This window comes from Chaetodon trifascialis, chromosome 23 (assembly GCF_039877785.1).
Source record: "Chaetodon trifascialis isolate fChaTrf1 chromosome 23, fChaTrf1.hap1, whole genome shotgun sequence".
Taxonomy (NCBI): domain Eukaryota; kingdom Metazoa; phylum Chordata; class Actinopteri; order Chaetodontiformes; family Chaetodontidae; genus Chaetodon; species Chaetodon trifascialis.
In genome coordinates, this window is record NC_092078.1 from 12,063,405 (window position 1) to 12,182,822 (window position 119,418).

The 119,418-nt window shown below is 43.7% G+C and overlaps 4 protein-coding genes and 1 non-coding gene across 6 annotated transcripts; all 5 read right to left on the reverse strand.

Annotated features, from left to right (window-relative positions):
- Window positions 1-2,297: 2,297 nt before the first annotated feature.
- On the reverse strand, window positions 2,298-15,433 carry LOC139351327 (transmembrane protein 151A). Its single transcript, XM_070993167.1, has 6 exons — window positions 14,958-15,433; window positions 6,204-6,542; window positions 5,234-5,368; window positions 4,697-4,836; window positions 4,578-4,617; window positions 2,298-4,351 (listed from the first exon to the last, which is right to left on the reverse strand). Exons 1-6 carry the CDS (start codon window positions 15,024-15,026, stop codon window positions 3,125-3,127), a joined length of 1,950 nt encoding a protein of 649 aa, XP_070849268.1. The 5' UTR covers window positions 15,027-15,433; the 3' UTR covers window positions 2,298-3,124.
- Window positions 15,434-15,852: 419 nt separating this feature from the next.
- Window positions 15,853-32,418, reverse strand: spag17 (sperm associated antigen 17). The gene is given in 48 exon segments (XM_070993469.1): window positions 15,853-15,941; window positions 16,021-16,191; window positions 16,427-16,574; window positions 16,671-16,731; window positions 16,965-17,143; window positions 17,448-17,584; window positions 17,971-18,035; window positions 18,181-18,220; window positions 18,437-18,548; window positions 18,723-18,816; window positions 18,957-19,007; window positions 19,131-19,212; window positions 19,383-19,434; window positions 19,637-19,750; window positions 19,945-20,133; window positions 20,208-20,347; window positions 20,433-20,563; window positions 20,800-20,939; window positions 21,570-21,755; window positions 21,892-22,245; window positions 22,469-22,623; window positions 22,732-22,846; window positions 22,969-23,132; window positions 23,346-23,457; window positions 23,521-23,678; window positions 23,888-23,999; window positions 24,211-24,350; window positions 24,560-24,674; window positions 24,853-25,113; window positions 25,430-25,500; window positions 25,588-25,697; window positions 25,861-26,015; window positions 26,317-26,433; window positions 26,515-26,552; window positions 26,673-26,891; window positions 27,099-27,245; window positions 27,450-27,558; window positions 28,413-28,613; window positions 28,891-29,009; window positions 29,126-29,201; window positions 29,694-29,831; window positions 30,058-30,233; window positions 30,397-30,609; window positions 30,802-30,970; window positions 31,098-31,226; window positions 31,398-31,457; window positions 31,568-31,708; window positions 32,308-32,418. Coding segments are annotated over 48 exon segments (6,306 nt in total). The 3' UTR covers window positions 15,853-15,912.
- Window positions 28,203-28,273, reverse strand: trnag-gcc (transfer RNA glycine (anticodon GCC)). The gene has a single exon. It is a non-coding gene; the product is annotated as a tRNA-Gly (tRNA).
- A 5,591-nt stretch (window positions 32,419-38,009) lies between the features above and the next one.
- LOC139351096 (DNA damage-inducible transcript 4-like protein) lies at window positions 38,010-40,043 on the reverse strand. The gene is made up of 3 exons (XM_070992776.1): window positions 39,928-40,043; window positions 39,517-39,650; window positions 38,010-38,962 (listed from the first exon to the last, which is right to left on the reverse strand). Exons 2-3 carry the CDS (start codon window positions 39,605-39,607, stop codon window positions 38,472-38,474), a joined length of 582 nt encoding a protein of 193 aa, XP_070848877.1. The 5' UTR covers window positions 39,608-39,650; window positions 39,928-40,043; the 3' UTR covers window positions 38,010-38,471.
- A 14,669-nt stretch (window positions 40,044-54,712) lies between these two features.
- On the reverse strand, window positions 54,713-117,613 carry LOC139351095 (protein phosphatase 3 catalytic subunit alpha). Of its 2 annotated transcripts, XM_070992773.1 has the most exons (14): window positions 117,279-117,613; window positions 88,013-88,213; window positions 79,903-80,027; window positions 79,224-79,335; window positions 78,640-78,785; window positions 77,672-77,811; window positions 74,084-74,161; window positions 72,946-73,040; window positions 66,374-66,499; window positions 65,622-65,693; window positions 63,227-63,311; window positions 62,358-62,455; window positions 59,542-59,571; window positions 54,713-56,465 (listed from the first exon to the last, which is right to left on the reverse strand). In XM_070992773.1, the coding sequence occupies exons 1-14, from the start codon at window positions 117,337-117,339 to the stop codon at window positions 56,263-56,265; spliced, it is 1,572 nt and encodes a 523-aa protein (XP_070848874.1). In that variant the 5' UTR covers window positions 117,340-117,613; the 3' UTR covers window positions 54,713-56,262. The 2 variants fall into 2 exon arrangements, with proteins under 2 accessions (XP_070848874.1, XP_070848875.1); XM_070992774.1 differs by lacking the exon at window positions 59,542-59,571.
- Between the last annotated feature and the right edge of the window lie 1,805 nt (window positions 117,614-119,418).

Sequence of the window (119,418 nt, forward strand, 5' to 3'; positions counted from 1 at the left end):
GTTTATTTCCTCCGTCGGTTTTCTTCCATTAATTGCTTCGTCCATTAGTTTCCTTGTGCCCAGTTCAGCTTGATGTCCCCCAGAGCGACCGAGGATCTGTGAGCCAGAATCAGTGTGTGTGAATGTGTGTCCAAACCAGGTCAGCACTCATGCTCTACTTTATCTTTCCAGAAAGTGTCATTGACAGAACGTTCCCTGCTGTCTCCGCTGACTCCAGGCTGGATGTACAGTATCTATGTGCCTGCGTGTCACTGACATGCCCATCGTCTCCATCATCCATGAGCTGCGTCGAGGATCGTTTTTTTTGTTTTCAGGAAGCTCCTCAGGTTGAGAGATCTCTCGTTCTTTCAGTGTGCTTTTCAGTGTCGTGTTTGAAGTGAGCAGATAGAGAGCGAGGGAGACCCTTCCAATCACAAAGTGGCTGACAGTGTGCAGGGAAGGTGAGGAAGTGTTCATTAACTGCTCTAACTGCTTCTTGCTACGGTAGCAGGTTTGGTGTGCTTTGTAAAATATATGCATCAAAGCACTGATGGCTGTGTTGTCTGTGCCAAATGCTTCTCCCTGGACTGATTTTCCACGAAAACATACTAACTCGGAAAGTAGGACGACTCAATCCCAACGGATTCTTGTCCGTGCCCTTGTCTACATGTGTCGAAAATATCTAAATTTGTGTTGACTGACCATGGATCGCTGCATTTTTGGCAACGGCGGACATATTTGCTACATCGCTTTCAGTAGCTCCTGCACAATAGCTGTTATTAAGTCACATGCATCTCTATGCCGGCGAACTTTTGTTGTGAGGCGATGTTTCAGAGAGCATTGTTACTTATTTGCAGGTGACTCTTCAGGAGGAGGAGGAGGAGGTAGCAGCATAGCACAATCTGGCCAAACATATTGTACCACAGGGCAGGGCGTCCCTGATCGTTGTGATCAAACTGTCGCTTTAATTAATTTTAATATTGTAAAGTCTCATCAGCAATTTTTGTTGGCTGCAGTAAAAATACGAAGCAATCAAAAGTCAGATTTCTTCTTCTGTGTTTTTTTTTTCATTATGAGAATACCAGCTGAGTTTGAGAGCTCAAGTTTTACTTCCCATGCAGTCCAATATTGTGGACATAAATGAGATAAAGAGGTGGTTTTTCATGCCTAAACACATACAGTAGTGTGATATATAATATACTGATACTGGAGGAAGGTTTACTGGTTATTGTAATTTTTTTCCCTCATATTTTGCGAGCCTGTCTTTGAGCACAAATGTTTAAAACTGGAGCACAACGACGTAGGCAGAACTGGTGGAAATTAGCCAGGTTTTACTCTCGCTGTGTGCTAAAACCACATCCTGTGTTAGCAACCTTTCAATATATTTAAAGGCCAATTTGGTCTTTTGCTCAGGTAAACTCAATAATCAAAGCACCCACATGATTTGTTCAAGCCTTTGTATAAGTGGGAAATATCTGGTTTATAAAATCTGATCCTGGAGGAGAATCTATCGCCTAGAGGAGATGTGATATGTCGAGTGAGCGGCGCTGAAATCCAATCTAAGCGTTTCCAGGAGCAGAGAGAGGTTTATCGCATAACCACCGCTTTCAAAAGAGGAAAGGGAGGAGCAGAGGAGAACAGGAGGTGAAGTTCACGACAGATGCCGTGACTCTACTTTCGCATAACGCCCTCTCACTGATCACACAACATGTGCTGACTGCAAACACACGACGCGGCTAACGCGACGTGTTCGTGAAAAGCGATAGATGTGAGAAGGAGAACAGAGGAGGTGACAAAATGGACAGAGGAGTGCAGACAGGAGCATGAGAAAAGAGGAGCAGGGTAGAGCTGAGCTGAGAGCAATGGCTCCTCTGTTTATGGAGGTTTTTTCTATCGAGCTCCATCTCAGTAATGGATAGAGTGCTGGGGAGGCTAATGGCGAAACGCGGAGTAAGACGGCATGAAGAGGCAGGGAGGAAATCAATGGTTCTCCTCTTTTGTTATATTGTTTTGGCTGCTAGCTGGACGCTGCGTGAAGTTGAATAGGAAATCTTAAAAGACCTAAGACTGGATCTGTATGAGGGACATGTTTGAAAAAGTCAAAACTGTTTGAATGTTTCTTGGATTTCCAGATTAGATTCAAGCTCAGGACTGCTGCTCAGAGGACGTTACGTCCTTTATTCTCCTCCTCCAGTTTCTGAAAATTCTGTTTAGTCTCTTCTGAGGATCTGTATGAATTGTCAGTGTTGTGGCCATTTTGAACTCTATTTCTTCTCCTCTACTGTTGCTGTGCTGCTCTCCAATACTTGGCCCTTTTTCCACATGTTTTGACGCTGTTTATCTTTGCTTCTCTCCCTCTACGTCTCAGCGTTGTATTTTGTGTATTTTGTCATCCTTTGTGATCCCCTCTGCTTCCTCCCTCATCTGAAATATTGAGAAAAACGCCCGTCTTTCTGCATTTCATTCTCGAAATGAGCCACGTTTTTAGTCCACCTCTATGTATTTTGATTTTGAGCAAACCCGAAGCTTCGAGCATTCCTGTGAAAACACACCCTCTACCACTCAGCTGGTCTCTCCACTGCTCTCCACCCTGCTATTTTTAGACCCTTCCCACTCCTGTACTTGCATAGATGTATCTGGAAGTAGACAATCCAAACTTTTCAATCTCTCTTTTTTCCCCCAAGTATCCCATCTGTGCCCCCCCCCGTCTCTGTGTAGAGAAATCTATGATTGCCTTCTTGCCTTCACTCTTCCCCTCAGACTCCATGTTACCTTCCTGCTGCACTCTCTCTCTGAACCAGTGTGTTTCCTGCCTTTTTGCAGTGTACATGATCTTTTCCCTTTTTGTTGCTATTCTCTCCATCACTACCGCTCCTGTTTCCCTCCTTCCTTGGTATTTCTGTCTGTCACACAGCTGCTCTCACCTCTGAGGCTTTGTTCTGGCTGAATCCTTTCTCCTTTCTGTGGCTGGTATGCCGTCAACCAGCTCGGTCCTGTCAACCTCATTCTGTTCTCATTTCATATCTCATCTTCCCTCGTCCACGTCTTCTCTGATCCGCTCTTTTCTTTCTGTTCAGTGCTCTCTTTCATCTCCCTCGGCCTCTGCCCATACTTTCTCGCTCTCACCGTGTTGTTTTTCTGGTCGTCACATGTCGTCTCCGGCGTGGCAGCTCTCCTCTCCGTGTATAATGAGGACGGGAAAGAAGAATGCGTCCTGGTAGGATGGAGGACGATCCCTCCCTCCCCCGTCACCCTCCCTCCCCTCGCCTCCCCCTCCACTGTCTTGCTCAGCCTCTTCGTCCCTCTCTCTGCCTCCTCTTCCCCTGTCTTCCCTTCTCCTCACCTCTTCCTCCTGCTCCTCTTCCTCTTCGTCATCTCCTTCTCCTTCTAGCACTCCTCTGGTCTCCTCATTGTCTTGTCTCGAGCCTAACCCAAGGAATCCTCCACCTCCACCTCCTCCACCTCCACCTCCTCCACCTCCACCTCCCCCTCCTCCATCTTCCCTGCTTCCTCCCAGCCCTCCTCCCATGCTTCTTGAATGAAACAGGCTGTTCTGGCGCACTCCTCCAAGTCTCCCTAGAGAGAATCCGCTCCGACTGAGCACCAGCCTTCCTCCTATACCCCCGCTTCCCGGCCCTGCTGCCCTGATCCCTGCCACGGTAGCGTTCAGGAGGGCTGTGGTTCCCATCGGGGCCCTTAGCCTGGATGGAAGACTGGAACTCGACGTGGTCCTCCTGCATCGGGGGCAGCTCTGGAGGAGGTAAGCCGAGTTGAACACCACAGGCAGAGCCAGGGGAGGCGGGTTGGTCCCCTGATTGGGGGTGGTGCATGGAGGCCCAGAGATGGGCGTAGAGACGGTAGGGTTTGTCCCCCCACTTGTGTCCACGTCCATTAGGAGGGCTTCAGAATAACTTGGCACCATCTGTTGGTTACAGCGGATGTGCCACTCCAATTCTGTCATATCCACCGTGTTGACCCGAGAGATTGCTCTGTAACTTGTCCCATTTAGACCAATTCCAATCCCAGTTCCTCCCGGGTGGATTCCATTCTCAGTCCCTCCTTCGACCCCATCCCCTCTTCCACCCGGCCCTCCTCCACCGCCTCCTCCGCCGCTATCCTCGTCCTCCCCGAACAGCTTCTCCACATGGTAGTGGACATATGCCGTGCGATATTCTGACACAACCCTCAGCGGCCAGGACAGGAGGAAAGCAGATGCCAGCCAGAACACCCTGTGCCTAGAAAACCACGGCTGATGTGCAGGATCTGGAAATGCCAGGATGTGTTCACGGAAATCCACGTTCTTCAGGTGCATTCCCTCCCTGGCCTCCATGTAGTCGTCAAGCCCCTCATTCTCCCCAAAGAAGCGCGCTCGCTTGGAATAACACAAAGAGAATAGAGCACATTAGCATGGAGCGAATGTTGGCTAAGCTAGCTACACCTCTTCCAGTCTTCCAGTGTCAGTTGTCATTTCAGACAGCAAAATCAATGAGTGTCAAATCTGCCATCATTATCACTTACATTATAACTTACTTGGATAGAATACAAACAACCAAAACCGAATTAATTGCATAAAATGTTGATTTTTAAGCAAATCTTACCTGGGTGAGGTAGGCAGCTTCAGCTCGTGCACTCGAGAAACTAAAGAGCAGAAAAATGAGTTAACACTCGTGTTCTCGTCCCCACCGTGTCTTTCGAACAGCTGTGGCGGGCGTCTCACCTGAAACACTTGGTGAAACGGAGGCGAACAGCTGGGTGCAGCTGCAGGTCCAGCAGCTCTTTTGATACGTCTTTGACACCATAGCGGGCGTAGTCAAACTCTGAACTGGAAGCATGAGTGTTCACCCGCTCGTGGTAGACCTGAGGAAGGAAGGAACAGGGCACAGATGGAGGGAAAGAGTTTAATGGAGGGGAAATGGGAGGAGGAGGAGGAGGAGGAAGGAGAACAGGTGGAAAGTTTGTGAAAGGAAGAATGATGAAGACATATATGACCTCCATGTATTTCAGATTCAATAGAGCATATTTACTAAATAGAATGATATTTTTCTTACTGCACACAGCTGTTTGCACACAGCCCCGCAATATTTCACTACAGGAGAAATTAAGATTTGCATAGCAGTTATTTTAAAAGTTTCCAAAATTACATCTTTAGTTTGTAGTGCAGCTATTAACGTGTGTGTGTGTGTGTGTGTGTGTGTGTGTGTGTGTGTGTGTGTGTGTGTGTGTGTGTGTGTGTGTTTGGAGGCATTTCCCTCACCTGTGTGGTCGTATATGCATCTCCGTTGCGGTATCTGGTCACCTGCCTGGTCCTCCTCACGTAATGATAGCTGATGGCCTTCCACCAAATGCAGGGCGTGGCCTGCTGAAGTCTCTGCACACGCTCGTACACTTCCTGCTCAAAGGATGGAGGAATAATCAAATGAATTATCTTTCCTTCTTAACAAGGCTGTTGAAAATGAGGAGGATAGATGATCTAATATGAGAGGTTCTTGCAGAGGGGGTGCAAGCAGAAACAATTAAGTTCCCGTTGTTTGCATAAAGCAAAGTTAAGGCTGTTCAATCTAATGAAAGTCAGGCCCTGCCACTGTTTGTTTATGGTGTTATGATTTGTGTTTTAATACTCTATATACAGCTGTCTTAATCGTAGGATATGTGTCCCTGACAGTCCAGACTAGCGTGAAATCTATTTTGTTTTTGGCAGGGGCAGACAGCTAAGATGAACGGGGAGAACTGTTTCTTAGGAGCAATGTGCTCCTGGAACTCCTGATAATAAGATGCCTGAGGCGCCCAAGTCAGTGCATTTCCTTGTGAGTGGGAAAAACATTTTTCTCCCGCACTCAAATAGGGAATTGAGAGTAAAACATTGCTTTCTCCCTCTGAAGTGTAAACTTTCTGATTAAAATGCATGAATCTTAGGACAGTTTAGGGAGCTGTAATTATCCTGCATTTCTCCAGATGAGCAACTGTCTGCAGATATTTAATACGGCATCAATCTATTTATTTAACCGCTTTATTTTTGACATTTTGCTGACAATATCATGCTGGACAAGTTCCAGTGAGCAAACAGATTCTGCTGTGCAGCTCAAGGTCACAGACCTATTTCTAGACTCCTACTGCAGCAGAAGACTCCACAGTCTGTCGGGTGTTGTGTTCGGGTGATTTTTCAAGCTATTAGATTCCCCTTCCTCAATACTATAGTCGATGCTACCACTGGTTTTCACACATACCTGGAATTCAGCATGAGCCAGCATTGCCGTCTTGGAGAAGCAGTGCCAGCACTCCACCAAGTAAACCACATACAACATAGCCAGGAAGGCCAGGGGGATGTAGACGTAGCCGCTAGAGCACGGACTCTCCAAGTGCAGGATGTCATTATAGTAGGCCGCCGAGGTGGCGTCGTCGTCAGCACCAATCGGTATGGAGGAGGAGCCGAGAACGGGTACGCGACAGAGAGCGCACCAGGCGAGTGTGGCAAAGCAGCCGTACATGAGGAGGGTCAGGAGGAGGCACTTCCAGTGGGACTCCCGACACAGAGAGGAGGCCAGAGACTGCTGGACTGGCCGTTGCTGTGGGGGTACAGAGAAAGGAGATTAGATGTTACGATGCTGCTGAGCACATGCTGAGGACGGCATTGGTGTGCACTACTTCTCTGCACTGACACTGTACTTTGTATTTAATTCATTACCTACCAAATGTTAGCATGTAAGCATGCTAAACTAAGATGTAAACATTAGTATGTTAGCACTGTTAACATGCTGATGTTAGCATTTAGCTCAAAGCATCACTGTGCATAAGAGCCAAGGTGTTCCCAGCATTATGGATGTGCAATACTAAATCATTGGAGTGGTTGAGCATATCCTGTCTTGAGGCTTTAAGATATGTAACATGTATGACAAGCTGTTTTAACACTAAACATAAGACACAAATGTGGTGACAGCAGTCTGAGCTGAGCCAGTACTTTGATAAGATTATAATGAACAATACAGTTTGCTGCACAATGTTATGTCTGACAGGTGTAAAAGTCTGCAGCTGTGGTGGTGTTAGATAATGTTTTGTCTACCTGGTGACCCCCCAGCACGTTCTTAAAAATCATCATCTGCCCGTTTGGTAAACAGCATTGTATTTCAGAGCAAGTGTGTAAGCTGAGGTCTTGACCAAAGGAACGCATTACACCACCCCTTGCCCATCATAGTATAAGTGCTGTATATTACACACACACACACACACACACACACACACACACACACACACACACACACACACACACACACACACACACACTGTTTATGCCTCTCTCTAAGTGCACGCAGCCTCATTTGCACTGTTAGGACATCATATTACAGTGCACGCGCACACACACGCACACACACATATGCATTAGATCCACAGACATAGTTGTTCTAATGTGCCCTTCTTCTTCTTCTCTCGTCATCTCCGTCGATCGCGCCAGCACGCACATTCTCAGAATTGTAATGCAGCCAGCAAAGAGTATGTGAATAATTTAGATGAGAACGATGCTTCGAGACTGTTCTCCAGCTAACTGACTCCACTCAAACATCAGCAGCATATCACTGCTCCTTCAATATGTGTGTGTGTGAACGAGGGATGGAGACGGAGAGAGACGGGTAGTGCCGGATGAAAGAAGCTTGTGTACGTTGTATGTGGTGGAAACACACAGAGACAGGAAGGAAACACGGCCCGTATATTTCATGCGCGTTTACGCGAGTCTGCACATGTGCGTGTTGTTATCCTCTGCTGCGCGCTGAATGCGACAAGGCAGCAACAAAGCACGTGACAAAAAAAAAAAAAAGATTGGATGACACCAGTGTCCTCTCCTTCCCTACACCAAGTCTGCCTGTCCTGTCAGCACACCTCCCCCTCCCTCTCTCATTATCTCTCACTCCTTCAATGCAGCCACAATTTGCTATCTGCTAGCATATTTGGCTGGCTGCAACACACACACACACACACACACACACACACACACACACACACACACACACACACACACACACACACACACACACACACACACTACCTTTTTTATTTTTTTTTTAACTACTGTACGTCAAGGACATGTAGTGAAAGGCAGAGTGAAGGGCACCCACGTTCCACTCGCAACCATTACTCTGCCAAAGCCCTAAAAAACATCAAACTGCACACTTAGGGATCCAAAAATAGGAGAGATACTTTAAAAAGAAGTGAAAATTATCATTGGTGCCAATTCAATATCATCCTGTTTGCTTTCTGTCTGCCTATTCTCTCCACATCCTCTCTCCCTTCCTTATGTAATCTCTTTTTTCTCCTTCCCCGAATCTTCCCTCCCACCTCCTAAGCATTTACTCTCACATCCCAACCTAAGTCTCTCCTCCCCTTCGTCCTCACCCGCACGTCTCCTCTCTGTTACATCCTCTCTGAAAGTCTGTCTCTAAGTGGATTGATTGGGCTGAAAGTGTAGTGGAGAGAAAGAGAGAGGGGGGGGGAGGGAGGGGATGAGGAGCGTGAGAGAAACGGTCATGAACTTTTCATGAATGCAAGTATGAAAGGAAGCAAAATGGGTGGGGGGGGGGTAAAGAGAAGGCAGCAGTGACAGACTGCACCTCTCTCCTGGGAAGTCTACTGCCAAAATCCATCCTTCTCCTTCTCCTCCTGCCCTCCCTCTCTGTCTGTCTCATTTTGTCTTCCTGGCTCCAATTCTCTCCTGTCCTTTTCCTCTTACCTTGTGCAGATCAATGTGGGCCAAAAGAGAGAGAGAATATTCTAGCAATACAAAAAAAACACATGCAATAAAAAAAAAAACTGCACAGGTCTCAGCTGACATTTTCATCAAGTCTGTGCAGCCGCTGCGTGCCCAGTTAGAGGCAAATCAGGCCCAAGACAGGAGTCAAATTATTCCTGCATGCACTCATGCCAATCATTGTTTGTCAGTATGAGCCGCCCCCCTCCCACAGGTAAAGACCAGAGCTGCTAAACTGTTGTGTCACTGTAAGCCTGGAGATGAGTTTGGTTTCAAAGCAGTGCTCATTAACTAGTGGGTTTACAGAGGCAGCACACAAAGTAAAGCCCAGTGTGAATGTTTCTGATGCAGCTTACTTTCAAATATCAGTGCTCTGTCCATCCTCAGCTCTAAACAGTTTACCGTAATGAGACTTTGCCAGATATAATGTGACTGAGGGGCAATTTTGATTATCACGTAGTAGCTAATAGAGGGTGAAGTTCCACATCCAGTAATAATGCACACATACGGAGCGATGAAATGGTGTATTATACAGCAGTTTGAGCTGCTGTTGGTTCAGGAGACTAAATATGTTGGAGCAGAAGCAACTGAGAAAAGCTCACACAGACAGCTCCTTTGCTCATGTAATTATTATTGTAGGGATGCACTGGTTCACATTGTTTCATCCTGATATGAATTCTGATCCCTCAACACAGGGTACCTGCCACACTGACTGATCTGAGAGCAGTGGTCTGCATTGCCGTTGCACTAAAAATGTCTTTCGTAATAACGGCATTGACTAAGACACTGCATCAAGACGGGCATCATCCCTACAACCGATAACTGTTGACATATTTGTGAAGGTGTGTGTTCAGTGTGCGCAGTAGTCATCATTACACTGTTTGAACAATCATCCACTCTGGTTTAGATGTTCAAACTCTTAATTCACCAAGTTAGAGGTGAAATGCTGAGGCTCTAAACAGTTTTTCCTGCCGTCTCTCTCCGCTCTTGCTGGCCTCTCTGTGCTGCTGGGTTAACTCGCTGAACGGAAGTCTGTCACCGAGCAGCGGCTCTCACTTGTTCTCTGGAGGCAGACCATTAAATTAGCTAAATATTATGACAAAAATTGGGCCCTTGAGCCTAAAATAACTAGCTTCTGGTCAACATAACACCTTCTGGTGCTAAACTGCTGCAGATTGTTGGTTGTATCACGATCCTCTTTCACTGTCAGCTGCCTCTGTTGGGCCTTGGCTCTTGCGTCAGGCTGTAAGGGATCAAAGGCGAAGCTCACTCTCCCTGCAATCATTATGAAAAGACATCTATACAGCCTCGTCTGAAAGGGTGTCAGCTTTCACTCTTTTCATGCTGAAAGTTTGGACTGCCCTCCTTTCATGCTCCTTTGAAGAGAGATGATACACGATGGTCCTCACATGACAAGGTCCTCATTAAAGGTCCAGCGTGTAGGATTGAGTGACATCTAGCAGTGAGGGAGCAGACTGCAACCGAATGAATACACCTCAAACTCCCCTATGGTGGCCAGTAAAAACGTGACGTGACCTTAGCTCTCTATAGCCAGTATGAGGTTTGTCTGTTCTGGGCTACTGTAGAAACATTCCAGTGCAAAATGGTGGACTCCATTGAAGAGGACCCTCTGTGTAAGTGCTCAGTGTAAGGTAACGAAAACACAACTACAGCAGAGGTTGGTGTCGGGGTGGAAGTAGAAGGAAACATGAGGAGAAAAAGAGCGAGTTCATTCATTCATTTAGTCCATAATGGAGACATGAGAGCAGATAGAAAGGGTGCCAGCCAGACCGGACCTCCAGTCAGTCCACGTTTCCCCAGGAGATCGTACCCAATGGCAGACAAAGCTGCAACCAATCTAAACACTGATGGTGTCATTGCTCTGTATCCATTTCATTGTGCAATCAACATTTTATGCATAATGATGCATTAAAGCTAAAAGCCTGTCTATTTAACGACTTAAATTCAGCCCTCCGACATGAGACATCATCTGATAAACTTCTGCTGTGCTAAAAATACTGACACTTTGACACACCGTCTCTATATTCTATATATATTCCTTAGCATCCACAGTCACTGGAGACAGCTGCCTGACGAAGAGCCCACACAGCTGACACGAAACCTCGACCACAGGTTGTTTTTCTTTTTTGGACACGAATCAGACAAATTCTTTTTCACAAAAGCCTTTCAGAGCAGAAGATCCCGTCCATGCCGTACTGGAGTACTGTGCTGCCTCTACTGAAGCCGCTGCTGCATTAATAGCATTTGCTTCAGCCAGTAAATGTCTCTGAATTCGATCATTGGTCCATAATCTGGCCTTGTGTCGCGTTTGCTGTAATACGGTGCTGTATGCAATTCTGCCACATATTCAGTTACTGGCTCTTTGCATTGATGTGTGCACTGAAGTCTCTTTTAACTCTTGTGATTTCACTCAACTTAACACATTATTCCCCAGCAGTAGAGCGAGCTAAGGCTACACTCTGTCACTGCTGAACTTTAAGGTTCAAGGTATTGGATTGGAAGACAAGCTTCTCACTCTCAAGGTGATGCCATCCGCCACGAGCTTTCAGTATTTTCTCGCCTCCTGCATCTTTCTTATAAACACAAATGACTGAAATTCTACATCTGTGCACTGGGCAGAGGTGTTTTTTACAAACCCCTCCTTGTATTAAAGTGTCTAGCAGAGCGCTCTCCCTCTGTGTCTCTGCTCATACTGATTCAGCTGGTTAGGTGTGACTGGAGCGGCTATAATTAGCAATTCTAGCATGTGGGTGGCAAATGAAGGGAAGACAGGAAAAAAAAGTGCTGTTGAAGGCTGCAGTGCACTGTTAAAAAACGATGTGTCATTTCAACTCAATCGGAGAGAGCCGTTTCGGATGTCACGTTTCTACCTCTGCTGCAACAACAGAGAAATGATTAGCGCCCGGTGTGTCAGGAAATGAAACGTGTCACCGTGCGCTCACTGTGCTAAAAATACTCCTCCTGTGTCACACATTAATAATATGTTTTAGAGTGTGTTCACTGGAGACTAATTATCCACAAACAACAATTATCAGCAGGTAAGGTGCAGGCCACCTATTTATAAATGAAATGTTACTGAAAGCAGACGTCAGCTTGAATTCATGCCAGTTCCATTATTGTAGATGCCAATGAAGAAACCTCTCAGACGACTCTGCAGCATGATCTTCTGTTCTGTTGTCCATCTGTGTGATCAGTGTTTTTCCAGTCATTGTTTTGCCAATTTATGACAAAAAAGTCTCACTGTTGAGTCAATTTTAGTGTCTCATGACGAAAACAATAGCAAAAGAGTGAGATTACTATTGAAAGTATTCATTTCCAGCAGGTGGAAATGAAGTTTAAATTAATTGTAACCAATACTTAATACACCAAGAGTGAGATATCTGTCTAATTAAAACCTTACTTACATTATTTTGTGTATTTGCATTAAAGTCAGCAGGGAAAAAGAATAACTTGGAGAGTTTAGATCAAGTGTTTGAGCTTTGAATACGATTTGGACGTATTCTCTGTATGAAACCAGTGTTTCACACAAGACATCTGCTGTTGTGTAATGTTCTCCGTCTCACATCACCCACTCTAGTTTATCTGCATGATTATTTATTTCATGAAACACAAATTCTCTATTAGTAAACCTGATGGCTCTTCTCCACGTTGTTGGTCCGCTTCATGATGGCAGCTGGGCTGATGTTATCATCTGTTGTTGCAGCCTGCCTCCACAGCCTGCCTGCATTTGGTTCTCCATTAACGCCATCAATGTGTTCACTTGTGTGTGTGTGCACGCGTGCCGCCGCTATAGGTTTGCACCACGCTGTAGAAAATGACAATCTTGGTCTCTCACTCAGAACTGAGCTCTCCTTTTCCGTGGATGACTCTTGGGGAAATGGCAGGATGACCGAGTGGCAGGGATTTGATTTGGCTGTTTGCAGTAGTAACATTTGTCACATTGCATTTGGTTCTTAAACAGTAGATAGATGCATACATTTTGTGTTACCCGAGGGTGCTTCAACCATGGCAAACAATGACTAACAAAGCGCTGTATATGCACCTGACTATCACCAGCATCCTTAAAGGAAGGAGGAAGTTTAGCAATATACAAACGGCAAACCATTTCTTCCTGCTGAGGACGTAAATTTTGTTGAAAAATAAGTGAAATATGGGGCTACAACAGCCTTAATCTTTACATGAGAAGTTCCTACACAACAGCAGGCTCTTTTTTCCACTACAGGCGTAACATTTCTGTCAGAAAGAGGGTTGAATATATTAATGTCCTCTTCCATCATTAGATTTCACGGAGGTATGTATGAATCACAACTGTGATGTGTAATATTAATCACATGGCTCTGTTTCATTTGTGATCATGCTTGTGTGAGTGTGCATGCATTCCCATGCGGGACTGAGAGTTAAGTGAGGTAATGTTTGAGAGGAGAGAGGATGATGAAGCTGTATACTCCACAAATCTAAAACAGGAAGCAGACCAAGGGGGGAAGATGAGAGAGAGTAATGGAGGCAGGGAACAGATGAACGCTGAATTCAGTGCATTACCTTGCACTGTCTGCACTGCAGGCATGGATAAAGACAGAGGAGAGCGGCAGAGTAAAGTGGAAGGCATCATTTAGCCCAACAGGCTTAGTTACTCCACATATTATGTGCCTGGAGCTTTAAATTACTGTGAGCCTACTGCCAAATGCTTAATTCTGTCAGTTTTATTAGCCATTTCTCAGTCAGGCCAGTCTTATGTTATAAAAAGCAGTTGGACTATAAAGATATATAAAGTTCCTTTAATCACTTGCAGTCAGTGGATGAAAAAGTGAGTTTCATGCCTTGAAGCCACTCTGGCGAGATATTTAAAGCTCATTAGAGCTAAAACGACCAGTCGATTAATCGACCATTCAGTCTGCCTGTGATTCTCAGTGTGAGCGTTTGCTGTTTTTTTTTGTTTTGTTTTTTTGTGGGAAATACAAGTCTGATTAATTGACAATGAAAATAATAATCAGTCGCAGCCCTAAAGCTAGAGGAGTGTGAGCATGTCTTGCCTGACCTGTCCTGTAAGTGTGACACCAGCCCATCACCACAACACACACCACATCTCCCCTCAAGCTAATGAAGTAAACTCCACTGGTACAGACATCACACACCCTCACTCTACGTGCACACACACAACCCTGCTCGTCCTCTAAAGGTGGGGATGGTGGTGCGAACACAGCGTGGCCCACATCCTTTCTCATCAATGGATATTTTTTTCCTGGCAGCTGACTTACGTAATGTTTTGTCATGCATTACTCTTGGGTTTTTATTATAACGATGATGCCTTTGAATAAATGACGCCCTTAACCAAGTATTGGGGTGGTGGTGGAGGAGGTGGTGAACTGCTTAGGAGGAGATTTTCATGTTAAATACGTGTGTGGCAGTGTGGATGGATGAAAGGTGGTGCACAGGGAGTCAGATTCACAGCTTCATACTGGAAGTGTAAACATGAACCTCTGAACAAGATGCCATTTCCCAGAGTAATGGTAATGGTTCAGGAAGCCGGGGAGGTGTAGTTACAGCCACTGTCTAATGTACTGCAGAAGTTTGCCAGACTTTGAAGAAACCATGCTGCTGAATTGTTCAATCCTATTATAAATGGTAGTTTGGTTCATGTAAAGCAGCGCTCTGCTTCAGGGGTGTTATTCTGTCTCTCCATTCGCATTATGTGTCACAGTAGTTTTGGCTGAACTGTGATGTCATTTCAGAGGTGTCAGCTGCTAAATGGACACACTCCACTACTGACAAAGACTACAGCAGCTCCCTGAGGACTGACACATCACACAGCGTTACCAGACGGCTGGCATCAACACTGTGGCTTTGTTTTTTCTGGACAGGCGTTTAGAGTTCCCTCCCCTCTCTGTTTACCTCCACCACCGCCTCATCTCCCCTCACCCTGGAGCCAAGGTCCCGTTCTGTGTCCTTGCTCTTGCAAAAGCCGTGAAGGACTTGAGGAGGGAAACGTGACTTCTTCGCGTCAGCAACAGCAAAGACATGTTTTGTCAATGAAAGGAGCAGACACAGTCCACAGGGCATGATGTGGAAATGACGGGTTGCATGGGGACGACCAGCAAAGACATACAAACACAAGGTGCTTCTTGTGGGGGGCAAAATATGCGCAACTTTACGCTAACTGGGCTCTTTCTATCTACGCATAAACACCCGCGTGCTCGCAATAAACATAAGAAATGTCCTTTTTTACCTGCTCTCGTCCTGACCCTTCCTCCAAAATGGGCTCTTCTGCCGTGGCGGTCTCCTCCTCCGTCTGCATTTTCCCTCTTGCCACTCCTTCCTTCCTTAGAACCGGGCACAGGCAGCTCCCACCCCGGTAACGTCCGAAGGCAGGGACCTCCCCGGCGGAGCAGCGAGCTCGGTCACCCCATCCGCCGCAAGTCGGTATCCAATTTCACGATGGCGGGGCCTGCGGCAAATAAGCATCATCTACTCCGGATGTCGGTACCCCCCTGCCTTCTTCCCGTCTTCTTCTCCCGCCGGCCCGCTCAGTGTCCTTCCTCTACCCGCTCCATCCTTCGCCTCTCCGGTCAAAGCAAAATGTGAGAGAGCATCCAAAGTCAAAGCCCGTCGCCCCCTCTGTCGAACCGTTTTCGCTGCTTCTGCCTCTCGTGACACTCAGCTGCGAGTGTGCGTGTGCGTATGTGCACGTGTGCGCGCGTGAGCGACGGCGCAGGAGAGCCAACCGGAGCCGAGGATTTCACAAGATGCAGATGCACAGATAAACGGAGACGCTCGTGAGCTCAGCACGCGTGTTGCGTTTATGCGGGAAACGATGAAATACCGAGAGGACAGCGAGGGTGACTGTCATCCGTCAACTTTGTTTCGCCGTGGTTGTACCTTGCAAGCCGTGGGTCCCCGTTGACGTCATACACCAACATCCCCACCCCCATCTATTCACCTGAGCACACGCACAGGCGCGAGGCTGTCCTGTCCTGCTAGCCACGCGCACACACTCAGAGGCACGTATGAAACTGCTGCCAAATTTCAGTGTTGATAAAGATTTTATTGTGAACAGGGTAAAATATAAAAATCCAATAAAACACTTAATTTTGTGGACTAAAATACAGGAATGTGGTAGAGTAATGATGGGCTGGAGAACTGAATGATGTGTAATCTGATCGGAGACTGGTGGTGTGTATTCCTCACAGACTAGTGATGCAATTAGGGTGTCCTGAAATGTACAAAGAAAAACTGGTTCGGACATCTTGACTGTGAAATTTCTGTTTATTTAATTGGTTCAAAACACTGACCATGCTTGCTGAAGGACTGGTCAGGAGGGGACTGGGCTGTTTGTGTGGCTGTATGGCCCCCCCAGCCACCTGGCAGGCTGGAAGACAGCTGACGGACTCTGGAGCCTTTCCTCTTGCATGTACTTTTGTGGTCCTTGAGCCAAATGTCATATAACCTCTGAGGAAGGATGGGTGAAATTAATTAAGGACCAAAATCACTGTGTGTATGTTCCCTCTATACAGCCATAGCTGAGCCACTCAGACTTGTTGAATCTCTGGAAAATCCACAATAATATTTTGCATTTCAATATTTATTGAGGACAATGCAAATAGACTGAATACAAGCTGCTTTGCTCCTGAAAACTACGGCCATAAAGCAAAATGTTTCTTCAAAAGTGAAACATTTCTTGAGGCATTCAAAGGATATTAGCAGTGACAGGCAGGTAGAGGATGTCTGTCTCAGTTTGGATGATAATATCCTGGGAGATGTGCGTCTTTGGCTCTACCTGTCCTGCTTGGACTGCACTCATGGCAAACAGTTGAACCTGCAGCTCAACGTGCAAACCTGCAGCCACCTGGACAGACAGACATTAAATGGGAGATGATGTACGAAAAGGCTAATTCAGTTATCCACATTAACCGTTAATCATGAGATCCAGCTGGAAACTTACAGGCCCAGGATTGTAGATGACCCGCAGGCCTGTAGCAGGAGGAGGCTGTTTCACGTGGAATCTTACAGAGACAGATCGAAACAAACCACAAATAGCTACAGGTCAAAGTTTTCCCTTTGGACTTGAAGGTGACCCACAAATCACCTGCACCTACCCACAAAACTCATTTCTTCCTGACACACAAAAGGGTGTTTGAAACCAGCTGCAAAGCTAGCATTTGCTGGTTTTGAAGCCTACATTTACCAGTGCATCTATTTACCCATGCTTCCATTTATTTATAATCTGGTGCCTTACCTGCAGGTGTCGACACCTACATTCTTCATCCTCACAGTAATGGCCGAGGAGGTGCCCTCCTGCAGTGTCCCAAAGTCAACGCTGGAGGGGAGGAGCTGGAATCCCCTCACTACGACATTTGGATCGGTCAGAGAGACAGTTCGACACTTCCTCCTCACCGGCTCTTCCACTGACAGGAACTTGCATAGGGGACACACACAGAGTGACGTGTGAATACATGAGTGCGCAGTGTGTGACAGAGTGATGGAGAGAGGCCAGTGTACTGAATATAGATCAAGAACCCATGTTTTTCAAAAATGGGGTGATTACCAAGGGCAAGGTGGGTGACATCACTCATCAAGGGCGACGCAGCAGAGACAGAATTCTTCAAACATGCTCTACAGTGGCACATCACCGCCTCTAGGTGTCACTTTAGGACACTTTTTAATTGTGCATGCAGTGACATACTGGAGAATAATTGCTGTCACGTGAATGTTTGGGTACCTGTCGATTTGGTACGCTGCAGGGTTTAGAGCTGAGGATAGAGGTTGGTAGTCTGACTTTAGACCTCCTGGGCTTTCCAGTCACATCCACCTGGACTGACTGACACTGCCCTGATGAACCCCTCAGACTGCTTTCACCTGGCATGGACACACACACACATATGAAGACATGCATCCTGTCATGCAATTGAATATGCTCAATCCACCTGACCTGCATAACATCTAGCCTGAATGTGACCTGGAAATCCACCACCGTGAAACATATCATGACCAACACCCTTGAACGGTTCAGAAAAAAAGGGTTTGCAAGTTCTGTCTTTTGTACCAAGAAGTAGGACAGCTTCAGACCGTGCCCTCAAACTGTCCCTGCAACATTCAGTGTAGCTCCTGATATATTACACATGTGGCTAATCTGAAAATTGTGGTTTGAGGTTAGTTCTAGCCTGCACTGGCATTTGATATGTTAGTGGTGAGGGCATTGATTGGTTTTCATATAAAAGAACAGAGGAAGGTGGGGAACAAACCAGCAGTCTGAGGCGTGGGGTTGGTGGGTCGTTTTTCAAGCTTCCTGTCACTTCTTGCTGCATGACTGAGAGCAAAACACCAGGAGAGGTGAAGCCGTGTTGCAACAGCAAATGTAAACATAATTTAGACAAGCAATTTAGGCAATAAATTACTGTACATATAGATGTTCTGAGATTCACTACGACAAAGTTAAAAAATGTGTTCATTACCCTGCAGACTGAGAGGGTGTTGGGTTTAAAGGTCGCGGAGCTGCAGAACACAGATATGGTACATTATAGAGTATGCGTGTTACGAACGTGCAGTTAATGGTTTCTATGCACCTCTGCAGTTGCTGTACAACAAAATGTTTTTTTTTTCCAGTTCAATTAAGCCTCGGTTTCTCTGTAGAGATTCCCAACAGGACAGCCTTTAAAATGAGTTTCATTTCAGTGGCTCCTCGTAAATACTGACAGTATAATAACTCACTGTTGTCTTGTGGGGCATCTTTCAAGAAGGCCTCAGCACTGTCTGATTTGGGGATCGGAGGGAGATCCATAGATAGACTCCTCATGTCTGGCGTTTGGTGCTGTAGCAGGTTCTGGAAAACATACAGTGATTTGTCTCTTGCTGTACATTGTGTATTTTTCTATGTAAAATCAGAAATGTTGAATCAATGTGTAGTTAAATTTAAGGGTTTTACTGTAATGATGTTGACAAAAAAACATTTCAACATGTTAAATGTTGAAGTACCTGTTGGAGTACCATACAATACCTGGTATAATGGAATATTTTCTGGGTGGAAAAAAGGAACAATGCTCTTCTTCCTTAAAGCCTCTCGAGACGCCTGCTCCTCACATATCTCCCGTCTGAAACACACGTGTGCAGAGAAACTAGTGATGGCCAGTACTTTCCCTTTTTGTCCAGTATCCGTCCTGCACCCTTATTTTAGTCGCATGACAAATGCTTGGTGTGCTTACTGACTATAACTCAGTCGACACATATTTACCTGTGCTGTGCAAGTCTTTCAGCCCATTTTGACTCTCTTCCACTGTTTAAACTGGACAGAAGAGGGGGTTTAACAGGATATTCACACAGTTTAAAACATATTTAAACACATGGAGGTGTCACTGTGGAGACCATTACACTGTCCATTCATGCATGCCGTTTTAATCTCTCCAACCTGTCACTAGCAACTGTGGCTGTGTCTTGTGAACCATCCGAATGGGCTCCGACTCCTTGGCTGTACAGATTGACTACGTCCACTGTGGATACACAGAGAAAGAATTAGAAGAAGAGTACATTTGTTATGACCTCGTAACCTAAACTAAATCACACGCACTAATTAACATAAACTGCTAAATATTTCACTTGAAAATTGAAATTTCAGCAGACTCGTAAGACAATACATTGTTCAAACAACTGTAAAAGCCACCTGGAGTCCTCTTGTCAAAGGCATGACCTGCATCCTCTTCCTCTGCAAAGGACTATAAAATATATACAAAATAAAAATACATGCGTAATACAGAAAATATTTACAGTACATACATAATTTACATTCACATTGCATAACAAGAGCCTCATGATAACATCTTTCTGCCTGTACTATCAGTCAAAAGTAAAGGCAAGTGGGGATATAATTTGTGTGTGTGTGTGTGTGTGTGTGTGTGTGTGTGTGTGTGTGCTGACCAGAACCAGGTTGAGCAGCTCACTGGCATGAACACTCTCCTCCTCAGAGCGAGGGTCTTTAACATTAATCTCCTCTGACCACTGCTCCCTCTCCATCACACTCTCTATATATTCCTGCAGTCAAAGCCAGAGATCAACAAAGAACACCCAGTTTTTAAGAGGTCTGCAGCGCTTCAGAAAGCTTTGTTATCCTCTTATAAGTATAACCTCGGTTAGACATAATAGCACCACTGTATCGTTTTTACCCACTTACATTGGCAAATCTTTTTACTATGAAACAACTGCCAACAGCCATGGGTTCGTCTTACCTTCAGTCGTGTGTCCACAGTATTTTTGAGCTGTGTGGTGAAGGGTTGGTGCTGGTACAGTTCCCTCATCTCAAGGACTTTAGGGCAGCTCCTAACAGGCTGACACTGTGCTGCACAACCACCAGACCTCTCTCTCAGAGTCAAACCTCGTCCCATGTCGGTACCCAATGGAGCACCTGGGCTCTTCTTCTGGAATACAGAGACAGAGGGAGGACAAATGTCAAATGTGTGGCGTTTGCCTGTGTGTGGACAAAGTGTGTTACCTTTACCTCTGTTCTAGGGAAGTCATGCCAGCTGCGGTTTCTGAGGTTGGGAGGCGTGATGTCAGGGTTCTGTTTCCCAAGCAGCCACTGGGACCACACACTGCGGTGGCTGGGCTTTAGGATGGTAATGCCGAACTCATCTGAAACAGTCACAAACACAAACAGTAACAAAATTCTATTTTATGGTTATTGTGCTTCATGGTTTTTAATACACTGAAAGGGCACCTTGAGCATCTGGCAGTGGTTCCTTCAGCAGTGCTACGGTAGGGTCAGAATATGCCTTGTAGAGCAGCTCCTCCACAGTTTGAGAGCTCAGTAGTTCAGTCCCTGAGCCGTCCTCGTGCACCAGAAACAGTCTGGAACACAAGATGTGTTTTCAGAGTTTACGTGACAGAAAAAAATGAGAAAAAGCTAAAAACTGTTTTCAGCTGGTCAAAGTTTTCCATTTCCAGTGTTAAACAATAAGAAAATAAATAGTGATGACTGAATGCTTTCAAAGTTATTTTCCATAGCTGATTATCTGTAAACTGTAATAAAGAGAGTAGGCTTTAATTAAGTGTAACATGACATAAATATATGGATATAGGCCCACCTGGGACAATGTTCTGGGTGTTTTACATTAATCCTGACCATTTCTCTGTCCTCCTCCTCCTCTGGCTCCTCCTCATCCTGTTTCAGTGTGCTTGGAGCAGGACTAAAGTTCAGCACTGATGACTCCCCATCTTCCATCACCTGCGAACGCACAAACACACACACACACACACCCACACACACACACACCCACCCACACACACACACACACACACACACACACACACACACACACACACACACAAAGCTCAGAAGTTTACATGGAGAGGCAAATTAACTCACGTGGTAGAATATGATCAATAGAATCTGACACTGATGGCTCTTACTTGTATTTTTCTTAGACATTTTCACTTATTTAAAAAAAAAAATCACATAACAGCCTGTCTCAACATCTCTAGGTGCCCTTAAATTCGTTGTTTAATTCTGAAAATAGAAACTCAAGCCCAAGAAGACATTAACCTTGAAACTGACCAGGGATTACAAGAGGATTGGTCATTGTGATGGAGGTGGCGAAGCGAAGTGAGAGGCCCTGACAATCTAATTTGATGAAATGAGTGGAGTCTCAAGGTCTGATTAAAGATGGATTCAAATATATTTTTAGCTTGTTATTGTTTCTAACACTGTGTTATGATACAAAAAAAATGTCTGCTTAGTAAGCACCTGTTCTTTTCTTTGGTCGCTCCTACACTTTTCTGAAAGAGATGAGTCTTTGAGCCTTGTTACAAACACGTGATGACACTAACCCATCGCCTTACAGTCCTCGTAACTGACCTGGAAGTGGTTCCCATCGGGGTCTGTAATGTCACAGGCCACTTTGTCTGTGTGACTCATGGTGTAGCTTCCTTGCTGGATTGCGGAAGTGCCACCCTTTGGACTCGGGGTTACAAGTGGGTCAGATGAGTATACACACTTGCCATCGCTTTGGATCTGCAGGAGCCCCACGCTGGATGGGAACACCTTGGATGCACAAGCACACAAACAAACACACCTGTAGCTAATTACACAAAAAACTTACACAACAAACTCATTTGAAACATGCTAAAATCATACTGTAATAACTTTAAACATGCTATATTTGCTGTAAACCACCCACCTGATAGGCTCCTTGGTTGTTCCCAGTGATAACAGTTCCATCGGCTAAAAAGGCATGAGCCGTGTGTCGTTCTGGGTACATCACCACTGTGGCGCAGCCCTCCTTCTCCACCAACACCACCCGCTCTTTCATAGACACACTCTCCCTATCACTCTCACATGCACTCTTCTTGCCATTCTCAGCCACAAACACGCTCTCCTCACCATTCTCACACATACTACTTTCTTCTTTATCGTACACATGCGGCCGCTCTTGGTAGAGACTGGTGATCCTGGTTCCGTCTGCATGCTCGATACTTAGAGATCTGTCTGGGTTCTGGACAGAGACCACCAGATCCTCCCGGCTCAGCATCACCTGACACAACACATGCCAAGCTGAACGGGTTACTCCAAGCAATAAGAAGCATTTTTAGAATGGGACTAATTCTCTATCACAAAGTTTGAGATGATCAATGACAAAATATTGAAATTTTAACAACAAAGTACCATTGTCTAATTGTGAAACCTTGAAAACACTGACACTTTAGTCGAGACAACTGGTGACCTGTGTACCATCAGGAGTAGTACAGCACTCTTACCTCATGGGTAATGGGGTCTGTAGCCTTGAAGGCGAGGAGAGGCGTAGTGGGTATGTGCTTGTGCGTGGTACCCACAGTATAGATGCGCGCTCCACATGGAGTTGTAGTTAACCAACACCCTCTCTGTGCATCAGCCTCCTTCTCTGAGCTCTGCTCTGGACAGACACACACAAAACAAGTCTTCATTCTCCTCCCAGCAGAGGGTCAATCATCTTCATTAGAAAGTGGAGGACAGGCTGTTTCGCATTCTGCTGCACTCTAACCTTTCTTGCTGTCCTCGGTTTCTTGAGAGGTGTTTTCCTCCTCAACCTCAGAGTCAGGAAGCCACACTGGACCAGAATCCTGGCTGAAACTCACTGAACCATCTGCAAACAATACCTACAGTGCACATGTGATGTAAGAAGTCTTGATGTTTCAGCTCTGCCTGCACAACAAATCAGCGATACATTTGCTTGTGTGGAAAGCCTCTATAGATCAACATGTGAGCACAGTATGCTCACCTCTGTGGACCCGTCTCTCATGTGTCGGATCACAGCTCCCTGACTGGTGACGACGCGGGACAGCTCTTTGGAGAGGGAAGGGTCCTGAAGCTGGCCCACAACTCCTCTACCATGTAGCGGAAAGCCCTGTTTAACCAACATCCCTTGCTCTTCTGAGGACACTCCTGGAAAACATATGATGTCATAAACATTTGATGAATATATGTATGAAGTCATAAGTGGGAACATAGCCAAGAGGGCACATTTGTTAAGACAAACTTCCTTTTTGCAGCTAGAATCTATTGCAGACATGAGTGACAGATATTCTTCTGCCTATGTGTCTAAGGGCTGATGTGTGTAAGTGTGTATATACGTTCCCAAGAAAATGCATCACTGACCTTGTGTATCCTCTCGCAGAAACTGCAGCAGTAGGCCATTGGGAACAGATAGATTGAGACTGTTGAACTGCTGGCCTTCACACGCCTTAGACCAAACACAATCACACAATCACTTATCTGTATGTGTACTATATATACACATCTTCTGTTGTGCATGCATGTGCGTATGTGGAACCTGGGACTCTGGAGGTCTGGTGTGGCTGGATGGGCTGTCTGTCTCGGAAGGAACTGATTCCAGGTCTGTCCCTTTGGAGCGGTGGGTGAAGGAGGAGACAGGGATGGGGACAAAGGTGGAGGTCTCTGGGGCCCCTCCCTCTGCTTCCTGGGGACTCACTAGAACACCACCCGACAGAAACACAGTTAACACCAACTGTACTGTGAAGAAATTTGAACCTTGTTTACTCTTACATAACATGAATACTTGGAGCACTGAGATTAGACCAGCCAATATGCATATTGAACCTGTTTTCAGCAAAGATGGGAAGATTTAAACACAAATAAAAATCAAAGGTTGAAAATTGTATGTGTTTTAAGTGTAACACCTGCATATTCTCCTGTGGGGCCATAGAAACTGTATGAGAGGTGTATTCCACTGTCTAACACTGCTGAGAGGGAGCCCTGCTTCACTCTCTTCATCACCACAGGCTCTGACACGGAAAAAGACACACACACGCACACACACACACACACACACACACACACACACACACACACACACACACACACACACACACACACACACACACTCACGGGTTAGCTTGGTTTGTTCAACAGTATTATCTACAATACATTCAAATTTTGCAAGGATGAAAAGATAAAAGTCTGGACTCTGCTTGATGTCTGCATCATGATCAGCATCTTTACCTTTAAAATCTTCTTTTTTGACATTGCCTTCATTGGCTTGGTGCTGAGTGGGAGGTTTTGCTGGATCAGCAACAACTTGGTTGATGTGTGTGTAGAAATGATGGCCATCCTTCTTCACAGCCACTTTCACCAGGCTGGAGCCTGCAGCGAAAACAGTACAAAATGTACAGATGAGTGTGGAAAATCACCCAAAGTGCCTGCAACCACCACCAGGTAACACTGAGGAATAGCTGAGACACACTTTGCTTTTCATGAACAACCTCAATTAATGCAGCAAATAAATTACGTTAGGTTATGTTTGTTTACCAAATGAGAATTTATTTTCCACAACCTCAACTTTGCCTCAATACCTTCAACATAGCTGATATTCTCCACAGTGATATGTCCTCCATCTGAAGGGAAAAGGTACTGGAGACGACCCGACACATGGATCAACTTTCCATTCATGCCGTAGGCCATGAAACCCTACACATTGTGCAAATACACACACACACACACACACACACACACACACACACACACACACACACACACACACACACACACACACACACACACACACACACACACACAGATTTGTTACTTGTAAGCAAACAGAAGTGATCATCTACTATCTATGTTCTGCTGTTGTGTGTGACCTCACATTGAAGGGTTCTTCTGTGGGATGTAGTTCTCCGTGTCCTGCCACAGGAGGCGCTGTGGCAGTAATGGAGTCCTGTGTGGGAGTCTTGGCTGAGCTCTTTGCTGTCTCTGCTCTGCTCTTCTTGCCAGACAAAGGTTCACGTTTCTTGTCTGCTGACTTGGCCTCCTTCTGCTGCTGCTGCTTTCCTTTTACTATGTTCTCCTTCTTTGATTTCTTGGCCATCTCCTCCTCCTCTAGTCGCTCCTGCTCCAACTTCCAGGCCTGTAAACATTGAAAACGTCATTGTGCTTTATCTGCCACATATGCAAACCCTGTACTGTTGATTACTTCACTGTATGCTTTTGGTTTGTTCTATAAATCATGCTTGGCTATGAGATTCTGTGTGGTGACAACTGACAATATGTCAACCTGCACAGCTCTGTGAGTAAACAAAATCAGCAGGTATGAAGGGACCAGGTTTATTTCAGCCATCCCAGCAGATTTCTGGAAAGAGTCCAAAGAGTTACTGCAATACTGTTGGGAGGCCAGAACAGAGCCGGCTGTGAGAGTGAATATTCATGTGCTAGCTGGTACTGACTTTAAGGGAGTCTTTTCTGATGACTGGCTCCAGAGTGTCCTCCTCCTCTGCAGAATCTGTAGTCTTTTCATCTAATCCAATAACAAAACAAATATTGTATTTGTAAGGTGGTAAGCACGGTCTCATTGCCAGAGCTTTATGTCAACAAGCTACAGTACCTTTTGGTGACTCAGCAGGGCTGAGGTTTCTGAGCTGCAATGCCTCTCTCTTCAATTCCTCCTCCTTTGTCCAATCTGAAATGGTATCTGCGACATGCTCCAGGTACTTCCTGCCAAAATGATGATAATGGAGTTTTAAAGTCCATGTCACACTCTAGATATACAATATTCAGCAGTTTATATTGACGACAGGCTGAGGACAGACAGAAAAAGTATAGAATTATTCATGTCCTGTGAGAAGAAACACCTGAATATATGAATTTGAACTCTGACCTGAACTTGACATCAGTGTGAAGGGTCACATCCCAGAACTCCTTGCACTGCCGATAAGGGCTCATTGGATTGTGACAAAAAATGTACAGGATGTTGTTATGACTTCCTCTGAAAGTGTCCAAACAGCGGTATTCTTCTGAGGCTAACTGGAGTACCTACAGATAGACAGATACCTATTAAAAAAAATCAACATTATACAAGTAGAATTGTAAAAAGCTAAAATCGAATTGAGGGTTCTCCCTCCAAAAATCCATGTTTTTAGATTTCCATGGCATTTGATCTGTATCACACATAATAACTATGGTTGTTTATCATACATTAGATTAGGTCAGATTAGGTTTTAACACAATTAACATATTTAACAACTGAAATAAGGCAGGAACCACCCAGCAGCTACAACTGTTTCCTCATGCTGACACAGAAAAACCCTCTGAAAGACAAGATAAGACGGGTCACCTGTGGGAAGATGCAGGCATTGTGGTGTTCAGAATGGTGCCAGTCGAACAGAGATCTCAGCCTACAGCTCTGAATGTCACATAATTCCAGCTGGCAACACACTCTCCCACTGCTCTGCTGGAGAAAACATGTAAAATTGTCAGGAGGAAATACAAAATTGTGTGAGAAGATGCAGTAATTACAGCGTTGAAAGAATACCTCTGTGTTACCGAGATCTTCAGTGAGAAATGCCGCACCTATGGTTGAAATAAATCATGAAGTGTGGCACTGATATATGTACAGTTGGGAGATGTACCTTGTAATTTTCTTTGTGTCACAACATCACAGTAACTGAATTAACCAAAGTCATAACAGACCTCTAGTCCGCAGGTTATTAAGCTGCTGTTTAGCGTAGGATAGTGGGTCGTCCCAGGGGATTATTGTAGGCATCTGCTGGTGTTGCTGTGCTGGTTCCAGTGTTCCCGGTGGTCCCGGAGAATTCAGTAGCACACCATTCTGGTCCAGCCTGGTCAGTGGCATACTCTCAAACACGCTCTGATGAAACAAACGCTCCACCTCCAGCCATGACACAACATCTGCATGACACCATAACATCAAAATAGAATTACAAGGAAGAGCTTTTTCTCAAGGCACATAGACTGAGCAACGTATTATTTTAAGTGGTTCCCTGTTTGGATCAACACGGTGAAAATTTCCAGAAACTCTGAGAAAGAGCTACAGGTTAAGAAAAAACAGCTGTGTATATGCTGAACTAAGACAGGTGCCTCAGACAGGTTTCTGACCATCGGTGCAGTAGTGTTGTAGCTGCTGTTTGACTGCCATCCAGCGTGAACTGCTGTTTCTCCGCTGAGCTCCAGAGTGGATCAGCTCAAACACCGGAGACAGCCTCATCATGGACAACTCCACCTCTGCTGGCTCAAAACCCTGAGCTGCCTAAGAAGGACATACACATACACAAACACACACAGCCTATGAATACACTTCTGATGCAAAGATAATGATGAAGACAGAACCAGGAGCCAAGACTAAATACACTCTACCGTCTATTCATTTGTCTCGTTCAAATTCCACACAGACAATAAAAGAGAATCAATTACACACACTACACACACGGGCAAACATAAAAAATCTACTTGCACTGATATCCCTCAGGCGCAGTGCCCTCTCATCATGGTGTCTGATCACCAGAGGCTGCTCAGACTTCTTCTGAATCTCCTCTGGTCCAAAGGTCTCCAGTAGCTTCTAACACAGAGCACAAAAGAGGATAAATCACAGACAAATTGGTGAATAATTTCATTCTGTGCAGCGTGTCTGAACACTGTGGAGTCACGGGGGAAAACCTCAATGAGTTTTACAATTCCAGTGAAGCTGATAGTTGGTTTAACAACATCTGAACTGCTCTTTACACTTTACTCCACAGTATGCACCTCCTCTTTGCATGTATGGTAACAACTCTACTGTGATCATAGCACCTCCTGCTGGATTTACATGGTATATGTTAGTGGTTCAGTGCTCTACGGTAAATGTAAGTTTTAGTATGTTATGGCTCTTATATACAGTAATTTCAATACTTTTAACTATTAAACTAACTAGTTAACACTGTATTATTAGAATACAACAACAACAGAAGAAAGAGGAGACCAGTTTTCTCTCACATGCTTTCTCTCCGCTCAAGAAAGCAAGTATGTCACCCTCCCCCCGCCACAGCACAGCCCCCCTCCTCTGTGCGTGCTGCAGCAACAGCTCTCTCAACATGACACCAGAGCCGGTGGGGATTGGTTTCTGTGCTACATGTGCCTGTGACTGGCCCGGCCCACAGAAATACAAGCCAATTATCTCTTATTCTGCTGAAAACAGGAGAAAAAAAAAAAAAAAAAGGAAGTTGCTGCATTGGCCGGGAATCGAACCCGGGCCTCCCGCGTGGCAGGCGAGAATTCTACCACTGAACCACCAATGCTGCACATGCACACTGAGCTACTATCTGACTTTTTGTAATTTATGTGGCCAAACAGTTGAAAGACATTGTTGTGTGCATAACATATGAACGATACAAGCATTTTTCGAGATATGTGTGTTTTGGTGTATAGTCACTTTACCTTCATGTCCTCCTCATTCTGTGCTGTAGTCAACAAGCTATTTAACAAGTGGCTTTTCTCCTCTGCTGTATGCATCAGAGGCAGGAAGCTTTGGAGCATGAAACTGACCAGTCCATAGTCTAACCCAGGACTGGGGTGAGGTTTGGGATCCTCAGCCACATGGGACAGGGTGGATGAAGACTGATCAGTGGAAATCACCACCTAAACACACAAATGGGAAAAGAAGAGGGCTATAGTACACTGGCTTTTCAGTAAAAAGTCACCAAATCACAAAGTGTAAACACTCCAGATTTCTAGCATGCACATTGATCAGAGGTTTTTAGCTAGTCATGATATTGAATTACAAAATATCAAAATTACAAAAGCTTTTATCTGCTGACTATATTTCTCACACATAGATAACGAGGGACTAACTTCAGACTTTCCAATTTTTTCTTACTGCACACGACACATCCACACTCACAACACACATACAGACCTGTTCCAGCATACAGTGCAAGATCAGAGGCACCGAGCAGGCTTCAGGGGGAACCAAGTCCACTAGGGTGCGATAGTAACGCATGTCTACATCTGTAGAGACGGGAGGCTGCTCGTTCTCTGTCCACAAAGAAGAAAGACAGCCGTCATCCTCCTCTGAGTATTTAATTCAAACACACGCACAAGGATATCTTAGAAAACATGAGAGGGGGGATGATGACAGAGAAAGGATTTACCTTGGTCTGCACGGCTTTCCTCACGCACCAGCTTCTTTTTGGAGCGTGGAGTCGTGGGGAGAGGGGTGGGCACAACCTAAACATTGAAACATGGAAAGCACACACAAAGTAAGATGTTTTCATTTGAAACATTTCCGTGTGGACAGTGGTGGCACTGCAGCAAATACTGAGGGACAGTTAAGCAGCAAAGCTAAAAACTGTAGTTATAAATTAACAGGTCAGAGGAAACGCTCCAGATGAAAAGAGAGTTAAGTTTTCTAACAGTGTCCAAAGAAAATGACCTGAAAAGGATTATACTGTTTCAGTGTTTAAAGGGGGTGTTTGAGTCTCTCTGGCACCACCTAGCAGAGTGGCGCAGCGGAAGCGTGCTGGGCCCATAACCCAGAGGTCGATGGATCGAAACCATCCTCTGCTATGTCTGGTTTTTACAATATACCTGCAATCTTTGCTTTTTGGTCTATTAAAAATAACCAGCAGATTAATCAGTAATGAAAATAACTGTTAGTCGCGGCCATATTGTGTAATTATACTGACTGACTAGCAAGGATGTGTGTGTGTGTATGTGTACCTCTGCAGGCTGTGGATCAGACCTAACAGCAGTGGGTATGCTGATGAGTTTGATGCTGTCCAGGTAGTGCTGATGTTGCCTGCGCCAGTCCAGGCAGTCATAGATAAGACTGGCCACACCCTCAAAGATTTTGATCCCCTTCTCCGGCTGGACACACAGTGCACCCACACACACATTAGGAAGTTAAAATCAAATCACAGGCAACGTGAAACTGATTGAGTTACAAACATAACACAGAAAAAGAGAAAACGATAGAGAGGGAGCTTAAGAATGAATAAGTATAATAGTAGCAAGGGGTGAGACAAAATGTACAGAAAAGAATCTCCTATGCAAGAAACAGATCTATGAAACACATCTGTCAGGCCAAACTCACATTAGCCTCTGGATGCTGAGACGAAAGATCTGGGACAGTGTAGCTGAGCTGAACCACATCATGGAGCTTGGATTCTGGTGGCCCATTGTCCAAAACTGGTCTCAGACCTGACCAGAACAGATCCAACTTCCTGGCCTGCGCAGCCAGCTCTACATTAGTAAGATCCTCTGACACACACACAGGAAATGATGATGTAATGTAGATAATAACATTAAATAAATAAGGGTATACTGATGAGCATGAATTCATATAAACACTATTATGTAGTTTTGATGTGCCTTATTCAGTCTGTAAATGAATTATGTGTGATGTACAGTAAAGGCTCTTTACCTGCATCCAAAACTGGAGACGCTCTCAGACTCTGCTCATTGCCCTCACAGGAGTCTTGTCCCTGCTGCCCCTCAGAAGATGGTCCGTGCTCTGAACACAATTTGATGACATTGGACACATGTACACCTATGGCATCAAGTGCCCCAATCAGGTCAGGCTGGCAGAAGCCCAGCAACAGGATGTAGTGTTGAGGACCATCCTCTGGTTCATCATCTATGCTCAGACACACAAAACACAGCGAATTAATCTACTGCCATGACTACTTCTCCCTCTCATATACAAACACACATACACACACACTGTAGAAGAGGTGGCCGTCTTGTGCATTTAAGGTATTTTCTCACTAAGTCAGCCTTTTGATCATCATAACCCACACACACAATAGGGATTCATTTAAGTTTTCACCTATGAACTTTGGTGGTTCAACTTCATCCCTGCGCTTGAGCTTGGTCTTCTTCTCTTTGGAAGGTCCCACAGGTGAGGGTGGACCCTTCCCCTTTTTGTCAGAGACTTTGGCTCCTCCTTTGTCCTTGCTGGCAGGGGGATGGCCGGCCTTTGCGTTCTCCTCCTCAGCCTTTAAAAAATGAAGTGGAAGTAACGATACCGCAACTGGAGCCTTAGTGTAAATCCACTGCAGTTCAACACTGTTACCAAATTCTAATAATTGACGAACAGAATCACATATATGAAGAAACACTTGCCAGCTCGGCCTCCCTCCTCTGCTGATCAGCAGCTTTGATCTGTAGCAGCTGGAACTTCAGTATTTTTGCCATCAGGTCACAGGGAATCTCCTCTCCTGTATCCAGCAGTGCCTTAGCGGGCTCTGTAACCTACACAAAACACAAACACAGAGAACAAAGACACACATAGACATAACACAAACACACACAGCTTCTTTTAGACAATCAGAGGACACCAACGCACTGACAAACAGCATTTTAGAAACACTCATTCTCTATTGTAACGTAGAAATTGACTCAAGTGAAACAGGCCGAGCTTACCTCATAGAATGTAGGGATATCATCAGGTTTCTTTGCTTTGGGATTCCCCAAATCATGGATCTTTAATAAAGTTGGACAGGAAAATTTGACAAAATACAACATATTAGAGTGAACTGACACCACTTTTTGGTTCCTAATTATGTAGATGAGTAGATGGAGCAAACTAATACTTTTGCAAGGGTGCTGTCCCAGGTCAACAAGCTGAAAAGTTTGCGTAGTGGTTGCAGTACGGCCAGAGCCAAAGCCTGGATCAGGTCTTCATCTTCTGGACTTGCCCCAACCACCAAAGACACACAGGCCTGCCATGACTCCTGGAAAAGGCATGAGAATACCAAGATAATACACGCTAATGTTTGAGACGCGCATTATCCAAGTCAACAACCTCATATTAAGCTTTCACATCACATTCTGACCACTGAAAAAGCAAACATTAGTCACAGAAACACTGTTAAAATGTTGTAGTGTGATAAGTTTTACTGAAGATGAGTGCGCGATAAAGAAATACGACTTCCGGTACGAACGTCTGCCTTCGAAATAAAAGCTAAAAAAAATAAAAGCTAATAAATGTTTACTGTTGAAGTTATTTTACTTTTCTAATTATGGTGATAAATGCCACCGGAAGAATGTTTGTTTACATAATGTTCACCAAATTACCCAGTGAATTTCTTCGTGTTACTGAAAGTGGCTCAGGAACAGTTTGGCAGATAACATCCTATTTTTAAGTAAAATTTCGCGCGCGCACGTACCATTTAAACACTGCAGCTAGCTAAACTGGCAACCTGTAGAAGTTGGCTTACTGCCGTGTGTAGCCAGTTAGTAAGAACTCTGCAAGTTTAACTTTTTGTGATAAAAGAGAAACGTTTTGAACACACGAATTAAGGTAAACCAAATAATCGGTGAGACAACCAACCTCTTCAAACTGTGCTCTGATGAGACCAGCCTCCCAGTTCTTGTTGACAACTGCGGCTGCAGCGGCGTTGGGCTTTTTGGCTGAGCCCTTTTTGGCTGGCCTTGGTGGCATTTCCACTCAGTGACAATTAACTACAATATAAGAACGTAAAACGTTTAAAACAGTCGTTCAATCTATCTACTATGGTAAAACTGCAAGTCAATCATAAATTCACCCGCCAGCGTCGTCTTGTGCTTGTGTTGCCCCTGGCAACCGCGTGGACACCGGGGCTAAATTACCGATGTAATCAATTACTTCCTGTAAACTTTCAAAACAAAAGCATGAAGGCACACGCCTTTCAGTTTCAACATCTTCTACAAAAGCAATAAAGAATACGAACACAAAAAAGGAAAACACATCAGAATTATCTAAACATTTCATGTTTAGTAACAGTTTTCTGTGGTTAACTGTAATGTCAAATGCTGTTACATTGTTGTCATTCCTTTTCTCCACTAGATGGCAATGGGATCTGTGAGCTGTGAGACTCCAGACCTCCGGGGTCAAAGCATTAATCACCAAATAATGGTAACCGCTTACATAGTTTTTCATTGTTTCACATAAACTGTAATAATTGATTATCATTATAATAATACATAGTGCAGCAAAGAAAATGCACAAACTGCCCTTTAAAAGTTGAATGACTGTAGTTATGATCAGTCCAATCACTGAATAAAGCACATGAGCCACAAAACTGTGACTGATATCATGAAAGACAGCTGGTTTGATTTTATTGTCAGAATCGCTAACAAAAAAAAAAAACCCAAAAGACCCACAGCATCTCAACAATCCCTGGAACATTAGTGGCATGCCATCTGTATAATGAATGGTGAAACCATTATGTTACTGTGCCAAGTAATAAGAGAGAGGTTAAATTACAGCAACACAATTAAGAAGAGTCTCCAATTCTACTTTGATACACTCAATGAATCTTGAGTGTAACATGAATCTATTTTGGACCATAATAATGCAGAACATATGGCACAGAAGGTTTAACCTTGGCCCGGTTTATTTAAATAAAGGGAGATTTTGAATTGCAATTAGGTGAATACTGATGTGGAATGAATGTAGAGATGCTGTATTAAATGAATGATAATGAAGGGTGAAGCTTGAAAGAGGTCGTGGCCACTTTAATTAGGCCGGCAAGAAAAACATGGCCGATGATTCTAAAGCATTTCCTGTTTTACTTTGAGTTTCTGTGCAACCCAGATGAAATTTCAAGAGAAGAAATTATCGGCAAGATTGACATGAACCATTCCCAAGGGTCATCAGGTTGCTTTTTTCATGTTTTCCTGAGGAATTTGTTTTGCAACATACGCTTCAGTCTTTATACAATAAATTCCCGTTGCATCATGGAGCTTAAAAGCTGTACAGTCTCACTGAGGTCTATTTGAGCCAGAAAAGATGCCTTATTTAATATTCATGACTCAATACAGTAATACACTGGGCCTCTGTGACTGAACAGCACTGAATTCATGGAATGTTTTTTTCTTCATTCATCGGCTCTCATTGTAAAGAATTTCATGCACCACATCTCTGCGCCAAAGTCATGGTTTGGCACAGATTTCCGATCAGTCCCTTTGTTTTATTATCGCAAGGGGCCATTGTCATGAAGGTGATTTCACCCAGGCAACAATCTACTTCCAGCAGCTCCCCATAAAAGGTCACAAGTGAGACAACGCCCACTTGTCAGATGCCAGAGAAATCCATGCTTGAAGCCAGCAGTGCATTAGTTATGGAGGAGTCGTCAGCTCCCAACCTTCCAGGGGCAGTGTCCTACGAAGGTCACACACCAGCCAGATAAACAGTGTTGTGACACTTAAATAACACTCTGTCCATGCTGCTGTGAATAGCATGGCAACATCTCAAAATATCCATATTTTTTTAGGAATACACTTCTGTCAAACATGTGTGTCATGTGCCTGTTAGGGCTATTTTGTTTCATTTAACTGGAGTCGTAACAGCTTATTTAAGAACTTCATCCACTCGCCACTTAGTTACTCAAAATGATGCGTCTAACGCGAGTTAATAATACATACTTGAGCCACTAAAATTAATCTCCATAAAAACAGGACACCAAGTTCCTCTTAGGAAGGCACTGTCTGTACTTTACACTGTGTTACACACAAGGAAGGAATCTGTGATCACATGCAGCAATCAATGTAAATCATGTTCTCACATATAAATGGGTATATTTAGACGATGGGCAGTCAGACTTCTTTCAGATATCAACAGTTCATAAAACATCGGTTGTGATGTGCTGAAATCACTGTCAAAGGCAAGAAGCTGTACAGAAAACACCATGAATGGCTTAATTTCCTGTTCCTATAGAAATTGTATACAGTTCAACAATAATAAATCGATAAGAATAACTTTATAATGAGGCTGCATTTGTGCACAGAGGCGCTTTGAGCTAAATGCTAACATAAACATGCTAACATGCTCACAGTCACTATATTTACCACGCTCACAATCTTAGTGTGTAAGCATGCTGAAAAAGTAACAAAAACATATGGAAATTATAATAATGTACAATGTTTGGCATTTTGCTTGTGTTCCTCTGTTACTGCTTGGTGACCACAGTGATACACCGTGGGTTACTCCTGCTCTCAGTGCTGAGGTGTTTAAGTGCTACTTGGCAATGCAAAGTAGATTTTAACTTCCACTCAATAACACTGCATGCTCCCAGCTCCAATGGCAGCATGAGGCCAGTGAAAGATTTGAATTTCAATACCCAGAAATCATGTGACGTAACATCAGTAAAGAGCAAACAGCAAGCTCATGTTTACCTATCAGATCAGTTAAAGAGCCCAGCTTTTACATTTAGTAAGACTGTGAAATAGCAAATAAACACTTCTGATTTAGTTCAGAACACGGGCTTTCGTATGGCACCTCCATCTGGCAAAATCTCATATTTTTTGTCATCTGTTTTCTTTTTTTTCTGGTGTGAAAACTTTGGCTATGTGCTACCAAAGGGAAATAGAGAATGAGTAAACAAGGATCTATTTCTATATCTATTTATAGCCATTGTACTTTTTACTATAAATACACTATAGTATATATTTAAAGGTAAGTACACAAAAGACTGGCTGGGAATATCTTGCAGATTTACATAAAGAAACCATGATAATGCAAAGAAAAACATAACATTGTTTACATAGATTATACACAAACAGTCAGGAGACAGATAAACATATCTGGACCATGAAACAACCCCAGGCCCAGTGTCCCAGTGCGTGTACCCTTTAGCCACGTTCCTCAGATTTCCATCTTCTCAGAAAGAGGTTGTTCTGTGGGTCAGGAGGAAGCATGGGAACACGCCCAGATCAGAATCAGGAGCAAACAGGCCTATCCAGTGACTTGGACACCCTGCAGGGATGGAGAGGGGACTCAAAGGTGGTAAACATCTGTAGGCTGTTGAGGCCACAGTATGTGCTGTGTAGGCAGGGGGGTGTGTGTGCCATGAGTTTGATCAGTGTGATGGACTCTGCAGCTGTGGCAGGGAAGGACCTGTTTCACAACACAGCACTGTCACCGAAACCTGTGCGGCCTGAGGTGAATCATGTCGACACTGAGAATCTCATGTACCACCAATGGATTCATGAGCTTCAGTGAAGACGCTGCCAAGCCGGTACAGTGCAGCTCAGACTCTTTTGGATGCAGCAGTGTGAAAACTGGCCTTCAGTACTTTTCCATGAGGCAAGAGGCTAGATTAATAATGTTGGTGTGTCCTTCAGTGGGAGCATTTGCTGCCTCTGCCTTTATTTGGTGGTGCAGCAGAAAGCAAGGAGCTAATACACGGTAAATGGCACATTTTAAAGTACTTATCAGTGAAGATCCTCGTTAGGCTGAGCTGGTTGATAAAATTCAACAGCTGACAGAAGGCTTAGCTTACTTGGCTGCAGATATAGAACCTGAATAACAAGACCGGCCTTAACGCTCAAGTGCTGGTTTTTAAAGGAACAGTTTTGGAAAATTGAGTTATTTGCTTTCTTGTCAAGAGGTAGATAGCAGCAGCCAGTTAGCTTAGCTTAGCTTAGCATGAACAGGGAGAAACAGCTAGCCTGGCTCTTAATAAAAACTGGTTTCTGTAACAAATGGGATTAAAGTAAAATAGGCTCTAGAAAGAATAATCATATAGGAAGTTCTCTTCTTCTCTTGATAATTTGGGTTGAGTTCAAGGGTTTTTTTGTCCAGTCTGAATTATTAACTCTACACGTTAATGTTAAACATGGTAACGTAAGCTAGATGTTCTATACAACATATGTTTTTGATATTCAGTACAGCTGAGTTGTACATTTACCAGCAAATCGGCACAGACAGATGCTCAGTGCTGACCCGCAGCAGCACGGCAGGGGAGATGGATCAGGCATGTGACACTGGGTAAATGATCACTGGTGCTTTGTCCCGTCACAATCACAGTGATGCAACTCGCACAAGCTGTTAAACCTATTGTAACCACGTCATCCTGTTTATGCATGGGCATCTCACTGGAACTGGTAAAACTTTAACACAATCAACACAAAGTAGCACACGGTTAGGTCAATATCTTACTCTATTTTAGCCTCAAACCGTGCATTTACCAAGATGAGAGGCCGAATTGGAGAAAAAGGTCAGGAACACAAATGTCATTACTACAAATGTCCCATGCGAGTGCCACAATCTTTACTTCATCTGAATCTCATGTGAACAGCTCACAAGCAGAGGCCCACAAAATCACTATGGTGGTGCCTCCGTTAAAGACCGTGAGAGAAATGTCACACAAACTCTGCATTGTAGCACAACAAGCAGCTGATGTGCTTATATAAACAGCGACAGCAGTGCGTGTGCACAAAATGCACTACTTATGTGCCACCTTGTTCAAGCGATTACAAAAGTTTTAGTTTCTATGAATTATCGAAGCCAAACGTGCAACATGTCCATAAAGCTGTTTTACAGTGACTGCTGGTGGCTTCCATGATGTCAAGATGAACATTCTTGTCTCATACTAGCCGGGACCACGCATAATAAACACATCGCACTCTTGTAGAGATCTTATTGTACTGGTTGCATGTAAAAAGCCTGCATTGTCCTCCTGTCGCCTGCCCACTCGAGGCTCCAGAATATGCACAGTAATGCACTGTCACTGCTGAACAAACAAAATTATCTGGACAAACTGCACTGAATCAATCGTAAAACAAGGTTTAAATTTTTTATTGTCCAATAGACAAGACTTAATTTCCTTCAACAGGAAGTTCAAATGGCATTAAAAAAAAAAAAAAAAAACTGTAGGGAATTAACCAAAAATCACAAATTAATAGCTGGACCTCCAGTAATTCCTTTGCACATCCCCGTTAATAAATTACCTAAAAACAAATAAGCTTTTACATTTGGTTGAACCATCCTTTTAATTATCTATAAAGGCTCTGAATTCAAAAGGCGTGTCTCGGGCAGGGGGTATAAAAATAAAAATGCAATAAAACATTTACACTAAACATACACAGAGCTGTGATCTAAGTGAAAAAACGTACATTTCTATGACATTTAAGGCATCCACATTGCCCTAGTGTGAGAAGCCCACACCATGACAGCAGCATCTTCACAGGACATTCAGTCTGAAAAACATCCGCAGCCCTAAATACAGCATTACACAGCTAGCTACATGGCCCCCAAAGACTAGATTTCAGTCTCCTATTCAAGCCTAGGTGTGTTTACTGCTGCTGAACACATTCAGTGTATCTGGAAACGTGTCGATGCATCAACAAAGTGGCTAGTGTCTTTAACAAAAGTGTCCCCACAGTACGTCCCTCTCAAACACGGTTTTACATTCATTTGCAAAATTGACATTTTAAAATTGTGTCTGAGCAACAAATGCTCTGATTAGGAAAAAAAAGAAACCCCCAAAATATTACAATTTGGCTGATTTAAAAAAAAAAATGCACTTTGAGGAACTCTGAAGCCAAACCCAGAACTATCAGGCTCACTTATGCGTAAGCTTACATCCCAGGTTCCAAACTGAACCCAGTTGAGTCGACAAACTAAATCGTACAAAAACACTGTAGAAAATGTGACACCGCTGGAGTGTCATTTACATTTGGGCAGAAGTGCGTTTACCCACAGGAAACCCAAGATCCCACCCCTCCCATAGCTCAGCACTCCTCTACCACGGTACCAGCCGAGGAGGAGTACAGCTTTTTCTTGACAAGCCGGAAACCTGGACTCAGTTTAAGTACGTGCCTGAAAGTCGGGGCAAAGCAGGTTCCCATAAAGAGGAAGTCCCGTAGGCTGGGCCAGGCGGTGCTGTCCTGCTTGAACACGAGAGTCAGCTCAAACGTGGGCACCACGGTGGCATCGTACACGATGCGCTCCAGCCGCTTGCAGCCCTTGTCCAGCTCCAGGTGGACGTAGAGGACGCAGCCTCGCAGGCCGCAGGGCTCGCAGGATGCCAGCCGCAGGACCTCGCGAGCTATTCTCCGTGTGAGCTTCTCTGGTACCAGCACAGAGGAGCAGTGCAGCGTCGTCTTCTTGGCTCGTGACAGGCAGTTTTCAAACATCTTGGCCAGCTGCTGACAGGCTCGGTCTTCGGTGACATCCGCGTTCCTCTGGGGCTCAACAAAGCAGTGATCCCAGAAGTCAAGCTCTGGGAAAACAATGCAAATTCAACATTTAGGGACGAAAGCCAGCTTTCTAATGTAAATAAACATGCTAACTGCAGAACAATAAGTGGCTTTTTCAAGATGCAGACATGCACAAATCACACCCAATACTGTTGTTCTGAGGTCTTAAACTACAAATATATGCAGTGGTTGAGGGAATTAATCTGTTTTGCATCCTCTGCTTGCAGTGTGGACACTCTCACATGAGAAAAATGAGGATTAACATCACAGAGAGACTGCTAAGCTGTCCAAATCCTTAAGACTCAACCCAATTACAACATAGGTGTTGCATTACAATATTTCAGCTTCGGACAGGAAAAAAAAAATCCTGTTAGGTTTTTGTCTCTCAGGCAGGCTGCTGCTGTGCAGACAGGCTGAAGGGATGACTTCATCCTCTGTTGACTTCCCTCCCCCCTCCCCTCCACTGCTGCAGCCATGCACCACACAGGCATAAACAAGCACACAACTGGAAGTATCCAGCAACTAGCAGGTTATCTACCTTTACAGTCAAAAACACAGAAAAGGCCAGCACGCATACCTTTCTCAATGCAAGCCTGGTCATATCTCCGGTCAACCAATTCCGAGATACACTCGCTGCTTTTGGTCTTTAATGTGCTTGTGGCAACCATGATTTCTCCAGGAGTGGACTGTTTTCCTGTGGTTTTAGCAAAGCTGCCGGAAAAAAAAACGCCAGAAGAAGAGAAAGAAGAAGAGTCAGTGCAACAGTCGTCGATAGCTTAATAAGAGACAGGTGGCTCGTGACGGAAACCACAGTGTTCAAGGATGTAAACGCTTCAAAAGGGTCAAAATGTAACGCTAGCCATTAGCAAGAAAAGCCTTCACCTCTCCGACCCCCACAAAACTGAAGTTAAGCGCGAGCTGCTCTACTTTATCGTTAGCTGTTCGTTTTTAGCCAACAGCCACCTGTTCTGAATATGAAATGACTTACCTTAAATATTATTTAGTGCAAAATAATTCAGTTAAACGGCTTCTCATAAATAAATTCATACGCGCACGCCGTTTTTCTCTCACACTGACACACACACAGACACACAAACACACTGCAGAGGGCGAAAAGTTCTGAGGATTATTTATACATTCCTCCGACTCAGCTGACTCGAGGGTTTGACCAATCAGAGGACGCCTCCCGACGCACAGCGCAGCTCTTCTCGGATAGGCTGCGAGGTGGCATTTAAATTAAATAATTGACCAATGCTCGGGGGGAATGTTTGTGTTGCTACATGGACGAAGTAAAACACTGGCTCTAGCCTGTGAGGTGCTGGGGGATTAATCCACCTGTTAGCGGTTCATCCACCTGTTTGGTAGAATCATATTACTAATTTTAGAATATTGAACCCACCAAGTTGACCACAAGTAAACTATGAATGGCAAACACGAAGTTCAAACCAAGTTTACCCAACTGTTTAAAATGAAATACAGAATGACAAATCGTATTTGAATTTTATAATTATGATGTTATCATATTGGTCGTGTCACAAAAAGACATATTTACTGTCAGTATTCAATGCCAATATTCAAAATAGTCATGAAGCTGTAAAAGATGCTGTACAGGAGAAAAATAAGATTTTTTTATAGCATTCAGCAGCTACTACATATCCTATGATGCATTGACAGCGTGCCAGTGGATATGCTGTTTTCAAATGCAAAGGGCACATGTTTTTATTTTATTGCTGAAGATACAAAACCTTTGACAGGAAACACTGAAGTTCCTAATTCCTACCTACAATAAACATCAAACCTCAGACATAAAATGTTGCATTTCTTCAAATTTTAACGAGGACTTGTTGAAAAGGACACCGTACAATTAAAAAAGTGAGGCATGGGCAGCATTTTCAGCAGAATTGACACATTTAGTCATGGTACTGGTCTCGAAATAAGAAGCAGAAGTATGAATGTGGAGTTTCTTGGCTTGACCTCAAGGGATCTGCAGCATGTAAAAAAAATACCCACAAATAGAAGTTAAGAGAATGAATGAGTGGTTTTCACCTCTGACAGACATGCAATTATATGCAAAACAAGCAAAATATTCTTCCTGATGGATGTCTAAAACAAATCCAAACAGACATCTGTGGCCCATTCCCGGCTCATCGTCTTTTACATAAGAAGTGAGGAAGGCCCTGCTTGACCAGGTTTAATGAGCCAAAATGTCTCATCTTACTGTATTTGTATGTGTATGAGTGCGTACATTTGGCAGGTAAAACACCGAGCACAGTTGCTCAGCTCATCAGCAGTTCATCCTTCATCACACACGGTCTCACCAGAAATTTTCCCCAGTAACTGGATCTGCCCTCTTACCTCCAGCAGCTCTGCTGGCTAAAGGGTAATGGAATACAGTGGACGAGAGAGAGAGAGAGAGAGAGAGAGAGAGAGAGAGAGAGAGAGAGAGAGAGAGAGCTTTCCTCCAGTCACATGGAGAGAACCAGATATGCCTCAGAAAAAAGTCACATGCTTTAGTTAGTATTACTGCCTTTGTGGAAGCAGGCATACATTGTACTAAGTGCTAGACAAGCAAGGTTTTTGTTAAAGTGATATGCAAATTACTTTAATTTTAGAAGGGGATAAAATTACGACCACAGTTCAGAAATGCATTGCGTCAGCTGTCATTATGACAGCAGTTTTAATGAGGTTCTGACCTAAATTTCTGTTGAACATATGTTGCTGAGAAAGCAATGTTTCAGACCCTTTAGCCCACATTTTACACTTCATCATAAAAACTTAACAAGCAGGAACGCTCACAATCTATGCAGGTCAACTTGAAAATGGTGTCAAATTCAGTATTTTCATACCCTGTAAAAACCTAGAATGTTGAGCGTGAGCTTCACTGAAACATTCAAGCCAACATTTGCTGTGAAGAGGAAGAAAACACTAGTTGACAGAGTGCCTGAAAGCTGTCCCTGTAGTGTCCATCTCTTATCTGCCCGTGCTGTCATAATGCCACAGTGTGGGTTAGCTGTGCAGCCTGGGCGAAAATATAGTCCTGCACTCATTACAGCAACGATGCATGAATAAAGCAGTATGTTCTAAGCAATAAAATGAGCATATGTAGCTGTGAGAGCAACATTACTTCATGCAGTGGCAGACTCAGGCTGTTGGGGGGGCAGTGGGAAAAAAACACACAAAGGGCTTCAGCTGCTTGAAGTGGGGCAGCAGCGTGCAGAAAGTCGTGATGCACTTACGCTAAAAAAGCAAAAAAAAAACCTTTTGTTGCATGTAGCGCATCCTTTATCGTGCTGCCCTGCAATCCTTTTTAAGTGCACCCATTAGTGCACTATATCACATTTTCTGCACTGGAAGGGCACACTAGAGGGCAATTCATCATATTTTCTCAACTGGAAGGGCTCCCTGGCACGCCCTGCATCATGTTTTTTCCACTGGCAGGCACATTAGCACATTTCCTTGCACACTGGGCACAGAGGGCATGCTATGTTTTATTTACCAGGGACTTCATGCATAACCAATGTTAACAAGTGTAAGACTGCAGCAGTGACTTTTATTTACACAGTTGTGGAGCTTTCAGGGATGCAAACATCCCTGCAAAAATAATGTTTTTTAAAGAGATAAATGTGCAGAATGAGAAAGTTCAGTAAACTCTGGAAAAATGGAGAGAGAGAAAAAAAGCAGAAAAAACCCTTCAAACTCATGCATTTCAGAAACTGTCAGGTCTGTGGAAGATCAAACCATTTGTTGTTGTCAGTGCTGTGGGGTTAGTTTCCTGTGACTCTATGTTCTGCCTTTATATTAACTTCAGCTTCTTTTTATGAGTGGCCCCATTTGTCTGTAGCTTTCTGTGCTCCTGACAGACCGGCAAGCTCGATAAAGACTCTCAATTTGTGTTTAAAAGTCCAGTAAATCTTTCTCTTTTGCAATGACAATGCAAGCTGAAGTAAAAGAGCAGAGACTAGGGTAGTAACGTGAAGCACCTTTTACTTTTGACCTTCACTCCCCGTTGGTAAGGCGAGTCAAGCAGGATCTGCTTGTGAATTCGTTCCATGCACCAACTCCTGTTTCCCTGAATGAGGCAAAAGATAAAACGTGTTGTGTTTCAGGTTACTAATCCATCACAGTTCACATGAACCTTCTGTTATCCCCCGCCAAGACCCCTGGAATGCCAGGCTGGCACCACTCTCCGCTCAGTAAAACGTGCCTCTGGTCGCCCCCGCCTCCCACCCCCATGAAATTTAACAACAGGAGCCACTTTGCTGAGTTGCATTTCTCTATCTCTGCTGCAGATAACTGGTTGCATGTGCAGGAGTATTCCTTAGACATCACTGACATACCTTAATTAAGGAAGTTCGCTAAAGTTAAAAGTGGAAAAATGTATAATAATGTGTTTTGTTTTTTTACTTTCCTTATTTATCATTTATTCAGATAAATCATGTTCAGCTCGTGTTTTGAATGCAGGACATTTTCAATGCAGGACGAATTTGTAACAGCTTTTAAATAAGTAAAATATCTGAATCCTCCTTCGCCCAGTGCTGGTAGCTGAGAAAGCTGTGTAGTCCTGGCACACATGAGCAACATGAGGCGGTAGAATAATCCATAACTCACTGAAGCCAATAGACTCTATTTGGCAAGCGCAACAGCCCCAGTGAGAGACATTTTCTCGGCAGTAACACCACATCTCTCATCTTCTTGTCTAATTAGGAATCATGCATTAAAAACAGGAAATGTGCAGTAGCTACACCAAGCTAATCATTTTTAGCTTCCGTCTGGGCCCTCCATTGTGTTGCTTATGAATTCAAGATGATCCGAGGATCCCATTTTCTAATGGAAACTTTAACTAACTCGAGCTGCGTTTTTCTACCGAGAATCACACCAGAGGGAGCAATTTTCATTGTGCTAGAATGTCAGCTTGGACCGCTGTGCTGCAAACATCACAGATTCAAAGAGCTGATATGTGGAAATGACCTCCATTAGCGCTCTGAAGCATGCAGCAAACAATAGTTCTCAATCAATGAGACTGCTGTCTTGCAAAGGAAATATACAGCAATGTTCAGAAAGAAAAAAGCCACTCGGTTGACACGAATTGTGAAGGTAAAAATTATATTGATTCTGGTCCAGACAGAGAAGATAACTGGTCTCAAGAGGGAAATGAAACACAGTAAGAGTGAAACTGAAGGAGCCTGGCGTGACATCTTGAATGTAACTCAGCCCATGCCACAGCTGGTGTTGCATTATAGTGGTGTGTGATGGGCCCTCAGCCAATCTGCTCACTGTCTCTGACTGACCCCATCTGTTACCCAGTCCCAGGTTACAAAGGCCACAGGTCAAACCAGTCCTTATAACCCTGCGTGTGAGTCAATTCAAAACGGAGGTCAGGGCCATAACATGGCAATAAGTCATTTGAATTTACACTAAGAAATTTAATTAGTTTTATATATATTAAAAAAAAGTCAGTGTGTACAGATCTGGTGCTGTTGGTTATCTATCCTTCACTGCATGGATGAGGATCAAGCAGGGAGACAGATTGAGATTTTGACACCGGCTGTCTAAATCTCACTCCTTCGTCAACAACCTCATGAAACCTCTTTGCAATAAACACTAGCTTATGAACTGGGGGCAAATCCATGCTGTGCTGTCTTTGTGTTGACTGTTTGCTCCCTCTAGTGGTGCATTGCTGAACTGGCACTATTAGTGCTGTTCTGGGTTAAATGCTGTAGATTACACCTCACTGACAAGCAGTTCATAGAAAAACATGGCAGGTTTCTCTCAGTCTGAGTGGGCAGAATCACCAAACCCAGGAAAGTCCTGCAGCCATGTAAGAAAAAGGCTACAAATAATGAATATATGAGGCTTAAAATGCCATTTTAGAGCTATATGATTCAATAATCTACCACTGTATGACAGTGTTATTAGGTTTTATAACTGGAGAAAGGTGATTTCAAAGCTTTCAAATTCCAAGTCGACTGTGATATTAAACCAAACTAACACATCTCAGATAAGTTTAGGATAACATTTTATGAACCGAGGCTGCACAACCAAACCATTTTCTTGTGATTTAATGAGGAAACTGAGAACAACAAAGTCCAGCCATAAAGCAGTTCCAGTGTCTTTAAATACAACCCTCTGCATCGGGATTGTACTGACTTACATGTACTTAATCTTTGTGCTGAATGTTGCTTTTATTGAAGAAAAAAAGTGGTGCAGTACTGTCGTGCAACAGAAATGTTAAAAAATGTTTGTGCTGGAGAAGCTCGGTGGGATATTTTAATTACCTCCTTTTAAGAAATACTTTTCTGGAACACAGTGGAGCCTCTTCTTATGCCATCACACACATGCACACACACAAAAACATCATAATCTACAAAATAGTTCACAATCAAAGGATAATTATAAAACTATGAAATGAATAGTAATTTATTACATCAAATATGTGGTGGATCTGAGGTCAGTGCACAGTACAGAAAATGTGTTTTGTGGCCCAGCATGGAGGCAGAAATAAGCTATGCAGCAGGTTTATCTTAGTCAACAGTATCCTGAAATAAAGAGTGCATACATTAAGTTTTCATTTACTATGTCTCACAGGCAACCATTTATCTGCTCAGTTCAGAGATTTACTGCATTAAATTCACTTTCTCTGAGATTTATGATCACGAACCCTGCTTTGTAAAACTACTTTCAGCATATAAAATCATACAAAAAAAACCCAACAAAAACCCAAAACACTTTTCTGCTCCACAGTATTTCACAAAAATCACACACAAAAAAGAAACATCTCAACAGTTCCTCCAGACCATCAGTGTGTGGGCGACAGGTGTGACTCATCCGCTGGCCGATCTTGATGTTGCTGCCCTTATTTCTTCCTCTTTTTTTTTTTTATCTGGCAGCAGCTGAAACGTGCAGAACAACAGAGGGAACTGATGAAATCACACGAGGATCAAAACACATCTGTGAGATCAAAAAACCTGACCTTCATCCTGCCTGAAAAACTGTCAGAATAAAGCTCTGGTGTTCTGAGAGGATCCTTCCTTTCGAGGCAACACTAGACGGCAGTGCTGCATCGACTACGTTCGGCATGTGATCAGGGTCAGGACAGCGGTGCTGAACTTTCCCGCTCGTTCTCCAAAGGGTTACCTGAAACCAGTCCCTGAAGCCGAGCTGCCTATAAATGTGTGAAATCATTAAAATACATTAAATCTAAGGCTGCTCAGAAGAGTCATTTTCATGGTGGTACTTGCTGATACGGACTTTTTTAGGCTATTAAGTCATTAAAAAAGCTGTTTCTTTATGGTTAAGTCTGTAAGGTTTGGCCTGTCTGGAGTGTGGTGCATATGAGTGACAGGTTTTGCAGTCAGATAAGAATTTCTAAAGCTGCAATCCAAAGAAATCCAGTAAACTGTAACAACATAAACACTTTCTTCCTCAGCAAAATTCCAAAGGCATGACTCCACTTCCCTCTGAAGCTGGCAGCCAAGCCAAGGCGTGATTGTATTAGGGAAGGAAGGCAGGACATGTAGTGCCCAGATTTTTTTATTTTTTTTCATGGGTGGGGTGAAGCGGTACCGAGTCTGTGTACAAACCACATATGACACATGCGCACCGGTGGATGTGCACATACGTTCACCCCAACAACAAACATGCACACGCCCACGGGGTCTGGACCACGCTGACATTTACTGGCTGCACAATAGCTCCTGTCCAAAATAATCTGTGTTTATGTTAGGAAGTCCCTATCTTTCAAGGCCTGCTGCTTGTTCGAGGGTGGGGGTGCGAAATCACAGGAAACACCTTCTGTTGCCCAGCAAAGCCCCAAAAGCCCATACAGTACAATGAGATATTAAAAGCCTGTAACTTCCCTGGAATAATTGCAAGTTGGTGTCTGGTGAAACAGCTTTACCGAGCTGATGGAAGAATGCACAAACAGAAGGAACTCAGGAGGAACTCTCGCAGGAAATAGACGGAGGGCAGCTCACCATTTTCTTCTCCACCTGATGATTTCACTCCGAGGAGCATGACGCCATCTTTGGTGCTCTCGGGCCGGCTCTGGAAAGATGCGCTGTGAGCGAGGGAGAGAGGAGAAAGGGATGAATGCTTAAGTCGCTCACACACCATTTAAATACAGTCCGTAAGCACAAAGTTCAAACGTACTTCTCAGTTCCAGTGTCGATGGGTTCTGTTGAATAGAAGGCAGAGAAGATGTTTGATCTCACTCAGTGTCAAAATATGCATCTTTTCCTTTAAGTGATGCATGAATATATCCAGTTTAAGTGTTCATATATAAAAGTCAAACAAAAAGCCAGTTGAGAGTTGACAGTACAAAGCTGCGCTGTGTATTTCTACATGCCTGTGTGGTCGTGGATCTTCTTGCATTTGAATTTGAGGACAATGGCAGCAGCAGCTCCAACCAGGACGACAGGCAGCAGAATCCACCACAGCCTTTTGTCTGAGGGTGAAATGAAAGGAAACCGTCATCCACACATATTTCACTTAGCTTGACAGTTTCATGTGGAACCAAATGGCAGATTAGTGACGGAGCAGTTTGAGCTCCTCAAAGTTAACTTCGAATTAGCATTGAAATGGCATGCTTTGTGAGGCTAATCTGTCTTTAAAAGATGAAATGTCGGGCATGTGTCATATTATTTTTAGGTCAGGTTTTGGTGAAACATGTTTAGTGACGCTAGCAGCATAGCTCAAGGGATAGCAATGCCAGCTGGTTCACCACTTTGAAAATGAATGGAGGTGAATTTCTGCCTTCAGTGTGTGACACTCGAGTAAGGTTCAGGACAGTACCTGATTGTGCGGTTGCTTTCTCATTACCGCCAGTCTGCGAACCTTTCAAAACAACAGTTTTTGATTAGCATTGTGCACCTTGTTTGGTTGAAATGATGTCATTCATAACTTCATATGCAGTATGGATATACAGCATAACTTACCAGCACCGCTCTTTTTATCCTTCTCATTCTGATGTGTTGGCGTCCCTGGAAGTGCTATTATCATATTGAAATGAATGAATGAATGATTCAAAGAAAACATACAATTCAATCAAGGTTTTAACAATGGCAGAATTAAGAAGGAGTCTGCAAAGATCATAAATCTGATGGTTTTAGAGAAAGACTGTTTGGGATCATACAAGACAAAACATGTACAAATGCATTGTGTGTTCTGTACCTGGGGGAGAAGTAGCCATGTCTGTGGAAAATAAAGATCAGGGTGTTTATTCGAGTCTGTTTCTTACACGCTACCTCCCAGAAGCAACTTTTTTAATCACTTGGCATGATTTTGAGACAGTGATGTTATTTTATTTGGTACATACCTTTGCCTGTGTTTGAATTTGCAATGGTGTCATCCGGTCCTAACAAAATTCAGACTTTTAATTTGAAATACGGCTTTAAACACAGTGTCATCTGATTTCACAAGTCTCTTCTTACCTGGAGTATTATTTATTGCGGGCTCTGTCTTAGAGTGGCCTCCTGTCTTAGTGGGGTGAACAGATCTTGGGAGCAAAGTGGGATTTGTCGGATGCAAAGCTAATAGACGAAAGGAAAAAAGAATGTCAGCATTAAAAAAATCTTGGACCCAGTTTTGACACTTTCACTCTGCAACCATCACATCATCAAATGCATGTGTGCAAACCCAGTCGAGTATGTAGAATGTGAATTAAATTCAAAAGAAAGTCTAACTTTCATGCTGTGTTTGGTCAACAGCTGGAGGTAAAATGACCACATTGGTGTAGTTTGTCTTCTCAGTTGGTTGAAGCTGAGGCTTTCCTAGAAAACAAAAGAAAGAAACAGTAATTATAGAGCCTTTTTTCAGGAACATGGCCTAACTGGTCTTTTGCTGCTTGAAGACAAAATATGCCCACGAAAGTATGAATATGCCAAATATGCCCCCCAGTAAGTATCTCCCTATCTCCACATTGATCTTCAGTCCACTCCACTAACCACTCTCTGGAGTTTTGCTGGTGCCATTATGGTGAGCAGCTGAAGCTACATGGGCTGGTGTTGGTGCTGCCTTCGTGGAAATTGCTCCGGCTGGTACTGTTGATACATGCGGGCTCACTGTTGAGGCTGCCGGTGCCGTTCGGGCTGCTGGTGATGTGTTTGCGGATGCTGTTTGGACTTGTGCTTTTGCTGCATTTGGGTCTTCTGTTGATTTTGCTGGTGCTGCTGGTGCTGCTGGTGCTGCTGGTGCTGCTGGTGCTGCTGGTGCTGCCGGTGCTGCTGATATACAAAACAAAGATATACTGACATAAATAGCGACATAGGATTATAGAATAAATAAACCTGGAACCCTTAAATATTGCTGTAATAGTATCAGAGGAATCTGGGCTCAACAAGGAAAGATGAGGGAAACACACTTCAATTACACCTGGACCCAGCAAAGCTCCCACAGAGCTGTTTGTCTCCTGCATAAGAAATTGCCTTCATTAACTTTGGCACTTCAAGGAATAGTTGTTAGTCTGACAGAGTTAGCAGAGACGATTAGGCTTACTAGAGTAGTCTCAAGTCATTTTGCACGTTTTGCTTCCTGCATGCCACTTAACGCTGTCTGCGAGAAGCTTTTTGCGTGTTCAGGTGCGATTGTACGGTGGCCCCAAGAGTCAAATTACGACAACAATTTCAGAAAACACAACATTTCTGAAAGTACCACATTTCATGAAACACGATGACATTTCACAGGAGAAAAAAAAAAACATCTCAGAGAACATTTTGCGGAAAGGGTGGGGCAACACTTCTTGTTTGTGATTGGGCAGAACCCAAGAGAGTTTATTCATGCTGCTGTGATTGGTTGTGTCACAGTCTAACAGCTGAGGACACTCTGGGCCAGTGTTAGCACGTGTTAGCACGTGTTAGCACGCCATCTCCTCCGGCCATGTTAAGATGGCCCTTCTGATGTCACTTTTTGTGCATCAGCTGATATGAACGTTTTAAATATTCCCTTTTTCATTTCACTCCGCTTCCATCAAAGTCAGTTTGAAATCCGAGCAAGGACGCTGCTGAGAGTCGCCCACAACGTAAACAGGAAATTAAACTGAACTGTCGCCAGCGACTTTTGTCCAATCATTTACAAGAAGTGCTCCCCTACCTTTTCCGTAATCTGAAATGTTGTATTCTCAAATCCGGTTGTGTTACCAGGATGACGACGGTCATCTGACTGTGGCCATTTTTGTTTTGGGTGGTGTTATTGGTGGTTGTGGTTACCTGTGTCATCTGACTCATTTGATGAAACTGTAAAAGAGAAACACAAGCGTTTGAAATCAGTAACACATTCATGCACAGAGTGGTCTTGAAAAGATTTATGAGCCTTTTCATCAATCTTTATTGATCGCTGAAGTTTCAGTTTGTTGCCATAGACTCATTTCAGTCACATGTAAGCAGCACTGAAGCTCCAGCATCGGGCTCACAGTCACTGCCACAGTCAGACCTCCCTGCTGGCTCTTGTGCTTTACGTCCTCACTCTCTGAGATCAGTGCATAACATATAAAACTCCACAAAAGTGCAATCCAGGAATTCAGAATGCATCTTTCATGAAAACACCGGAATCACTTTGTCTATGACAAACATTTCCTCAGACAGACTCTATTTTGGGTTCACGGTTGCACATTTGCATCATTCCTGTTTGGCACGGCTTTAAAGCCCAGAGTATGGGAAAAAGGCATGCCCCCGCCCCAAGTGTCAGACGGGGGATGAGGAGTGGAGATGTTGCTGGAGGTCGTCTCGTGTTGAAGTGGATATCCTCTGGTCGAAGCGCTGCAGCAGCGTGAAGCTGCATCCTGTCCCAGACACACTATTGTTGTCTCCTGACCTGCGTGGCTGAGCTTCCTGTCTTCACCGCTGTCAGCTATGATGCCATTCGACATGTTTCACAGCAAAGCAGTCGGCGAAGGAATGAGCCGCACGTTTCAGCGAAGGCCGCATGCAGCTCTGTCCGGCTTCATGAGTCTCATCAGGAAGGACCGGCAGCTGGTTTTGACAGAGCCGATTTAAAGACTTTTGAGGTCTCAAATATTTTAGATAATTTGAAACAAATCCAAGACAGGACTTAATCATTTCAGAGTCACTTGAGTCCACCTCACGCCCCACGCCCTTTAAGTCATGCAAAAACAAGGCCGAGTCGGGTTTCATGTATTTCAGAGAAAGTGACAAGTCCTGTAATTTTTACTGTGTTTTTGCCCCATGGTACGTTCTTGCCTTGGGCTTGTTCTTCTCTCTATCCATGTTTTTCTGACATGACTTGAAACTTGAATAAAAATTTGATCGCAAAAAAAAAAACAAGTCCTGTAATTAATTCAAGGCGAGTCCAGGTCAATCCCCACTTTGGGGGAGAAGTCTTAAGTCAAGTCTCAGCTCCTTCAAGTCATTTGAGACATGTCCAGTTCAAGTCTCAAGTATTTTGGAGCATCTCTCATGCCAAGGCACAAATCACTTGGAAGAAGTCTTCAAGCCAGGTCTTAAGGATCCTGGACCAGATTACACGTCAAGTCTCAAATCCTGTGAGTCATTTGAGTCAAGGTCTTCAGTATTTTGATGCAAGTGGCGATCAAAAGTCCTTTGAGTGGAGCCTCACGCCATGTCTATAGTCCTTTGAGACGAGTTCAAGCCAAGTGAAATGGTGCAATATCAGTATCCCTGATGTGGAATAATGTGTAACTCAACAATCGTGCTTTTTTTCTTCACAATTGCAAGTCAAATCTTTTAAATTCACCATTAAAGGGATACACTTGAAGCGTGTTTACACAGCTTTGTCCAGTTCTTTCCCCACATAACTCTGTAATATTCAATAAATGAGGCTCTGCAAGGCCTGTACAGTCTTTGTCTAACACGTGTCTTCAGTGCTTGAGTCTCAAGTCAGTCAAGTCCCTGACAAGTCATTATTTTGGCGACTGAAGCTTAATCCAGTCTGAAGAGAAATCTTTCTTGCTGTGGAAAAAACAGCTCATAAAGTTGAGTAAAAATGCCTCCGGCCGTAGCCAGGGCGAGGGTGTTTCCTCCAGATGTTTACTGCTAAACGCTGGAAGTAGATCTGGTGCCAGCTGGGACGTTTCGGTCTCAGGACAATGATCTGTTGTCTCTGTGAGAGAGGGAGCAGTTTGGTTCCCACTGGCTATCTGCTGTTAGATCACCTATCTGCCCAGTGCAGAACAGTTAAAAGTTCTTTTGGCTCTGCGCAAAGAAAACAAACAAATCAAGTGCCACCCTCTTTTTCCTTTCAACCAGCAGACACTCGTTTGTCACTGTGGAACTCAGGATTTTTCATTCCTGAGCTTCTGATTTGTGCTGAATATCTGTCAGATCTTTTTTTTAATTACTTTTAAATAAAAAAAAAGAATTAAATGCAATGAAAGCAGGGGACAAGTGAAGGCCTGCACATCATACTTAGATGCAGTGACGCACGCATACAGAGACACACACGCACACACAGAGCTTATCTCAGCCTGAATTAACGGAAATACACTCTTTGAGTGGATGTCTCTGAGGTTACGTTCAAAGTGTGAGTGTCTTTTGAACAACACTGCGATCTTTATCTTTGCACATACCAAAACAAAACTAAATCACATGAGGAAAAACATGACCCGATCCATCAGAACATCATAAAAAAAAGATGCATTTTCTCACAATAATACAATTTTTTTGTCTTATAAAGTTGAGTTAGAAATGTTTGCCATGTAATGATATTAGCGTAAATTTGGTTACACAAGTAGAAAAAGGATCCCATTTTTCTCAATCCTCAGAAACAGAGATGAAATAAACTGATCTTAATAAAGCAGAACTGAAGAAGACGTTTGAGGGCCCTCAGCTCTGATTTCACATCTAACAGCATTCATGTCAGTCAAAAACAGTTGAATGGTTTCCCTCACCTGGTGTGAAGACATGGACAGATAGAAGCAGGTGGAGGACCAGAACCCTGACGGTCTTCATGTTGATTCTGCAGCCGTGAACTCTTCTGACTTCTTCCTCAGACTCCAACTGAGTGGCCAGTGGAGAAGGTGTCCGAGCTCGGTTGCTCCGCTGCTGATGCTTATTTTGGCACTTCCTTTAGATAAAGACGGGGAGGAAATACACTGGCTTCCCTTCCTGACGTAAAGTGGGTGGCTGTGGAGACCAGCGTGAGGGTGCAAACCTATGTGTGTTTCGCAGCACTCTCAGTTCGGTGTATGAATGCATTGTCAACTCCCATCACTTATTTTTTTTTTCCTGCTCTGACACCGCTTGACCAGTTGGGAGTAGAATGGGACTCACCCACCTACATAGATGGCGCAAAAACAATTTGATATGTGATCACTTGAATATCACTCATCCACAGAAAAACAGGAACTGCTCATCACATGCAACGCGTTTCAGATCCATGCACGCGGTCACATGCACGCATTACAAAATTATCACAACACTGAAGCTTGTTTTGTTAAATCCTGACTGGAAAAGATGACAAAGTCTTGAGAGCCCACGGGGAGCAGCTCAAACAGCATCCGTGATGTTTTACTATTCTTCATTGTTTATGAAACAATGCCTCCAGAAAGCATGGAGACGGCCTCAGATGGGGCACCGTGCACACTGTGGAGGCTACTGAAGCTAGTTTCTACTTATGAATCAAGATGTTTTTCCTAAAAAAAACCCCAAAACATGTTGTCGTGAGACGCCACACAGCTCCTGAAGTAAGTGACGGCGGACATGAGGCTGAGAGGAGGGTCTCTGCTGCTGAACATTAGCTGATTTCACTGTTGATTTCATCCCCTCAGACACCACACTCAGTCTCCATATTATCCCTCCGAGGCCACAAAAATCAAGCTCCTGCTTTTTTGGCCCTCCCAAAAACAAAACAGGATGTCAGAGTTTACTTCCTTTCATTTGAGCATTGTGTTTGATTTTGACTGAAGAGACCAAAAGAAATACACCTCAGAAACAGGACAAGAAAATGTGGGCTGCTTAGGTAAACTGCACACTTCGTGTATAGAGGAGGATTTAATCAATGTGGACAGCTAGGTTGGATTTTTTAAATATTTTTTGGGAGGCTATGGCTCTTTCAGAAAAGAAACCAACAAAATATGCAAATGAGTAAGAAAGTGATCTCAAAGTTAATTGACCTTAGAGTGAATCCGATCAAATGAAATGAGAAAAACCTATAAAAACATTAAGTCCTCTCCACTTTAACCTCTCATTTCTTCTTCGTGAACCGGAGGAATCCTGCAGATCTCTGTCTCTTATTGACACAGGTATGCTTGCACAATCTTGGCTTCGTCTTCACAGTTTAATCAAAGAAGTCACTGAGGTTGACCAAGAGGAAACACCTTTGTTGCAGAATTGCCAAGGAGCAATTTCCCTTTTATAATAATGTGGCCAAGTCAATGCCAAAACCCGGTTGAGTCTGTACACAGCAGAGCAAAACAGTGTGACTAACGCACAGAGCCTGAGCACACAGCGGCGCAGCATGTAGTGAAGGAAGGCCTCTTCAAGCTCTCGCCTGTCTGTTTTGACCTCTTCACCTCTGAGGTGTGAATGAAATATTGTGTCTCTATTGTTAACATCTTTGATTTCCCTGTTGGTTTGAATCACGGGTGACGGCGAGTGCGCTTCCTGTAATTTGCTGGAAAACACAGACCGTCACGTCGCTCTAGAACGCCGCTTTGTTCCCTCGCAATGCAAAAAACGGCCGAAGGAATATGTGCGTTGTGCATTTGATTTTATTTTACATGGCTGCATATTCATTGGTGGAGGACCGTAGGACATCCTGAGTCACGCATACACGCACACACATACAGGAGAAGCGGGTTCATGTCAAGTTGAAATTCATGCACATTTTTATTGAACAGTTATATAAAATACTTTTCATAGTTGCAAGTGCATGCCTCATCTGCCAACAGTTTTGAAGTTAAATTACAAAAGCAAGGCTTCATGTCGTGTAGTGAATTACTTGGGCACTTAAGCAGTTCTTAAAAAAGATCAAAGTATTTTTTTTTTGTTTCATCTTAAAGTATTGAGCAGTATCAAACCTGTAACTGATATACAAAGCAGAGTTCCAAATAATAATAGTAATAATAATCAAATTACACTTTCTGTGGCACATTTACAAAACAGAACAAAAACCGATTTACCTGTTATATGACACAAACAGCTAATCATGCATTTTTGAGTTACACATGTAACCACACACCTCACAAGAATCGTCAAACATGCTTAATTGGACTGTGTGCACTTACAAGCGCAGGTTAAAAATATGATTTCTCATCCATCTTAGATAATTAAATGCTTCAATTACAAAAGAAGTTGAAGGCATAGAGCATCATGGTGTTAATTGAAAGTATGCAGGTATATCCAGTATATGTTCACTAAAGCGCAATATATTTCAAAACGGGCCTCCACAGCCAAGGTATTCAGATTTTCTATTTCCTTTGTTTGATTTTTATAAAACATGCATAGGCAGACACTTTAAGTTTATTGTATTCTTTTTTTTTACACAATATAGGTTCTCTATTTTTACTTTGTTCGCAATACTTAAAAAGAGAAAAATGAACACTCAATTCCAGCAAGCCACAATAAATCTACCCCCCCTCCCCTTCCGAAAGAGACAAAAAATAAACATATTTGCAAATGATAGATAGGTATATGTAAATTCCAGTTATGAAACTCAAGAAAATAGGTATTCATTACCGAGTTATTTAGCCATTATACAGAAAAATCAGGTCAAAGCACACACCAAAAGAACCTGAGGTAAGCATAATATGTACAAAACCATAAAACGTTCCATTATTTGGCATTTCGACAACATTGCAACATTCTTTTTAAGACTGCCTAATTAATTTCAGAGCTATTTTATAAGAGTAGCAAAAAAAAAGTTATCAATAAATAGTCCTTATTTAGTTTGTACACCCTTATATGTTAAAAACATCATCTCATGTTCTGTCCTTTAGTGCTGTATTTTTGTAAACGTACAATAGTTAGTAAGAAGTTACACGACTTTTCCATTTCGGTGTAAATGAGCAAGGGTTCTTTCAAGGAAAAAAGAAAATAAATCACCATTAAGATCTCTCTCTAACCCCCCCCCCCAACCCTCTCTCTGACATACTGCGGTGTGGTGGAGAATCAAGCACAATGAAGGCCCGACTGTTCAGAAATGTGAACCGGCAATAACTTAGCAGATTTGACTATGAGCTAATATTTTGAAGGCATATCCAGACTAGCAAGTGAGATGCCTCCCCCCTACACTCTCTTAACACTCCCCCTCCTTTCCACTCTGTCACCCTTTGCCCCTTTTCTGTGGTGGCGGGCCGTGATGAGGCTGAGGGCGGGGCAGCCCCGTCGGCCAAGGTGGCGCCTGCTGCTGGCCTTCACTGGATGTTGCCGCCACTGCTGGTGCTTCCCTTGGCGTCTGTGCCGTTGGTCTCCGAGGACAGGGCCTTGTTGAGGGAGTTGAGGCTGGCGTCGGAGGGCAAGGCGTCTCGCCGTGGCGGCATCCTCTCGTTGATGCGGTCCAGCCCCTTCGCCTCCTCGAAGCTGGTGATCTTGTGTTGGGGTGAGAAGCCTTTGATGGCTGTTGAGATGCAAGAAAAAAGGGGAAAAAAGGGAGAAATCAGGAGCGATTTTAGAGGGGAGAGGTTCAATGATTAAAAGAATGAGGGGGAGGGGTCACACTTGCTCACATTCACCCACACGTCACCAGATTTGGCTTATCTTTGGTTTGGTCTTGGTTCATTGGATTGTTACAAGAAAAAAAAACAAAACCTGTTTTACTGAGAAAACGACATCATGAAGACCGCATCTGAGGAGCTGCTGGCTAATTCAGCTGCAAGTCATCCATGAAGAATGAGTAAGCGAGGGGGCCGTTAACGCTAACGATAACTGCGTGATGTTGATCCCTGACGACCTGGCTTTAAAGGAATAGTTTCACATGTTTCTTTCTTACACAGGGGCGGATGAAAAGATCAGTTCGCTTCAACGCTGGGAACGAGGAGGCGGCTAACATGACTCCGTCTGAAGGTAACATAATAAGCCTACGAGCACCTCTGAAGCTCACTAATTAACATGTTACAGTGCGTTGCTTTAATTTCAACAAAAGCCAAAATGTAAAAATAACAAGTTGCGCTAGATAGACGTCTTTTTACCACTTTGCTGATGTTAGCTTAGCTAAGCTAACGAGCTGCTTACATGAGGTGACATCAATCTTCTCATCTTAATCTATACAAGCAAGTCAATAAGCATATTTCCCAAACTGTCAACCTATTCCTTCACCTGAACATAAAAACTCTACGTATGATGCAACAGGAATCAGCTTAGCTACCTCTTCGACCGCTGGTACAGCTGTTTAAACGTTCTGTTTCTAATCACAACAGCAAGTGTTGCGCAGCATTATTTACATATTGAACGTTTAGCGGTTCAATGACAGATGAACGGTTACTATAAAAAGGATATAATTCATTTTCATGAAATGACAACACATTTATCAGAAGTTGCAAAATAATAGAACTGCACAGACAAAAGGATTAAAAATGCTTCTAGGTCTATAGAGGGGTCTCCTGGCATCAGGGTCGACAGGTTTTCACTGTGCCATCAATCCATGATTTAATCAGTAGCTGGAAAACAGACTTCTTAGCGGACCATCATGGCCATCTTGTACTGCTATTTTGTAAACCTTAAAAACTGCTTGCACAGTGTAACAGCATGTGTTTAAAATTTGGCTAACAATAAGGCACATTCCAAAACACCTGAGGACCCCAAACATCCAGATCGCCCCTGCACGTCACAGACTTAAAAAATGACAAAAAGGGAGGAAGGAGAATGATCGAAGAGACAAAAAAAGAACGAGGGAGCGAGGAAAAGAAACAAACACTAGAGTGGAGCCCACTGAGACATTCACTTCCACAAAATAGAACCACGCTGAGACTGAGCTCACGTACAAAGACACTACAGAGGTACTTGGGGTGCTAACGACTTGTTAAGTCTGCTTGGAGCATGCAGCAATTAAGGGATCACTGGAGGTTATGAGGGGTGGAGGTCACAGTAGGAGTTAGACTGAGGTTCAAGAAAAACCAGATCAAATTCAAGTGAACTGAATAATGGAAGTGGAAGAAAAAAACACCAGCGAAATGAATAAAACCAGGCTGATCAACGCTGTTTCATTCACTTCAATGGGACCTTCACGCCGCAGCGTCCTTATTCCAATATTCAGCTTGATCGAGTTTCATTTCAGCCCATTTTTAACTACGAGAAGCTTAAAGTTTTGTTACTTCCACCTTTCATAAAGGCCGGGGGTCTTGATGGTGATAAATACTATGATTGCAAAGAAGATGACCCTTTAACTAGAATGAGTGGGGGGATCATTTTTTTAGAGGACAATTTGGGGAGCGTGGAGAGGGGCGTGATGGGTAGCGTAGTTGTGTTGCTGCATAGCACAGGTCAGACACAGGTTATTAGCAGCTCACAGGAAAGAACACGACACAGCAGGGCCACAGAGGATCCACATGGAGAGAGAAGCGGAGAAGTGTCTCGACACTACAATGGACTGTCCTCTATGGGGCTAGAGAGGAAATACTGGACAATTCCAACGTAAATAGCAGCTGGCAAACTACTATTTAGCTCGCAGTTGAGGTTGTTCTTGCGCCAAAGGCGAAGTCACTAAAAATGCTTTTAGGGAGAATCCAATTTCAAAGCCTCCTGTGGAGCGTTTGTCTCCGCTAATTCAGATTCAACTCTACAGAAAACTGGAGTATTATTATATTAATGCAACAGCAACAACAATGCACAACTGCTTCAGTCGTTTCAAAGGGGAAATACCGTCGTGAGCTTTCATAGCAAGACTTCACTGTGTTGTGTGAGGGCAGAGCAGGGGGTACATTACGAAGCCTCAGTGAAATGATGATGTGTGTAACCTTTAGGACCGTACTGTTGAGCACTGTGACTTATTCTAAGATGATTTCTTCTTTGTCTGCATTCTACAGGACAACACGGTCCGACACTCTCCTCTAAATGACCTCAAACACATTCAGGCATTTCTGTAAAACAGCACATAGCTCAGGCCAGTTTAGTGGTCGAGCTCTGCTCTGCAGGATGCATCGTGCTGGTCCAGCCGGCGGCTCTGGTATCTGGCAAAAGCTCAGCACAGCTGCCAGATGACCTGATGACGGTCATATATTTACACCTCCCACAGCGTGTGAGTGTGAATGTGCATTTCCTCAAGTGGAATCTCAATCCTGAACCTGGTTCGTCTGATAATTACCCACGAAAATGCATAAACAGTCATATTAACCACATAAAATGGCATTATTATTTTCAGCTGTTTGAGCTAGTCTAGTTAAAATACAGGTGGGGGTTTCATTTTTTTTGCTATCTTAGAATATCGTGCAGACGCATTTGCTTTGCGCTCACTCAAAATCACAGTCTGATCTGTGATTTTGAAATCTGTGCTATGAAATCCGTTCCCCTTTAAAACGTGTGACCACAGGATTTCCCAATTACTTACGTCTTTGTCTCTGTTAATACTATGCCACATTTTGTTAGCCCAAACACCCAACACACTCTATTCAAGCACCAGCGAGATGGATGAAAACCCAGCGGAGCCCCCTGTCTATTGCCATGAAAAGCAACAGAAGAGGGCAGCCAGACCCATTTACCTTCGTCAGCCTCAATAGCTTCAATAGTAGCTGAAGAGAAGAAGAGGGGGGTTGCAAAACGAATGAGAGAAGTGAGCAGAGGAGTTCATTTTGTCCCAGGAACAAGTCAATGAGCAGCAAAGGCAGCCAATGCCGACAACAAAGGTTAACGTCATCTCCACATTTTATGACAAAGGACACAAGGATGTTAGCAAAGTGGGGAGAGGAGGAGGAGGAGGAGGAGGAGGAGGAGGAGGAGGAGGAGGAAGAGGAGAGGGATGAGCCTTAGCTTTTTGATGAGTTCCAGATCTGTAAAGGGAAGGTGACGCATGTTTGTGGCAGCGAACGACCTCGCGGAGAGGACCGCGTCTTTGAGGTAACTTGGAGGAATCGATGGTAGAGAAACAAACGAATACTGCACACTGACAGCAAATACAAGACGACAAAGCTGGAAATATATTAGTTCTTAACGATTAGGCAAATAAGAGCGTACATGGAGGAGGGAGAGGATGGAGAACGGGTAAAAGTTGGAGGTGCGTGTGTGACTGCGGGTTTTATGGCTTAATTGTTAATGTAAAATCGATGTAGACACATGGAGCAGAGTTACCGCCGTGTGCAACATGAAGCAGCATCTGGAACTGCAGGATTAGCAGCTTTTGATATGACATATCAAAAGTGCTGGCTTATTTTTGTGAAGTGTGAGAGGGAGGAAATAAACCTTTGGGACATTAACCACTTACCAATTTCTTTTTACAGTCATCCAGAGATCATAAATTAACATACAGTACAACTGTGTAAATCAGCTTTACACAAAGACAGGGATGAGGCAGAAGGTGACGGCAAAGTGACGGCTACACAGCGCTGAAGGCTACAGAACACACTGTCATGAGGATAAGAAAAAACTTACAGAAAGGCACGAGAGCAACAGACTGTAAACAGAATGGCTGATGGAGTCAACATTACAGTAGAAGCACACTGTGGTCTGCCTGAAGGAGGGGAGCAATGTGATTCTACCAATGTTGCAACAGGAATCTCTGAACATCACTCTGCCTTCACTGGGGTTCTCTTTAGGGTCAGCTGCTTCCACACAAGTGCTCTTTAACTTCCATGTTCAAGGATCATCCTGAGGACCACCGTTTACGTGCAGGCCATCAGCAGAAACACAATTCTAGTGGATTCAAACCCAAAAATAATCCAAAAATACAGCTAATGCTGGGCTAAAAGCTGAATACAGTAGATGGTATTTGTGTCTGCTAACTCATTTTATTGCTTTTAAAGTTCTTTACTTGTGACTTAATGCCCCCCTGACTGTTAAAAGAATGTAAAAGCACCCCCTTTTCTTTGTCCAGATGTTATTCCATTGTGCACTGCATGCAGCTGGACTGTCACACGATTTGCAAATTTCACGTTAAAGCTGAAACTGTGTGGGTGCTATCCTTTAAAGTGAAACTATGTAAATTTTGAAATAAGAAAATAACACATTCTTAAAGGCAGAAATGAAAAGTTGAATTCATGAGAAATATCACACACTCTTGCTCAAATCCAGAAACTTTGGCGTTTTGCAGCTTCAGCCTTTCTTTGTCTGGTATGACCAGCAGCTTCTAGTGGCTAACATTAGCAAACTTTAGGCTTATATATCGCTGTGTAACAGACAATATCGACACGTTTGCTGACTTTTTGACTCTACATGACTTCTAGTGTGATCTAGAATACACCCTGCTCTTAAACACGATGTAAAATGCTCAAACTTAAATACACTTGCCAGTAAAGACGCACGTATTCTTAGAAAGAATAAGAGATTTTGCTTTTTAACGTGAAAACTACAGCTTGATGAAAGTGCTAGCTGATGTTGCGTGAGAACCTGTGAGAGGAGAGGGAAGTTGTCTGGATTTCTGCTTTATTTTGTGAATGAAAAGGCAGACAGCAACTATCCCCCTTTCATTCACGGTTGGTTGTGTCAATTCCAATTCATCCTTTGAATCACAGAGAGTCCCGTCTCTGTCCTGACGGAGCACTGCTGAGATCCGCAAGTAGCACTCAAATGGACAATAAAGTGACCATTTCTGTCAGGAGTCCAAGTTAATTTGAAGTGTTTGTAAAGGCGTTGCCAAAAAGCCTCTATTTCCCCGCTGCAGCAGCTTGTCAAAACTCATTTAGGGAGTGTTTGGAATTCAACATAAGAGGGTGAACTGCACTCTAAACTTGTCTCACAATAACGAAAAAAGAAAGAAACAAAACACAACAGAATACTTGCACAACCGATTATACCTGCAGTTTCTAGGGAGAAAGGAGAAAGAAAAAGATACAGGTAATATTTGAGATAAAACCAGTGGAATACAGAAAGAGACGGGGACGGGAAGACAGGGAATCAATGCAAGACATCAGGAGGGAGACACATTAGAGAAGACAAGGGGGCAAAGAAAATCTGCTGAACGTATCTGGCATTGTTTGGAAAGAGAGGACTGTGTGTAGGAAACATTACTTCATATTTCACAGTGCGTTATCCGGGAAAAACTACAACAGAGAACTTCATATAGTGAAAGAAAGCACCATAGAGCAGCTGTTATTGCTTAGTAGTACTTCAACATGCAGTACAGAAAGGATACTGACTGATGCTGCCATTTAACTACGCTTACAGTGTTACTGTGGAGAAGCAATTTGAAATTCCAGGAGCATCACGGAGGGAAAAGGGAAGGGGTCTGAGTATGCAGTGTCCCCTAAACACTGAGCTAGCACTTTATTCAGGGTATCGCTGCGTAAGGGGAATTTGTGCGTGTGTGGGGATCCGGTCTGGGGGCCAAAGCTGGGGGTCTCGGGGTACTTGGTGACAGTCTTACCATTCTGCAGCTTTTCTTTGCCGCCGGACAGCACTCCGCTTGGTAGCATGCCTGTTGGGGTCAGTCCCTTCAGCGTCAGCACGCTCTCACTCTCCTCTCTGAAACGGAGACACACACATTATTTAGTAGGAATTAAATCCCTGAAGCTTACTGTTGTTGTCAAAACAATCAGAAGCAAGCGTTTTAGACACTCTAACACCGTTTTAAGGGTTTGAGATTGCTTGCCTCGGTCAAACACCTTTGGTGACAAGGCATTAACACAGCCCGCCAGAACACACTCCTCCATCGCTGTGGAAGATACAGAACATCAAGTGTTTGCACAGCAGCTGAAGAGAAAGGTCACAGCGGACAGGGCCTTTCCATCACTTGTTGAGGTGCTTGACGCACACCCCAGGGACACGTCTCCTAAAATGAATCATCTCTTCTGGGCCCTCGTCACCCTACCCGTAACAAGCTGCACCGCTGAGAGGCTCTCTTCAGCTGTCAGTCGGATAAAAGTGGCATGTGGGCATCTTTAATGACGGGCTGAACTCTTTGTCCCTGCTCTGCTTTGAAAGAGAACTGGCTGAAGTCACTATAATGAGATAAATTCTGCTCTGTTGTCTCTGCTATCATCATCAAACGTATGATAATCTATCATTACAGACTATAGTAGCCAATTTCAATATCCCGGTTTATGCTGATGTTGTTGCTGTGGTAAATGTGTGAGCCAGGTCTGTCACTACATTTGACTTGTTTGCCTAAAAATATTGAGTAGTGCAGCTTTAAATAGCCACTTCCATCTCATGTGACGGAGGAGTACTGAAGGTAGCACCGCAGACAATGTTAGAACATACACAGCAGCAGGGAGGCTTTGCATGTTTGCTTACCTGAGCACAGAAAATACCCTGGCCATCTTGCCAATGGCACGGATCTTGTTGCGGATGACCTCCTTGCGGGCAGAAGCTGTGGCACCTGGAGGGGTCAGAGGTCAGATAGTGTCACGCAAACTGTGAGCCATGCATACCATGTGCTGTGGAAGTGCAGTCTAGACACCGCCTGTGTTTTGTTTCAGTCTCTAAATGGATTTATTCTTGAGGAACTAGATGGAGTGAGCCTTTTGGACTATTAGTTTTACCAAGATAAACACAATGCAAACACGATGTTGTTATTGAAGCCCAAAGTTCAGATCATACGTTTGAATCCATCCACACATCACAACAACTGAGTAATTCAGTGCATTCATGCTGCCTCTCTGTATTGAAGTCCCTTTAACTGCCACATTCTTTTCTCCCCAGGTAGTGCATGAACATTTTAAACCCTGTTACATCATGTGTTAACGGCCTCGTCCTTGTCCAAACACGTCTTTTCAGCGCGTTCGATGAGCGCACTCTATATGAATTTTTCCTATGCCGTGTTTTGGTTGCGGAGACTCAAACAGGGCTTTTCCTGGACTGGAAAACAAAACTTTGTTTAAGGGGACCGTTGCACAGAATAACAGTTTCAAGGCTCAAGGGAGCCGGCTTGGAAAATGCATGAGCGCGAAGGATGGAAATGGAGCTGATATGTGGTGAAAGGCTGGGGAAAGGAAAGAGCTGACAGCCTGACGTCTAGTTTAAGACTCTTCCTCTCATCCTCGGTTGAATACACCATTACTTAAAAATATGCTTCTCTGCAGGTTTGATGCAGCAGCTTCTTTTAATGTGTGCAGCAAATACGCAGATCTTTGAAAATGTCTTGTTCCTGTGTCAGATTTGGCCTTGGCTGAAGCACGTTAGTGTAACTGTTGCGTGGAAAACGATTAAAACAACATCAACACAGAGTCAGTAGTCGTGTTAGGAGGAGCTTTAAACAGAGCTGTTAGTTGACAGATTTCTGAATGCAGAGAGCAAGCACTGGCCAAAAGTCTATCTACCTCTGCACACACCATTGTGGCTCATTGTTTGTACCTTTTTTGGGGGGATATATTAGCTGTCCTTCTCATGAAACACCCCCAGAAGAGAAGACAAGAGAAAGGACAGAGAGATCAGTGGATGGCCGTAGAATGAAAGAGGAGGCGGCAGAGAGGGGGTGGACGGCGAAATAAGAGGCAAGAAAGCACAACAAGTGTAAAGAAAAGCGATGCCTTGAACACAAAACTCTGGAAAACATAGAAAAGAGAAATTAGATGAGGTAAAACCAAGGCAATGACAACATCACAGCATGAGAGAGAGAGAGAGAGAGAGAGAGAAAGAGAGAGAGAGGAGAGTGCAAAAGAAATATGTGAAGAAGTAGTGAGGTTTAAAATGTCAACATAATGACAACTGGAGATGAAGAGCAACAAAAGGATTATCAGAGATTATAAGGGCACAGAAAAGGAGATCATGGTGAAAATGAACTAAATATGTGGGAGTGAGGATGGCTGCAAAAGTGACAGAAAAGTGAAAAAGTGGAAATGTTAATCCACTAAAAGCAGAGAATGAGTTGGTGGAGAATGATGAGATGTTAAGGGACTGGACAGTGTATGAGTTGTGCCACCATATTTAAATCAATATAAAACTATAATACAGTACTTTTCTATATTACCTGATTAGTCATCAGCCAATCATCTGAACTTCATTTCAATCAACTGAAGGAATATATATCAAATATGGCTGAAACCTGGCCTGGGTTTCCAGAGTCACGCTATGGGCATCAGTAAGGAGGAGGAGGAGGGAAGGACTGGTGAGATCATTTTCCTGTTTGGCAGTAAGAGGTGGGGCAGGCAGAGGGGAAACTGGTCATCTCATTGTAGATAAGCTGTGACCTGGGATCAAACAGATGACTCCAACTTGCCCCGATTATATGATGATAAAAAGCTTGAATGCTGCACAGAGAACTGAAACCAAGAGGAGCATCGAGTCGAGCAAAACACCTCCAACAGCTGTACTTATTCAACAATTTCAACGTCTAAAATGCTGTTTTTTAGGCTTTTCCAGCCTTTCTAAGGATTTGCTGATACCCTGCGTATCTAAAGGAAGTACTTTTCAAGGCAACACAACAATGATTCATTGATTCAGTTCAGAACAGTCTCTGGATCGTCTCCCCGTTGACAAATGAGCTGAAGAATGTTTTAAAAATCAAAGATATTCAAACTGGATCCACTGAAAACAGGGCAGAGCAGCCACGGTATGACCAAAAACACAAGGAATGTGTGTGTGTGTGTGTGTGTGACATTTTGAGTGAGTGCGTCTCTGGTGCTCCCATTAGCAGAGGACTCCCTCTAGTGGAGCCAAGCCAAAGTGCAGGACTATCTGCCAAGCTTACCGTCCAGCTCCTCGTCAGTCGTCAGCTCGTCATTGGAGCAGATGCTCAATACGTTTACAAGCATCTCAGTCACTGTAAAGAAAGAGAAGAAACACATTAGAACATTTGTTTTGGAACATTAAATTCTATTCACGAGCAAACTATTCAATATCCAGCCACAACTAGTCATGTGACGCCTGTTAGATGGACGAAGATTCACCCCTCCACACCCCCAGTGAGTGACCTTGTAACACTGCTAGGAGTGACCCTGTGCTAAAGGCTCACACCCAAAATGGGCTTCTTGGAGTGAGTGGGTCAGTCGTAGCTATGTGTGATTTACTGACACAGATGTGTCACATATGACAGCAGGGTTGCCTGAACTCAACAAAGCCAAATGCCTGGAAGAATCTTCTAGGCGGCGAGAGAAGGCGAACCTCTGCACATGTTCCTCTGACTTGTACTCCTCCCTAATTTACTGTATGTAGACCCTTTTAACTTGAACGTCTAACTAATTTAGTACGTGAGCAGCTTTCTGGCTAATAAATCATGAGCAGTAAGTATCATATTTATGAACTATAATTGACCACACGGCGCTGAGTGTCTGTGCTATATTTCTCAAGGCTGGTCCATTTGCATTAATGACTCAGGAGACTGAATGTTAATCACAAGTCGCTGGAGCAAACATTTGGTGGAACTGCTTGTACTCCATGTTCTCATTTCATATATATAACATCACAAGCATGCTGAGAGGTTGTGGATGTGCACATGCTCACCCTTCTCCCCGACAAAGGGCAGGGACCAGGTGAAAACGTCCATGAAGTTGGGCAGCCAGTAAGGGTGAGGTGAGCAGTTGAACTGCCGGATGTTCATCACGTTGTTCTCATACTTCAGCACCGCCGCTGGGGGAAGAACGATGAAGAAGAGACAGGGAAGGGCGTGTGTTAAAACATGTCCAAATGTGTCAGGTTCGATTAAAGGAAATTCTGCTTTCTCTTCTGGTTCTTATACAATTTCAGATAATTCACAGCAGTCTGAAATCAAGATCTGAGTCCAGAAAAAAACCCAAAAAGCATCAGATCTTATTAAAGTCCGGGTCCATTACCGGCCTCCACCCTGCTCCCGACCACAACTTAGAAATAGCCAACCATGTTATCAGCCCAGAGAGAGAAGCCCACAAAGTACTCAGCTGCAGTACCAAGAAATGAGGCTGGGTTGAGGGAGAATATGACCATCTGAGGAGCTAACAGGATACACATTAAACAAAAATATCTGAAGAATGATCAGGAGGATCATTTCCAAGATAAAATTCTGCATGAAACTGAAAGACATCCTTCCTTATTTCATTAAAACTGGCACTTTGTTTCTGTAGCTGGTTCGTTAAGCCGTTCCCCGAGGGGCTGAAGCTCTTCATACAGGACTGAACAGAACAATGGCACATTAAGAAACACTTAACGTTTTACTGTGAAAAGTTCTTGGGTGCTTCTGTTGTTTACCTTTCCTGGTTAATGATTCATTAGCTGTAGGTGTTGTGCAGATCACCAATTGCTGTGGAGCTCCGTTTGGCTAAAAAACTATCGAGAAAAGCGAAAAGTGGCCAAAACACTGTCATCAACACCAAGACTGAACTGAAGCCTGGATGAAACTCAACATTTTGTCATGCTGTCAGTCAACCTCTGGGTGATGACAGTGAAAAAAAAACAGATCCGGTACAAAGCTACCTACACAAAGAGATTTTAAGGTGATATATTATCATCAGCATTTGTCAATCTGTCAGTCTGACAGGAGGACTAATATATACGCAGAGATGCAAACGGAGATGTGAAAATTGAGGCTTGAAAACTGCACAAGCATCAGAATAAAGGCAGCCAGGGTTTGGGGGTGAAAAAAAAAAAATCAATCCCTGTTTTTCCCCCTCTGGAACATTTCCTCTGCGCATTGATTACCGCCCCCAGTTGGTGAAACATGTCTGTCATCACAGAAACACATGGCTCAGCACTTGGGCTCGATGAGGCCGAGCACTTTTCATTAATTAACAGAAAGCCATCAATTTCTGGTGAGGAGGGACAGAGCGCTGACAGAGACGGGAAGCTAAGGTAACGACGGGCCACGCTCGTAATAGCAATGACCTCTGTATCGCTTCCATGAGATGCAGCTGCTTGCTCCTACTGACCTGCTTTTGCCATCATCAGTGTTCAAGTGTGTGAAATGGGCTTATTTTTCCTTCTTGCTGAGAGTTACATGGGACGATCGTACCTCTCACATGTCAACATGAAGCTACAGCTGGCGGCTAGTTAGCTTAGCATAAAGACTAGAACCAGCGAGCAGTGTTTCTAACAACAACAACAACATCAGGAAATCCAGGTAACACTCTTTAAATTATTCAAGCACTTCTATAAACCATGCAGTGTGGAGTGCAGTGGGTGTGGTTAGGTTGGTGTTCACAGTGAGGATGTAGAAGGGAAGAAGCTGTGTGATTAAATCAAGCCTCATCAGTCATGTCACAGGGCGTAAAGAAACACTACTGGGAACCAATTTCAACCCTATGGTGCATATACAGGATTTCTCTTTGAGTATATCAGTTTATTTTACAGCATGCTTTGTCATAATCACATGGTCTGTGTGCACTGCTGACATGGAAACCACCTCCCAAACACCGAGCACAGCATGCCCCATGTGACCCCACCAATGATTAAGGCATAGTGTGAACGTGGGCGCTGAGCAAAACATGAGAGCCGCCAAACATAAATATATCCACGCTGTATATAGAGGCCCCAGCCTCTCTCATGCATGAGGCCAGTCTGGTGGCCCAGATCCGGGGAAAGCGGACACCGTGGCTGGGTGACCGTGGGGGACTTTCCTGCCTCGGCCTCTCTCGGGTCGGGAATAGCAAGTCATCAAACTTGGCATCCCAAGCAGCTATAAGCTCGGTTGCAGCACAAAGCGGGTCAGAAAACATCCTGCTAGGCTGGAGTTTGCCACAGTGTGTGTGTGTGTGTGTGTGTGTGTGTGTGTGTGTGTGTGTGTGTGTGCATGGAATCAATGGGGTATGGTAATGCATACAGTATAGTGCTGTAATGCAATCAAAGTGGTCCCTAAAGACCTGAAAAGCATAACATTATACAGCCGTCACTCCTTTATCCCAGACAGCACTAATGAACACACACGTGCACGCACACACGCAGCACAAACAGAAAAATCTTCTGCAGGGGAACATCCATATACTGTTTAATTAATGGGGCGCTATTATCAATATCAGCGAAACACCGCTGCACGCTCTAATAAGTAAAGCACTGTGCTGCTCTGACACACCGCGCTCAGATGGACGCTGTGGGTGTGTGTGTGTGTGCGCGTGTCGGCGTGTGCGAGAGCAGTTGCACGCGTGGGCAGGCGTTGCATAAACATCACATACTGCATAAACATGGTCGAGGCACTTGATCGAATGCAGCCATGGAAGCCCGGAGGGAAAAAGGTAGAGTGGGGGGGGAGAAGGTCAGCTCCCCTGTTGTCGCTCCTTCAAATCGGATTCCCTTTAAAGGAGCAGAGATACCCGACAGCCTCCCCCCGTGTGAAATAAAACAAAACACGTTCGCCGAGCTCCGGGTGCGAGCGGGCTGTTTTTTTTTTTTTTTTTAACGTACATTTCATTAAACATTCAGAAAAGGACGACAGGAGCGGCACTTTGCTTCCCTTTTATCAGAGCAGCCATTACTACAAATGCACAATTACATGCAAAGATATTTCTCATGCAGCAGGAGGGCACAGCTCCAGCTGGGAGCTCACCACTGCATGACAGCCACTAGATGTCTCTGCTGCTCCGGTGCTGCTCGACAGGGTAGCTGAGGCCAAGCCTGCTGCCACGGTAACACAGATATGGCGAGGTGCCGCCCACTCATTCATTATTCATAAGGGAGTGCCTTTAGCCGGTTTCCCCGGTAAGGCGGACTGTTAAATCTACTTTGAGATCAGGGGGAGATTCCCACTGTCTTGCCCTGATGCTTAATGCTGACTGCGCATCAGTCTCAAGTTCCACTGGATTAGTATTCCACCCCAGCTGTTCAGGCCTCCTCGGCCCATTACATTCAGCGCTCGGCTTCCATTAGGCGTCAGACGCGTGGATGGTGGGGACTGAGCGGCGTTCATGCGCAGCTGAACAATGCATGAATGGCTTCTCGCTCATTCTCTGTCAATAAATTCATGAGGATTCTTCTTCTGTGGACAGTTTGCTCAGTTGTCATGGACACGGCTCGATGTGAATGTATTTTGGTGAATTTTCTTACTCCAAAATATGGCGAGAAAGGGAGCCATGAAGCGGACTCGGAATAAGAATCGATCAAATGTAAACAAACCCTACACTTGCTCACTCTCACCACGATCCATAAATGAGCGCCTAATATAATGAGAATCAGGAGGGATTTTTCTGTTTTGATGCAGCATGAAAAGTTTTGTAGGTGAACCATGACTGCAGAAAACTGAAGGGAAGCCCAGTTATGACCGGCGTGATAACAGATGGGTGGGCATCTGCAGGCACGGATACTCTTCTCTCCAGCGCTCGTGACGAGGGGGGAAAAATGAATTCCCTGCTGCGTTGGCGTCATCGCTGCCCTAGCTTCCATCCGACTATTCATTCCAGTGGCAGGGCCAGGAGCCAATCACGCCACCCCACTTCCTTTCTCTTCTAAATCACACATCTCGGCTACCTACCAATCAGCACATGACTGCAGGCAGGAAACCGGATAAAAAGCGAAACGTCTCTCGTTTGATGTGTGATTGGACCGGAGTGATGTCCTGACCCTTTCTCTCGGCAGCAGCATATCCCGTCTATTTTTCAAAAATGAATTCAAGTTTCCACTCCATCAGTCCATTCCTGTTTCCACCTCATCGTCACACAGCAACACAAGGCAGGAATGAGACAGTGATTTGGTTCTAACAGGTGTGAGATGGATCTGACCCAACCAATCCTTCACTGTCTCAGGGGTGAAATAAAAGATTAGCGTCAACAGCGCTGGCAACAACGCTGTCATTTTGCTTTTATTCCATCCGAGCACCATAACCATTAGCATTCAGCTGTTGGCTTCAGGGACCAGTCAATAATGATGCAGCAGAAAACATTCCATTAATACAAAACCGCAAGCAATCTCCAAAGTGTATAACTGCCAACTACACCCCCTCCTCTCCATCTCCCTCTCTCCACTGCAGTCACTTCAGGGCTCAAACAGTGAAAACTGCTAAATCACTTCTGCTGTGTTTTCATTTACCACAGCTCCCCCGCCGGCTCAGGGGTGCAGGGGTGCAGGGGTCAGAGCTGCGATGGACAGCTGGTCAGCGCCTGACACTTACTGCAAAGCCAACAGTTTGACTTGAAAGGAAAGAGTGATGGTTGGCATCTTGACGCTGGACTTTCATCTGTATAGAATCACATCATGAGCGCCACGCGTGCGCTGATTATCCCGAATCAGCTACAAGTTCAATTTACGGCAGGTGGAGGAGTTCTGTCTGTTTGTAGGGCCACAAAGATAGCCACCACCTCCTCCTCTTCGACAGGAGAGGTCTCATTGGTTACACTGGCCAACTCCCAGCGCTATATTGATGGGACCTGCTGATGCCTCCTCCCTCCCCTGTAAGATTTATGTACCTACCCGATCGGCCATCAATCACGGGACATGCTCAGTGGGCTCCGAGCTCCAGCAGGAAGCTAAGGGCAGACCAATTCATTACAGAGGCTTTGGTTCTACCAGTGAACCCCACCCACATGACTGATTAGAAGAGCATCAACAGGACTGATAGGGCTGTACTGGTTAGCTGTGCCTGTTCCATACAATTGTGTAACTGTGGGGGGAAAAATACATCAAGCAGAGTCAAGTAAATGATTGATGATGTGAATTGGGAACCAAGTAATTACATAACCACAACTTGTGAAGTTTTAAGAGCTTTAACATAAAATCTCTGGCGAGAGCTTCAGCTACAGGGATGTTTATTTGCTTGGGAATCGCTCTCTTTCTCTGCTATTATATTTGTATTTTCAGCCAAAGATCTATCTTGGGATAGATTCAGCCAAAGAGAAAAGTGGGTCTCATTTTCGAGCAGACAGTGAATGATGAGAGAAATAAAGAACGTGTAGTCTTGAGAGGTAAGATGTATGTGTGTGTAGAAATGAAGTCGGTTCTAAAAACAAACACGGAGTAATCTTTTCTTTCTGATAGCCTCTCCTGCTCTGGGAGGCGTTCTATCGGCTGAAGGTCAACCAGTTGCAGACCAAATCATTTTAGATCCTTTCGACTGTTCCACGTTGAGCTCAAGAGGTGCAAATGATTTGCCAGGCGAGTGGTCGCCAACACTAAAAACAACAAGCGCCTGACGTCTCTTTGTTTGTTTGTTTGCATTGTGTTGTGTTGACTGTGAGCCCTAGGAAGATTAGCTGGCATGGAACAAATGGGGTCCTAATAATAAACAATGAAGCAGGCAGGGAAACTGCCACACTGCCTCTTCACTATCCTTACTGTGCAGGGAAGGCAGCTCATGGGGAAGACAGTAAACACACGCAAACTAATGTCAGATCAGCGAAACACACCTGCAAATGGTCCAAAAGAGACAAAATGGGACAGCCCTCGCTCCCTTGTGTGGTACGCCAGCACCACACCAGCAGCACTGCAGTATAGAATCACATTGCAGGAGAAATTGCAAAACAGTGTCCAGCGTACCATCGCTCCTTCCTTCCCATTTCCATTTCCTGTGGTTTGCCCACCGCCGCCCCCATCCAAACATGCCCCCACAGCCAAGGCAGATACTGTCTGTTCTCGGGGGAAAAGTGCTGACTCACAGCACAAAAGCAAGCCTATCTTGCTGCGTGGGCACCGTAGCATCGCATAGGGCGACACCAGGTGCCAAGTCCACCGGCACCAGGCCATTTCATTTCACAACAGTCTCGTCCCTGAATTGACCTGACCAAAACCACAGAGACTTTTGCCACTGAAAAAGTACAATAGAAAATTCACTTTGTGCTATATAAAGCCACAATATTTTTGACATTGACACTAAAACAAAGATTTCCCTTAATGTGCTGACTCAGAATCAACACTCCAGTCTGCAGCTCCGGGCAGCTGGGGGTGACGTGACGTTCATCAGTGGGTGTACAGATACGCTCTGCGCAGACAACCACGTCCCAACAATTTGTTGTGACCCCCCGCTACGCTACAACAAGCTCAGAAACAGGTCTACACAAGTGTGGGACTCGTCCTCCAAACGGACTTCAGAGAGCTCAAGGTAAAACAGAACTTAACGGAATACTTATGAGCACGACATGTTATCAGTCACTGTGGATTGATGATGATGTGTTCCTTCTCCTTACCTTTGTTGTTGTAGACATCTAGATAGTTGGGCGCTGAGAAGATGGTGATAAGGGATGGGAAGCCAGTGGTCTGACTCTTTCTGTACATGCGGTATCTGTCAAAACGCCCAGGGAGAGGTAAGCATGAGTAAACATCACAGCATTTTATTTATGGATTAATCAGCGGCGTTCGGCCCTTGGGATATGATTAGCAGGGACAGTTTTTGTTTAATGGCCTCTTGTTTTTACTACGGCTGCATGTTTGTCTTGTAAGCTGATGCATCAGCAAAGGGAGGGGCAACACGGCGTAGCCTCAGGAGAGTAAACCCCCGTGCGATGGGTGAAACATGCCCTTAAGTAGTCAACACACTGAACACTGAAGTCAGCATTCAAACTAAACTAATCTGATCTCCCAGCAATCGTCTGCACTATGTTTGGTGGTTTGGATACTGGGAACACAGCTTTAGGTAAACAAAGCACTCGCTCAGATGATCTATTTGCTGAACCACACCTTGCAGCTACTATTTACAGAGTTTTTTTCTTATATCGCACAGTTTGCAAATAAAACACAGATGGAACTCCAACATTATTACATGTGTGGTCTTTCGGGCTGCAACCTCATCTGAGACGTGGCGAGGTGTCCCATGTGACCAAGCTGTGGGAGCGCAAATGGTAAACAACTGTGCGCCGCGCAGCCCACCGCCTTCACCTCGCTAGAGGGAGATCGGCTTGACACATCCACCCACCTGCTCGTTTTAAAAAAAACAAACTTTCCAAAGAGGCTTTCGAGTGCCTTTGTTGGAAATCCAGGGTGCTCCGTTAGCTCCCGATGAATAATGGACAAGCCGGGGAGTCAGAAAGCAGTGTCTGAGTGTGAGGTAAACAACATATAGAGGCTGAAAATCTATAAACTACAGGATGTGTAGTCGTCGTCATACTTGTCACATCACATCTGGCCGGCTAACTCCTCATGCCAGATTCATTTTCATTTCTCGGATCAACGTGGCTTCTCTCAAAGTTCAGACTGCTCTCAACCTGCTCTCCAGACAGGCTCAAGCGAAGCCCCGGAGCACCAGAAGCTTTTCATTTAATACCCGGGTCTGAATCACTGTGCCGTGTGACAGTCTGATGGGAGAAGACAAAATGCCACAACACTCACCCAGCATCCTGCGCTTCATGGGCCCGGATAATAGATAATAAGTTATTGTGTTGTAGAAAGTCACAGACTGCAGGGTAGCTGTTGAATAAAGAGACAAACATTTGGTTTAGTCATACATCAAGAAAAACTCCAGTAAGATCAAGAAGAACGATCAATAGAAATAACTAAATAAGTCATGGGTCTTATTGATTGTGCTCAGAGAAACAGTGGATATACAACACTGGGTTCAGGCTAAATTTGTTCTAAAACCAACTGCGGCTCATGGGGTGGTGCGTTTCTTTGAAAGGTTGGCTGGAAATGAAGGCTTTCTTATTAATTTTAACTTTGCCTGAAATTTAAAACAGGCTTTTTTAATGCTTAAAAAAAACAACATTTTTGAGCAAAGGTACGATGACTCATTACCCAAATGATAACCTATAATATGCTTAACTTCTACACAAGCTTTCATGCTGTAAGGTGGTAAGTAGGTGTGATCCCTCTCAAACGGTGGATTTTATTTTCGAATGAAACTCCAAAAAATGTCAAGTATGACACATGATTCAGAGCAGACGGTTTCTAAGAGGAAAAAGGCAAACACTGGAGAGTGTTAAAGCGTGTTTTATGCTCATGCTGATCTGTTCAGTGTGTGAGCAGAGAGACCAAAAACCCTCCTGCCAACTAGCAAACTACAGTAAAGCTTCAGAGTCGTACAATTTCATTCCTCAGCAGCAGCTTCGACTGGAAATTTCCTTTTTTCACAAAGAGAAAGGCAGAAGACGACTCTCAAAACTAGCTGCTATTACAACGCCGCAATACTTTTGAGCATAGCTTCTTAGAAACACCGTTAAACCCCCGAGGAAGTCAGGATTTGTGAATCGCAGGACGCTGTGTGATGAAGAAAATAAGTGACAGCTCACAATAAATGAGTGACATCTTTGCATTACATCTGAAACAGAGTGAATGTGGGAGGATTTTTCAGCAATAATAGGGGCTAAATTCAAGCTGTTGTTTCTTTTTTGCTGTTTCACGTTTAGGATTTTTGGCATAAAAGTTCATTTTACAGCTTTTCCAGCAACAGGGATGACAGTAAAAAGTGCCAAAACAGCCCAATCAGAGTCCATAAAATAAAATAAATATACCAAAACCTCAATCAAAGAGGGATATTGTGCTTGTTCAAATCACAGGTTATTGTTTTGTATTAAGTTGTGCAATCCGAGCTTGACGCCCCTGCAGAAGCTGAGCACAGCAATCAACAACACCCACATGCAGCAATCAAAAGCAAACTATACATTTTGGATTCTGACCTTTTCGAAAAAGACTTCCAGTAAGTACTGCAAAAAGACACCAGCTGTTTTTTTAAATAGCTTTTTCGACATGATTGCGTCTCTATAATCTGCACGGTGCACTGCTGAGGTTTCATGACTGTGCTCAGCTGTTGTGGAGTTTTGGTCACTCTTGATGCAGAGTGCACTATAATGGCAGCTTTACTGCTTAATGTAAAGCGCTTTGGGACAGGCTTGTCATAAAAGCCTTCTTTAAGGAAAATGAACTTTCATTTGGCTGGCTTGGTTTTGTATGCATGCTTCTCAAACACCACGCTCGGTTTTTCAATGTAAATCATGTGAAAACCCATCATGGGAGAGTGAATTTGAAGAAGCTAGGAAAGGCTCATTAACAGTCTCAGTTCATGCAGACATGAGAGCACATGCATTCCTGACAATCACAACAAACATCTGCTGGGAGGCATGTGAAAAGGAGGGGAGCAGTTGCTGAGGGGGAATTAAAAATGCAATGAGTTTTCTTTATTTTACAGGGCGGGAGAAATGAGGGATGGCTGTTTTATTTCGTCCTTGATTTCCTGCAACAGATGCAGATATGTGCCATATGGAGCCGTTTGGTACACAAGATACATTTTGGCCTAATTTGTCTTTTGGCAGTTTGCATTTTGAGTTTAGAGCGTCTCCCATCTGTCCAACAACAGGGCACAGATGTTAATGAGCTGCCTGGACAACATGAAGAGTTGTGCAAGAAATGACTTTGCCGTGTGCAATCTGAGTAGCACTTTGCGTTTCCCCCGTGTTAAACTTTAGGCTTTCAAAGTTGGTTTAGCGTCGACAGCTTGCACGAACACAAAAGATGTAAAGAAAATCACTTCAGGCTGATTCATCTACGCTGCAGAGTGGGAGCTAAAATGAAAGCAAGTATATTCAAAACATGTGCAATTTCATGCCTGAATTGTGTTCGTAAAAAGTGTTACGAGCGTGCCCACGGCACTGGGGGAAATTATTGGTTGCTGCAAGACAGAAGCAACAAAGAAGCTGATGGTTTTCGGGGAGGGGTGTTGAGGAATGGCTCTCTCTCAGTCTGGCTTAAAGTGTCTCATAAATCCTGAATGCCAGTGTGGTGCCAATTAGCGACCATCCCCTGGGCAGATGAAGTGGAGGACAGTGATGAAAACAAGACTCCAGAGGAATTTTGACCAAATGGCAGAAGGTTAACCGGGACGCCAGTACAACACAAACATGTGCAATCAGTCGTTTGGGGTAAAAAGGCCGCATACCAAACACGGGCCAAACAGTCTTGTAACACAGATCCGGTTTGGGACAGACACACTAACAGACGAAGCAAAGACATCAAGCAAAACATGCCCTGACAAATTCACAACAGCAGCAGCGCTGGGAATTCATTTCTAACCATGACCATTAAAACACTATTAAGTCAGTAGTTATGAAACACCTGTTAGGAGGATGACAAAATGCACATCAGGAGCCTCCGGACATTTCTGACTACTTCTGCTGGCTCGCCGCAGGCACGCCGGGGCCAAGCAAGGCTCGCTTAGGCCGTAATGAGCGGAGGGAGCGCTCTTACAGACAGGACTGTGCCTTGTGGTAATGTGCCAGTTGATTACATTTTGTGACAGTGCGAGCTGCCTGCTCCGAGCATTTCCTCAGTTTGTTCAGTCACTCAGCTCAATTGAAGGTAATGCGGGTTACATAAATACTGGCGCCGGTCGACGGAGGAGACTTTGGGAGCACTCTAACGCACGCCATGTTCTTATAACTGCTGGTCTCCTACTCACTGTTGAGGAACTGCAGGGATGAGAAATGGAAATTTGGCAGCAGGGGTTCCTGATTTATTAACTCTTTGACAGGATGATGGTTATTTCTTTTCCACTTTTGTTTTAAAACATTTGTTTATGATTACCGAAGTGCCTCAGTGCTTCTTCCATACCTGTCTTTAAGTTCAAATATTCTGTCTTGGAAAACGTTAATTATACTGAGAACCACTTCAGCAGTAAGGTTTCCACAGATTGTACAGCCAAAACTAATCAGCAGATGGTTTATTTTTCCTAAAACTAGTCAAAACACCATATTAGACGTTTTTGAAAATGCGGCTACTGAGATGATGTTTTTAATTCGATGGTCGTATATAAAACATAATGCTGGCTTAATGTGAGACGGACATATAGGCTGAGCATTGCAGACGCTATTTAGTGCTACAAGTGAATAAAAGCTGTGACCTGGAATTCTTTCCACAATTTTTAAGAATAAGAAAAAAAAAGTCTTGAAACATCAGATTACTCTTAATTCCACGAGACAAAATACTCACCTGTAGAAGTAGGAACAGCCTCGCACTGTGTTGTGTGTGAAATGCTCTTGGCTCTTCTCGTTCCCAAAGTCCTCCAGGGGGTCGGACCACAGCAGGTCGCACATTGGTCCGTATGCTGGAGGCTCTTTGAATCTGTCTAGCTGTGGAAGAAAGAGTAGGACTCTTGTCAACCTGTTTAACCGGAAACATTGCACGTGGAGTGCGCATACGTACTGAAGAAAAAAGATTTCTGCTCCCTCTGCGGGGGCCTCGCTGGCAGCTCCTGCTGCCATGATCTTAATTAAATCGCGACTCCAACTAACATGTTCACTGAGGTGATCTGTAATTCTATTCAAGGCAGAAAGGATACACAGTATGGATGATGTGTCACAGACGGTGCTCATCTTTCAGTACCTAGAAAACCCTTTTTTTCCTTTTTTTGGGGGGACGAAACATGAAAACTGGCAACCATTCTTTTGGAGCAATGAACATAAATGACTTTGCTTTCAGCCAAGGATGGCCTTTCCTCGAACAAAAGCTTGTGGATTACTGGATGGGTAGCATGATGGACACTTCAATAGAGCAAATTCTATTATGCATGCCCTCTGATTGCAGCCACAAAATCCATTTGGAATTATTGAATTAGTTTGAAAGCAGGATCTGGCTCTTCAACATTTTTTTAATCAGAGTGAGGACCAGACCCGGTGCTTACAATCCCTCGCGTCCAAGTCCTGAGCAGCATTTGAGACAGATCTGGGAGAATCACTTGCATTGCAGCTAAGGTTGTTATTTTCACAGCGCCTCCTGCTAAAACGAATCCAGTTCTTCCTTCATTAACTTTGAATGAAAGCAGAAAATACACAAAGCGCACAGGAAGCTCCAATTTTTGACAAATGATATTTTTAAAGCCCTCAATGGAACACCTGCTGTTAAAAACACACACATACAAACAAAATTATAGAGAAAATGGTCTCGAATCAGACACATACTTTCCTGATGTCGTCAAGATTTGTGATTTCTGGAGACAGTCCTCCGTGTACACACAGGAACTGCTGGTTCATAAGTGCAGCCAGGGGAAGGCAGTCGAAGGCGTCCATACATGCGTCATACACCCTCTCTGAATACTTAATTCTACCTGTCATGGGGGGAAACAGGGCAGGGAAAGGAGAGCATGCCAAGTCAAACAACACAGCTTTCATACATTGGGGCAGTGTGCAAGACTGGGACGGAAAGGCTCCACAAAGTGCCAAAAAACTTCCCAAACATATTTTAAAAACAGCACAATTTCACAGCGCTTTTGTGTTTTTTTCCCCCTCTGTGTCTGAGTCCAACAGAAATACTTCTGACATGTGTAAACACCAAGAAGGGCAAAAAAAAAGAAAAAAATCCCGTACCCGGCCAGAGGGCACTTTTAAGTGAGCCTTTGAGGTCGATGGCTGAACTGGACGCATAATAAACAGCTTTTAGAAAGAATCACTCGATTCTCCTTCCTCAGAGATTCACAGACCAGGCTTCAACTCAATTAAAATCAATGGTGAATAAAAAAGAAATGAAGTGCCAGAGCGTTACTTACATTCCTGCTTAAATGTGAAATACTCTGTTAAATGTCTACATTCATGATTCCCACGCAGCAAAAACAGTGTTTTGGGGTAAAGGATCTTTAAGGCCCACAAGTACAGCACACACTGAAACAAAGAAGAAGAAGAAGAAGAAGAAGGATTAGGGAGCAGTCAGCTTGTCATCTCCAAATAACGCTGGAAACAGAAACCATCAAGTCCGACTTTGTCAATTTCACGGAGTGGAATAATACAAGCTGCTCTGCTTATAATGAAACATTCATGCAGTGCATTTTGTGGCACATTCCGGGCCTGCTGGAAGAGATGACAAACCTTCAGAGAGCGCACTCCATTAAAATATGTTTTATTAATAAAAGTCTAATGTTTCAGGCGATGAGATGGCAGGAAATACATATCTGAGTAAATTCCACCCAGCTTAAATGCATGTATTTGCTTCATATTAAAAAATCTCTCTGTACATAACCCTGAGCTACACCGTGACATTTTCTACCCGGGCTACATGTGAAGTTATTACAAAAGCCTATTACTACGCCAATATCTGCAGCCTGATTTGATCTACGCTCAAACAAAGCTATTAATAAACACAGCTTCGGTTGGGCACATGGTGTGTGTCACACTTGATTAGGCCCTAGTGAGGACAAAAAAAAAAAAAAAGAAATCTAAACACATACTCACTTCAATACTGAAATACCCTCTGTCAACATAGTCCCCCAGGAAAAGGTAGCGTGTGGATGCAGGTGATCCTCCTACTTCAAACAGCTTCATCAGGTCAAAGAACTGCCCATGGATGTCTCCGCACACTGGTGAAGGCAGAGAGAGGGACAAAAACACATCAGGAAAACAGCTATTTTTACAGCTCCGAAACATCAAATGACAGCCTCCAGAACGGAGGCATATTTCCCATCAGATGTGAGGACGATATCCCAGTAAAGCTGGAACATCGGATCACAGAGGAGGTCACACGAGTGCAGCATCCAGGACTCTGCAAAGACCTTCTTCACTGTGTATTTATTATCATGGCTAGTTAACTACATAATCTGTTTATTTCATTAATGTGGGTCTTTTTACACAAACTGCTCATCTGTAACTGGAAAAGGCATCATTATACAGCAGACAGACCACTGATCATTGGCAGCTCTGCAGCCCACGCTTACTTCAACAAATTATGCACACAGCAGAACAGAAAGGAGCAGGAAAACAAAGCTGGTTTGTAAAGTTTCAAAGTTTTTCCCCGCAACCTAAAAATGTTTACTAAAATGGGCAGTTTAACCCGAATCCCTTCATCCAGAGAAAATGGGAAAATAATGGCGGTGGGTACATGTTAGGGTTAAATTTGCTACGGTTTGACGTCATGAATCAAACTTGTTGTGAGAGCGTTACTGAAATCTTCATACAAGCACAACTAGCACAAACTGTTCACACTTCAGTGCGCAGTGTTTTCTTTATAAAGTAGCTGTCCAATATGGAGAGGAATCGTAAAAACTGGCTTCAGTGTGCATTTCATGCTTGGCCTTTCCACCACATCCTCTTTCAGCCTCTTTATAACCTCGAGGTGTTTCAACTGGCTCGCGAGACCTCACTTAAACACACCTGTCTTTGCCAAATGCACTAAAAGTTCATTGGCTAAAACCACTGGAAAGCTTTCAGTTGTATTCATTCCTAAACACGTCCTGTTAACTGTACTTGCAAATCTGGCTTGTCACAGCAATTACAAACAATTTATTGTGAAGAACATGTTTGCTTTGTCTTAATAGCACTGACAGTCTGTTCCTCCACCTCAATTCCCAGCAATCCCAGTGCATTCAGGACTGCTTCACTTAACGCACTTCAATCTAATGTCATATCAATTGTATATAGCGGCTAACAGCAGGCAGCTATTAAACAGTGCCAGGGGAGCGTTCTGGGACGAAACCATCTGCATCAGGAATCAGGAAGTGCAAATCACTCAACCTGGATTGGTTTCCCCATCACCCGATGTGACCCTATACTCTATTACTGTCTGGGGACACGAGAGGAGCAGAGGCCAGAGGAAATTTGCTGCTTAGCAGCCATCGACTGACAGGGTGCATGTGAGGTCGTCTGATGTAAGAGCCTTTGCTCACTTCTGTAGATACTCTAAAAGTTGGTTCAAAGGGTCAGCCTGAACCTGCTTATCGGGTCCATTGTGGGATTTGTCGCCATAAATACATTTTGATTTTAACCACAGAAATTATAAAAAAAAAAGATTTTTATTCAACTTTTATATGTTAGTTGGAGTTGGTGCAGAACAGCAGCTTATTTAAAACGAAATGTGACAAAGCCTGACATTCATACGCTGTCCTGTGTGCAGTGGTAGCCTATAAAACCTGCATTCATTTTCATCAGTGGTCTGTAAGCTGTCAGCTGGAGCCTGCAGCTGACATGTAGATGTGGTTATATCCCCAGAAGCTAGCTCACTCCACTACAGGTGGACACAAACTTCTCATGCGCTGAAGCACTAACCTGGGTTGAAACCTGGCTTGAGATCAGCTTTTCTAGTTTTCGGCAGTGCAGCTGATTATTATTAGTGTTATTATTACTTGTAGCTACTATTGCAATGCTTCTACTGTTTTGTTAAATGATGGTTTTATGGCCTAACTGCGTTTTATTGATTCAGTGCTTATTATTTCATTTAAGCCCCAGTAGTACATGGGTTATTGCAGTTTTCATTTTGTGAATTACAGAGGAAGAATAGCTCACTGGTTAACAAAGCTTGAAAAGTCCTGGGTTTAAATCTACTGGGGTGCTGAACGGGTGGATGGAAATAAAGTGAGTGGAACCATCGATTCTAATAATACAGAAGAACTCTACTGTCACAGAATTAAATCTACAGCCAGTGTGATCAAAACAGCAATTAACACTAACAGACTTAACTGACTTAAAGCCTTTCTGCTTCACTAAATAAGTTTGAGAAGTCGACCTCTCCACCTGAGAGCTGCAGTAAACAACACAAAGACGAGCCATGATAAGCACGGCATCCACGTCTGATGTCAAAGTGCCACGATTCATCCATTCATCAAGCAATCGGCTAATTAAGTAATTAACAACAGGGTGAATAGATTGAAAACTAATTTGAAAAGGACACAGGCTTTCTTGTCGTAAGCTGTTTGTCGCTTTATGAACTGTATCTAGCAGCAAGAATTACAATAAGAGCCTGTGAAAAAGTCTTTCAGAGAGATACCCAATTAGTGGGAGCTGGAGGACAGTGTTGGAGAGCAATTATCTCAAGATACGAGCCTCGTGAGACAGCTCCGAGAATCAGCTCTCTTTGACTGCGTCGTAAACCTCCGCTTTACCATTTGTCTTTTATTAAACCCACACTGTGTAACTGTTTAAATCCACAGAGGAGACCAACATCAAAAGAGGAGCCTTGTTATTTGTGTCCGATTTCTAAAGACGTCCTTACTCTCTATTGCATTCAAGCCAGCACGGCTGAAAATGAATTACTTTAGATTGGAAATAAAAGTGGCTTGAGCTTAAATTGTAGCTAGTGTTCTATTAATGTTCTTTTCTATTGGCAAAGGTATTAAGTGGCGGTACTAGAAAAATACTGCACACGTGGATGCACCAGGGGTTTGGTCACCTGCTTTCTATTTTATCGGCCTAAAACCTGCATTGGCCCTTAAAGCCTATTAAACTGTCAAAGGCAAAGCAAGACAGCTATTTTCTTAATTCTCAAAAACAATGAAATAAAAAGTCCAATCTTAGCAGATATTTTTCTTAATATCCTGCATCTTGCATCCTGGCTGACATCAAAGCTTCACATTAAGGGTTAATGTACTTTTTAATGTCAAGATGCAATAAAATGTGAGCATATTTTAAAAAAACAACACAACTAGGCAATCCAAGTGATTCATCGTGCTTTATCCAGAAGGGTGCGTGACGCTAAGGCTGGTTATTGCTATGGAAACATCCTGATGGCATCAAATCCTTTCAACAATGGCAGCTTATATCACTGAGGCAAAAAACAAAAACAAATCTAAGCTGCTGCTGTCCTGATAAAGGAGTATCACCAATGGCAACAATGCAATGCATCCAGAAGGTCCAGAGATTCTCTAGAGAGCAATAATGTGAAGGGATGACCAGAGCAAGTATTGTGAAAAAGGGTTTCCACTTAAATGTAGGGACTACTTTTGACACAAAAGTGTGACCTTTTCTTTAAACGCACAGGGAATTGAATTATTTTATCTTATGCTTTCATGCTGCATTTTCAAGTCGGCGCTGCAGGACGGAGTCCTGCGAGGGAGTGCAGGTCTGCAATTTCACCTGAAGCACACGTCGAAGCCACTGTGCGTGGGAGGACTGCACCTCCAGCTGACCTTTTGGAAAAAGCTGTCACTTGCTGGCAAAGAAAAACAGCGCGGTGACGGTGTGACAGTGAGAGTTTAATCGCTGGCCAAAAAGACCCGACACGACGGTCACAGCGGACCGCAGCCGCCGCTTCTGCACGAGCGTGGACGAGGACGGTCGGTGCAAATTGAACAGAAACGCTACAACGGCTCACTCCTCCAGCTCCGGGCTCTGGCTTTATCACAGCAAACGCACAATCCACCCATCACTCTGCTACAGTACACCTACAGACATGCTTTTCCTCCCTCCCTCTTGTCACAGAACACACAAAAACGAGGTGAGAACCAGAGCCCACATAAGAAGAGCAGGTGGGAGTACATTATCTGGAGTGAGAAACAATTCGTTCTGGCCATCTCCTGCTTGTGCGCTAAAGTGATCTCCCTGAGTAGCAGCATATCAGCGGGCAGCAGCTACTGAGTGGGTGGTGGGCATTACACAACCTGGCTTCAGAACCTACACAGGCCACTCCAAAGGCCGGGCTCATTGAGCGAGAGAAATCCATGGTGAGGCGGTCTGTGCCAGATCATCTTTTGATTGAGACTCGATGATAGCAATCCCCCCCTGGTTTTGTGATGGCACTACCCGAGAGCTTATGTCCTGCAGAGCATGCATGCATTTATGCAGAGGCGGAGGTGGAGCTTACAATCTGTTATGAACATCAGACTGTATGCGATGTCGAGAAAGGTGATATCTGATATTTAGAGAGTGATTTCAAATTAGTGTGTTGGTGTAAACAACTGGTTCTCAGCCCTTATACAACTTTACAGTGTTTCAATTGAAAAAACAAAAATTAGAGAGAAAATGCATTCAGTTTTGTGCAACAGCAATACTCCTTTGATTTATCTTGCAACCTTTTGAGAAGGTCCCGAACATCAGGTTGGGAAAACTGGTGGAAAACAAGGTGGAAATGCACATTTAAACCCAACCGATACTGGATTTGCAGGGCAGATACCAAACAATTTGCATGTAAAAAAGCGTAGAAAATTGTGTGTAAAAAAGCAAGAATTTGGCAGTTACAAAATGAATCTGATGACCTTAAACACACCTTTGCCTTTTTCTACTCTAATTTCTTGTTATGCATCAGTTGACACACACAGATACAAATATATCCGCGACGAGCTAATGCGGCTCGGGCGATTTTGTAAGACTGTTGCATAACAACCAATTGGAAAGGTGAAATGTCCTTTCGATACTGCACAAAGCAAACGCACTTCACATTAATCTTACAAAACCGCCATCCTAATCAAGGTCTTCGTAAGACCTTTTGATGGTGTACACATGAAATTCCACAACATTTCCTCACAGAGTACATCACAATAAAAATGCAAACAGCTAAACCTCAGAAGCATTTCAGTTTCTGCTGGTTTCCTCAACATCAAGGCCAACATATCACTCAGGGCTCAAGCAAAACATGTTACCATTGTGTCTGAGTACGCCTGAGGCCAAGCTCTGTAAACAGGTGTATGAACAGTGTCAAAGCTCGCTGTTGCCTGGTGATGTGGCTGTAGGAGCTCTGCTGATGGGCGACTTGTGCGAAGGCCACGGGAGCAGCTTGTACTCAGTGGCCTAAGCCAGCTCCGTTCATCTCACACACACACACACAGACACACACACACAGACACAGACACAGACACACAGACACAGACACACAGACACACACACACACACAGACACACACACACACACACACACCTCCCTCCATGAAAACTGCACCTGCCATCTGGCCCAAACCAGGAAGTGACTATGTTAATGGCAGAAGCAGAGAGAGAGAGAGAGAGAGAGAGAGAGAGTGAGACAGCTGACATGTCATGGCGTTTTACATCGATAATAAATATTTACTTACTAATTTTCTGACCATGTGTCGTGTCAGAATTGGAGGTGTGCTAACGGGTGAGAGGGAGGGAGAAGGAGACAGAAACAGTCCCTGAGCATGACACAGAAAGATGAAACATGGCAGACAGAGGGGAGATGAGTAGTGAGAGAAACAAAGAAATGTTTATAGAGAATGGTGTGTGTGTGTGTGTGTGTGTGTGTGTGAGAGAGAGAGAGAGAGAGAGAGAGAGAGAAGGAAACACAGCAGGATCACGAGCACGCGCAGCAGAGAAATCCTTGTTGAAAAGGACTACTGAGTGGGAGAGGGGTTGAGACAGGGGTGTTGAGTGGGAGGGAAAGACGTGTTTCATTGCTGCGCTCCTGAACACAAGTGCACGCACGCACGCACGCACATACACACACACACACACCTCCTCAGGATCCTCAGCTTGCACACAGAGCAGAAGCTGTCCACTGTTTCTATGTAACACAACAAAGGATGGAGATTTGCTGGCCGGTTCCACCATTTGAACCGTTATAAAAGCAGAAATCAAGACATGCGGGAGCTCGTGTCAGAGTTGCTCGGAATGTAAATGACAATCTGACCACAACGGAGGGTCAGCGTCAGAGCGTGTTTACACACAAGAAACCAGATCGTGATCGGGTTACGCAGGAAATCATAAAGCACTTCTACATGTCAGATTAACTCCCCAGTTTACGTCATTTGTCAGTAATCAGATCTCTCCCTTACCCGCTGCTATTTCTTCAAACCAGTATTGGCATATTTGAAGTATATTCAAATGAACGGCTTACATAATAAACACTGTCGCTTTAAGAGATTTGTTTTCCAGCACAGTGCGAGGACAGTCTCTGCGAAAGATCACAGCTTTTCCTTATTGTGCATATGTGTTTCATTTTTACTGCTTAGCCGTGGAAGTGAACTTATTTTGTGGCGTTTCGTTTAAACTGGAGCATCTATGCAATCTGGGTGCCTTTCAGTCCGCGTTCCAATGTGTTTGCATTAAACTTCTTTCATCCCTCTACGTTGCGTTCGCAGCGGTACTTCATCTTGCACGTGAATCAGTCAAAAACCTTTTTGATAGCATGTGCACTTGGCTTAACAATCACATCTCTTAATGCCTTGCTTGTATACCTGCAAATGCAAAGACAGCAGAGGCAGCAAATAAGGTTGTCCACCCTGTTTGCATCTTTTTGTTAATCCAGACATGATATTCTCTCCTCATGACAGCCTCGGTAAGGATACGAGAAGCACACTTTTGTTTAAAAAGGGCTCGTGCATTCATGAATTTAAGTAAGTGCGATGCCTGCCAAATATGAGCATAGGCCTATCCGGACTGTATTTTGAGAACGATTGAGGGTTGCCATAGATCCTTTGAGTGGGTCTCTGCCTCTGATTACATCAACATCAAAGAAGCCTCATCAGAAAGTCTAATGGAGGAACAGGGCTCTTGACCAGGAAGAAAGACAACAATAGATGCGCTGGATCTGTGCATATGCATCAGCGAGCCTCCTAGTGCAGCATGTTCCTCCACAGAGACGGCATGAATGAGCTCAACTTCAGCCTCAGGGCGTGTTTGAGATACGATAAGTGCTCTGTACTGTAAAAAAAAAATACTGTAAAAAATGACAGAAATCCTGTGGAAAAAACAGCATCCGCAAACATATGACGGAAAATGTTTTTGTAGTTTTAATAGCTTTGATTAAAAGGGGGAAATTCTGTGTTTTAATGCAAGAAGCTGCCAACTCAGTGAGTGTCACCAAGCTTGTTAGCTTTGGCTAATCAGATAAGCTAAATGTGTGTGTTTCCTAAGATGAGATGCACTGCTACACGCGCCTAACATGTGGCCTGAAGGCACAATGACTCACTTTATTAAGAAAATTAAGTTTTCACATGCAGTCCGCTCTTAAAAGTGTGTTTTAAATCTGACAATGCACAAGTGATTTGAGGTTAACATCAAGTGCAACTCTCTGATTGTGATTTTGACTGTGCTGTCGGCTGCTGCGGCAGTTTTAATAATGTCTTCAGGAAAACACAGCGACAGCGAAGGTAGGCAAAGCTGGAGAGTCATGTTCTTCTGCAGTGTCTTAAAGCGGATCATCTGTCATTTGTTAAGGTAACTGATGAAAAACAAGCACAAATCCTGTTCTAGTTTTTCCTTCCACAGGTTCAGGAGATAATTAAAATCAAATAGTGAATCATAATGATAGAAATCTAGCAAAATATTGGATTTTGAAGTGCATAAGGGCACAAATTTCAGCCTTCACACCTCTTAGAAAAAGACGAATTTCTGGGTGGAGGCATCTCACTCTGTAACCTCTGATGTGCTGCAAATACCACGTTGTTTATCGTCAATCATCAGTTGATTAAAAGCTTCTCTCTAAATTTCATAAAGCAGCACAGTAAAAAAGAATTATAAAACCAGAACATATTCAGTTTGCTATCACAGAAACAGTAAAACAGCTGGAACCTCTAAATGTTTTGTATTTTTGCAAGAAAAAAATGAATTAAATGAATAATTCATTGTCAAAATTGCTGCTAATTAATCAACTCTTTGACACTAATGTGCCGACTTTGACTCCTCACCTGTCACGGGGGCGTCGATGTCCAGCAGGTTCTTCTCTGCGCGCAGGATAGCGGCGCCCTCTCCTATGAGCCTCAGAGCCACCGCTTCCTCCACGCGACCTTCCTTGGTTAGGTGAGCTTTCAGCACATCCACTTTGGGCTTCCCCTCGCTGTCAAACACCTCTTTAGCCGTCAGCCGGTGACTGGGGGGGAACGGGACAGCTGCGAAGGGGGAGGAAAAAAAAAAGCATCATTACGACTGATACGCTTTACAGTGCTTTAATATACCTTTCATTGACAAAAGGCTTATGAGGATACGCAGTTAATTCCACATCACTGAGCAAACAGCATTTAAGATGTTTGATTAGCAGGTACTTTGTACCTTCCAGGGGATCAACTCCCTGCAGGAGAGGGAGTTGGTGTGCACTCCCATGCTTCCAGCCCACCCTCTGAGACAATTTACCAGATTGCTGCTATGATCTGTGAGTCATTCCATTTTCAATATTTATAACAGACCCACACAGTTTCTAGTTTGCTTGGCAATATTCATAGAGAAAGAGATCACACTCTGAAAATGAAAGACAGAACTGGGATTAAAATGTAGTCGCTCATCAACATAAAAAGCCTTTCATATGACTAAAAAGTCTAAATAACATGAGCATATTATGCTGCAGTGTGTAATGTGTAATATAAACACTATATTTAAAGGCACAGTATATCATTTCTGCCGCTAGGGGTCTCTTAATCAAAACAATAACAAAGACAGAATTTGATGATTTCGTGAAGTAGCGTGGGATCATGGGAGTTGTTGCCTTCACTGTTAATCAACCAACATTGTCTCCAGAGGTTAGAAGTACTAGAGGGAGTAAAAGAGATGTGACGCCACTGGCGGGCGAGCAAGGAAACAAACTGTCACCTTGAATAAAATGACAGATTTGGGTTTGAACGTTGGTGGGAACATCCGGGATAATGTAAATGCACAATTCCACAAAATATCTAACCTTTTAATGTAGAAGTGTTACATAATATGGCTTTAAACAGGCTCTGTTTAATGTGTGCGATTAGAAGAACCCAGACATCATCGTCAGTCCGACATGAATTTCCATATTTGTCAGTCACAATTATTTAAAGGAGTAAAATGATGTTTATTTCCGAGAGTCTTGAAGGCATCATGGAAATGAGACTAACTAATCCACAACAAATCTCTGTTACTGTCAATTTCCATAATTAGTGGCTTATAAAGGATAGCTTTTCACAGCAATTCAATGTGCTCGGGTAATTTTGGATACAACAGATGCATTCAAAAGCCTGAATCCTGTTGGCACGCATTTTAATTTAAAACAGTGAACTTTCCAATCTAATCACAGCATAAAAAATAGATGGTGTTCTATGCAAATAGCCCAGTGGGTCTTTAGACAAGGTTTTAATACAAAGCGTGTTCTTGTAACAAAAGAACAAAAACCCCCAGAATGCAGTTCTTTAGAATGGACCTCATGTCACTGCCGTGTTAGCAGATGAGGAACTTTTGAAATAAAACCATTATTAAGAGGTACTTTTAGTGGACTCCACTGAAACAAAAGCCGAGCACGTTATTATTTCCTTTTCACAACCCCCTGATGAGCATATTCCTTACTGACAGCAAAGGTACAAAAAGGGCATAATTAAAAACCACATCCCGTGGATTTTTCAATGCAGCAGCTGTATGCCGTTTAAAAAATGAGACGTGCTCTTAATTAACGTCCACTTGCAGACTTCGCACATACGTAGCATATGGGTGTGACTAATGCACTAAGCCAGGAGCGAATACTGTTAAGTTGGTGGCTATGTGTGTGTGTGGGTCTGTGGGTGTGTGTGTGTTAACATCCATCCTTTCCAAAGGTGACATCAGTGGTAATCAGACCTGCACTTTATCTGTGTCACACAGCGCTCAGTGACAGATGATATTTAGGATCTCAAATGCAGTATTTAAAGCTTTCTAACAGGTGTACAAAGGTGTGTTATTTCCATTTTCCCCTTTTCCTGCAACCACCATCCTTTGCAGATCTGCATACTTAAGGCCAAAATGACTCATTTAACACAAACCTTGTTTAAGCCAAAGAAAGAATGTGCCTAAAACAAACCTTTAAACAATATCTGTCTAATGTCTCCGTTAAGATATCTGGGGCATTCCGAAATTCCCGTCCGAGATAGGATTACCCGAGGCCCCAGGTTGGCCTCGCATGAACACCTGCTGTGCAACTCTAGCCCGAGGCCAGGGCCGTGGGGCTTTTGCCCTGAATGCCTGCACAGCACTGGCCACAAAGATGTTGGAGATGTACGATGTGAACATTCATGTGAACCTGTTTGGGGGCATTTCATGCCTGAACAGAGAGACACTTTGGTGCTTCAAACATGACAGCTAGGTCAAGAATGTGTTACATATAATCTGAGGATGACTAGCATGAATGACTGACTATAAAGGGAATATTAATGGCAGCTGGCTGTCATAATAAACATCTTGTAAATGCATACAACTGTCAGATGAGGGCAGAGGCTACGGTGCTTACAGTATTTTCTTTGCCCACACTGTTAGGCAATTAAGCATTACTGCAATGACAGGTAATACTCCCAAGGGAGTCCACCAGTCACGTTGCTCTTGAATCTGAACTTCATGTGAATAAACCAAGTTATTCTCAACTCTCTCTGCAACAATCACGCTCTTTGCCTGTAAAGATAGCTGCTAGTAGACCCATGCATACACAGAGATAATTATGCTAGTTATTGAAGGATCTCCACTGCTATCCTGAATACGGACAATAAGTGACACCACATAATTCTGCAGAAGATCGGTGTTCCCAAAAACAGTGCAGCGCCGTTGCAGGAGCTGTGGATGTAGCTCGAGCCACATCTGCTCCCACTGAAGTGGCAAAACATGGCACATCTTAAAATTCAAACACTGAAGAATAACAGTATTCTTCAATAGAAATAACCCGCGTCAACAAAGCTGTGGTTGTTGGCGCAATGGCCGCCTTTCAGCACATCATCCTTCCATTTCCTGCAGTCATGACAATTGAAACACTGTGAACTTTCCCCTTGTGGAATTTTTAACAGGCCTTTTATTAACAGGAGTAACACCCACCCCTGCCAAAACAGTACATGGCACATTGTAATGGTAGGTTATACACTCCAAAGAAAAAGGCGGGACCCCCATGGCAAAAATAAAAGTCCTGAGCAAAGGAAAAAAGCACAAAATGGATTAACAACTCAGCCAGGGAAGAAAAATCATTAAAGTTTTATTATTTGAAAAAGAAATAAACGGTGATGTCAAACACTGCATTAAGGCAGGCCGCGTCTTTCTCAGTCACTTCAGCCATTCAGACGTGAGCGACTGACAGTGAAAACAGAATAAAATGGCAAAGCCTCAACCCCTTTCCTTCCAAACAACTGTATCCGAGCATTCACACACGCAGCAATCGCAAATAACCCTGTGCAACTTTCCTTTCATACAGAGCTTTATAGCTGTGAGAGTATACAGTGACCCGAGGTTACCCGCCTGAAACCCAAGCATGACTCAAAAATGGTCTCCATTAGCCGGATGCTTTTGCCTTCATTAATTTTACCATTTCTCTGTTCCCTGCTGTTGTGTAACCGGGAAATTGCACTGCAGCCTCAGATCTAGCATGAGAGAGAAATGATGAGAGTGAGAGAGGGCAAGAGAGGATGAAAAAGAAGAGGGGGGGAAAAAAAAAGCCTGGAGTCTGATTTAACTTTCCCTGGTAATTTGTCTCAGATTAGCATTGTAATTTCCAAGATACAAATTAAAGCCATCCATCAGCCATTAGGTTTAAAGCCTAATAGACCGCTAAACCTCTGAATGTCTGGAGGGCGTGCTAAATAAACTTTAAAGTTTATGTAATAAAAGTATACTATCTTGTGTTGGTCAGAAAGGTTTATAGCAACATTTAATGATTTCCTTCTTCAGTAGATTAGCTCTGAGTCTCAGGTCTTGAACTTGCAAAGCTTTGGAACATCAACCCCAGCAGCCACCTCTGTCCATGCAACATTCATGAGGAGAATAATTACAGCCCCGATTCCAAAAAAAATGAGGACGCTGTGTACAAAATAACCATAAGAGCATAGGATTCAACTGAACTAAGGCAATATATTCTTTATATTTTACACATATATATCAAACAAATTGGGACAGGAGGAACAAAAGGAAAAACACTCCACAGGCAAACAGGTTCATTGGTAACAGGTGATCTTATCGTGACTGGGTATGAAAGGGGCATCCTCAAAAGGCTCAGTCATTCATAAGCAAGGATGGAGTGAGGGTCACCACTTTGTGAACACATGAGTGTACAAAGGAGATTACGCAGCATCCCGACATTTTTGGAATCAGAGGTGTATCTCAGAGTACAGCCGGCGTTCCGGTGTGATTCTTGAGAAATCTGTATCACTGGGGCGCAGAGCATCTGAAACTGCTGAGAAGCAGCAGGAAAACGGGCAGCTTGAAATGTTCGGGTTGGTGTAGTTCAGAACTAATGCGATCTCTCTGAGGAATGAGACAGCGGGAGGTGTGCAGTCATACAGCGCTGGACAGATCAGCTTAATTGGAGAGAGTGAGACAGAACTCGCCGAGCAACCCCTGGCTTCATTTAGTGAAGAACACGGAGTGCGAGCGGGATATTGGCCTGAGCTGGCAGCTAAGATGTCTGCTGCAACTGAAAGGTGAGCGTGCTGACATGACGCCTGACATGATAAACACAGAATAAACAACAGTACGGTCACGTCCAGAGATACACAGGAGAGACTTCTGGAATTCAGAAAACTCTCAACTCCAAATCAACCCAAATAAAAAATTACTTATAAACCACAAAACATGCCTCTACTTTATAGCTTTAAAGAATTTAATTGTAAGAGCTTTTATTGATATAATACAGCTCGACACACACAATACGGCCAGTAGATCGATATCTAACTCGTGCTACTGCTGACAGCCATGGTGCTAGTTTATTTTCATCAACCGCACAGCAATACCTATAGCAAACATTGACTGTGGCTGACCCAGACGTTCATGAAGAGCGAGTTATCCGTTAATAACTGCCTCTGTGTCAAGTCAGCATTGACCAAGCTAGGTTGGGATTGTGGCCAACGAGTGGGCATCGATAAAACAAATGAATTCCTTTAAAACCATACAGATGCAGCAGACTGCTTGGCGAGGAAAGCAACAACTTATGATAAACTCTTTCAATTCCAGGTCCAGGAACCTACACACACAGATCTTTCCATCAGAAGCCCAGTTGATCCCCAAGAAATTGGTGATGGCGCATGAGGCATCGGGAGTCCTTGTGGAGCGTGGGTGAGACTCGGGTTTTCACCGCCCACGTCCAACCCTCCACCACCTTGCACCAGACAAGCCACCGCACCAGCAATTTTCCTCCCCTAAGACTCAGCATGACCAGTGGAAATCTCAGCATGACCAACAGGGAGCCGAGGCAGAACAAAGACTTCAGAACTATGTGCAAGTGCAACAAAGGTCAGTTCATACAAAGCATAGAATACCAGAAGTAATTTGACTGCACGGTCACACGTTATTATGCAAAGGCAGAGCGATGTCTGATCTAACGCGTGATACTGATCTATACCTTTGTTTCCTTACTCGCACAAAACAGCAGTCACTACTCCCCTGATCCATTTGCCTTTTTGAATGACGCAGCTGTGCCGTGCTGTGCTCTTTATCCTCAGGCAAGGTAAGCGGCTGGCGGCACAGGCAAGATCTCTGTGTGGATCTCTCAAGTGGAAACTGACTATCTGATCGAATGGTACGTAAATACCGGTGCCAGGTAAGACCATAAACAGATTATTATGACACAACGGCCCCTTGGCATGGACATGTCACAAGCCCCCTACCTCTCCTGGCCTGAAAGAGACAGAAAACAACGGCAAGCCATGCAGCCATTTCATTTGTGGTCATTTTGCATCTCTGAGGTGGTGCAGGTTAAGACCACTGGTCCTCTGGCTGCCTGGGTCCAGTATGCTCGGTAGTCCATCCATGGATAAGCCAGCACAACCTAAGTGGAGTGGCATGCAGCAGCAACAGGCAATACACGGAGAACAAGAAGACACACCGACAAATGTTGGATAATGCTCTAGAATAACAGCGTCATGTAGTTGTACAGTATGCATGAGATGAATCTACTATTGGCAGTGCAGGAATGAAAAAGCAAAAAAAAATTCAGTCAGACTTTTTCCCAGTTGGAAGCCTTTTAGTGATGGAGCATCCACTGCGTGCGGCGTACGCACAGAGGACGACTGCCAAGTGTTGAAGAGGGCACCAAGAGTGTGCAAGTCACTCTCCGCTGACAGCCAGGGTTTGTTAATTAAATTACATAACGGCATTCAATTAGAACGGGATATGTTTAGGAGTCCAGGATGAACAGAATGCATGAGCTTCTGTAGGCGGCAGGAAACAAAGGACATGCTGTTCTTCAGAAAGCACCTCAACTTCAAATGTCATCTGGCAGCAGTTTCGTCGCTTCATTAATACGACTAGAATCCTACTAGAATCCATTCGGAAGCTGATTACCTGACATGCATAATGCAGAGGATATGGCTATCTTTGCTGACAACAAAGGACTGCAGCAGTTGAACTATACAACGCATTGCACTCACATGGTGATAAATTATTTGCGATACGGTTTCCATCACACACTGGATGTGCCAGCCTGATGTCTTTATGTCAGGTCTGTAATTGGTATCTCAGTTCTTCTACAACTCCGCCTCCCTCTTCAACTCATCTAGAAAACCTATAACACTGTCAATCAATAATTCATAAGACAGCACTCCACGGAGACAATCGGCTCCTTACATATGATTAACATAGTACACAGACCCGATTCCAAAAAAAATTGGAGACCCTGTACAAAACGTAAATAAAAGCAAAATGCAATCATTTGCAGTGGTTTTATCCAGATCCCATGCAGTAATATCCTTCATAAAATCATGTGTTCGCTCCATCCTCGCTTGTGAATGACTGAGCCTTTCCAGGATGCCCCTTTCACACCCAATCATGATACTGTCACCTGTTACTAATGAACCTGTTGCTCCAAGCAGGTGTATTTGGAGCATTCCACAACTTTCACAGCAACTTTCTTTGCTCCTTTCATTTGTGAGGTAAAGCATTAAATATATTTCTTAGTACGGATTTCAAGTGAATATATATCAAAAGGGATTAGCTCTTTAGCACACTCTGTTTTATTTATGTTTCAAACAGCATCTAAACATTTTTGGGATGGGGTTGTAAATTCCAGTTGCACAACGATGGCCACAGTCCACAGCAGAAAAGGTGTTTTATAACATCGAAATGATTAAAGCAATATTCAAGAGGGGACTGCCAGCTTAATTTAAAGAACCCATAAAACAGGACAGGAATGGTAGGCTACTCTCACAAAAACCCTTCCTCCTTTTAATAATGTAGTAGTAGTATGATTCACAAATGCAATATGTATGTATGGATGGTAAAAGAATTGCGCATGAAGATGATGGGTGAAATCCGGTGTGTCGGGCAGCCTTTTCAAAATGGTCGGAAACTGGATGAGCAGTTGTCTGGTGGATTTATTGGCCACTTAAAGTTGTTGGATAATTCAGCAAAAGCAAGTGTCAACAGGCTGGATTCTACCAGTGAGTGAGCAGCTGAATCCATACACCTGGTATTTGCAATGTGAGTCAGTGCATCAAAGAGGGAACTACTCCAGCTTTCCAATATTATGTCATGTGAAGATGTATTAAAATGGAAGCCAACCTATAGAAAATACAGGTCCAACATCTGGCAGGCGGGGATGGAGGAGAGATTCAAAAGGCCAGCAGGCTTTAGGGCTAACGGTGAAAAGGTCACTTAGAAATTGGCATGAACCTCTTTACCATGCATTAGTAGGGATAGAAGCTGGTCCTGAACGAAACGCTTAGCAGAGCTTAGCTTTGAAGCTCAGTGCTTTTGAGTTTGCCGAATATACAGTATCTCTGCGCAGTATGGAAATGGAGTGGTTACTTCTGTGGTTGAAGCAGGAAGGAGAGCAGAGTCAACAGCACTCACCTTCCCAGAGACAGACAGACAGACAGACAGACAGACAGACAGACAGACAGACAGACAGACAGACAGACAGACAGACAGACAGACAGACAGACAGACAGGGAGTGCAAAGACAGAGAAATAAAAATGGAAAATAATAAAATAAAAATGCAAAAGGGGACTGAGCAGAACAGTCAATAAAGACTCATCGGGCCTATATCAAAGATAGATATTGTGCCATGAAGACAAGTGTTCATGCAGAGCTCAGCAGGTATTAAAGTGAACATATTTAATAATCTGTGCACACATATAATCACTCCCTCAAATTAATAATCTGTAATAGTACAATAACTTGCACTACTTAATTTGCTTCCTACAATTAATAATTCATACCCTAAAATTACAAATTGTGCCTTCAAATGACTCCATTCATTCCCTGAAATTAATAGCAAGCCAGTTCTATTTGTTATAGCAGTATTCAGGAAGGGAAAAAACACCCAAGACTGTGTTTAACCACAGAGGAGTCCTCAAGCTGCTGAACCTTTTCCTTTAAATAAATAGCATTGCGATATAACACTCAATCCACTGTTTGCTCAACACTCTGCATGTACTATTGTGAAGCTCCAGCGGATGTTCAGCACTGTTTGCTGGTCAGCTTTGGCTACATGGAACACACATGCCGCTGTGTAATGCATATACCACTTCTGTAAATCATTCAACTTAATAGTTAATAAGCATGCACTCTTTAAAAAATATAGAATACAGAATAGGTCAAGCCCCTGGTTTTCATCAGAAATTTCCTCTCTGATTAAAGAGAGAAATAAAGCCTGGGCCCTGGCCAGGCGTACTGGGGACTCTGGTCACTTGCTTTCTTTTAGACAGCTTAGAAATAAATGTACTTCTGCAATAAGAACGGCTAAATCTGATTATCTTTTAAATCTTATTCCAAAATCTTATTCTAATCCTGGGAATTTCTGGAAGGCAGTAAAATCTTTTAACCGTAAGTCTTCTGTCTCATTCCCTCCTTTCACCACAGCACAGGGATATTCTATATCAGACCACAGGGAGATTTGTGTTGCTTTTAATGATCATTTTGCATCTGCTGGTAAATTGTTCAACAACTTTTATATAGGACCACCACTCTCTACTATTGATCCCACCGCCAATATTACGCCAACTCCTTGCTTTTCACTGCGGCCTTTTTCTATCGATGAAGTAGCTAACGCACTTCTTTCCTTGGATTCCAAGACATCTGTGGGAGAGGATAAACTTGACCCCTTCTTTCTAAAAGTTGCTGCTCCAATTGCTGTCAACTATAATACATACATTTTTAAAGTTTCAGTTTTAAATGGCACAGTTCCTAAGGTTTGGAAAGTCGCTTATGTAACACCTATGCATAAAGGTGGTGGAACTTCTAACTTAAATAACTACAGACCTATTTCTAAATTATCTTGCCTGTCAAAAGTCTTGGAGTCTCTTGTCAAAAAACAATTAAAATCTTTCATCTCAACACATTGCATCCTCAGCATGCATCAATCAGGATTTCGGGAAAGACATAGACTGCAGCCACCTTTGTTTTAAATGACATCATTACAGCCTTAGATAGGAAAAAACACTGTGCAGCTCTTTTTATTGATCTTTCAAAAGCATTTGATACAGTGGATCATGTACTGCTCTTAAAAATACTTTGTAGTCTCTGGTTTGATGACTTGGCTTTTAAATGGTTTCAGAGCTACCTTAGCGACAGACAGCAGTGTGTGTGTATTGGGGATAGTAAATCTGAACTTGTGCAATTAGCAAAAGGTGTCCCACAAGGCTCCATCCTGGGGCCTCTTTTGTTCTCGCTCCATATCAATGATATTACCTCAGTTGTCACTGGGAGTAATATTCATTTATATGTAGATGACACCGTATTGTACTGCATTGCAAACGATGCACACTCTGCCTTAAATTCCCTCCAAAAATGTTTTTCTGATGTTTAAGTTGCACTCAATAATCATAAACTGGTTCTCAATGCAGACAAAACAAAATTTATGTTGTTCTCCAGATCACAAAACAAAACTCTGACAACTTCATCATCTCTACCAAGAATGGTGCAAATATTGAAAGGGTGACGGAATATAAGTACCTTGGTATTTGGATTGATGAAAAGTTAACCTTTAAGTGTCATGTTTCCAAGCTTGTGTCTTTGTTGAGAATGAAAATTGGTTTCTTTTATAGAAACAGACCCTCCTTTCCACTGCATTGTAGAAAGATGCTTGTTGAGGCAACTTTTTTTATCGGTTTTAGATTATGGTGATATTTTATACATGCATGCCTCTGCTGCCACTCTGAAGCCCTTGGACTCTGTTTATCACTTGGCCTTGAGATTCATCACTGGAGATACTTATGACACCCATCACTGTGACCTGTATACTAAGGTTGGGTGGCCCTCTCTCAGTGTAAGACGAGAAAGACACCGGGTTTTATTTATTTATAAAGCTCTTATGGGTCTTTTACCTTCTTACATTAATTCTATGCTCTCTTTTAATGTGGGTTCTTATCATGCTCAGTCCAGTGATTGGATCATGCTGCAGGTGCCAGCTGTTTTTACTGATCTTGGAAAATCCAGTTTTTCATATTGCGCACCTGCAACATGGAACAAGATGCAGAGCCATTTAAAGCTTTCCTCATTTTTATCCATAGGGCAATTTAAATCCTTAATCGTTTCATACTATGCTTCTAGGTGCTCCTGTTTTACTTGATTAATGGTTTGCATTTTTACTGTTTTTACTCATCGTTGTTGCTTTTATTTATCTTATTTATTTTAAATGGGTCCTTCTTCTATGGCTTTTATTGCTCTTCCTCTTACTCATTTTAATGTAAGTTTTATGTCATTGGCTTTTTCCATGTCTAAGTGCTTTTGTTTTTATTGTTTTTCTCGGCTACATTGCAAATGAGGTCTCTAACTCAAAGTATTTTCCGAGTTAAAATAAAGGTTGAATGTTGAATGAATGAATGAATGAATGAATGAATGAATGAATATATATATACACACACACACACACACACACACACACACACACACACACACACATATATATAATGGGCCTCTTGGGTTCTTTCAATTTGAAACTACTTATGCTATTTATTTTTTACTCTTCATTATATTTATTTAAACTATTACTTAACTAGTTTATACAAATAAGAAGCACTAAAAGTATTTGTACACACTGTGATCATTGATATCAAATCTTAAATTTCTCTCACTGCACATTTTCACTACTTAACCGCATGGCCTGTGGTCAATGTCATAACTAATTGTCGCACTAATGGCTGTAACTTTCATTAAATGCCACCAGTGGGCTATTACTGCGCTTTAAAGAGTTGCTGGCCATGATCGTCTGCTGCGGTGATATAAGCTTTTACATTGCATCAACAAACAGGAGAGATATTAGATAAAAGTGAGTAAAAGGGGTTGCTACGGAAACAGAGCTGTAGAGTCTCAGTCTTAATCTTTCATCCATCAAAATATTGGCTTAAAAATGAGTCGCCAGCAGCATGTTACATTCTGCACCGGCTTGATCCAAGGCTGGAAATCTGAGCAAAAGCCTTATCATACGTACTCCACTGTTACAAATAATGTATTAGCAGAAGGTGGTGAACACAAACAAAAGGAGTGCGATGGTGCGTCCGACAGCTGTTCACTGCAATAACATGCGTGGCCATGTGCACAGAGGTTCACGTCAATGGCCGCCATCCAGGGATCCTCATTATTAAGATAGACTGGTCGTATACTAAACAAGGCAGCAATATACCCCAAACCCTGCATTCTTGCTGCCATGGCTGTCAGGGTTATCAAAGACCATCAAGCGCTGACAGAAAATAGCCCATAGCAGTGATTTAGAGACCTGGGCGACAGCAATGTGAGAGTGAGTGACAAGCAAACGTTAATCCTGCTGCTGGCTCAACAGATTCTAGATGAGAAATGTGGAAAGAGTTAGCAGCAGCAGGTGATCAAAATGCACCACTGCTCAGACAGCACTCTGACTAAGTCCCTGATTAATTAGTGAGGCTAGAGCTTAAGCGTGGGAGGCTGGCGTGGGTGAATGTATGTAAGGATGGAAAGACGGGAGTAGGCGGGGGGGGGGGGGCATTTTCTAAGGGATGTCCCTGCGCTGGTTTTCTGGTGGTGGTTGGGCGTGTGGTGAGCCATCAATGTAGCAGCCGATCGATGTCGGAGTGAGAGGCCGCCAGGGACCTGGATCACGGCTGGCAAATGACTAGAGTAGATTTGGAGCTGGAGTGGGGGAAGTGCATGAGTCAGGGAGCGTGAAAGATCAGTCAATGAAATAAAAATGCATCAAGAGTCAAAATGGAGGGGAAAAAAGGGTTCTGGGGAAAGAGCATCTGTCAATCTATCAAAAACAATCCACCCCCCCGACTCTGTGATGAGACCTCCCTGCAGGTTTACCATCCTCCCACAACTTATAGTCTATAGTAAATTGTGACCCTTGCAGTCAGTTCACCATCTACAAAGCCATAATAAACACTGACATCATGAAAGAGCTTTTATTTCCTCCCAATGGAAAAGGGCTGTTTTCAGGCACAGCAGCTTTTACATGTCTTGGACTGAAGCTATAGGGTCTTACTTTTCAAGACACTTGGCAACATGGTGGCTTATATTTCATATAGCAACTTATGATTCAACTAGTAATTACAATAAATGTAGGAAAATGGTGGAAATATTTTAGCATTTTGTCATATTGCCTCTTTCTGCCTCAGCACTAATGTAAATTTACGTAATTATAAATCACATTAGAGGCACGCGACTGAAATCCATCAATCTAACGCACTCCATCAGCTTTGGTGCTTATACTGCCCACATTAAGCGGATCTAATATCAGCCATGATGTGAATATCTACATCTGCAGCTTCTTTGTCAATATCACTGTAAAATGCAGCATTTCCCTATCAGGCCAGAAGTCATCTTACGCCGAGTTCACACAACAGGACTGTAGCCCTGATTTTCCACAAGCTGACAGTTTTTGGAGATTGCCGACAAAAGCCCCTGGATCAGAGGCAAAATGGCATAGACTTGCCAATCGGTGCTCGATCGCTATCTCACTTTGTGTGAACTGTTCAAACACGTGATCTGAGAGCTTGCCATTCCCTCGCAGAAGCCTGAAAGTTATCTAGCAGGCTAAATATCGACGAGTCGGGGGAGCTATGCAATGAGCTGCGGCCAATGACAGCACACATGAATCACTTCCAAACCACAACCATCTCTTTCCCTTCATTGTTTTTTTTCTCTCCAAATCAGTGCTAAAATAAGCTGGACTGCTCGGATCTTGCAGACGTAGCTTTTGGAAAAAAAATCTTGTACCACACATGGTAACGAATCATTTCCAACTTTCATTATAACGTCTAAGCAGTCACAATTCCAACAAAAACAAGGCAAGCCACATTAATGCATACGCAAATAGGACAGGATTGCATATTTACATCATGAAAACAAAAAAAGGAAGGAATCAATGGCAAGAGGAGCAACTGATATGACTTTCAGTACTGTTTTCCTGGAAGGTGTGATGCCTTAGTGTACTCAGTTAGTACTTAATGTGCTGTAATAGCTTTGAATCAGGAAACTGGGTGTATGTGTAAATATTTCTGTGAATGTAGACAGGTGTTCAAAGGAAAGGGTTTCCCAATGAATGACTTCATGTAAAGGCATAACACCAGTAAGAGACACTTAGAGTGCAAGAGAACAGCAAACTCTCCAACACTGAAGTAATTTAGACAAATCACGTCCAACCACCGAGAAGCTATGATGGCTGGACTGGACGTAGTTAAAGTGAATCATTACAGGCCATTACAAGTTTGGGCAGCCCTGCATTTAAGGTGTTAAGGGCCAATGGGCCAGCACGAAAAAGCTCAGTCTCGATGTAAAACACCTCGCAGATTTCCAGGTTTGCGGAGACATTAACACTCTCTGGCATTTCCTCTGAAAGCCACTCTGACAGGCCCTGAAGAAGACATCCCCTGCTAGCTTTGCCATGCTCAGGCCTGCCCCCCTTCCTCCTCCTCCACAATGCCGTGACACAGGATTAGCTTTCATTAGAGAAGGCGCTGTAATCAGCTTTGGAGCATAGCAGAGACGGAACAATGGAGGAGGCTGAAAGGATCTGGAAGACAGGGTGCTTTGGGTGCATGCTCGGCTGTATGCGAGCTGTTTCCACAAACGGAACCTGTGGCATGTAAAAGCAACACTTATCTGCATAACTCCCACTGATGTGTGCCATTGTAAGAAATACAGCATATATGCAACATGCTGATTGCTTCACTTGTCATTTTAGGGCCCTGAAACAACAAGCACTGAGCTGCCACTGAGCATTTCTGGGGCAACTTTTTCCATAGCCCTTAAGTGGCAGAAGGAAAGTTATCTGACTGGGTGTTTGTCTGTGATTTCACCCACAGTGAAGCGAAGCAATGTGCAGAATGGACGAACACGTTGGTGGTCAACTGGCTGTCGGCACTGTGCTGTCAACAGACGTAACACAGCTTGCAAAATGAAAAACGCCAGAAAGAAGCAAAAAAAAATCCAATATTCTCATATCGTCTCCCTAAACTCAAATAAAGACAAGCCATCGCAATTGTCCTTCATAAATCAAATTAAAGGAAATCAGGCTACCCATACGGTCTGTGCTGTGCTGTGTATGGCCTTTGACTCAGTGATAGCATCTTTCCGCAGGGCTTCAAGGCTACGATTTCAACAGTTTCTTCAGATGGTAAACAGAAAGGTCAGGCAGCTAAGGAGGGATTGGTGGGCGTGTGCGGATTTCAGTCTGGACAAAAACATGGCTCTGCACGTGCACAGAACCACCTTTGTGTGAGTCCTTCCCCACCCTCCATCATGCTGTCAACTGGCGCTTGTATTGGGAAGGACTGACGACACAGGTCTATCGAGAACATATGTCCCCACTAACCCTGGAGAGCATCGCCAGCGCGCAGGCAGCCACTTTACAAAGCGTTCTTGTTGGTGGTTTGTTCTGTGAGTGTGCAGTGACATGCAGACGGGTCGCTGGACACGACACAGACACAGATGTGTGCAGTTCAGCTACAGTTGCAGTTGAAGTTTTGACTTCAAAACCTTTACTTCTAAGTTAAAGATGTGAAACTCAAGACTGTAATGATACCATGCCAGAGAAGTAAAAATATACTGCAGTATGCTGGAGCAACTGAGTTTGGCAGTAAGTTTGAGCTTTAAAATGCTGGTTGGTCATAAAATTGTCAGCTCTGTAAGCAAATTAGTTCTACATTTTGCACCTGGGCTACACTTTTTAATGCTGCTACTAAATTATCTATTTCACTGCCTGCTGCAGTCGACTGTCAAGAGTCATGCTGTGTCTCCTGCTTTTCCAGCCCCTTCTAAATATTTCATCCACATATGTAAACCCTCTGGAGAGAACACTGAAAAGGAATTTCAGATTTCAGAACACATTTGCGATCGAGTATCAAGACGCATTATGTCTTATTCGTGGAGTATGACTGAAGTGAATTTTTAAATTTTAATCTTGTATGGCAGCCACACGCGATGCCTTGAACATCAGAAATATTTGGCAGGCTGATGAGGGAATCATCTATGCTCTACACCACATCACATCTCAAATCGCAAATTAGAAATCTAGAAGGATCATAACTACTTGACTCCTGACAGTCTGATACAATATCATCTAATACAACACAACGTGGTATGTAAATCGATACCAAAATACTGTTACGTTCCAAAAACTCCAACTGACTTCAGTGTTTTCTGTACTCATTCACAGCTTGCCTCTGAGATAATATGCCTCAACAGGCGTGATCGCACCTCCCAAGGAGGGCTTGTTGGCAGCCGAGATGTTGGCATTTCTAGAATGCAATTACTAGATGCATACAGAGGGGATAAGGCCGGTCTATATTTGTACCCACACTTTGTAAAAGCAGCACACAAGACATGAGGCTGACCCAAATAAAACATTGCCTGAACTGTAGATAACACTCCTTCTCATTAATTAACCCCCCCACAACACAAGCCCACACTCACACAGACCCTGACTCCTCTCAGCTGTGAAGGTTACCTGTCTGACTTGAAAGTGAACACCACCCTGCCACTATCACCGTGACCTGTGGACTGGGGCAAACCCTCCCAACCATACAAGAATAGCCTCATCACATATGTGAAATGGCATTCCTCCATGCTGTGTCAGAAGGACAAGGGAGGGTCAGAAATGGCAAGCGGCATTTAACGGGCGCTCTAAATAAACAAACAATGCTGAAACATCTAAGCACACAAAGTACAACCCAAGTACAATAAGACACATCTAGTGCTGTAAGAAGCATCTTTCTGGCATCGAGCGCTTGTGTCCGAGAGATCCGTGGTTGAGTTTTAGTTTCTGGCAGACTCACTGTGGTTTTTCTGAGGACAGGTGGTGAGGCAATGGGATGGCACAGCCAGCCACCTCCTCCCTCCCCTTGCCAAGACAACAAGGCCCCTAAGAGTCCCCTTCCTTTGCCATCCCTTCCATTTCCCCTTTGCCCACGCCCACCTCTCAAGCTCATCTCTGTATCTAGGCCATGACTGTGCGGGTGTGGTGGGTTCTCCTGCCAGCAGGGACACCTGACTGCCAAGAAAGAAAGGCAAAAAAAAAACAGCACAGGGCTGGGATAGGAGGGAGGGAGGGAGGGCAACAAAGGAATTACTTCTCTACAGACCAAAGGAATTCTGAGTCAGCAAAGGATATAACTCCTCACGAACCACACACACAAACACACTCCTTGTCTCGCCGTTCCAAGCCCCCTGGAGCAGTGCTATATATCAGGAGACGGAACCCCTGAAGTAGCTGCTATTATGCAACTCTTCTGGGCTAAAAGTGACTGTAAAGTAAATCATCCTTCTCTGCCGCCAGCCTGACCTCCATATTGCAGAGAACGCACTTTCGAAATTCACGAGCAAGAGTATTATGCTGAAGGCACCATCTGTGCAGGCTTTACTAGCAGCCGTGAGATTAAATGCGGTTAAAGCATCACAATTGAAAGTCGTATCCGCAGTCAGCCTCCAATCAAAGATAAGAAGTGTAAGTAGGAGCAAAGGCCTTAATGAGGAAAAAAAAAAAAAACCTCAAGGTGCTGCTGGGTAGTGTGGGTCAAGCAGTAGTGGGCTGCCTAGGTCGCACCCCTAATCCCTTCAGGCCTGCTGCAAAGGTCATGTGTCCTTGAGGATCAGGTCAGTGAATAAGTTCAGTGCTTAAAAAGGGACATTTGACAGCTTGAGTGCCTGAAGGGAGTCTCGTCTCTCTTCTGCTGTCGTCCAAGGCCTCTCGCATTGCCTTTGCTGTACGCACATATCTTTTTACTTTTACAGACACGACATTAAAAACTTTCAAAGATGTTCCCAATTCTTAGCAACAGATTGTGCCTGTTATTATTACCACTGCATTCTAACCATGTGGGTGAAAAAAAATTACAAAAATGACATCTGATGTACAATTACAAAGGTTTTTAACCAATTCCCCAGTTGTGCCAAACAAAGATTGTAGCCACATGAAGTCATATTTGTCTATATCGTGTGTCATTTCATGTTTTCATGAAAAACAATGGACTTACATTGTTCCTGCTTTGTATAAAACAAGCAAGAAGACGTGTTATTTCTGGCTACCTGGATGGGAATTACAACAACTTTCACACAGTTGTCATCTTTGTTTGGATTAGGAGTCAGTAGCACAGTTGAAGAGGTAGGATACTAATCTTTATCACAGCGTAGTGCAGTGAGCGTAACACTTTCTCATCCAGATATTTAGACGACCTTCTGGGTTTTTCAGAAATTGCTTAGTTCTATGAGCCAAACGTTAATACATGAGGGGCACAAACTGGGGCTAAGCTATCCCAGGCTACATAAAAAAAAGTACAGTACCTGCAACACTTCTATAAATAAGCTGAGCATGCAGGACAAGCTGTATTGAACGACTGTTTTCATTTCTACACTACATGCAAACAGAGACACAAAAGCATACACAGCCATATACCATGGCAGTTTGCTGATTCTGAAAGACTCACTTTATTTACTTTTATCAAACAAATAGGCTTTATAAAGTCGTTCCATGCAGTCCTAGTGCCAGCCTAATGCTGTGGAACTGCACAGCTCTGTCCTGTATACACCATCTGTTATGCTGAGGAGAAGCCCCTGCCCTCTTAACTGCTGGCTACAAAACAGACAGCATTCAACGAATGTTTAACGCAGCTTACAGCTATTGTCTGCCAACCTTATTGTCATGAAGTGTTTGAGATAGGGGGAGAAAAAAAACATGAATTTGGTCTGGTGGAGGGGGAATGCTGAATTGATTTCGCTCTGCCAATCGCTGCTGAAGTGCTGGCTTAAAATCACTTGGAGATACACTATCTGCAGGCCGACCCACTGATTTGTACCTCAGTTTGGCCATCCCCAAGCCTTGCCAAATTCCTCCAGGGGGATCAGATTACGTTCTATACAGGGAGACGGGCCTGAAGCATTATGGGTGTTTTGGTCTTATAACATGGGCCTGACACAGTCGAGCAGCAGCGTGAGCAAGCGAGTGTTCAAAAGGCAACGAAAAGAAATGCTGAATGAACGGCAGATGGTGACCGAGAGGAAGCATTGTAGTCGTGGCTGAAAGCAGGGATGGCAGAACCACAGCTAGAACTAAACAGAGGAGGAAGACAAGAAATATGCTGTTGCAGGGTGGCTGGAATACATGACAGAGACAGAAAATAGTTGAGCCAGTGTAAAGGAAAATAATCGGCCTTGTGCAGTGTGTCTCACATTTTCACAAGACTGAAAAAAGACAGTGCTGACTGAAGTAACTGTCGAGCCTCTGTAGAAAAGCTGTCAAAGGCGCTGTACACTTTAGACTTCTTGAGACTCTGTGTCATGGATGTGGACATACACAAACTTGTGTTCACAGCAGCAACTGTGTGCCAGTAGAGTGTCTGTGCTGCTCAACAACCTCACTGGTTTCTGTGGGGGTTGGGCCGCTATTAAAGGCTTGCACGATAGCAAAGAAACAAACAAGCTGCCAAAGGACATGACAGCCAGCGAGTGTGTGCATGTGTAGGTAGGACTGGGGTGCGACAGCAGCATTAATTACCAACAATGGGTGCGCATCTTGGGCTCGGGAGTTCACACGGAGTGGAGATTAGCTTGTTGAAACAACACTTCTCGCACAGTGATTCAGTTTGCAGCCGGTTTAACACAACAAAAAACTACATTAGTGGAACGGGACGCTCCAAGTCAACAACACACAAACATGAAAACGCATGGACGCATGTATAAACGTGTGACAGCTGACTGGGGCATCAACCATACACTGAAAAACAGGATCTCTCTGAAGCTCAATGCAACCTTTGATAGCAAAAAGGACTCCACGAGCCCCCCGTCTCCACTCATAATGGTCCGATAGGGAGCGGGGCGGCATTAAGGCTCAAATGATTGGTCATCGTAATGTATGGCTCCCCGGCGGTGTTTGGACAGGCACAAAATCAATCGGAGCTCTGGGACACACTAACCTCTCCACAATCTGGCTAACAGAGGCGCACCATGAGCTCAGACTGATGAGATATCAGTTTGCACGATGATCGCACTAGCAACTGCGGAGGCCAACTCTGAGTCGGCTTTATTTTCAGGGGGCTGTGACTGTCTGTTCTGCCTTGCGTTGCTGGCAAGCTGCAGTCTATTGTGAACAAACTGGAGAGGAAATTAAATCTAACTTTAAACAAGGTAAACTGACCTTGCAATTACGAGCAGAACAATGCCAGAGAAAATGAATTGCTAAAGGGCCGACAGCCAGTAATGAAATTTCACCTGGTGGATGTTTTTGAGTTGATCCAGTGGCCTGATTCAAGGGACAAAACAGCAAGGGCATGGTAACAAATACACGCCACCTCTACAGTTAATCTACTCCCTACTACACACACGCACACGCATGCGTACACACACACAAAACTCAGTCACGACTCTGGCTCTGTCCAGCCTCTGCAGAGTGTGTCTTGAGTGAGCGGGGCAGGCAGCGGCCCGCCTTCCTCGCTTCTCCACGTGGGCAGGAGTGACTGAGAGGCCTGCCACCATCAGCTCTGGGGCAAACTTAACCCCTGTTTGCCTGGTTGTGTCATGACACATTTTTGGAGATCCGTTCGCAGGTCTAACCAGTCACCATCCAGACATAAGCTTGCAGAACAAAATCAAGTTTAAATCAAGCCCTGAAGTCTGAAAGAAATGAACAAACAATGCATGTTGATGAGAAGTGTGTCAGTCAACGTCAGGAAGTACTGTCTTGTCTCATCATAATCTCACAAAACAACATCCTGTCGGGTCAATTATAGAACAAGCTGACATCCAATGAAAGATTTTTTTCCTACGGTCGATAAGCAGACACTAAATACACCACCGTGTTGAATAAGAGGGTTCATTTTCAGCCAGGTGGTCTATAATTAACACATGTAAATAAACCTTGGGGCCTCGACTCACCTCCAGCTGTATTTGTATAGCTGGAGTTTCTCTCTCGTCCACACACTGGGTACTTTAGCTAGCTAGCTAACAACACCTGAAACGCAGGAACAACCCCGGCCCCGGCTGTCAGGATCAACACTGACTGAATAGATGAGCAGAGGAAAAACAAAGCGGCATATAATGCGCTTATTCACCCATCTGTAATTAGGGCTTTCCTCAATTAAGCTAATTTTTGTTCATTTGCTTAATGGAGCTGAGAGGAAAAAAAAATCCTTACTGTTAAAAGCAAGCTTTGCAGAGCTGAGATTGAAAATGCATTTTCTAAATGCCCCCAAAAATACTAAATCACATTACACAGCACAGCCAGATTGAAAAAAATAAAAGTGGCTCCATTGCTCTTATTCTTTCCCCGACTGTTACTCGAGACTGTAATAAAGTGCATCCATAACACTTGATTAAAAGTATTGATTGGCCTGTTAATTAAAAGGAACTGTGAATATAACACGATCTGTCAACTTGTCTGATAAAATCTATCCGGCAGTAGATTCATTTCTCGAGCCGCTGCTGAAATGATGAGGAGGTAAATAAGCAGGTGAGGAAGTGGGGGTTAGAGAGCAGCAAACCGCTGGCAAGCTGGTACACAAAGTCCCAACACATGCCTTGAGTCCCCGTCAAGAGTCTCCTGGTTTATAGTCAAATGCTACCAGTGCTGAAAATGCCCTGAAAAATGTCAAACTGCATTTGAAGGCTGGGCGCCCGTCACTGGCCAGAAACCACTGGGCACAGCGCAGATGCCATGTTGGTTGACGCTGTTCTCTGTGCCCATGCTTCAGTGATCGGCCAAACCAAACTCCCGCCAGAATAAACCTGCAGTGGAACGCAGTGCTGAAGACAAATTCTGTGAGAAATCCCACTCTGCTCTGACAGATGATATGCTTTAATAAAAAAATAAGGAAAATGGACAGTAACGACCACTCAGCGCTGGCTGAGATGGGAACACCAGGCCTCGCTGGCTGTCATTACCAGGATTCGCTCCAATGGGTGCAATGGTTTGGACAAAAAAAAATGGTTTTCTGGAGTCATTCTGGAAACCGGCACTGTCCATGTTTGGTGTGTGCTAACATAAAAAAAAAGCACAGCAAGGTCATCATAGCTAACTCTCTCCAAGGTTTGACTTATCTGTAGGGCCATGATGTCGGATAAAGTGCTCAGGTTGTGCGCTGCCTGCGTTCGTGCGTGTTCCCTGACACACATGCAGGTACGCGGAATGAAAAGAATCTACATATTCATCAGGTCTTCATAGGAACAGGTCGCATTTGCATTTGCTTCAGCGTGTGTGTGGGTGTCAACAAGTAGCGATGCCTACACGATAGCACAGAGGAGGCAATCTCGACTAGACAGTTGCCATGAGATACTGCGCGTGCCCTTCCCGTGTCACACCCCCACCCCACCCCCCCACACCGGTCGATGAGCCAAAACAAGAGTTACAACACCTCTCCCCCTGTGGTGACTTTTCTCTGCTTACTAATCTACCATTTACAGGCAGCCCGCAGATGGCTTTACTCATTTCACCAATACCTAAATACACATGACCGCCTGGCACAACACAGCAGCATGCAGGGGCTCGCCCCAACCCACGAAGACAAGTCTCTCATTTAGCATATTGGTATGTTTTTCACCAAATGCAGCACGTGTTCAAACAGAAGAGGTCTGCCCCAGATAAAAACGTTACCTCAGAGATCTTTCATTGTGAGACACAAAACGCTATTCAGCGTTGCTAAAACGGTTTTCTCATTTTGCATGTGGTTCTAGGTGGCCGTGCGTGTGTGCATACCTGTGGGCTGGGGTTAAATAAATATTCAGGCAATTCAAAAATGTAAACAGACAGCCACTCGTTTTGGAGATGATTCGATATAAATTACGCAGATATGACTGCATCAACCTGCTCAAACTCTTCGTTTACTTTCTTGTCGGGTCAGCGTCTCCCCGGGTGACACCAAAATGAACATTACTGACACTGTGTTTCATGAACAACCACTGCCAATGAACAGAGCAGCCAAGAGATCCTTAAAGTCAGATACCCTTACACTTTCCTGTCCCCCCCAAAAATTAATGGGACAGGAAAGTTAGAGAAAACTTCACTCTACTTTCCAAAAGTAATGAAATGCTTCCAGAATACTAAAACTCAATGCAACCAACTGTAAAAGTGGCACAGTATCTCCATCTGCAGCCAGTTCTGCTGACCAGACACTTACAGATATCACTGCTATCAAGAGCTAAACCATTACAGCCTGTTGAAAGATTTATTTGCATGGATTTATGTTCTTACATTGTTTTACAAAATGCTCAATTTGGCGAAATAATAGCCCACGAAGCAGTAGTCTGTCTAAAATCTGCCTTCATACCCACTTGCTCATCCGCAGCGCCCCTCAGCCACTTTCATCCTTTCATCCTGCACACTCCTACACACTCCCTCCCCTGACAAGTATTAATAAGTTGAAATTGGTACTGTCACTACCAGTACTAGTCTTACTATTATCATATTAGCGCTGCTGAAATGGAAATACAGTATGAGGTGAACGCTTATTTCATATATGTGCGTGGCAAATATAATGAAATTAATATAAATGATAGTGTGTGTGTGTGTGTGTGTGTGTGTGTGTGTGTGTGTGTGTGTGTGTGTGTGTGTGTGTGTGTGTGTGTGTGATTATACAAATTTCCAGAGGTTTGTGGTGCTCAGTTGAAGTGTAATATATGGATGTTTTGTACTCCAAGAGCCAATAAAGAAAATGAAAACACTTCTTATTGTTTTTGATGGTGCCCTGCATGCAACATTAATGTCCTTTGCCAGCCACATGCCTCTTAAAGCCATGAACTGCAGCGCTTGTGGTTGTTTTCAGATATGCAACACACATTTTATACTCGTGCTAACTCGTGCTACAATTTTATGGCCTGAGCTACAAAACTTTCACAACTATAGCATCAGTGCAAAATCAGACAAAGTCCAACACGCGCTCAAATCGGTCCTGAATCAGACCGTCATCCACTGAGTTGTTAATTGAATTGAGTCTCTGTTAAGCCAGCCCTTGACAAAGCATTTACTCTCAATTTTAACTAAATAGCATTTTGGCAACAACCCCATGACAGATGGCTTCCTATATCTGAATTCTTCAGAAAATCCACTTTCTCAATTAACTAAAAGTGACCCATGTTGTAGCTTGTGGGCATGATGCATGTCTACAAGTGCGAAGCCTCTAAAAATCTAATTTCTTTGCTGCCTGTCCATCCTCTGCCCCCGATTCAGACTTGAGGTGAGAAAGCAGATTTACTACTCTACTGGCCTCTTTAATAACCCAGCAACACAGTCGCTCCCAGTTCATTGGGTTAGCCTCTCCTCCCCCCACAATCACTGTGCTCGCTGCCCAATATGTAGTTACATCTGTTGTAGACACTGTATTGATTGATTTGTGACAGTGCTGCGACCAGCTCCAGAGAGGGATCTGATGACACACGACTGCTGTCTCTGTTCCAAATGGCTTTTGTTAGCCGCTGTAGCTGACAAAGGGACCATGTGTTGCTGTATGCCAGCCACGAAATGGGAAATGCTGAGGGTTTGTTTATAGGAAGGCAGATTTTTTTTTTTTTACCAAACACAATAGTGCAGCATTATGATCTATGGCTCACGGATGTGCACTGTGGGTACTGGTACTTTGGTAGCTGAAAAGGAAAATGTGGCGCATGTTAAGGGACCTAATGAAGAGGCACCATCGTACAAAGCCACAGTCAAACTCCATCCATCAACATAGAAGCTATAAAACAGCTGCTGACAAAACTATGCTGGTTCAAATGTATCAGCAGCGTGAGTTCAAAGGTTTGCCAATCCCCAAACTGTACACACAGGCTTTACAATAATCTACAAATGCCAAGGTAGGTAAACAGTTTCTCTCCCCTTCTTGGTTTATCAAGACCCAACATCCATTTGTTCACAAGAATTAGCAAGAGCAGCAGCTAATGCATGGAGTCAGATTACAACCTCTGAGCAGAGCCGCCTTTATCCCCCTATATGGAGCTTAATCTGTCCAAATCCACTGCTTTGCTGTGCCCTAAATCCACAACAGAGCCTAATTCCTCTTTAATCTAATGAGCGGTAAAGGTGCACTTACTCAGTTTCTGAATACCACAGACTGTGCATCAGTGTATCACATCACAACACTGGTCGTGCCCTACTATGCCATGATGCAACGCCTTGTTAACAAAAAACCACCAAAAGAATCTCTTAAGTCACAGCGGACAGCGAGCAGACACAGGACAAGCTTTGATCACTTGTTCGCTTTCTCTTCCTGTCACTTACAGTTTCTGCTGCTGGCGTCATTTCCAGGTCGAGCTGTTTGAGTGGACCGCTGTCAAAAGATGCTGAGGAGGAGATGGTCGGCCCCCCAGCCGCCGGCACACAGGCTTCCTCACATGCAAAGTAGACATGACAGCAGACGGCGAGGGGGCATCCCTGAAGACTGAAGGAAACTGGCTTACTGACTAACTTATTCAGAAAGGTTTAAAACACACAGAGCGGCAGCCTCGCACGCCCAACCCAAATCTTGCGAGCTCATCGTTCCTGACAAGGCTGGAGTCTGGAAAGCAAACGCTAAAAATCAATGGAGGCTAGCAGCTGAGAGTCGAACCATTCAGCAAACTACACAGAGTCATTCAGATCATGGCATATGGCTGCATAATTAATAACAATTGTGATTATGGCTTTTCCTTTCACCAATATTTCATCTTGACTGTGTATGATTATTGACAGTTTACCACTGAAGCTCCTGCTCCGGTGCGGCGGATCAAGCAGTCCCTGATCACAGGTCAACCGTCTGACCAATCACAGCCTCTGATTAAAGAACTCTGGCTGCTGGCAGGATTATTTTCACACTTTCACCTGTAGCGTAACTGCATATGTGTGGAGGGTTTAATCATTTGCATTTAGCTGCATTAGCCGTATTAGTATTTTGAAGCACTTCAGCTAATGATTGCTTTTATGTTCAATTAATCTGCACCTTATTTATTCATTTATTTCTTAAGATATTCAGTTTATTATCACATAAAACAAAGACATGCAGCATAATTTAGAAGCTGGAACAAAAGAATGTTTTTGGCAACAGATCACAGTTGATTTCTGTCATTTTGAATCTCGTGTTGTGTTCCAGTAAAATAAAACAATGTCTTTCCAAAACATGGATTAATAATTGGGATATTAATACTGACCAAAGTAATTGCTCTTATTATTTCAGCCGTCATTATGCGGAGCAAAGCAAGCTGCACTCGGCTCAAGCTGCCTCTCTTTTCCATTCACCCTTTCAAGAAAGCAAGTCAAGAAACAGTGAGCAGCTGCCATGAATGGATCAAATTCTCAGGCAACGTTCGCAGAGGAGATCGATTCTATCCATTAGAGGAAAAACAACCGAATAGAGTGACTAAATTGCATTGCAATGTTCAGTATCTTTGTATCCACACAATAAACACTCGCATTTTTGGGCAGCCAGTCAAATTACAATGCCGCCACCCAAGGATATTGGAAGCCCGTACGCATTAAGACGGTTTGATGTCATCTGGCGTGCTTTGTATCCGTCCCGCAGAGCATGAAAGGTACGTCATTATTCTCCCCTGATTCAAATTGACTGTCTGGCAGAAGAAGTTAAAAATAAAAAGGTGAGAAAGCGGGGTTAACCCTCCACTGCAGTCTTTCATGGTGCAGCAAATAACTGGCAAACTGGCACACATGGTGAGTCCAACACACACTTCACTTCACCTCATGGGTCCCCTGGTTTATAGTCAAAAAGCAGCCACACACAACACAAAGGGACTTCTGACTTTACCAAAATATGGCTGGCTATTTCTAATGAAATTTACAAAACACGGAGCCAGCAGACTGACAAAGGACTAAAATCACAAACAGCCTCCACAGTTAAATCACTTAACATCCCCGCAGTAATCCTATTCCCATGCAAATCAAGTGACAAATGGTCATTTTATACCTCTTTATTACACCGTGTTCGCACCTGATATGAAAGAAACACTGCGATGGCACACAGATGGCCACACACGACGCCCAGATTATGAACATGAAGGAGGACCGTACGGAGGTGACCACATGTAAGGCAAGGATCAAGTATGTGGTATTACTTAATGTTCTGTTCTATAAATGACTCGGCTATCCAGCTGGGATCAGTGGCTGGCATTGCGCCGCTGTCACCACCACCATCTCTCCAACCCACGCATGTCTGAGCACGGAGGCCTCTCCTCAAAAGTCAAATGTCAGATGTTATCCATCCCCACTTATAGAGAGGGACCCGGCGCAACATCGGGGGCTCGGAGGCCCTGCTTCTTAGCTGGAGACGGAAAAACTCCATTACTGAGCTTGTTTTGTTTTGGAGCGCGGCGGTTGTCATGATTGTTTCATATTTAACTGAGGGGGGCTCTAGTGCAAACTGTCATTTAATATACCTCTTTACATATTCAGACAGTAATACTTTTTTTAAGCAAAAGTACTGAACATTTACAGGTTTCAGGTTCTTCATATCTAAACTTCTGTGATATAAAGACATTTTATGGACCAAAGATTAACCAGCAGGTCGACCAATCATGAAAACAGCCTTCACTGCAGCCGCGTGGCTAATAACAGCAGCAAAACATCACGACCACAAAATCGGACAGAATAATCAGGATTACCATTTGAGTCACAACATAATCCTTATTCATATGTCACGAGTTTGGGTTTATTTCTGTCAGGGATAAAAACATGATGGAAATCATGCAACTCCTCCTGCCTCGGCCGATTAAACTCTTATGAATAATTACTATGCGGCAGCAGCGTTCGGGAGCATTATGGTAATGCGTTTTGAAAACAGGTGGATGCAAAGCACTTATGATAAGTTAGACTGACACCTTGTAGCAGAGCAAACTAGGCAGCTGAAAACAAATTACTTCACACCTATAGCCTGCAGTTATTTTGCAGAGGTGCTTTGTACACAGCCGCCGTCTGTGTTGTCATAATACTGATGCATTACCAAAACACTGACTTCTTGAAACTTGATGAATGAATAATGAGTTAAATTACTTTGCTGATCTCAACAGCAGGTTTAAGAGTCAGCCCATGAAGCTGGGCTCTCAGATTCCCTGACAGCATCTTTAACGACAAATCAATACATTTTAACCTGATTAAGACCACAGCGGACCGACACTAAGCAGAGGGGACTGAAGATGCGGCATGAAGACGTGCAATCTCCCAGCCATATTGTTAAATCTCTTTTAAAGCCATACTTGTCGTATCTATTTTTCATTACCCTTCAAGTTGCTGGAGACTGTGAGGGGGGGTGATCTCTTCAAATATTCATTACAAAGGCACCCAAGACATGGTGTGACTCTCTTTTAACACTCAACCCCATTTTCTGGGCAAAATGAAGCCACTGCTCTGAGCTCGCTACATAAAAGAAACACTCGCATGTGTAGTATTGTTAAACTTTTTCTTGTTTTTTCTGTCTCAAATGGCACAAGCGAAGCCAAAGAGAGCAATGAGGTGGAACTGTATTTGCTATATAGAGCTGGGCGAGCCAGACCTCAGGCTTGCCCTTAATATAGTGTGTAAGTCAATGATTCCAGTCATGGTCGTCTGAACACTGGGGCATCGCATTTCCAGCAGAATCTGCATGTTTAATGATCACCGATGATCAAATCATTTCAACAGGTTGAACCTTAGCAGCTAAGCCTTGTTAAATCACTCAACAATTCCCTCCTGTGCTTGTGCACACTGTGATCGCTGCACATGCCTGTTGTGATGGATTGGAGCTGGAGAGGATAATGGTTGCAACTAGTGCTGGATCAAAACCAGCCAGCACAAATAAACACATTCTGTCACGGAGGACAGGCTCTGAATCTGCCCTCCAACGTGATAAATTTCATCAAGCGCTCATATTCTACAGCAGAAATAGGGGTTAATCCTGCAAGTCAAGTGGAGTGCAGCCTTCAAGTAAACACAAGATGTCAACAGAATGAAAGCAGACAGGCTACATTGCTCCTATTCGGTGTTAAAGGGATAGGTCGACTCGATTGTGACCTTTATTGCATTTATTATGGTAGGCTGCAAAGGTGGAATGTCAGACCTGTAAACACAGAAGGCAGGAAGCACCAGCACATATGGCACGAACACTACAAGCACACCACGAACACCCCCAAAATGTGAGATTACAAAACACAGGCGACATCAAGTAGTATTATGCAATGATGAAAAAAAAAAAAAGAGGAGCCTTTTGGTGAAGTATGCTAGGTGATGCATGCAAAATGAGGGAAAAATCGCCCTTGGGTTGAATGCAACGGTTGTGCAATATCTGCATGCATACAGTAAAGCTGTGCACTGTGTGTATGAATCAAATGATCATGCATCTGCCAACACTGCTGCCTGTAATCCCCGCTAATGAAAACAGTGTTATGTACAAGCGGCTGTATCACTCCTCACAGGCAGAATGTGACACATTTCGAGAAGAATTCTTGCTAAGCTCCACAAACTGGAGTTACCCCTCACTTCCTAGTTCACTGCTGCTGTCATAGCTCGGCTAACACCCTTCTTCCTCCATAGCCAGCAAACAATTTTCGATGTGTCTGCTGCTACGGCCGTGAATTCTTCCAAGTCTGCTCCTCGCTGGAGCGAGCGGTTAGCGTGTCGTTTCAGTGTGCCATTAAAAAATTACACTTACATTTCACCACCCTGTCCGTCGTAGATAACTTCGGTTCATCATTCGGCTTGTTTTCGGACATTTCCAGTGTGATATAACAGGGAGATATAGCAGAAATGAGAGTGAAAACGGTCCCTGCGTTGCTCTTGACGAACAACTCTTGAGTCTATCCGAGAAAAGAGACCGCAGTGATCTCACTCGGTCCTATCAGCGGCCAAAAATACTTGCAACAGGGTTACAATTTCACTGCTGGCGCTGAAGGAGCTGCTCTGTCTGATTTACTGTTACTCTGTATCAAGTTGTCTGAGCGCAGTGTGCACTCAAACATGCTCGCCCACAGGACCCACCCCTAATTCACTCCGACTCTTCTTATTGGTGGAGAGCAGGAGGCTGCCACTCTGCCTGTACATTCACTTTCATCAAAGGGCTGTTTTTGTGTCAATCTAACCTGGTATGAATAACTGTTAGCCCATGAATAACTTAGGGTAAATTTGTTACTGTATATGCACAAGTGATAGAAAGATAACCAGATGAAAAACACGTTTTTATCTAATATGTATTCACAAATACAGATTTAAAATGATCTATGTATAACATGCTGACTTTGACTGAAAATCTATTTGGACCTGAGACATACATTCTCAGTATGGAAGCCTATTTCCACTAGAGAAAAAGAAAGAAAATGAAACAAAATTGCTCATATTAAGTCTTTATCAGTCGACATAAATGTGCTAGCTTCAACTGCAGTTTTTTGCAAGATGTTCTAAAACCAATGAATTAGTACATCAAGCTTATGAGATTCAGTGAAATCTTCCGATATACTAAGTAAAAAATAGGAGAGGAAGTCAAAATTATGAGCTAAAAAGTCAAAATCTCAAGATAGTAAAAGAAATATTGAGATAGTGAGCCAAAGTTATGATGTAAAAAGTATAATATAGCAATGTAACACAACAGATTTCTTTAAAATGTAGAGATTATTCATGCACCCATGAAGATAAACCACTTTGATTTCAAGATCCTCCAGCACCATCCTCAGGACAACATTTGCAGTTTCAGCCTTGTTTGTTTAAATTGGTGATACCATTATCGATATCTCATTGAGGTCAAAGTGAGTCATTTTTTTTGTCTCCATGTCACTGGTCACGGAAAAGTAGCTGGCTTTGATTGCTTTTGTGTACGCCATGGAGGACATGTTCAATCCAGTTGAACTCACCACAGATCTAGAAGATGATTTCATGTTTCTGTGGTGAGATCAGAGTAGTCATACAGAGACTGGGAGTGAAAGTGTGCAGATCTGCATGCACGGGAACAGAATGATCTGTCATCGATGAGTCACCAGGTTCACAGCGCCGGCGATTTGCATGAGGAGCCCTCACCTTTCACCTGCTCATTTTCTCAATATTAGTGCATTTCAGTCACCCCACCGCGGCTCAAAGGGAATAAATGGTGGCAAACTGCTATTAGTGAGACACTGGTGTGGTATGAGTCAGTTGTTTGGCAGGTGGAGGCAGTTAATGAAGGCCCGAGTTTTATATTTCTCTCAGTGAGAGGCTGTGTGTGTGTGTGTGTGTGTGTGTGTGTGTGTGTGTGTGTGTGTGTGTGTGTGTGTGTGTGTGTGTGTGCATAGTAGGTCACAATATACCACAGTCTTTTTATCTCTGCCTGCAGAGGAGACATTCACACCAGATCATTAGTTTCAACATGCCTCAGGTTCTAGTCCTCTGCTTTGCACCCATGGCTCTGCAGACTTAATTAAGTTCTGGTCAAGTCCAAGATTCAGGTTCTTCACTTGCTGGTCACTTGTTGTCTGCTTGAATGACCTTTATGTTTATTTTTTGCTCTATTTTTTTCTCCCAGACAGACATGCAGTATCTTTTTTTATGGCATATCATGAAATAGTAAGCTGTGATTTTTCAGCATTTGTCATTTTGTATGTGTTTTTCTGTTTCAGTTCAGACTGCTTCCACTCTAGCTTTGGTACAGTAGCTTATTCCATGAAAACACGTAAAGTTATATGAGAAATAAGGCATGACGCAAAAATTCTTTTCAAACAGAAAAACATCATAATCATACACACAGTAACCTTTTGTGCTCTTACTATGCCGTGCTCCTGAGTTCATTGGTGAAATATTATCTAGACATTGGCTTTTATGTCTTTTTA

What these genes read in the sequence shown, in the direction of transcription:
- LOC139351327 (XM_070993167.1), bottom strand. Translation starts at nt 15,026, where the DNA reads ATGCAGACGGAGGAGGAGACCGCCACGGCAGAAGAGCCCATTTTGGAG. An exon ending in ATGCATATACGACCACACAG is followed by an intron (nt 4,837 to 5,233) that starts GTGAGGGAAATG and finishes TTCCTTCCTCAG; the next exon opens with GTCTACCACGAGCGGGTGAA. An exon ending in CGTTTCACCAAGTGTTTCAG is followed by an intron (nt 4,618 to 4,696) that starts GTGAGACGCCCG and finishes TCTGCTCTTTAG; the next exon opens with TTTCTCGAGTGCACGAGCTG.
- LOC139351096 (XM_070992776.1), bottom strand. Translation starts at nt 39,607, where the DNA reads ATGGTTGCCACAAGCACATTAAAGACCAAAAGCAGCGAGTGTATCTCG. An exon ending in CCAGGCTTGCATTGAGAAAG is followed by an intron (nt 38,963 to 39,516) that starts GTATGCGTGCTG and finishes TTGTTTTCCCAG; the next exon opens with AGCTTGACTTCTGGGATCAC.
- LOC139351095 (XM_070992773.1), bottom strand. Translation starts at nt 117,339, where the DNA reads ATGTCCGAAAACAAGCCGAATGATGAACCGAAGTTATCTACGACGGAC. An exon ending in TTTCACATTTAAGCAGGAAT is followed by an intron (nt 78,786 to 79,223) that starts GTAAGTAACGCT and finishes CCCCCATGACAG; the next exon opens with GTAGAATTAAGTATTCAGAG. An exon ending in CAAAGAAAAGCTGCAGAATG is followed by an intron (nt 59,572 to 62,357) that starts GTAAGACTGTCA and finishes TCTTCTCTTCAG; the next exon opens with CTACTATTGAAGCTATTGAG.